This window comes from Neolamprologus brichardi, chromosome 12, assembly GCF_056152115.1.
Source record: "Neolamprologus brichardi isolate AB-2024 chromosome 12, ASM5615211v1, whole genome shotgun sequence".
In the NCBI taxonomy this organism is placed as follows: Eukaryota; Metazoa; Chordata; class Actinopteri; order Cichliformes; family Cichlidae; genus Neolamprologus; species Neolamprologus brichardi.
In genome coordinates this window covers 18,950,321-19,067,959 of record NC_142115.1, presented here as the reverse complement: position 1 = coordinate 19,067,959, position 117,639 = coordinate 18,950,321, and the positions used below count along the sequence as shown (strand labels likewise).

The window sequence follows — 117,639 nt, the reverse complement described above, 5'->3', positions numbered from 1 at the left end:
AGATCACGACTTGTCACATCCATGGATATGATTGTTCCAAGTTAAGCACAGCGCACGTGGATTGATGCAGAATAAATAAAATATTGTATAACTGGTTAATGATATGTCTTTGAATGGTTGCATCACTGTGCTTGGGAAATTCTCTTAATACAGCTGAGCAAAAGTCTTTTAAGCCTTATATTTTGCTACGAAAATGGGAAATAAATGCAGAGATTTTCTGTTCAAGTGTGCTTTGATTCATTTGTTGTGTTTGTGATCATTTTCATGCTGAAAAATTAAGCTGTTGCCAATCAGATGGTTTCCAGATGGTATTGCATGGCTGCTTGTCTGTGTTCAAAAGATCCCCCAACACCGACTGAAATGACCCTCCACTGTGTTTTACAAACGCTGTAGACCCTCAATGTTGTACCTCTCTCCTGAACTCCTCTGTGCATATTGATAACAACTTGGAACTTGAATGCAAAATTTCTAATTTTTTACCTGTTGCCACGGATTTGCAGCCTTCCTTATGGTTTCTTGACATTCACCAGAGCATTTCTGATAAAGCTTTAGTGATCAGTAGATGTATAAACTGAAGGGCCAGATGCATTTCTCACATGGCATTGAAATACTGTTAGTGTGTTGTAGATATATTCTACTTTGATCCTGTCCATTTTCATCAAAACTTAAGGCCACAATGAACACCATGCTAAAATGTGCCAGTATTGATTCAGTCTTTTCTAAATTGTCTGTTTTAAGTAGACACAACACTGGTTCATCCCCTAAGGTAGGTGTGATTTTTAATGACTCACATATCAGTGTTAAGTCAATAAACAACATTTAAAAAAAGAACCGGAGGGAAAATGGATGAAAAAGCAGTAAATGTTCAAAGAAAAAAAAAAAAAAAACCTTGAAAGACCTCCAGAAAACCTGGAGAACTATTGCTCAAGAACATCTGGCTCCTCGGAAAGAAAATATAAAGAAATAAATGGTGGCTCCAAAACATTTGCAAGGTATTTATAGAAAACAACGTCCTTAAACCTTAATTTGCTGGTTACATTTTCAAATGGTCTGACATGTGATTACAAACAACACCTCCCCACCCCCCAAAAAGAAGCCCGTGTACAATTTAATCTGATTTTGGCGCTTCTATTTGCATAGCCAAGATTTTAGTGGACTTCACATGAAGCTCCAAAATATACATTGAAAACAATCATACATCTTTAGAGATTTAATTTTTTTTAAATAAACATTTAAAAGTCAGTAATTCACAAAATGTACAAAAAGAGGAAAGAAAAGACAAATTTACACAAAGTGTAAATTCTTTAAATAACCTATGTATAAGTAATCCAAACATGAGTGGATAACAGGTGTTTTGCCCAAATAAATCAAGTACATTGCTAAAATGACACTGCACAGCCTTTACACCAGACAATGAGTTCTTGATGCAGGACATATGGACCAGTTATTACAGGAAGGGGGGGAAATCTAGAGTCTGGCCTCTTTGCAGCCCTCGAGTGACTTAAAAGTACCCTTATCGTGCTTTGGGGGTTTCCTTAAGTCTGTTGAAAGGTTTGTGTGCATATAAAAGGATTGCAAAGTTATAATAGCCAAAAAAGCAGCTGTTTAACTGCCTGAAACACCTCATTTGCAATCCATGCTCTTCTACAGTTACTTATCTACATCACTAGGTAACAAACTGGAAACCTCCCCACCTAAGCTAGTCTGATATGCCCTCAGACAAACAGTGAGGGCCTGATTAAGTCCAGGCGCAGGCAGCTGCTTGCAGTACGTACAGCTTCTGGTAGCCAGCTATAAAATGTTTCAGCTATGAGAAATCGAACACCAAATATTCTGCAGATGACTGCAAGAGTGAATACGAGAATTTTTATGCACTCCAGACAACAAAAGGTGTGTTTCAGACAGAGGCAGCAAAGCAGTGGGAGATTTCTTTTGCACTTTGAAGCGTGTAAAGAATTTTAGCAGAACCAAATGACATTTAGGAGCCTTTAAATGAGTATAATAAGAGCACTTCAAATTACAACACTGATTTAAGCTTTAGGCGGTGAGCGTGGGAAACTAGAGGGCAATTAATGCGGTTTTAAGCAAAAAGTGTCTGAAGTGTTTAAATCCACCACATTCTCACTGTTGACCTATAAAAATAAAAAATAAACTTTGATGTTACAAGTTGGTCCAGACAGAAACATGACAGACTGTACATGTAAATACGTGGCAGAGATTAATCGTTTTTAAATACAACGCTGTGCAGTATGGCTCTAATAATGTGGAAATTTAACCGAGATCAGTGGCTGGGACTCACCCTTCAAAATAAAATGCTGCTGCTTCCATTTAAGTTAACTTTACATAAGAGTCATCTCCCAGTTCATTGATAAACATATTCCCTGCAGGGAAAACGGGCCACATAGCAGCAATATCCATCTCTTATAACAGGTTCAGCATTTTTCTGTCATCAATTTAGGTAACAGGATTTTAATTTCAGGGGCCTCTAGCATCTCTATAAAATAAATTTTTCCCTCAAATACTACATTATCCTCCGTTACACAAATTTGACAGCAATGCATTTGAAGTCGGTCATACATTTTGAATATTACAGCCACAGAAAACACAGATACGGAAGCGGCCATGAAGGTGCCAGGGCAGCAGGGTTTCTCTCTCAGAGCATCAACACGTTGTTGCACTGTTTCAGGAGACGGTCTTGAGGTAGAGGACACCAGTTAGCTCATCTAATTAGAGGAATCTCTCATCCCCTGGATGACTCCTTAATGATGATGGCTCTGAAAGGGAGGATCGAGTTCAGCTCCTTCCTCTCGTGTAGTAAACGACACGACTGAGGAGACAGAAGCCGATTATGAATAACTCATATCTGGCCTGTAGTGGCTTGGAGAATGAAGAGCGAGCACAGTTATCAAAACTTCAATGTACCTCAGCAAACTTCGCTTTAATGGCATCGAACTTGAGCTTCTCGTGGACGGCCCTGGCAACGTTATTTCTTTCAAAAGGCTCTGAAACAAAAGGAGTCACTGTTGGATTTCTGTGGACATTTCTCACAGCAATGCTGATGTTAAATGGTGGTGGCCGTGGCCTGTTACTTCCAATAAACTGCATACCTTCCACACATATGAATTTGTTATTCCACTCTTTAGAATTGTTCTTAGGAAACGCTCTGGCTTCTCGAACAGAAATTACCTGTTTATCCCAACTGCAAGACAAAGACAGCAACAGGAAAGGGATTACACTCAGTGCTCGTTAGACTGAAGGTTAACGCAATCTTCAAGCGCCTCAAGGACTACAGCACTGCCTTTGCATACTACTTTATTCCAAACAGAGTGCAGACAGATTAAGTGTCTTCCAAGCATGAGATAGCTTTAGTTTAAGTCATGAAAACAAAGAAAAAACAAAACCTAGCCCTTATTTTTATCAGAATTACAAGAGGGTCACATAACCATGTAGCAGGGAACACCAGATAGGCACAATAAAATACAGGAACAAAATATTTGACACTGTTTTTGAAAAAAATAAGCCGAATTTTTTTTTTATATATATATAGCCACTGCATGTTAACCTTGCTAGGTTTTGCCTGGACCCCTTTTCCTTTTTTTGCCTTCAGGATTCCAAAAATTCTTTAATGTCATAGATTCAACAAGGTACTGAAAATATTCTTCAGAGATTGTGGTTCATATTGACATGACAGGATCACACCGTTGCTGCAGATTTGTCAGCTGCACATCCAAAAAGTGAATCTCCTGTTCCACCACATCCCAAAGGTGCTCTATTGGATTAAGATCTGAAAACTGTGGAGACTATTTGAGAACAGAGAACTGACTACCATGTTCAAGAAACTGTTTAAAATGATTTAAGTTTAGCGACATGGTGTGTTATCCTGCTGGAAGTAGCTACCACACATGTACACTGTGGTAAAGGGATGAAGCACTCAGCACCAATACACAGGGATCATGGTATGTGATGGTAGTGCTGTGTAAGGCCAAAGGTCTCACCTGCTCCTGCCCCTCAGCAAGAAACATGAAACCAGGGAGGAGGAAGCGGGACAGAAGACAGTGAGGAGAAACGGAGGACTTAGAGGGAGGAGTTGGCGAGGAGAGTTGGAGATGAAGAATGGGAGTAAGAAAATCAACACGGTAAAGAGCCACTCAACATGATACTAATTGGAAGATACCTGAAATCTGTGGCATAGTACTTGAGAAATCCTAAAAGCAGCTCCCCCAGAGAGGACTGGTTTCTCGAGATGTAGGGAGGGATGTGTTTGGGTCCCTCTGGAACCATGTCCAGGTTCATTAAAGGATTAAATGACTCCTGTTAAAATCAAGACACGGGACAAAAAAAACATAATAAGGAAAGCAGTGAAGGAGACTTTATGACACATGCTCAGAAACCTTGCTTTTATATAGGAACATAACAAGAATGCAACCAGTTGAGTTGAATCTACTAATGCAAAGAAACTCATCACGGACGAGTTGCACTTGCTGGCACAGGCTGACTCAGACAGCCAGCAACGTGTCGGCATGTCTGTCTGCATTTATAAATTAGATGGCGCTTATTTGCAAACCTTCAACTGCCTGTCTTAGAGTGACTGCAGCGAGTCTGATCACAGTTTTTGTCTTATTTTTCTCTAGTGTGACTGAGCCATTAGAGATTCTTTAAACAGTTTGTCGAGTAGCTAATTATCTTAATAAGTGGTAGGTTACAAAAGAAAAAGAATATTGTTTATAAATGGCTTTAAATGAAAACAACATTGTCAAAAAGAGATTTCAATGACTCAAAATGCAAAGAAGATACTTACTGGGTAGTCCCTCTGTAGAGATGGGAGGACAGGTTCACTAAGAGCTACAGAAAACGCATCATATACAAATCAAGTCAGTCTAAGCCAAAAGAACAAGTGGGAGGAATCTTTTCTGCACGTGTGACTGTACTGACTCTGGAGGTAGTGCAGGACCATCAGCGCCAGCGTGTAGCTGCTTAATGTTCCTTTGCTGGCGTCATTGATATTATTGTACCGTGCCCATTTCTTGACGACGAGGATCATGGGTCTTACCCTGAGATCAGCTGTAAGAGAGACCACACAAACACAGCATGTCAGAACAAGTAACCTATGCGTTGCTTATAGCTGCATTAAAAACAAATGATCACAGGCAGAGCTGAAGTTTGAAAAGCTGCTGCCATGAACAAAATTGGTCTTATTGACCGTCTCACCCACCATAGGCGTAACTCCTCAGAAGGAATGTATTCCTGATGCCCACTGTGTTGTTGACATTCAGATCAAACTCCAGATCACTACGGAGTGAAGACCGGAGAGAATCATAAACATCATAAATCTGCTGTCTAATTTGATGATGACTGTTCCAGTAACTGCTTTGCTCTCACCTGCCTTTCTCCCTGAACCTGAGGATTGGCACTTTGGCTCTGATCAGCTGATTCCTCTCTACATACGCTGAAAATCAAAACAAACATCATGAGATCCATTGTCATTTGTTTCATTTTCTATAAACAGAAACCCATTTTCCACTAAGTGAACAGCTCCCCCTAGTGACAAAAGCATAATTCTAAGGGAAAATCTTCATATCAGAGCTCACAAAGGACACCAATAATTGTATTTTTGGTTAAGAAAACTTACTAGATATATGCAAAAAACAGACATGTGTACGGCCGTTTAAAAGATAACAATGAATTCTGTTTTTATAGATGATTTGGTATTTGATTACTCACAGAGGGTTTTGAACAACTTTAGCAGACGACCAAGAACACGAAGAGCATCAGTCTTTTTCTGGAACAAAAAGAAGGAACACTGCAAGTGTTAAAGAGGAAGTCAGTATCTATGATTGCACATTTTGCACATTTCCATGATATTTACGGTACAGAAACAAAGATAGTTACATTTCCCTTGATAACCAGGCATATATCAGCATCGCTGCACCGGGAGCCCAATGCGTTCATAGACGATCCAGTCAAGTAAAGCCGCGCAGCTGTGAGAAAGTCACATGGTGAATAAAAATCAAAGCAGCAAGACAGAGCAGAATGTGGATGTACAGGTCATACATACATGGAAAGATTTGCTGTATGTCTTGTTGCAGACGAGCGCGGCACACCTCCTTCCGCTCCAAATCTGAAGGCTGCTGCTGGCACGCCTCAAACAGTTCCAACATCTGACAACTCAGCTGAGGGCACATAAACATGTGACGCTGACTAAACCAAACATATCTACACGTAAACATGCTCAGACTTCATGTTTATTAGATAAAGATTAAGTCCTTCTGAATTTACCTTTTCTGTAGTGCTGGCATGCAGACTGCTGGAGCTTTCCAGCACAGCGGGTACCTGAGGGCGGATGTCTAAGTTAGGACCGGGATAAGAGCGATCAAAACCAGTGAGGGATAATCTTGAGGGCTCTGCCACCGCTCGGTCGGTACGATGATGTGGAGGCCGGCTATGAATTAAAGGTGTTCTGCTTAAGTGGTGGCTGGAGGTGTCAACACGTTGGCGCTTCACATGATGAGCGCTGAACTGATCATTCTGCCTCCTGGAAGACGCACGAAGACAAAGAAAGGTGATAAGACATGTAAAAGGCAATGGACTTGGACAAATGTGGGTTATTCTTGGATCGATAAATAGTAATACGTGACATACTTGCGCCCATTGATCATAGCTGGCATGTGACGAGGCTGAACAGTAGAGGTGGATGGTGGGGGGTTCCATTCATAAGAAGGCAATCTCTCACGTCTAGGAAAGCTTACAAAAACACATATGCACATTTTACTGCACAAAACACAAACATCTAAAACAAGCAACCACTAATAAATGATGAAAAAAGATAACTTTTCAGTTTCTTTGTTTTGTTTTCTTTCACTTGGGTGCCACGAAGCATGAATCCATACAGAGCAAGACGCCTGGTCTTTGTCCTTAACAAATGTGATAAAAGTTAGAATGCAATATTTATTATTGGATTTTGTATTTAAAATGACTGCGAAATGAAAAAATTACTTTTTTCCGCAGTCCAAAGACAGACATGCAAGTGTGAATGGTTGTCTGCTTCTCTGTGTTACCCAATGACAAGTGGAAAAGACTCCAGCCCCACTACTGCCCTGAAGTGGATAAGCGGTTAGAAAAGTGGATGGATATATTTATAATATGGTTGGTGCTTGTCAGAAGCAAGACTTTAGAAGTTCAGAGGAATGAAGGTATGCTGACATTTCAATCTCAAGAGATTCTATACTTAGCAACACTTGACATACAAACTCACCAGCCACTGCATGATAACCTTGCTAGCATTGGGTTGGACCCCTTTTCCTTTTTTTGCCTTCAGGATTCCAAAAATTCTTTAATGTCATAGATTCAACAAGGTACTGAAAATATTCTTCAGAGATTGTGGTTCATATTGACATGACAGGATCACACCGTTGCTGCAGATTTGTCAGCTGCACATCCAAAAAGTGAATCTCCTGTTCCACCACATCCCAAAGGTGCTCTATTGGATTAAGATCTGAAAACTGTGGAGACTATTTGAGAACAGAGAACTGACTACCATGTTCAAGAAACTGTTTAAAATGATTTAAGTTTAGTGACATGGTGTGTTGGATGAAGCACTCAGCACCAATACTCAGGTAGGCTGTGGTGTTTAAATGATGCTCAGTTCATACTAAGAGGCTCAAAATGTGCCAAGAAAATATCCCCACACTATTACACCACCCTTAGCATGAACCATTGATACAAGACAGGATGGGTCCATGCTTTCATGCCATTTATACCAAATTCTGACCCTCCCCGCTCCCATTTGAACGTCACAGCAGTCTTCTGTTGTCCAATTTTGGTGAACCCATGGAAATTGCAGCTACAGCTCCCTGTTTTAAACTGAATGAAGTCGCACCCAGTGTTGTCTTCTGCTGTTGCAGCCCAGCTGCTGTTAGGTGTGATGTGTTGTACATTCAGAGATTCTCTTCTACAAACCTTGTTATTTGAGTTGCTGTTGGCTTCTTATCAGCTCAAAGTAGTCTGGCCATTCTCCTCTGTCATATGACATAAGCACAGGAAATTTTACCCAGAGAATTACCGCTCACTGGCCATTTTCTCTTTTTCGGGCCGTTCTCTGTAAATCCTAGAGATGGTTGTGTGGGAAAATCCCAGCAGATCAGGAGGATGTGAAATACTCATACTCAACATGCCAGGCCATGTTCAACGCCACTTAAATAGCCTTTCTTCCTTATTCTGATATTTACTTTGAACTTCAGCAGGTCTTCTCAAGGATGTCTAAATATTTTAAATGCACCGAGCTGCTGCCATATGATTGACTGATTAGGTATTAATTTACTTTAACAAGCCTCAAACAGGTGTACCCAATAAGGTGGCTGGTGAGTGTACACTGAATATATGCATACTCTCTTGTTGCTTGGCCAAATTTGATGAAAAATTCCTGTTGTGAATAATTTTTACATTTTAATTTAGCGTTATCAGTACACAACAACATTTCGGTTTTCATTGACTTTGGCTCAGTTTCCCCACATCAAGACTTTTAAATGAAGTTCACTATAGTAAAACTGACAAACACTGCCTGTTGTAATTTCCAGCAGACCAGTTGGCCAATTAAAAAATGTGTAATGTCTGAGCACCAGAATCCATATTTACGTAATCATTTTTCTATCAAGTAAAAAGAAAAATCATCCTAGTCTCATATATAGGAAACTACTATCTTCTTTCACTTTTTTATGTTTAAATGACTACAGCGCTTATTCAACGATAAAAAAGGTGCCAAATAAAATCGATCAACTTATCAATAATATCAACATTAATCAACCAGCCCTTGCAGCTCTAAACAAAACGCACCGACACAACAGGAAATCTCAACCACAGCTAACAAAGTTTACTGCAGTTCACCTTGAAACAGCTGCTGTCCAGTACACCCCCGACACTGATACTCGAATTTTTCCATTCACGGGACTCACCTGTTGACACCTGGCAGACTTTGGTGGTTGTAATCGTAGCTCTGGGGCGCCGGTGGCGGTGGATGCAGACCGTTACTGTAGGCTGATCGTCCCCTCGGTGGGGTAGTTCTGCGGGGGAACATGCTGTGGTTCTTTAAAGAGCTCCAGCATCAACTTCGCTGATGGTACGAAAGAAGAAGAAAAAAGATATTGAAGCCCATATCATGAGTACCGGAAGAGAAACCGTCAGCTGAGAAACTGGCGTTATCTGTTATCCAACAATAATAATAACAGTAATGAAAAGTTACTCGGGAAATCGAAACTTTAACGCGCAGTGTAGCAAGCTAACATTCGCTAGCTGGTGACTAGCAGCGCCTAGCTAGCTAATTTAAACATCGTTGAAGACAACAGTAAAAATTAAAGGCGTTTCTGTGATGCTTGTAATGAAGGGGGCATCTGGAGAAATGTGTCAGTAAATTCTAACAATATTCACCCAAAACCTGAAGCCAAAAAACACGAACACACCTACCAAATTGCATGTCACATGTAAACAAAACTGAAGATGCTAATTTCCTGCGTACATACTTCCGCATTGATGCCATGACGTCATGAAACGGGAGTTAAAGAGACCGTATCCGCGAGTTCTTTAAAGGAAACACCCACCCAGTTCGTCTTTGCATGTTGCCTGCCTTTTGTTCTGTTTTCTGTCGAGATGATCCCACACTGTTATGTATGATCTATGGTATATGGTGAGATCCCGGCTCTAAGGAGGCCAATCCATGATTCGTAGTGCTCCACAATGTGTTTTTCTGTTCAACTATGCTTTTACTGCACTGGCAGTGTGTTTGGAATCAGTGTAATTCTGAAAAATGAAGCTGATGCATATCATATGCTTTTCGGATGGTATTGCACAGTTGGCCAATGCTTTTCTGTGTTTATAATTCCATCGTCAATAATAATAATCATTATAATGATAATAATAATAATCCAGAAGACCACTGCCTGAAATGCAGCCCCACACCTGTGCTGGGTCTTGCTGGATTTGTCCTGATTTTAGTATCTATATTCAGATACTGTTCATCTGCTGTAGATAGTTGTTTTTTTTTGCCTACCAGTTCTTCTTTTGCGCTCACCTTGTCCCATTTTAACAACATTTTTAAGGCCACACTGCACACAGTTTTGAGATATGCCAAGTCTTTCCTTGGGAATCATCTTAATGCAAAAATACTTTCTCATGTCTGTCAAAGTCTGTGCATTTTTCACAGATTAAATTAAAGAAATGGGATTGTTTTTTCTGTTTTTGCGACAGGCTGCTAAGAATAAAGTGCCTAAAGATACAATTTAAAATTGCTTCTTTGCTAAGTTCTCTGTTATGAGTAGAGACCACGTAGGCTCATCCCTTAAATTAGGTGCCTGTTCACTGCATCGTGATTCACTGATTCATCATAGGTCAGTGTTAAGTGGCTCAATAAAAAGGTAAAGTGAGGAAAGTATAAAGAAATGAGGGGTGGCTTAAGACTTTTGCACAATACTGTGTATTCAAATGAGGTTAATTTGAATGTGGGCAGGGGATCAGATAAAGCCTAGTAAAATCACTATGGCTCCTTTCATATTATCTATTATCTATTGTCTGTTGAGCAGCTTTACGATTTGGTCCTAAATGATATCCTCACTTCACTCTCCACACTCTCTACTATTAAGCTGTTAAAAATTTACAAATTTAAGTCATTGTTAGCTGATATGAAAAAATGTATTTTCTCCTTTCACACTATCCATTTTCAGTGATTAGACATGACCTTACTGTGAGAAGGTAGGCTAATAAATCTACACCATAATAAAAGATAGGCTGCTTTCATTAACCAACTGCTTTTAAATAAATTATTTGCTGTTTTCTATTTTTCTATTTCTTCAAGATGTGCTTACACTTAATGGCTTCATATTATTTGTATCCCCAGAATTAGATGCTGTTCTAGGATTTGGTTACTCAACAGATACATTAAAAAAAACAACAACAACAACTCACAAAACAGCACCTGTAGACTAATCATGACCCCTAAACTGGAGAAGAATATCATTAAAAAAAAATAATGCAGGAATTACAAACAATAAACCCAAATGAAAGTTGTATGGGTGTATCATATCATATCATATCATATCATATCATATCATATCATATTTTGAGCTGCCAGAGAGCAGGGCCAACAAACTAAATAATGGGTTATTTTTATTTTTCCTATTTTCAGAAATAAATGACCTGTTCTCTGCATCACCTCAGGCTGCTGGTATTCACAGCGAGAGAAAAAAACAAACAGAATATTAAAGTAGGAAATTACCTATTACACTAGCGGAATAATGTTTCCTTTACAGCCCTAGTGAGGAGGTTACTTCCCAGTAAACTTCTCATAAAGCATCAAACGGCATCGGTCTCTAGAGCTCCGAGTGACGTCACTGCGGAGGATGGTGTCGTGACGTCGGCAGTTCAATACTGACATGAACTGAGTAGGAGGGAAGCGGATGCATCAGCATCAGCCAGATGTGGAGCGGTGATGGCAGGGAGGGAGGGGTGGGGGGCTTGGATCAATAGTAAAGCTCAAATAAAGCTTCAGCAGCACGTTTTAATTCATGGGAACCAATATTACAAATATTGATAAGGACTGATAATTTGTCAGTTTGGTGAATCAGAGAGAGAGACATGATTTTGATTTTGTGTTGAAGAAGCGCGTGGTTTGATTTGATTAGGACATACACAACTAATAAAGAGTGAGTGGAAATGCTGTGGAATAGTCTGGGCGGGAGAGTGGGGGTGTAGCCCGTGAGGCTGTGGTAATATCAGAGAGAGAGAGGTGGGGGGAGAGAGACGCGGGTGGACAGTGTGATGCTGCGCGTTATCTACTGGCTAAATGAGGGTTGTCTTTCCCAGTTTAGGCAGCAGGGCTTCTCCACCCTTTCCAGTAAGGATCAGTAATTTACACGACAACAGCAGGGCGCCTGTCGGATCTCCACTGGACCCTGCGCTGCTGGATCTCCCACAGTGCTTCTGCTGCTACTGCTGCTTCATCACCAAGCGCTTAACGCCGAAGGAGGACAAGGTCTGGTTTCTGTGCCATGTGCAGAACAACATGTATGTGTGAATTCACGCGGTGACAGCGGAAGGGGGAATGGAGCAGTTGTCATCAAATTCCTGCAGACGCACCGACGGTGATACTGTGGAGGCTGTCGTGTAGTGAAAAGACCTTCATACGCAGCGGCCAATCCTAGAGATTTCGGGAGGTTTTGACAGCCAAATAAAAGGGGTGAAAAGAGGCTCAGCGGTCAGGCTTCATGTCAGCCACAACAATGGGGTAAGTGTGGTTATTATCCCACAGACTGAGTAGTTTTCTTCCCTTGTTTTCTGTTTTTACATCAGCTGCAGCTGCCTCTCGGGGTATGAACTTGCCTGCCGTGAAAACACAGCAGGCAAAAAATAACGACCGGAGACTATGCGTAAAAATGTACCCAAATTCTATATCACACGCCTTGCGTGGCGTTTAATAGAGCGTGTGGTGGATGCATGTTCAAAAGGCTGTATGACGTGTGATTACGAGGTGCTCTGTTCACGGCCTTGATGTGCTGCACACTAAACAAGGCATTCATGTAACGAGACAACTTATTCATTTCCTCCATGAAGCAGGCCTGCCGTTTTCTAGGTTTAAAAAGGAAGAATAAACACAAACATAATGCTTAAACATAAACCTCATTCAGAAGTTAAGTCTAGCTTCAAACTTTTAGGATCAAAATACTCTGTTAATCTGCAGACATTCCCAAAGTGGGATTATACCGGTGGGTCTTATAGGGGCTTTGGCTGTGTTTACCAAAATAAAGCAAAGTTTAAGTTCTTTGTTATTCTTTAATTCTTTAAATCTGACACACCGCAGTATGAAAATGAGCTGCTTTATCCAGGTCCCTATGTTTACCCTCCTACTTCATTATAGGTAGTTATGAAATTCTCAAAGAAATCATGTTAAAGGGCAGCATTTGTTCTTGTATACTCCCAGTCACAGACAGTGTGTGATGAATTGTACATGCTGTTCCTGCTCCAGAGAAGGGTTTGATCAGTCAGAGGCAGGGGGGTGTCATATATAGCTATGCTGCACTGGGCTCTGTAATGACAAAAGGTGGCTTTCTGTCTCTATATGGCAACACAGTGACCGCTGCCATGCACATCCTCAACAACAGGCTTCCATCAGTGAAACAGCCGCCTGGTGTGCACACAGCGCCGCTCATTTGCATGTCCCCTAACCCCGAGCTCAGCGGTCCATTTCCCCCACCAAGCCTGCCGTTCATTAACGGCTGTCTCCCGCAGTTCATTGTGATTAATTGCACAGCAGGGGGTAAACAATGTGGCACAGGGCACAGTGCGATTCTAAGGCATCAGCCAAAACTCCTGCATTAACTATTTACAATACTCTGGAGGCCTCACAGTCGCCCACTCTGCCCTCCCACAGTGTGGGCTGCACATCATTCAGCCATGTCCCACTCAGCTTCAGCTCTCCACCGGGCTCTGCCATACTGGTGACTAAGTTACTGTTATGCAACTGACTCAATGACTCAATTGATCTGCAGTTGGACTAATTGTAAACTCGGATTAAAAGCACCGCGCCACTTGCAGTGTCTGAATAGGGTCAGATAGGGTGTAGTACACAGACAGATAAAGTTACATTTAACTTCGGCCTTGAGTGGTTTTATTCCAAGCTTTCCCCCAGTGCCGATGGTGATGGCACAGAGGATAACATTAGAGATGCCTATCAACACCCTCTCTGGTATCCACTCACTTCCTTTTGCAAATACAATCGATGCACAGACAGACTTGTTTCTCTCTCTGTCTTTGCCTTTGCTCATTTGCACATGTTTGTGTATGTGAGAGAAACAGAGAGAGAGTATGTGTGTGTTTACAAGCGCAAACACACACACACACACTTTAGGTAACCCAACTATTCCCAGTAGACGGCGCAACAGTGACTTGTCCCATTATTAACCTCTCTCCACCTTAAGTAAGATCTACTCCATCTCAAGCTCTTTTCTGTTCAAATAATGAAAAACTCTGAAAATGAGGACATCTTCTATGGGGTGTAGGTGGCAAGGGAAAGTGAGATCTCTTGAGATGGGGTTGTCTCATTATTATGCTTCTGTTTCAGCTTTTTGCCTAGCTAGGGGCAGCTGCACAGTAGAAGGGGACACACTGGAGTAGAAACTAAAGCACAGCCTTTTGTGCTATAAAATGTGTGAGCTGAGACTGGAAACCGTGCCCACATCTGTGCATCAACCCCCTGAAGTACAAGAGGCGGTGTAGGCAACACCTTTTTCCACTCCCGGAAATCCAGATGTGTGTATGTACCATAGAACATTTGGTACATTCAAACGCATGGTGTGCACCATAGCTTGGCATATCTTAAAGGGTGCAGTGGTTCACCCCCTATTTCCCCCCCCCAGTTTGTCACATTTTGTACAATTCGGTGTTTAAATTCCCGATCCACAAATATAGCGCTCATTGCCATGAAAAGATTTTTCTACTATTTAGAAGTAGTTACAGTGAAATCTGCACACAAGCATTACTGAGCCTCACGAAGACGCTTCTTCTGTTAGAAGATGTTTTTCAGATCTATTTTTATTCACTCCTATTGTGCTGGAGTGAAGGCAGACACAGCTCAAAACTTGTGAAAATAAAATCAGAACTATCAAAATAGTAGTATGAATAGTATTCACCCTTTAATTCACAACACCCTTGGGGTAGGTGACCTGCCCCCGTCAATTAATTTGTAGATAGGACTTCTATAAATGCCAAATCTGAAACGTGTTCCTTATCAAAAGCTTTGAAAACTGCTCAGCGTTAACCCCGTAAAGCCTGAACCATGAAATTATTGCCAGAAAATTCTCATTTTTAAACCTTCTGACAAATTCAAACAAACAAACAAAAAAAGAAATATCAGTTTGCATATTTTATTTTTGTTTTCTATAATTTCAGCTACATTTTCTATAGAAAAATAAATCACACTCATAATGTAGAGGTCTCAAAAACTCATGTGTCAAATGTGAGAGGCAGTAATTTAAAGGGATTTACTGTGGTTTTTCTTCTTTACTGTTATAATGGATGGTCATATTAAATATGGCCAAAATCTCAAATAATGAAGTCAGCACATGTGCAAGTAATCCATGTGAACTAAGACGTCAGACTTTAGTCTGCTCAAAATGCAGATTCAGAAGTTTTTTTTGATGCTTTTGGCTCCCTCTGTTAAAGAGAAGGGGCAGCCACAATATGATCATTTCATGTTTCAGATAGAGAGTAACCCAAAGGCCCTGCACAAGATAAATAAGCATTATTTTGAGCTGTGACTCATGCAAAGCTCCTCTAGCAGAAGATTATGATGATTATGGAGCTGGGAATGACTGCTCCCTTTTAAAGTCTCATTTCATACTGTATTAAAAACCGAACAAGTATTATCTCCATCGTTATGGAGAGATAATAAATACAATGAAGTCAGCAGAGTGTCTCGGGCACACAACCTACTCGTGAAGCCGCTTGACACTTTGGCGTGCTTGTGTTGTGTTCGGTTCGCATGCTCGTTTCTGCCACACTGTGTTGCAGTTAAAGCTTCCCACTCTTCTTGTCTTCTCCTACTGGAAGATGAGTGGATTTTTCAGTTCTCGAGCTTCTCCTACATTTATCACCTCCTCCACATTTTCCTCATCCCTCCCTTCTTCTCTCACTTTATCACTCTTCCTCCCTCAGTCATTCTGCCGGCCCCGTCTTTCTCTCTGTCTTAACATTCATGTTCCATCACCTGCCCTTGTGTCACGCAGTGTACTCTGCATGCTAAGCGCCCCCTCCTTCTCCTCCTCCTCTTCTTCTTCTTCCTCCTCTGTGTTTTTCTTCCTCCTCCACACTTTCTTCCTTCCCACTCACTCACATCCCACTGAAGTGCCCCCCACCCCCCCACCCCTATAGCATATATTTACTTAGTTCATCGGTGATGGGAAGCAGGTAGGGTCTCATACCTTTCCTTGCAGCTTTTGTAGGCACTTTCAGTGCGGGTCCCCTGTTGATAAAACAGAGTTCATTGCTGGAGTGCAAGAGGATCAGCACGTACTGAAATGACCTTCATGCCATCCCATAACTGCTAACTATGCCAGGCTATTGGCTCAGGGCAGATCACTGTAGACAACAAAAAGGACTGCAATGGGGGAATGCATGATGAATCTGAAGCCATTATGGACTGGGCCATCTTTTAAAAGAAGGCAGAAGACTCGAGAAATGATTCTTATGCACATTTTGCAATCAAATTCCCTCATTTATTTTGCTTTCTTTTAAAAGTTCAATTGTAGGAGTGAGTTCTGCTTTTTTTTTCTTTCTTGACAACTAGTGGGTGTCATTTTGGAACAAAACTCTTTGGCAAAGGCATTTATGTAAAAATGAAAGCCCAAGAACGAGTCTGTGTTCGGCACGCACACGCACACAATCAAACGACAAGGAGAGGAAAATTTGCCACAGCTTCATCAAATTATGCAATGAAAAACGACGCGAGTTGCCAAAGCGGCTATTGCACAGATCATACCGACAGGCCGTGGTTGTGTGATGTGTGCTGGGAGAGAGTTGAAATGACTCACAGTACCGCCACTTACACTGCTGTCGATGATTATGATAATTCGCGCACAGCACTCCACAAGCAGCTTTGTGGAGCGGTATTAATCATCCCAGATTCACTCCCTGACTTCCTATACTCCACCCCCCACCCCCCCATCATTCTCCTTTCTGCCTTTTCTCTTCCTTTCCCCTGTCTTCGTGTTTTTCTGTCTTTCCCAGTCTTGGCTAATCACACACAGGAGGGGTGCTGCTGTTGAATTTTAATATTCATTTATACAGCAAGCCTTTGATGTCCCCCATCACCCCCACAGTGCAGTGTAAGCACTTCTCTATCTCGTTCTCTGCCAGCACTGCCAGCCCAGAATATCTCCCTCAGCACCCTGCGCTTTGAGTTTGTGTGTGTACTGACTGTAGATATTACCCAAGAAGCCCCAACAATGGTGCAATATATGAGGGCACTGTAGGAGCAAACGGGGAGAGGAGGGGGTAAGTGAATGAAGGGTGAAGGTTGCACAGGGGTGATGGGTTGTCCAAAAAAATTTTTTTTTAAATGACTGTTATATAATTTTCAGCCCTAATAGGGGCTAATCTAAGCCCTGGCTTGAACGTCACACAGAGGTCAAATAGGAATTAAGACATCTCAGATAAACCCGTAATAGGGGGCTGGACATGTGCAGATGATCTACACAAACGCAGACCCCTTCCACGCACACACACAAGGATGCAGATTTAAAATCCCATCATGTTCGTGTCGTTGTTTTTGTATGTTTGTGTGTGTGGAAACTGCAGCTCAGTGGGGTGTGTCCATGCTAGTTAACTGTGGCCTACTGTCTATATTTAGCCTGAAACCCTCTCCTACCCTCCTGTGTGACCCTCGCTTGGTGCTGCAGGCATTCCCATATCAGAGCAGAGAGACGGGGTGCTGCCTTGCAAAGAAAGAAGGACAGAGTTTGTTCTGGGTAGACATCCAATATGAGAGGAAGTTTAGGTTTAACATGTATGACTGAACTCAGTTGAGCCAGCTTCTCATTCGTATACAAGTCACTGAGTATGTAGTAACTCGGTGACAGCCTCTGTGTCTGTGGTGTAACTATGGAGGATGGCGAGCTGGTTGTTCATTTACCCAGGCGATCTGACTCCCCTGTGGGCAACAGGGGTTTCGTTGCCGGCGGCGGGTTTGGCGAGACGTTGGTGTTGCGGCACAAAGAGGTTCACCACTTCTTCTTTGTTCCCTTCAGGGAGCAGCCCATCTACAGCACGCGGGCTCACGTCTTCCAGATCGATCCCAACACCAAGAAGAACTGGCTGCCCACCAGCAAGCATGCTGTCACGGTTTCCTACTTCTATGACAGCACACGCAACGTCTACCGCATCATCAGCCTGGACGGCACCAAGGTGAGCGGCTCATCCGGGGTTGCTGATTCACGTCTTACCCCAAATGTTGCATATGAAACACCGGCTGCTTTTCATTTTTGCCAACTGGTGTGGTTTTATTATGATGTTCCAGATGTTTCAGTGTAATTACCTCATCACTCATCAAACAGGCTTCACTGCAATTCACTGAGTTTTAATGGTGTTTATAATTTATTATATTTGGAAACTAATGTGCAAACACCTCTTAAGAGAGCTCAGGGTTTGTAGGACGTCCCGAGACCGGCAGCTCATGTTTCACTCATGCAACTGCTCTTTAGTGTCTATCTGCACTTCTATACTTATATCTTAGGATGTTCTTTTTGTTAGATATCTAGGAGGGGTACTTGGTGTGATTGGCCCTAGCTTTGCATGACTAAAGGCAGATTGGAGCTCTTTATAGGCACTGCACACATGCATGCCCCCCTGCCTGTTACGGAGAAAGGAGGGGTGAAGCTAAATTAGAAAAACAGATGACAGTGTGAGGAGAAAAAGAAATAGAAACAAGGAGACACATACAGAAAAGAAGCCAGGTCTTCAACACGGTCAATTTAACAATCGTCTCATATCATCCAGCACAAAATAGCTAGCTAAGTTCAACTGTTATGTAACACACACTCAGTGACTTCTCCCCTTCACTAATAAAGCATCGTGCATTGATGCCAACTAGAATGCCAAGCATTACACAACACTGCTAATTGATCAGCCATTAATTTGTCCTACATTAGTGTTTTTTAACAAAGCCAGCTGAATTATGTAAAAGAGATACACTTCAATTCTGGTTCATGGAAAATGGAGGAAAAGGCTGAAGATTTCTGGTGGGGTTTTTTTTCTTTTCTCTAGTCCGTCTCTCAGTATTTTCTGACTTTGACAATCCCTCTGTTGCATTGAGTCTCTTTGTTTCCCATTGAAGATGTGAATCTCTATAAACCAATCATTTAAAAAAAATTCTCAATCGTCTTCATTCGGCTGGATCCTTTAAAGGTCGCCGCAGCAGATCATCTACCTCCATTTCACCCCATCCTTAGCATCCTCCTCTGTTCCACATCCCTCTGCATGTCCTTTTTCACTATATCCATTAAATGTCCTCCCTTTAACCAATATATCCACTATCCCTCATGCACATGTTAAAAACCATCTCAACTTTGCCTCTCTAACTTTGTCTCCAAACTTTTCAATCTGATCTTCTCATTTCTAATAATGGTCACTCCTGATGAAAACAGTAACGCTTAAAGAATCTTAATAATCTATTTAAAATGCCTGGATACTGTAGTGTCTAATTAATATCCGTGTATTTGTTAAAAGCCACGTTCAGTGTTTGTGGGATTGTCTGTAAATGGAAGCTGCTATCTGTACTAGTAATAAAAAAACAACAACAAAGACATATCACCATCATGTTCTGAACTGCACACTCATATTTTTTATTGTTTAAAAAAAAAGATTTAGGTCTAGAGGGGATTTCTAAGGCACACAGCACCACAGTATTTCTTAAGATTAGGTGAAAGGTTGTATTTTTAGAATCAAATAGTTATTTGTTCTATAAAATGAGAGAAACTGAGAAGTGAAATAGTCAAAAATCGAATTAGTTGAAGAAACACTTTGATATTTTATTTTGAAAAGCAAAGATACCTTCACAAAGACCTGAAATAGTTAGTTACTTACAATCAAAGATCCAAAAAGTTGATTCTGTTCATCTGAGCACGTATCAGGATATAATCGAACAGAGTCACTCTGGATCAAGATGTAAATAAGAAAAATAAAGAAACTAGGCTTTTAGCTAATGTGTGTTCCACATACATACAATGGAGAGTTTCACCAACGTGAACTAGCGCTCTGTTTGACACCTCCTGTTGTGATACACACAGTTAATTTGATGCATATTAAGTGGGTCTGCTCTTTTTATTTTCAGGCAATAATCAACAGCACCATCAGCCCCAACATGAATTTCACAAAGACCTCACAGAAATTTGGGCAGTGGGCGGACAGCCGAGCTAACACTGTCTATGGACTGGGATTCTCCACTGAGCATCATCTATCCAAGGTACCACCCCTATCCACCCAAACACTACACACACACACACACACACACACAGAGGGATGCAAGCACACACACTCAAACCACCTCTACTATAAACCTTTCAGCATCAATCACAGAGCTTCTTGCTGTTTCTTCTTCTTCTTCACGGTCCCTGAGAGAGGATGGCATTTCAGCTTTCTTTCCTCTGCTTGCTACAGTTTCTCTCAAAGCGTAGCTCCTTCGTCGGGCAGTTAGTCCTGACTGGGTGTTCTGTGTGTACAGTATACGAGTGTTTTCACTTTTGAGCTGGTGATTTCTCTCCTCTGCAGTGTGATTAAGCTCTGTCATGAACCAGGCACACTCACAGCATCCCAACTGTTAGGACACCTCATACACACACACACACACACACACACACACACACACACACACACACACACACACACACACACACACACACACACACACACGTTACTACCAAACTCAGCAGTACAGACACGTCGTCTGTGCCAGGAAGGCGAGGATAACGAGGCTGTTAACAATACTTATAAGCATTCCTTGTTTTATACCGCACAATAACGCGGTGTGGTCATGTGACCTGAAGGTTGCTGAAGGTCAAGTGTTCTTTTCCTCCATCTCAAAATCCCTCAAACAAGTTTCTCGCTCATGCTTCGTCAGTATAAAACTCCCGTTAGCAGAAAAGATAGGATCCAGTGGTTGTGCACTTTGCATTTCACATGCTGGTTTCAGTGTATTTATCATGAGAAGAACTACATAACCTGTCCTCTTTTAGGCTCTTTTTTTGGCTCATGGCTTAAGAAAGGGGCCAAAACTCTGGATTTCTCAGCCTCGTATGTTCTTAATTTGACGTTTACTTTGGAAATGAAGCACTTCGGCAAGGACTAAAGGTGCTGTGCACAGCAGTTTGTCACTAACTGGACTGCTCAGTGGCCAGGTATCAAATTATCCAATTATGTGTCTGTAAGGTAGCCGGTTGCTGTATTACAATAAGACAACTGCTTGGTACCACTGAATCTTATTGTGAGTTTATGCAAGTATAATTTATAATCTTATTAAGACATTGTACATAAATAAAGCTTACAATAACCTGCACAGTCAGTTCAGTTTATCCATCCAGCCATTTGTTTCCACTTACCTATTCTGGGCTGCAGGGTGACTGGACCCTGTCCAGTCTGTTATAGGGCAAGAGGAAGGGTACACCTAACCTCAATACAGAGTATGAAAAAGTAACAATAATAATAATGATGATGATCAACAAAATACTTTTCTCAAGTTACTTGCAAATGCTCAACATCAGTGCTTTAACTGACTTGCAGGCAGTTAGACTGTGAATAGGAACTCTCTGAGAAATACCTGCCAGCCAAGTGGAAGTATTTTCTTTGTTTTAAATTAGAAATAATCTAATTCACTTCTCAGATGACCACAGTGCCAAAACTCCTGAAGCACTTAAACTAAACTTATGCATTTAAAGCACAGAACCAGGACTATTATATTGCACTGAAGTAAAATGATATTGAGTTACTTATTGCAACTCCACTAATGGCGGACACAAGACCGACTTCAGCTGAGTCAATTTGATTTCCTCACCACTCAGCCCTCTGCAGTACTGTATATACTAAATTAGTGTGGGAGTCGCATCAGTGATGAACCACACCCTAAAGGGACATTGGGGAGGTGGGCTAGTGTGTATGTGCCAGAGTGTTTATATTTGCTCAAAGCCCCTCAGCTGAGCTCGCCTTACCGCTTCAGCCTGGCTGAATGTATCTTTGCTCTTGACCAAAATAACCCAAGAGATCAACTTCAGCCGCTGACAACTTCTCATTACAGGAAAAGTCTAAGAGGAAAATGGCACAGTTTGGTTAGCTCTAGGTATGCGCGTGCATGTCCAATGGAAAGGTTGTCATTGGAGACCCCGCTGGGTCATATTTCTGCAGAGGAATTATGGGTAATTCTTCTCCAAATTCAACTGCAGTTTTTTAATGGAAACAGCTTCTCTCTATACGTCACAGCTGACCTAATACATACTGAGCTCTTTCTTTCTCTCACAGTCCATTTAAGTCCATATATTCTGCACATACAGATGCATACATACTGCACAGATTAAGCCACATTGTTGTAGGAAGTACAGCACACAATCACTCACACACTTGTCCTCTGTGTCCAGTTTGCAGAGAAGTTTGCAGAATATAAAGAAGCAGCAAGACTCGCTAAGGAGAAGAGTCAAGAAAAGATGGACATGGCCACATCTCCTTCTCAGGTATGTTCAGTATGCCCTAACTTAATCACAACACCACCACCACAGTACTCTTACACAACTACTCATGACTACTGTCATAGTCATGTTGAGTAATAAACAGTTATAAGCAGGAAAAACAATAATTTTACCTTAAATTATATTTTATTTTACCAATTTTTATCTGCAAAAAACCAAAAAAAAACCTAAAAATAAATAAAAACAAACAAGCAACACCTCTCCCCCAAAACTTACATATAAATGCCCTGGTAGTCTGTTGTCGGTTCCTAGACAGATGTAGCTAAAATTACATTTCCTATTGGTTTATGGACTCCAGTTTTGAAGCATTATGGTTCTGGCCATTTTAATTTGTTGTCACCACATGTCACGGGTGAGGGTGGATTTGAATGAGAAACAAAAGGGCACTTCACAGCTAAAGTATCCATGCCCCCGATGAACTTTAAGTTGAAGTTTATTTATATAGCAACAAATCACAACAACAGTTGCTTCAAGGCTCTTTATACCGCAGGGTAAAGACCCTACAGTATTATGGAGAAAACACTAACAATCAGACGATTCTCTGTGAGCAAGTGCTAGGCAACAGTGGGAAGGAAAAAAAATCACCTTTAACAGGAAGAAACCTCGAGTGGAACCAGACTCATGGAGGGGTATCCATCTACCATGACTAGATGGAGGAAAAAGAAGAGACAAAGGAAGGCATATGGAGACAGGACAAACCACTCACTGTGGGAATAAGAAGACTCTTATTGTCTATTTTTTCTCTAAATGCTATCTTAATTAGAAAATTAAGCTAATGCTATATTTAAAAAGTCATTATACCAGCAACCGATCCCATGAACTCATCAGAAAAATATTTACCTGGATATAGAAGCAGGTTTATTTCCGCCAAAGTAGAATTAATTTTGCAGCCAAAAGAGTCGCCCTCTGCTGGCCATTAGAATGGTCGCAGGTCAATGTATTGGCTTCACTTTTCTGACCCACCAGTAACATCCATATTTTATATATAGTGTGTGGGCATAAGCTAAAAGTGTGGTACATATTTTTTCTACATGTATCCGTGCCATAGATTACAAAAAAACTGTGCTCATTGTGGCGAAAAATTAGCCTGTATGCTAGCCTTTAGTTTGTGGAGGAAATGATAATAATAATAGTAATAACAGAGTGTTTTAGAGTATTTGTAACTGTGCCAAAATCTGTTAACCGGCTTCATGTTTTTTCCTTATGGAGGCTAGGGGAGCAGCCTTCTGCTGTACTGCAGCCTACTATATGTGCGAGGAAGTCTTTTAATGAAGCCAGGAGAATAGCTGCTCCCTCACCTGGGGTTGAAGGCTGCACTTGCAGCTCTCAGCACCACTTGCAGCTAGAGGCTGCAAAGCTCTACACCAGGGTCCCTGCTGAAAGGTGGTGTTTTACCCACATGTCTGCTGGCTTTTTATTCTGACCTCTAGATCCTCTCCTTTACCTCGTCTAAATGAGGTAAAATAAAAATGAATCATGAGACACAAATTATTCTACTGAAACAAGCCGAGAATAGAGCTAACTGCTATATGCTGGTCCCAATAGGCCGAATCTCAGTGGAAATGCATCCTGAACAGATATTAAATCATATACTAATGAATGCGGAGCACAAAATGTAAAACCAGGCGTAATCTTGCTCTTATCTCTCACTTCCTTCTTGCCCATTAGAGGCGTACAGGCAGCGTCATTGTGTTACTGTATTGTGCCCAAGCCCTGAGTCTTAATAGCTTTGTTTTATGTAAGTGTGGCAGCCAAATCGTTTGTCTCTTGTATAATCCTGGGGTTGTATGGGATATAAAGATAAGAATTAATCTGTAATTCTCTAATTTCCCAGTGCTATAGACTGCTAATTTAATGTCCTGTAGGAATGTCAAAAATGTTTGTGGCACAGTAGTGAGAGCTTTGACAGTGAGAGAGCGCCTCCTGTTTTCAAAATTTCATTGCTTTGTTTTTAAATCTTGTCGTCATTTTATAATATCACAGACATTATTATCTTTTTATATGATTTTAGTAATATAAGCTTTATATCGGGTACTGTGCTAAAGTCTGATTTCTTTGAAGTTCAGTCTTTCTTTGGACATTGGCTGCTTTTTCACTGACCAATTCCAGAGGAATGCATTTTTGATTGCTAAACACTTTACACTGATGTACAACAGTGAGCGTCTGCAGCCATCTGTAAAACATGGAGGAGGCTCTGTCATGCCTTGGAACTGCATTTCATCCAATTGAGTTGGAGATTTTGTTAAAAATTATGGCACTTTGAACACAGCAGGTACCGATCCACCATGCAGTACCATCTGGAAAGCATCTGATTGTTAACAGCTTCATTTTTCAGCATGAGAATATAAAACTATGAGTCTCCCCAGCCCGCAGACATCAAAATTACTGAAGCAGTGTGGGATCGCTTTAAATTTTCTTTTAACTTTGACTTTCAAGCTTGTTAGAATTTTACAAACTCATAAATGAATGAGGGGTGGCTTAAGACCTTTGCACAGTACTGTGCATTAGCTATAGTTTATTTGAATGTGTGGAAAGGAGCTGAAACAATTAACTGTTTAAATAATTATCGAAAGAAATGTAATCAAGTTTTTAAAAAAAATTTAAATAAATTTTTTTTCGGTCATAACTTGTTAGTATGAAAAAAAACAAGACGTCTTATCTTACGGTGCTTAAAATTAGAGGAATAAATGAGTTGTTTTATTGGGAAAAATACTGGATGGGTTACAAGCTCATGATAACTATCTATTACCCAGTTTTCTTAAACACCTAATGCTATTTGTCTTGAAAATTCAACCACTGTTTGCATGTTCTGCTTGATTATTATGTTTAACTGATAGTAAAAGCTGAATCACCGTGTCCACATGCAGGAGTCTCCGGCAGGTGAGCTCTCATCACCTTTGACCCCGGTGACTCCGCCCATGGAAAACATCAACGGCACAGACGAAATCTGTGACACGACTCCCAACTCAGACGCCCGTCCCGAGCCGGCGCAGAACGCTCTGGCCTTTGCACACAGGTACAGCCCACATTATGATGTGTGACTTTAACGCACTCGTAACCACGTGAGCATGCAACTGCTGTCACAGTCATATCTAACACAAACAATGCTAAAACAACAAAATTAATATGATTGGTGGTTTGTCTGCTGTTTGTCTGAGGCACAGACGTGTAGCCTGCACCTCCTTTCTTTATGCGTGTTCACCTTTATATGTTGCATGTCAGCATGGTCGTGAACGCCTTCTATTCACCGCTACTCTCTCATGTTTTTCCTCTCTAGGGAGCAGTTTAAGACTTGTCGGGTCTGCTCTTTCTGATAGGGATGTCAGTTCAAGTCCTGACTACTGCGACACCATAACTACGCAAAACAAACAAACGAACAGGAAAAAAAATGTTCAGGATCAAAGCTTTCAAAAATTAAGAGCCCGATTGCAGATCAGCAACAGGGAGGGTGCTCTTTCCAAAAACCTGATGCACTGCCTGTTTAGCAACTTTTAAAAAGTAAGGTTAAACCAGCACGCCAAAACTCCAGTAAGAACGAATGCGGTGATATGGGCGCAAGAGTTCTTCTTGAATTATGATCAGTGATATTTACACACTGGACCAGCAAACGATGTAACTTTGAGTGTTTCTCAGGTCTGAGAAATAATTTCACTTATTCATTTTTGTTCAGTCTGAGCATGCTCGGTGAGAAAAGCACATTTCTAATTTTGTGTATGCTACTGCGATGCAATAACATCATGTCAAATTCAAATCTCTTGACTGAGTAGGTGTTGGTGTCACCTCTATGCATGCACCAGTACTGTTGTGTACATTCCTCTGAAATGGATAACTCATGTTGCTTGTGATTGTTAATCCTGGTTCATATGCACCAGACTGTGTAAGATTCAGAGGTTAAAGAGTTGTGTAAATATTTTTGTTGTGTACAATGGCTTTCTGAAAAGGTGCGGTTGTGCGAGGCTCATCGCCAAAAAGTTGTCGATGAAGCATTTATGTAAGACTTATATAACACACTGTGGGTAGTGGGAGGCAGAGAGAGTGCAAGACAGACAGACAGAGACAGAGAGTATGTGTCAGAAACTGGGAATAGCGAGAACGACAGAGAGGGAGAGGTGCTTGTATAAAGTCTGTACATGAGTCACTCATACCTAAACAGCACAGCACCAACTGCACACACACTCTCAGCACAATAAATAAACTGAACAGACGGGAATGGGCAATCAGTTTGAGTTGTTCAACTGAGTGTTTTTCTTTTTTTCTGAGGAGAGGAAATGTTATCCAATGTCACTTGTAGTCCACTGTACACACGGGTCTTTTTATTTGTAAAACCTCTGTAACTTGTGCCACTTTGGTTATTTCTCTGGCTGCGATTCTTATTAATTAAAGATATCAATCAATATCAATCGCTTAATGTATTATCATTCTTTTGTTTTTTTCATTTGTTTAAATACTGGCGTATGACTGGAGAAGCTTTTTTAATATTTTAAACATACATTTTGAGATCTTGAATAGACTTAGAATACTTATTAAGAACTTATTAATGAGGGAAAGTCTGTGAAGTGTATGCTCACAAAATCCTGCCACCGCACGATGATGTCTGTGAAGCTTCACGGATCTGTGAAGTGAGAGCGGGATGTAGAGAGGACACCCACTGCCTGCTGCAGCCTTGCTGCTCATGTGTCTATTAATGCTGCATGCGTGGGAGATGGGGTCGACTCTCTGCATTCGCGATGGCAAGTTGTGGACGTAACAAGCGAGCCTCTGTCTCACGTGTTCTCAGAGGCATATGCAGTGAGGGTAGAAGCAAGAGCCATCCAAATATTTTACCACGTAACCCTTCATTTTTCTGTCTCTCGATGATTCACACTTTGCCAGTCTTATATCATCGGACTGTTCCGCGAACCGATGTGAAAATGTGTTTTTTGACAGCTGGTTGATAGCAAAAAAGAGAAGGGACAAAAAAGGAATACAGTGTTTTTTACTGTATTTTATGTGCTTACTTCTATGCTATTTGTGGAGACTCAGGTGTCAGTGTACAAAAGGAGTGGAGACCTCTGTGATGGCTTGACTCTTGGCTGTATATCTGTTGATGACGATGCTGATGATCATAGTGTATATGTGTAAGTACCGCACTGTTGCTTAGCGGGGCTGTGTAGGCAGGCATGTGTGGGAGCAGAGGGCAGAGGGAGGAGGGATGAAAGAAAGCAGGTCCACGAGAGAGTTTTTATATCTGGACGTGAGCGTGGCTTGGCAGGTCTGCACCGGACTCGCTTTGAATGGTTTTCTGAATATTGTAAGACCTTTTTCGTTGGACTGCTGGGGCTGTGTGTGAATGGTGCTCTAATGTCGGAGGATGTAGGCGTTTGTCAGTGGGTTTGCGGTAGGCTTGCATGAAAGGAGACCGTGCCAGTGTCTCCATTCCACTTGTGCTGCCATGGCAACTGCTCAGCCTCCCCGCTTCTTGAAGGGCTGTGCGAGGAGAAAGAACCTACCTGGCAACCAGCAGTGGTCAGGACGCGCCAGAAACATAAGAGAGCTGCAGAAATAAGTTTACGCTTTGTGTTCGGTATCTTTATTGAGATGATGCTCGACATTGTGAAGCAGCAAAGCAAAAAACAGAGTGTTGAGGCTCATGATGTATTGGCAGTGTATACAGATTATCTTCAAAACACAAAAAACATTCAGAATTTTGCTTGAAAAATAACATTTAATAAAAACATTTAATTGGTAAAATAAAAATGTGAATCTGAGACTGGATTAAATCTGCTCCTTTAATGGCTGCCTTAATGATACATATCATTACAAAGAAAAAAAGAGTTAATTCCATCGTATTTACAATTTCAAACTGATACAAACAGGAAATAATTTTTTTTTAACATCACATTCATTTTTACATTTTAAAAGCACCAAAAATCAAGAGACACCAACTGAAAAACATCTATTTCTATTAACATTTCTGACATGTAAATGATAGTAGTTCAGTGGCACAGCAGTATTAAACTTACCCTCATTGTGTCTCACACACACTTTCCTCTCTGCCCTGCCATCCTCAGCCAGAACAGTGCTCAGGTGCCCCCCTGAAACCTCTGAGCCAGACTCGTTTAATGAAGACGAACACCAGTGTCAAAACATCTTGCACTCTCCAGTTCTCCCTTTGTCGCTCTCCCTCGCTGTCTCCGTCTGTCTCCGTCTTCACATCTTGACGTCTTGCCTGCACTCTGGCTCTCCGAGCTGGTGCAGCGTGGGGTTTATACATTGGCGGGGAGGCATGCCTTGGTGACAGCTCTGCTCCATCTGTGTATGAGCATGTGTGTGTGTGTGTAGTTGGGGGGTTGGGGTTGTGTGTCTGGTAATATGTGCATGTGTAGGATGAGGTGTCGTCTCCCTCCTATGCGTCACACATGCAGACACACTTGCGCTCACGGAGGGGGTGGCTGTTGTGTAAGAAGTGAAGGCGCCGTGGGAGTCCTGAGTGAATTCTTTCTGGGCTTTCTCGCTTTTACTCTTCGCAGAGTGGGTGTTACGGAAAAGTGGAGTGCTGCTGCAGTGTGTGAGCATATACGGTGGGCTATACAGTTTGTGTGTGTGTGTGTGTCAATGAGGGGGTGGAACAAAACAGAACTGAAAACATTGTTATGGATCATACAGACCCTCATCACCCCTTGAGCGAGCTAAGCTTCCTTTTGTGTTTGCACCAGTGTGAAAAATTACAGTGAAGCATGTGTGGGAGTAGGAGTTCCTTTTTCAGGGATACTTGACTTGATGCAGGTGCTCGACAGAGTTTAGATCTAATGGCGCCAAAGTCAGACATTATGTGAGAGACAGGGAATAGATGTTACATAAATCTAGAGATACTGTATGCAGTGTACAGATCTAACAGGAGAGCACATAAGAAACATTTCCCTCCCTAAAGTTGTACTTACTAATACACTAGGAGCCAGATTTTCTTGTGTGTGTGTTTTTGAGCAGTTTGCTCACCAGGCTTTCTGAAGGTGTTTCAAAGTTTTTTCTTTGGACATTTCCAGTCCAGTTCTTATACCTCAGGGTTTTTGAGCAAAGAAAGCCACCTTATCCAAAGAATGAATTGTTGTGTCAATGCATAACAGAAGCAATTTCAAATTGTATCTTTAGGCACTTTGTTACTAGCACCCAGTCACAAAAACACATAATATGTTTCCATATATGTAGCAAAATCTATGACAGATGCCAAAAATCACACAGTTTGGTTAAACGCAGAGCTGTTTAACCAAAACCTTAGAATAACTTGGGATGTTGAGAAGCACCTTTGGGAAACCAGGACAAATGGAGAACAAAAGAAGTAACAGGCCTAAACAAAAAGTATCTACAGAATATGATCTGTGTCTGAAAGTCATGTTCGAAAGTAATATGAAAAGAAAAAAAAGTCCAGAAGAAATCTGACACAGGCCTGACTGTTTACTGAAGCCTCATCAGAAATGGTCTCAGTGGAAGATCAGGAAAGACTGAGGTACACTCAAAAAAATAATTCATTGGATGAACAAAATTTTATCTCGCCCCTTATATTCCATCTAAACAAATGGAAATCGTTTTATATTGATCCATCTTGATTGTGTTGTTTCAACACGATATATGTTTGTAAGTGTAACATAATATTAACATTAACATTCAATTAATTTGAATTTTATTCAATCAACATGTTTGTGCCAAGTTAGTCTAATTAAATTAATTTAAATTCACGTTATATTGTTTAAACACTTCAGCACATCAAAAGTCAGTCTTGTTACATGAACTAGTAAAATATTTGTTACACTTCTGTTAATCTTGTTCAATGAGCAAATGTAACTTATGTCTATAGCACATGTTGTGTTCATATTAGATAATGTTCAACAAAAAATTCACCGGATTTACAACAACTTCCAATCTATCCATCCTCGTATCTTTATCTGGGCTACAGAGGGCATAACCCTGAAGTGATAGGGTACATCCTGGACAGGTCACCAGTCTATCACATAGAGACAAACAACCATTTGCAGTCACATTAACACCTTTGGGTAATTTAGTATCATCAGTTACCCTAACCCTAATAACTGCATGACTTTTAACTGTAGAAGAAACCAGAGTACCAGAGAACCCATTGCAAACTTGACCAGATTGTGGATTTGAACGCAGGACCTTCGTGCTCTGAAGCAACAGCGCTAACACCATGCCCTTGAGCTGTCAATCCAGACATAACAAAAGTATGAAAGTTATGCTTGATGCAGAATTTTCTTTATGTTTTTGTCCTTGACAGGTTAAACCACAATAAATAGCAACAGCATTTATGTTGCCGTGGTTGTCTGCCTCTTATAACCCCAGTGATTTTCCTGTGGTTTGAAATCTCATGTGATCTTGTGAATTTTGTGAGTGCAGGCAACTAACCACACTTCCTAGATTGTATCATGTCATCTGAACAAGAACAAATTAAGTTGCAGATCCAACATGATTTGATTGCATTCACCATAGAAACTTGACAATATTTTGTTCAAATGACATATGAACTTGTAAATGTAACCACCCAATTTCCGTTTTTTGAGTGTATGACAAGTTACACAAGAACTGGACTGAAAATCAGTGGCTGCAGATCTTGTGCAGTGATGAATCTAAATTTTAAAAATTTGATTCAAATTATCTTCAGTATGCACGGAGGAAGTCAGGAGACGTACAACAGTGAGTGTCTACAATCATCTGTAAAACATGGTGGAAGCTCTGCCATTAGGCTGCATTTCAGCCAGTGATGTTGAAGAACTTGATGAAATTCATTGGAATGACAAAGGATTTGAATCTTTTACATAATACGATACCCTTTTTAATGCATTAAAAACTTAGCTGACAGCAAAAAACCCAAACAAACAGTGGAACACTATCAGATTGGCCTCCCCAGTGCCCAGACCTCAACATTACTGAAGCAGTGTGGGATCATCTGAGAACAGAGAATTAAACATAAGGCAGCCAGCATGCAAAGAAGAGCTTTGAATATCTTTCCCGAAATCTGAAGAAATGTTCCTGAAGACTACTTAATGAAATGTCCCGACAGTTTGCCTGAGAGAGTTCAGGCTATGTTAAAGAATTAATATGTTTCATAACAAATATTGACTTTCAGGCTTTTTAGAATTGTACAAACTCTGCACCTATTTTCTATTTTGTTTGCTTGTATAATTACTGTTGGTACATATTTAAACAGTATATTGTTCATAATTTATTATATATATATATAATATATATTAAGATATATACTATACAACTCTGAACCTATAAATGAAAAGGACAAAAATAATTTTTTTTTGTAGGCGCATGAAAATCAGTCACATTCAATCACTTCGTCATCTACTCTGTGAGTAGCTGGACCAGATTAGGCTCCAGCCAGTCTAAAGGATATAATCTCAGATTATAGCTCATCTGTCAGACAGCTGCTTTCACAACTACGGCAGTGAAGTGCTGACCTCCAGCCTGAGTGCCCACTGCAGTCGTTGTTCCCTGTTATCTCATGTTCGTGTATTTAGGAATATTCTTTCTAAAAGGTATTATTTATATTTTATACTGTGACATACAGTTTCATGGTCACGTGAACACAAAACAAATCCTACTGATCATTTTCATTAGTTAAATTATATCCCTCTGTTGTGTTAACAGTAACAAATTTTATAGAATAACTCAAATTATTTGGGAAAATTACCATGCACATGCATTCCTTTACACCCAATCGTGTTTCTATCAATTCAGAGCACTGAGTTACATTTCTAACCCTAACCAGAGCTACTACATTCCTAATCCTAATCTTAATCTTAACCCTTAGTCGGACTTTAAACCAAATCTTCAGGCTAAAATCTGTGGGCCTGCTCTTTGCCCCGAAAGGGTCCTTAAAATGTGAACATTTGTCGCTCTCCTCCAACTTTCAGGAAAATTGGCCTGGAAGTTTTTGTGTAATCTTGTTTACACACAAACAGACAAATAAAACAACGTAACCTTCTTGGTAAACTGAAGTAATCGTGCTCAGCTCAGTGAGGCCCAATAAAAGTACAGATTACAATGAGAGATGCAAACCTTATTAGATGTACAATGAAATGATCTAACACAATAGAAAATGAATAACTATGAACTATGAAGTATTTTTTAATAATAATTTGCATTATTGTTCGATGGATTGATGGATTTTCACCATGCATTATCATGGAAACACGAGCACTCATCATCACTGTTGGTGAACTGACAGCATGCGTTTCCTTGTGTTCTGCAGCCCGGCCATGACAAAACACTGGGAAGCTGAGCTGGAGGCACTAAAGGGGAACAATGCCAAGCTAACGGCAGCTCTGCTGGAGTCCACTGCCAACGTCAAACAGTGGAAACAGCAACTGGCCGCCTACCAGGAAGAGGCAGAGAGACTACACAAACGGGTGAGCGAGGAATGGGGGGGCCACAGGGATGCTTGTTTGTTTTCATGTGTGATTAAATCATTTCAATTTGAAAAGGGGTGATCATTTGGTGGGGGTGCTCTGAAGTTGGGATGAGAGGGAAAAAGAATAAAAGAGAGTTGAGTGTAAGCATGCGGGAGAGTAAAGGGAAGAGGTCGTCTGGGAATGAGACAGAGAGCCTGTTTCTGTTACACCGGTTCCTCTCTGGATCTGAATAATGATGTCCACAATTTATTCTTGCAGGTGACTGAACTTGAATGCCAGAGCAACCAAACCCCAGTGATTAAATCCCAGAAGACTGAGCTCAACCAAACCATAGAAGAACTAGAGACTGCACTAAGGGATAAAGAAGAGGTGTGTGTCTGTGTGATTTTTCCCTAAAATGAAAAGGCTCATGCACGTTAAATTTAATTTACACAGCACTTTACTTTTTTTCTTACACCCCCCAGGAAATGGAAAAGTTGAAAGAAGAACTGGAAAACATGAATGACCTGATGGAGCAGAAAGACACACTCACCCAGAAACTCGAGGTGAGTCAAAAGAGTGGGACGGTCTTTATCCTCTATCCTCCAAAAAATCGCCCCACCTTAATGCACTAACATGCCAACATCATCTCACTGTGCGCAGGAGACGGAGCTGCGCGGCCGTGTGCTCGAGGAGCAGCTGTCGGGTGCCGAGCAGAGGCTGGAAGAGAACCAGGAGGAGCAGGAGAACTTTAGGAAGAGCCTGCGGACGCTGCTGGAGCTGCTGGACGGCAAGATCTTTGAGCTGACGGAGCTCAGAGACACCTTGGCTCGGCTCATAGAGGAGGCCAGCTAGAAGACAAAGTTACCTAAACTTCACAGACAGAGCCATATGACAACTTACTCTGACACCTACCCACTATGCTCCCTTTTCCCCTCTACAACCCACACAGATTAAAATGAGACACTGCCCACATTCATATTTCAGTCAAAAAGGGCAGCTGTTCCCCTGTTTTTTTTACCTTGCAGGCATCCAGTTCCTACCAACCGCAGGCGCTCCTGTGGCTCGCGACGATGCAGGGTCTACCTCAGCTTGCCTTCTGATGGGCTGGTGTAGGCATAACCTCGGCTGAACTGGTAGTTCCTGCCCCCCCCCAACCTACCCCCTCACACACACACACACACCCACCCACCCACACACACACACACCCTTTCGCAAAGAGTTAACTTGAGAACTGTGCCTCAGTGCCATCTACTGTTTGACTGGGAGAGCTGCACCACAGCTTGCAGCATCACACCACACCGTCACCCCCCTCCCCCTGCTTCCACTCTAAACTGCACCCCCACCCCCACCCCACCCCCCCGGAGGGGAGCGTTGAAAGTCATGTGGAAATAATTGCTGTTAAGACTCAGAGAACTGCGCCAAAGCTGCCAAATCCCCCCCGAATATATTGTCCTCTAACTAGCAGATGCTTTGATCCAAAGTGACTTACTGTACAGACGAGAACTGAACGGAGAAGCCCCATGTTTGAGCTCGGGCTGCCAGAAGAGAATTAAAGGATAACTCTCAATACAACAAATCAGTCAGTGTTACCTATTTGTCTGGAGTAACATCACAGCTGCCCCCTCCCCACACCCCAAATCCCAACCTGGGAAAAATATAGTTCGGTTTACTTCCGTGTCCGCAGCCAGTTTAAATTCCTATATGATAGACGACTACTAAATCTTCCAGAGGCGTTGTTCATGCCACACAGAAAGTTTCGGGTGTGTGTGCCCACGTTATATTCAACATGAAGGATTGCTGCATCCGGACTGCTTCCACCATCACAGACCTGTCTTCCTGCCAAACTCAGTGTGGTGTGTGTTTCTGAACAAGGCCTGACATAATGTGTGCCTTCAAGCACACATGAGTGGAGAAGTGTTTGTATATAATATGTGTGTGTGTTTGTGTGTGTGTGTGTGCGTGTGTGCAGCGAAACATTGTGGACAATAAGGCCGCCGACACTTAACACACACACACACACTCTCACACTGAGCAATACCAGACAGGCTCTTTTCAACACCTTCTATCCGACTCTATCAGGTACTTTACTCAGTGGACTCATGCAGATATAGGTCAAATGCAACTAAGCTGGTCTCCCCCTGTCCAACAGAAAGTGTACTACTTTTGACCGTAAAACTGTGTGGCAGCCCTGTCTGGTCGAAGTAGTGCATCGTGAAGGGCTTCTAGAGTGTCATCTTGGTGTTCGTAAAATCTCCACCCTCAGTGAAACTGGCCGCAGGTTTTCACTCCTCACTGGTGAATACAGAACTGCACTCAGTTTCTATTCTTTTTTTACACAGAATATAACACTGATGATATAATTATAGAAATGTACAAGACAACTTTCTACTCATGACTGCGTTTAAATTAATGGCTGGAAGACTCAAAATGCAGTAACGCCTTGGGGTGGCTTATTGTTGTGTATTAACCTATGAGTGTTCAGCCTGTAGGTTGAAAACAGCAACAACAAAAACTCTTCTGTGCATTTTAAATGTGTTAAAAACACAGTTTTACACATTCTGTACCCAAATATAGACTTACTGTATACAGCAGCATTTATGCAGGTAAAATCTAAAGCTGTACCTTAAACTGGCTTCCTTAAAATTGACTCCATTTCTAAAGTGCACCTTGTTTGTGCTTTATTTCACTGTTATAACTCCCTCTATGTAGTAGATTTGTATTAAGTAATACCACAGCAGCTTTCTGCAGGTTAATACACTGGAATAAGTCTCATGTAAAGGGAAATGTTCCTTTTTTTTTCTGGTTTAACGTTGACGGTTGAGTGACAGAGATGGAATACCTTAATATTAATGCTATTGTTAATGAATGCCTTTGTACAGTAGTGGATAAGAAGCTTTTCATTCTCCTGTTTTGTAACTTATGGTATTTAAATGTAGGTATTATTATTGTATTTAGAGGTATGAGAAGACTGGCAATATTTTTGACTATTTAAAGTAATTTTGAACTCATGATATTAAAGAGGTACCTCAGGCCAACGATGTTCATAGACTGGTGAGACTTGTGAGTTCGCAGCTGAAGGGATTTATCACATGCCGGTGACAAACGATCAGGAGACATACTTGTTGGTGCTTCAGCCAAACTACACCCCCTGTTGAATTCAAAGTCAAAGAAACACACCTCTGTGAACTAAGAAATGCTATGTTTTTTATTCAAATACAGTGACCGCGGCATTCAGTGTGTGCAAAGTGTTTGGGCTCTGTTTTTTTTTTTAAATCAAAAATATTCAGTAGACAATCTCAGAATTTGCTTCACAAGGTTTTATTCAAATGCAAGGGCAAAATTGTAAATTAAAAAAGAAAACAAAACATCAGAATAAATGAGAATGCTAGGAAAAGGCAAACAGGTATTCTTGGAACAGTTTGTTTAGTAAGTCCACTGTTTTAGGCAGTCAATCTAAACTCATTGTCACCAGTGAAGAGGCTTCGTTCCTTTTCTCATATTTCGTTATTTTGATATTGCACTTCTCAAGTGACTGACAGGTATTCAGACAAAGGATCATATAGTCAGCCTGTCGATTACAGGTCTTTATAGGAAGCAAATGCATCAGAAAAAAGATTTGGCTGGAAACACGTTGGAAATAAAAACAGGACACAAAGTAAGAAATGAAGTGCAAAAATACAGCTGTGTCGAGGTTATTTATAGATAAAGGTAAGTGCACATGACAGTCAGGTCAGTCAGGTAAGAAACAGCCGGTTCACAGGTGTGAGCCCGCTTTCCCAAAAGTTTTTAACACACTGCTGACCACAGATAAGAGAAGCAACATAACTCTTAGCACTAACATTGGAGAAACTTTGTCCTGGTCAGTTATAGTGAAGTCGTGTAAGGTCTGAGTTAGTCTTAGGCTAAAGTCGGGTCAGTGTCTGTTTCATGCTACATGATGAGGGTACCATGGAAGATTGTTGCGCCTCAGACTGGCTCTGCCAGGAAAAAAACAGAAACCATCTTAAGCACCGAGCTACTTTCAAGCTGTGACATATACACCCGTGCCTGTTCTTTCTGCCTTGTGATTAATCTGTGAATGGCTCCCAACACAAGCTTAAGAGAAAAAGCACACTATTTTTTATAATTATTATTCATTTATTTATTTATTTTTTGCATTAAAGCTGTTTAAGACAGTGCATGCTGAAGCTCTTCCAAGCTCAGAGCCACACTTGTCAATCCACGTCTTTGTGCTATGTTTATGCAGATTCTTGTACTGTCTTTCCAAAAAATTCAGGACTGAGTTTGTTCAGTGCTTTTAAACTTACTTAGCTTCTAAATATATATTTTCCCCCAGTGGTTAAAGCATAATAATTGTTCCTGTACAGATAAAGTGATTTAGAATTTGTACTATGTATCATCAAAGTGCTCACACCATTTTCTGTCACTGAAACGATTTTGCACATGTTGGCTGTGAATTTAGAGTGTGAGTCCATGTGTGCATATCTTCACTTCCAGCACTGTGAGTAACAGGCCTCCTACTGTGTTCTCCTGCCCACCGAGTGCAGGGAGAGAAATTTGGAAAAATGCAATAAAGAGGAGGAGAGAAAGTGGAGAAGATGGCAGGAGAAACCGCATCAATCACAACCGACTGCTCCACGGCCCACATTGACTCCCCACAGCGCAGAGAGAATCTAGTCTCCTACGTACCATCCATCACTCAAACAAGCATGACCAGTTCCACTCCTCCACCGTGACTATGCCTTATGTGAAGTTTGGGAATCACCAACTGAATCTACCCACGAGCACCACTGACACTAACCTTGACCTCCACCTCACCAAACAAACTTCAGTGACTCCTCGTCCAATCCTCTCTAACCGTAGGTGTCCAGCTTCAGATTAGAGATGCTGTTAGATGTGACAAATAATGATAAACCTTACTGCACCCTCTATTTCTTCCACCCGCCCAGCCATATGCTGCGGTCGAACAGATGGGTCGATAAATATTTGCTCACTCAGAGAGGCTGTGAGAGTCGGGGGTGGTGAGGGCCAGAAGAGGACAAGAGAAAGGGGGAGGGGCGCAAATCTGGTGCCACAGAGGCAAGGATTTAAAGATGAGCACTGGTCCTTTTATTGTAGGACACGCCCATGCCCACGTGATGGGAATGGGCCAAAACCAGATGGGCAACATAGTGAGGGGGCAGCTTGATGAAAAATATCAGATGCTGTAATGATTTACAATCTGGACACTAAATCCAGTGATCCCAGTTTGAACGTGTAAACTATTCATCGCTCAGTCTCCCAAAAACTTCAAATTACCAGCAACGCACAACTTTTATGCTGTAGGGTGAGTGAAGAGGTCACACAGCTCATCAGCACTTTCCATATACAGTTTCACAAATAAGTGTCAGTGCAGTATGTCAGCGAGACAGTACATTTGATATAAATAAAAAAGTAAACATGGAATCGGTACAGTCTGATGATGGGAACAAAACCACAGTGACATACAGTAGTAGTAAAAACATAATCGCTAACCATCGTGATGATGTAGTGTGAAAAAGAAACTGAAAACAGATTGACCATAGACCTTTGGAGCGTTTGGTGAGTTGGTGATAATTGTTGTGACTCTCTGGCGTAGTCACTGGGTACATGTGTGGCTGGGATGTGTGTGCTTGAATGCGTGATTGACTGTTTGTGTGTGTGTGTGTGTGTGTTTACAGTACAGTACAGTGTGTGCAGTGCCAGAGGCTGAAGTCATCTGTGTTACGGGTGCAGCCCTGAACCCTAGCTTTCCCAGTCGTGGGCGGCCAAACCATCGTCGTCTGAGTCGGACTCTGGTGAGGCCTCCTTGATGCGGCGCAGCGCCTCGTGGATGCTCCTAGTCAGGGGGTCGGTGGAAGGCGGGAACTCTCCCTGGTCTTTTCTCTCTCCGCAGGGAACGCGACGAAGTTTTACCCCCTTACGAATTTGGGCCAGGATGCTGTTTGGGTCATCGTCACCCTTGGCAGGAAGCAGGGAACGCTGGTCGACCTTCCTCAAATGGAAGCTGCCTCTCTTCAGGGAGGCGAGCACCTCGTCCATGGGGGAGCTTACTGCATGTGAGCAGGGGAGAAAAACACAGACTATGATTGGCTGCTGTAACTAGCTAATGTGAATACTCAATTTTTTTTGCTTATTAACAGTCCTGGTACCTTTTCTGTTGTGGACGTCAAACTCTGGGGTCTTCCGCAGCTTTTTGCGGGCGCTCACCAGTTGGCTGCTGTCAAAGAAGCGAGGGATAAACGGGCCAAGCGGGGAGAGAGTGAGCTCTTCTGATACACTCTTCCCCTCAGCCTTCTGCCCCCGCCGCCCCGGGCTCCCAGAGGGCGACAGCTCCTCCCTTGTCGGTGGTGGGGGTGGAGGGGGTGGTGGAGGAGGAGGGGAAATAGGGGATGCCAGAAATGAAGACAAGGAGCAAGGAGAGCAGGAGGAGTCTGCAGGACTGGGCACAGGCAGCGGCGGAAGCGACGCCGTGTGCGCCGTCGTGGGCTGAGTGGTGAGCGTGGAGCTGGGGCTGGGGTCCGTCTGCACGCTGGTACTTAGACACAACGGCTGGCCCTGCTTCTGCACACAAACAGAGTCCGCGCACTTCTCACTAAAGCTACTCATTTCCACGCTTCTTCCCTCTTTTCTTGTGCTGTGAGCCGTGCGTAGCCGAGTGGACTTCAGAATCACCTGACCCGGGTACCGCTAGAAAAAGACACAAAGGTGTAGGTGAGCAAAAGATAATTACATATACTGAGACACCTCCACTGAACAGGAGGGCACATACCTGTTTGAAAGTGCGTAATCTGTCCAGTGTTCTCTGCCTCTCCTGGCTTACTCTGCTGCTCTTCCTTTTCTCATCTTCCTCTTCTTCATTTTTCAGCTGGTAATTCATGAGTTTAGAAGAGGAGAGAGATGATGGAGATGCTTTAGCAGCAAAAAGTCCTATCATTAAAAAAACCTAAAACAACTTCTACCTGGGATGTGGGGTCCTTTTGGAGGATTTGGCGTCTCTGCTGTTTCTGAATGTGGTTGGAGACACAGATTTCCTATCGATACACACATCATCACCAATTTAAACAATCAATAAAAACTCACAGTCATGAACATACCATAATTATATATATGTATACACATATTTGCTTGGAGACACGTGTCTTTATAACTTGTTGTAGAGAAAATCCAAATATCTAGCACAGAAGAGCTGACCAGGATTGCAACCACAGTATTAGCAGTCACTTCTTCATTTTGAATAGGCTTTATGATCCAGGCTACACTTCAGGAATGAAAATAAAAGTGAGTAAAGCACACACACCCTCTTGTTCTTTAGATAGGAGCGTTTGGCAGTGATGCGCCCCCTCCTTGCCTCCAGCTGTCGAGCGCTGACCTGAAGTCTGCGCAGCTCTTCTCTCTCTGCACTATCGTCCTCTGTTATATCATCCGCACTTTCAAAGGTGTCATAGTACACCACTTCATCCTGACGCTCTGAAAGCACACATACACATAAATATAAACCATTAATGTACAACCAGAATTCAGAAAGTCTTACAGCAGTTAATATAGCAGAAATTCTACTTCAGGACTCTCTTTAAAACAGGATAATTAAGATCTTGCAAACAAAAAGTAGCTGCAGTAGAACCTGTCATCTGTCTACGGATGCTATCTAACTGAGCAGTGAGGAGCAGCTCTTCACACTGTAGTATCTCAGCCTGGATGTCATAGAGCTGAAGCTGGAGCTCATAGTACTTGGTCTCCATGTGGTCTAAGAGGGCCATCGCGTCCTCACTGCTACACAGACTCTGCATCTGGAAGGAATGAATACAAAAATAGAAAACGGTCAAAAAACAAAGCATGCTTAGTAAGAGTGCCTGGCAGTTTCATTTGGTCGTGAGCGTGTTACCACACCTCTTCTCGAAGTGTGTGTTTCCTCTGCTCTAGACAGATCTCCCTGGCTCTCTGGAGCTGGAGGGTTTCCTTTGCAACTGAGTAGCGCAGCCTCTCCATGCGCTCCACCGCCGCCGTCCACGAAGACTTACCAAACTTACGCTGATCCAACTTCATACGCTCGTATACACCTATCGACAACAAAACACATTGCGCAGGTGGCTGAGTGAAACGTGAGAGTGACTCATTCAGTCTCATCCTCTGGTACAGTGTGTGGGCACGTCACCACAATTTCTTTTCCCTCTATGTGATGACTAAAGTCTAACATAAAAGGAAGGCTCCTTACAATAACACAGAGGGAGACATCTATTGGCCACATTTGGATATTGCAACTACTTTCTTTTCAGTCGTCTCTTCAAGCAATTTACTTACTTTATTTTTCATCTGATGAATTTGAGATAATAAAAGAATGAGTCAGCTGTGAAGGAAAACATGAGATAAGAGGGACACATTGTGGAGCGACCCTGCACTGACAGAAGCTGCTGGCAGAGCTGGTTGATCAATAGGTCGTCCTTGTTTCCTCCTGTTTCTGTTAAAGCACAGCTGTCTGCAGTGTCTCATTAATACCACATCGCATTAGCCCTGGGATCAAAACCACACACAGGTCAATAACACGCCAATGTCTCTACTATGTGTGTGCGTGTTCTGTTTGATTATTCAAAGTCATCCTTCTGCTGCTTTATCGACTTGACGTGTCAGTGATGGCAGACCGTACCTTTCTGGGCTCTGGCAGTGATTTCAAAGTATTTTACAGTAAACTCTTGGATGTTGAGGACGGCCTCCTGAGCCTTCTTCTGCCAGTCAGAGTCTTCCTTTTTTAGACCTTCAATGCGCCTCGGGCCCAAGTAGTCATTCTCCATGGAAATCTAACGAGAGGATATGCACACATTTTTTTCAGCAAGATTAAAAAGCAACATTTAATATTTTTCTGTGATGAATAAAATCTAAAGAAAAGTAAGTTTGTTTAGCTTTTTAATAAATCTTATTAACACTTCTCAAAATAACCCTTTGGATACAGTATATAGTGTGCTGATATTAAAAAATGAATAATCATTGAATAAGAATAATAAAAAAAGATTAGGAAGCAGCTCCTGTGTACACAGTGGAGCCAAATCTCAATGACAAGTTAGCTGCCCATTCATAAAAACATACACCTTTAAGATAGCACTGCTTCTTTTCTATTTGAGATCCAGAGTGGTGGTGGTCTAAACTCCAAATATCACACATTACTAAGCTACTGCCACTTAGTGGTAAGAGCAAAGTTACACAAATGGTTCTCCTAAACTTTGGAGTCACTGTGGTATACATAACAGTACAGATAATCTCCCCACACATAAAATCTGTGTGGAACGGTTTTAAAGTTTAAACACACACTCCATTTAAGTACTTTCACCACAAAAAGCAGGCCTGGAGGGGCAGCCTCGTCTCCCACACACAGAAGTACTGGCAACTGTCATGAAATTCCATCTTCTCTTTTAGTTTAGTTATTTTTAATTACTGTGTGCACAGTCAAGTGAGCGTGTATGCAAGTAGACATCTATAACTAAAAGTAGTGTCAGCCTCACACGATCACTGAGATTACAAAAGCATGTGCGATGATGAAAAACAAATTAAAAAAAAACTTAAATCTTAAATGTTCCCGTTGTTTTTTGGGTTATGTTTATGGAAGATAGAATAATGCCAGTTAAGCATGTAAATATTAATATCAACAAATACAGTATGAATTCATGTAATATTGTATTTATCAATATCATAAATACAATATAAAGTTGTTTTTTTAATAGCTTAACTGAAAAGGCTAAACTTTCATATATTCATTACATGTAAAGTTGATATTTCAGGGGTTTTATGTTTCCATTTTGATGAAGTCAGAAATCCACTATCTAAAATTGTTAGAATACTTCATATAGATTTTTATTAAATTACTATTAAAACACTCTAAAAAACTCTAGTTCAGCATACGCAGCCACAATAATGCAGTCCAAATTACTTTAACTTTAAGCCTCAGTCCTGAAGGCTAGATGTTCGCACAACCTCTGTACTCCTGAACCCAAGACAACATCAGATACATCTCACGTAGGTGTAAGAAAACAATAACTGGACCTCTGCTCGCTGGTCCAATGTCCTCTTTTCAGATTAAATCAATTTTGGTTTCATTTCCAATCAAAAAAAAAAATGGCTTGAAATATTTCACTTAAAGTTAATCTTCTAGAATTAAATTACAGGAAGTCTGAACTATTTTATAACATTCACATTTTTTGAGATGCACTAGTGCAAATTTCAGAAACTAATTAAAGCTTGGATCAGTTCAGCATCACACCATTTGTCATTTAATTATCACATTGCAGCATCATGTTTCAGAGAGTTAGACACCAAAAAAGAATAAACAATCCATCACTAATGTGGAAAGTTTTTTTTTTACACAAAATCAGAATCAGAATCAGAATCGCGTTTATTGGCCATGTATATGCAGAGACACATACAAGGAATTTGGTTCCGGTAGATGGTGACTGTGAAGCACAGCAATGTATATCTCAACAATGTAAGCAACACAATTCACCCCCCCCACACACACACACACAAGCGTGTGGATATATACAGCTACACATGCATACACATACATACACAAGCTGTGTAAACCAACCATAAATAACCAATCTAAATCTTATATACATAAAATACAGGATAACAGAAATGAAATGAAATGAAGTGAAATGAATGCCACAGAAATCATAAGACAAACAACAGTACAGAGCTAAACATCAACTGGCTGACCCTTATTAACCTTCCATCTCTATTCAGCAGTGCACCAGTATCATTTGCCACTGCAATTTCCTGAAGGTTTTTTAATAAAAAATATTCTTCCATATTAATTTGTGCTACTATATAGCTAAGTTTACAGGATATAAATGAATATTTCACAAGAGGATCTCAAATGATCTCAATCTATATGTTAACTCGGGTACAAAAAATATCTATAAAAAGTTCTTAATTAAGATTCGTCTTTCCAGAGTTTTTAACTTCACAAAAAATAACCTTTGATCAAGTGTTTTGATATTAAATGCTACTCCATCACAGAGTAGACAGACATCAGTCCTGCCAGCTCTGAATCATCAGTTAACCTAACATGCATGAACATCAGAAGAAGAAAGAGCACTTACTCTTGTCTAACCATTTTGTGAAGATAAAAGAACTTAGTCACTGAAAGTCTTGCTGTGTAGTAGCTGCAGATGCTGTAGGCTATAAATACACCCGGATGTTTGAGTGTAACCCACTCCTACCTCCCCCACTCTGGTAGGAGGTTCCATGGTGTAATGGTTAGCACTCTGGACTCTGAATCCAGCGATCCGAGTTCAAATCTCGGTGGGACCTGCATATTTTGTAACCTCTTTCTCCCCTCTTGTTTTCTGGCAAAGCCTCGATTCTGCTGACATACTGTTGAGCAGACTAAATGCACTACAGAAAAAATCCAGAGAGACAAAAAGGGAGGTTCTGCTCTACTTATCAGAGTAGTATATGTATGCATCTATACCATACCCATACATCCGACCGACTATCAACATAGAGGATTAAAGTTGCTAACACTCTCTGTCTTTAGTTGAAGGACTGTGATTGACAGCAGCCACACGTGAAGTGGAAAGCTTTACTCAACAATCCATCCTTCCATTCAGAGTGGTCCTTTCTGAATAGTAACAACCTCTATTGATTTGTGCTTCTGGACATAAATTTTCCACCCTTATTCCTAAGAATTAGTTTCACTAAAATACCTGAATTCACTGAATGTGGTGGAGTGATTATGCTCACAGCAGAGACAACAAATGACTCATTTTTTTTCTATTTCATTTGTACTATTATTAATACTAAAAACTATTAATTCAATATACACAATATTTAATATCGATTATTTTTTGTTATTAAGCTAGACTCAATTAGGTTTATACAACAAAAAATACTCAGGGTTAGAAAAAGGTAATTGTTTGAGATAAAGTACAGCGATTGTTACTTCTTTCATGGTTCAGATTCCTGGTTGCCAGGGTGACAAATCCCAGCTGAACAGTGTGGACAGTATATTGTACGTGCTGTAGACATAAAAAATACTTCCTACTGATTCTGTTTCTTCATTAGGTCCTATAGGTTTACCTGCAGTACACCTATAGGACCCCACACAACATGATTTATTCATGTCTCTGTGAGAATATGGGCAATTGGAGATCCATTGACTCTGACAGCATTTCACTCACACACCACCAGAAGTTTTTCAGGTACTGTGGAAAACTTAGAGGAAGCGGTTTTGATCCAAGGATGGGAAAGCTGTTTTTTCTTAGTAGATGGATATCAAGTGGCAAAGTTAATATCCATCTAAAAGACACTGAGGTCTTATTATTATTGATGTGCTGTGTGTGAGTCATGGAGCTAAATATAAATGTGCCATCAGCACTGCAATGATTGAACAAAGCTTTTCCACCATTTATCCATTCACCAGCATTCATCTTCCCTTTGCAATTAGATCCGTCTCATCCCCCTCCCACTGTGTTGGAGCTTATCAGAAAATACAAGATAATTTGTAATACCATAATACATCTTCGTCAAACACACACATACACAGTGTTGCAGACAAATGGAGCAGGCTCTATTTTAGGAGACATGAGAATTTCCTGTCAAGTCCATTGTGTTTTATGATCCGTCCACGTCACTAAGTGCAGAAATAATATGTAATTTAAACATAGCAGCTAAAGAAGAGGACAGAAAACCCCACACAACTCCCATGATCTACAACAACAATTTGTGTCTCATTTTATTTTTATTTCCTCCTGGTTATATGTCACCAGTGTTCTTTTACCCCCTATGTGTAAAATGTTTGTTTGCATGCATACTATGTAAGCTACTTGTCATGGGTTGACTGAAAGGGCTTGGTAAAATGCCAAGAGGTCTTGCAAAATTACTGGGTCACTAAAGGATTTAGATCCAAACCTAAGTCCAAACAAATTCCCACGAAATATCAAGAATGCCTCTCTGATTCCAAACAAGGGGAAATTGTTACCTTGATCTGCTGCCTGCGTAGCATGGCTAGTTCCCTCATGTCTCTGAAGGGCTGCAGAAGATACTGGTACAGCTGTGTGGAGGCCTCCAGCAGACCTCCGTAGGCCTGGTCTTCTTCCTCATATAGCTCCAGTAACTCCACCATACTGTCCATGGTCTTGTGCTTCTCCAGCAGCTGCATTTAATACGTACAAGAAGTTATTTTTCTTAACATCGACAACTTTTAAAACATAAAGGAAAACAGCACACATCGAGCAGCTTACAAACATACTGCAAGTAAGGGGTGTTTCCATGATTTTTAAAATAAGGTGGGATTGCACAAGAGCAAGGTGGAGGGGGCATCACAAGAGACCAGAATATTTAATCAGAAATGAAGCATAGAAGAGCCTGGAAATTGTTTTATATTGAAAGTATTTAGCCCTTTTAATTTAGTTAAAAAGCCTTAAATCTGCTTTTGGACCATAGTACAATATATCTTAGCAAACATACTCAAAACGTAAAGATTAAGCAGAGTCACATATATGATATCCTAATTATTTATTTCATTAACGACTGTATCACTTCAATCTTGCAGTGAGATGTGATATTGAATACTTATACACTGTTGGATACCTTTATTTGCAATAAAAAATGCCTTGTATAAATTTTTTTTTTTTCAATCTGAGAAATAAAATCTAAAGCTCTAAAATACATGATATGAATGGGATTTGAATCCAAACAGAATAGAAGGGAGTAAAAAGCGAGAAGATTATGAGTGAAAACTATGACTAGACTACAAGGATGCTTTGTGTAACTGTAAGTAACAGGAGTATATCTGAGCGTAGTCTCTTGCTGCATAGACTATGGCTAAGTGAGCAGAGTCATTGCAGCTGCTGGGAATAAGATCGATACACGCACATTTTTGCCAGACTGAATAATCCTGTAGGCTACCAGCAACACCAAAATAAGCATTAACTCATCCCTCAAATGGAGTGAGAGGATCGATAGGCCAGTGTGTGTGTGCGTGCATGTGTGTACGTGTGAGATATCTGACAAAATAAACAACTTCTGTTTTTGAATGAGCTATAGAGCGCTGTCACTGCAGTCCAGGGAGCTCAGCCTGTGATAAACAGTTGAATAAGATCAGCAGCTCCACAAGGATGAGTCGAGCAAATGGAAATCCCAAACTGATAAACGCTTACTGAAGCAATCAGAGGGATGGCTCGGCTGTTTAATGTTTTCAGATCAGGAAAAGGGCAGTAAGGCAACACTTCCTCTGTCTGATTTTCTGCCTTTTTTATTCTGACAGCGGGAGTGGGTGTGGGACCGTCTGGGTGGAACGACATGGCTTCTCTCACTCGTGTGCGCTATTCAGTCTCACTTTGCTGCCAAAAGCAGAGCAGAGAGGAAATGCCTCGGCCAGAATAGTCACATAAGCACATCAGTATAAATGCATGTCGTTTCAACTCTAAGTTAAAAAAGACATGAAATGCATCACGCTGTGACTGCAATCATAAACAGAGCATCTTTAAGAGGAGCCTTCTATCGTTTTTCATTGCATTTGCAAAATGAATATAAGTGTATTGTAAGAAATGGTTTCACTAAAATTTGTTTTTAAAATAGTCCGTGTAGTTCAAAGAAATCCGGGTAACACACCAAGGTTTATCTACCACTTCCACTGTAACGTTATGAAGAAGTAACACTGTTGAAAACACTTCCATTAAGGGCCTCTCTCACCTGTTCCCTCAGGGGCCTTCTCTCACTGTCTGGCTCCACAAGTCAAAGATGCATTAATCTACCACTGCTAATTAGGAGCACAATGCGAGAGCCGATGAGCATCAATACCTATTGCTATTATGAGCTTTTAACCAATCATTAGCTGCTGCTTAAGTGTGTCAGAGGAGCAGGCCCAGAGCATGGTTCCTGGAGGGTGTCTGCACTATTAGTCAGAGTCCCCGTCAAACATTAAATCATTGCAATTTGAAATGAGTGATGTTATTAAAATAAATATTACTCCTTTTACTTCAAAACATCTTTAATTAGCATTTATTAAATAAATGTAAAATTCATTTTCAAGGCCACAAATCAGTCAGGCTCATAATTTCAAAATGAGTTAAAGGTCATAAACATATAATGAGGTTATGTGCTCCTCTAGCATGAATTATAGTTATACTGTTAACTTTATGGCTTACAAATTCACCTCACAATCAAAAGAAACCAGTTTTGATCCCAGGTTTGTGTGTGTGGACTGGACTCGCTCAGCTGTATAAGCAGACTGCTGACTCGCTGTGAGTTTAGTACAGCACACAGCACACTGCAGTGAATTTATATATAAAAAAACCCCTTTGCTCTCTGGTGAGACAGCATTATTGGGTACTCCACCTTATCTCTGGAGAAAAGGAAAAAACTGAAGCACTCTACCTGTCATTGACTGGGTGTCTCTTGTATTGCAGAGGTTACACTGTCTTTTTTTTTTTTTTTTACCTCCCATAACTTCATGTGATCTGATTTTCTCACACTTCAGTCCCCTTAGAGTTTTAGGTGAGTGAGATGGAGTTTTTCCTTCCCACTGTCGCCAAGTGCTTGCTAATAGGTGGTCACCTGATTGTTGTGACAATATAAAGCGCCTTTATTTATGGAGTTCTAACTTACAACATTGTTGTTGTGAGTTAGAACTCTATAAATAAAACTGAATTTGACTGAACTTTGTTCTTTCTTTCTAACCTCAGAAACTAGCTTCCTACTCAAAGGGAACGTGATTCTATGTGTCTCCTCTCGTCCTGTGACGTCTGTCCTGTGACAGTAGTGGAAATGAAATGCCTTTTTGTTTTCATTAATTCTGGGTTTATTATTTTTAGTTATTATGCATCGTAGTGTTTTTTAAATTATCATTTAAAGAAAAATAAAACCTTAAGGCTATACTGGAGGACACATCAGTACCCCTGGAACTTCTAATTCTTAGCTTTAATGACAAACAACACACAGTAATGCAGTATAATATATGCATAGAACGATAGATATGCAAAAATAAATAAATAAATAAATAAATAAAATAAAAACTTCCAATCTAAACTAATCAAGCAAATAAATCTGGTTTAAATAGTTCTGCCATTTCTGTTGAACTCTTTTTTCTGTGTTTTAAGTGTGCCTGCTATAACTGTCTAACCTACATAGAACAGATTTATTATAGCAAATGGAAATGACCAAATTAGCCTCTCTGAAGAATAAGCCAGTGTTTGTCTCATGAGTTTTATTGCTGTATTCATGATTATTCAAAGCAAACCCGGAGTTAGTGTCCTGTACAGTGACTATTATTCTAGCAGTTCTACATCCACTTTGGGGGGGGGGGGGGGTTTGTGCCTTCAGCATCCTGATAGAAGAAAGAGCTCCAGCTTGCATACTGGACTTTTTTTTTGAAGTCTTCCTGTAGGTGAATCCCATGTAATATTAGTTGGGGATTTTTTGTTGTTGTTTTTTCTGAGTTTGTGTGTTTTTGTGTTGTTAAATTTTATACATAAATAAAATAAATACCCTGAGCAATGAATCAGGTCTGGTAAGTGCAGCGCATCTTAATTTTCCAGATGTGCGGACACACTTGTGTCACAGACAGGCTGTGGGAGGATCTCAAAACTCACCTCCTGCAGATGTTTATTTGCTCGGCTGAGCGCCTCTTCGTACCCGGACTGCCTAAGTTCGCTCAGGCTTTCGTAGTACTCATCAGGGTCGTCATTTTCCGTGAAGAGAACCTGGGAAAGTATCTTCCAACCGCAGGTGTCGAGCGCGTGACCCAAGTACACCTGTAAATTGAAGCACAGCTCGTCCATTTCTGTTTCGGATACTTCCGCCGGGCCGAACAACACCGTCCACATCCCGGCCGGCTCCTCCGGAAACACCGGCAGGCATGGCTCCAGGACGGAGTTTATCGAGCACAGCTGCTGGTGGATTGCCCGAAGGTCCTGAAAGGAGAAAAGTCCGGCCCAGCTGCAGTCCTCCCTGCTCAGACTGTCCAGCTCCTCCAGGTCCATGCAGTCCAGTGATAGAGACAGCTGGTCCTCTCTGAGTGATTGTAACGCGTCGGTGTCGGGGCTAACCCGCGAAGCAGCGGGTTTAGTCGCAGTCTGAATTTTGACAGGACTATGTTTTGACAGGGACTTGGTTTTAGGGCTGCATGCTTTAGCCTCACTGGCTCCTTTGCTAGACGCTATATCCCTGACGGGACTTTCGAGCCATTTTGTTTTGTCCCCATCCAGACCAGTCACCTCCACAGGAGGGTCCCTACCAAAGCTTCTCCTCTGCACCGTCCTGTTGTGACACGTAATGGCAAATTTGCCCTCCACCTCATTCCAAGCGACGATGAAAACAAATTTATGCTTCTCCTTCTCCTCAAACGCATTCGGGCGAACGGCTACCCACCCCGACTCCAAAGTATCCTCCATTGTAAAGGACATCTCTGTCAAGTGATGAAACGGGAATATGCTGCGGTGGCACTGTCTGGCAGTGGGGCGTGAAACGGAGAGCCTCACAGCGCTGTAACGTCGTTTACCAAACCGTTTGCTCTCCGAGGAGATTTCGCCTGGGGGGCTATCCTCCTTCGCTCGAGTGGATGAATTTGAAGCAGTGCGGTTTCATGTCCCATCTCTGGCCCACCTGCTTTCAACTTGGACGTCTATCGCATCATCGAGCAGCCGTTATCTCTGCCATTAGCTTTCCCGGCCGTTAAAGACTCGGCTCTGACACATAACAGGCGCCCGAGTGTTTACCAGTCCAACGGTCGATCCGCCTGTCAGCTGGGTTCCGTTATTTTCTAGGCTCCAGAGCCCCTTTCTAATCATGAAGCACGACACCAAAGCAGACATCGTTCGGATACGCCACGCCGAGAGCACACATGAGCGTTACACGGGGCTCTCTCTGGTCTGTGTGAAAGGGTAGCATCGTCTCCAAACTCACATTACCATGTTGTCTTCAGTGTTCGCCCAGCAGGACCACAGACGCAAAATATGATACCTTCATGTGCACTGAGATATGTCGGAACTATATTGATAAACTTGGAGACACGGGGAAATAGGCACAACTGAGTGCTGAAAGCTACACTGCGGTCTATTTATGAAAACATTGGAGACTTTATGTAAATAGGAACAGCGGTTTGCATTAACGTTTGTAATGCCATGGAAAGCTGCTTTAGCAGCAGTTACTTACTATGTTACTACTGACTGCTATACTAATGCAAGCCAGCTTTGAGGACACTGAGTCTGCATTGCTGTATCCCAAAAAGCACGTGAACGCAACATTAGAGATTCCGCTTGAGTAGGGCACGTTTATTGTCGAACAGTCTGATAGCTTAGAAAATAAAAACAATGCAGCTTTTTTCCGAAATTAATTAAATAATAGTTAGATGCACAGAATAATAACTTTTAAAAATATTTCACCAATTAAATTGACAGCTCATTTTCTGAAGTAACTGAATGACCCCATTTCTAGAAGGCCCCTGAAATCATCTAATATAAAATAGTTCATTCCCTCTTACATTTTAGAGGAAGGGCAGGAAGCCGAGTGAACCTATTTTATGTTCAGTTCACTAGGGATCAGTGGGATGACTACAGACAGCCATTCACACCTACAGCCAAGTCAGAGTAGCCACTTATTAGTTTAACCCGCTTGTCTTTGGACTGTGGGAGGATTTAGTTGCCATCATAATGATGATGTAGTCCAAAACCACTAACCTTAAAGTAATAAAGTAGTTGAAAAAAAAACTGAAGAAAATAATGTGCCTCGGCTTACATGGTTAAGTTCAGAGGAGGGAACTGGTATTGAGTTACACAGCTCCTGTTGTTTACACGTTGGCTGGGCTGTTACAGAAGACAGGGATGGAAAATAGCATTCCCCATTCCCCACAGCCTTGAGATAGATAAAAGTGAGTCCCTCACCAGGGTCTGTTTCTCCTAATGATGCAAAGAAAAAAATCCTTAATGGGTTCCAACGAAGACTGCCTCCCACCACAACAACCTATAGAGCACTGTGTTTGCATTATTAAACAGATCCCTGGGACCTCTGGAATCCTGTAGTTTTAAAGACGTTCATTTAAAAATACTGCAAAATGCTGAACATCTACGACTATCAGGAGCAAGTCGGGGTGATTTCGGATAGACGGCTGAACATTTCTGAAGAACCGCGTGTTCCTTTTTTTTTTTTTTTTAAATCTTCTTTTGGATTTCACTGGACTACCGCCTAACAAAACCTCTATATTAACAGCCCAGTTTATTTCCAAATACCTGAAATCACGCACTGGTACAGTCACGTGACTGTACCAGTGCGTGATTAAACCAACGGTTTCTGTGTTTTATTGTGTGTGAAACATTCACACACAATAAAACACAGAAACCGTTGGTTTAGGGGACTCGGTTAAATGGGATTTACTCAATCAATTAAATGAAATTAATTGAAAAATAAAACCTTATTTTGGCTTTTGAGTAGAGTGCGCCAAATGGGATTTTGCGCAGGACTTTTGCGCAAGTCCTGCGCGTGCATACCAGCTACGCGGGTAAAGGGTTCCATGGTGTAATGGTTAGCACTCTGGACTTTGAATCCAGCGATCCGAGTTCAAATCTCGGTGGAACCTGTCGCTTTTCACTTTGAGATGGCATCAAATTTGCCTACTATTGAGTACACCATCCATAATCAGGCGACGTAATCGGCTTAAAAGGATTCTTACGTTATACAGATTTAGAGTTTGTAATGTGTTATGGAAATGCTTATTTGGGCACCTGCATGTGTTTAATCCTGCTTAATGTTAGATCAAATTGCGAAGTTTTTGTGGTGTCCTGCTTTGGGAGGCTATTGCAATTTGCGACTGTTTGGAAAACCCTACCTCATTCAACCTAAAGCGTTTACCTAATCAATCGAAGAAGTAAGAATGGCTTCAATAAATTAATCCAGTCAGAAGAATAAATGTCAGGCATAGTTTACATATAGAAAAAAATGCATGTAAAATATAGTGTTTCAGTTTTAACGGTGTCAGGTGTAGAGGTGCAAATTAGCTGCTTACACAAATCATAATCTTGCATCACAACTGAACCTCATCCTGCTTTGTTTTGTTTGATGGACCTGAGGAAGTCGAGGCGAGATTGTCAGTTCAGCGTGCAGGGGAAACACCTTGGGTCACATCTAAACTCGTGGTTCATTGTATGATTTATGGCACCGTGTCTAACACTTTTACTCTCAAGAGCAAATACTTGAAAATAGTAGAGAGAGAATGATGAGACAAAACTTTGCAAGTAAAGGAATAAAAGGCGTATTTCAATAAACTGTGTTTGTCTTGAATAAACTGTGTTTGTCTTTCAATAAACTGTGTTTTTGGATTTAAAAAAAATGTACATTGGTTCCATACCACTCTTCAGCCACTAATATTTTTAAAAAGCAAGTATTTCATTTCATATACATGCGGGTTAACTATAGTAAATATGGTAAACGGTATGATAAAGAAAACAAACCTGTTGTATTTGTCCACATATGTGTTTTCCCTCTCGACCAGCAGGGGGCGCCGCATCCCTTGATGTGTGACAGGCAGAGCCTTTGAAAGTTGAAAGTTCAGTTGAGCGTTGGTTCTGGTCACAGGCAGACGTGTGACGTATGGTGACGTTCCGTTACGTGTTTCTTGGCGGGACGGCGTCGTTATAAAATTAAGTCGCACAGTTTGATGTGTTACAGCTGGTGAGATTTTGATAAGCAAAACATTGTTAACTTTAACGGGCGAGTGTAACGACGATGCCAGGGACTAACCTCTGCTTCTTCGTCTTCTACTTCTTCCTTTTTTAATCTTGACATAAGACAGCGTTAACCTAACTCAATCGAGGTAAGACTTATATGTAAACCGAAGTAGTTTTAACGCTAAGTTATAACCAGCTGAAAACACGTTAAATGATGTTATATGAAAATAATGCATGTGTTTACTCTCCTGTGTAGTGACTCCGGTGCTTGTTCTTAGTTTGAGGATTCACTTTATTTTTCTGTAACGGTACACTCACCGGGCACTTCATTAGGTAAACGTTGCTAGCACTAGGTTCGACCCCCAGAACTGCCTTCCTTATTCATGGTCTATGTTGGCACGATAGCATCACACAGTTGCTGCAGATTTGCAGCAGTTGCACATTCATAATGAGTATCTCCAAGTCCAGTTCATCCCAGATTTGGTGTATTAGATTGAGATCCGGCGCCTGAGGAAAGCGGACTCACTATCTTAGCCAAGAAACCAGTTTGAGATAATGTGAGCTTTGTGACATTGTGTAATGATACTGTTCTTAATAGCAGTCATAAGTTGGGTTCAGTGTAGTTATAAAAAGATTGACTTGGTTAGGAACAATACTCAGGAACGCTGTGGTATTTAATTGATTTTCAGCTAAGAGACTCAAAGTGTACAAAGAATCTCTAACAGGCCATTACACCACAGACAGCAGCCTGAACCATTGAAACAAGCCAGTGTGGATGCTTTAATGTAATTTACACCAAATCCTGACCTTACCATCTGAAATTTAGAACAGAAGTCAACATTCATTAGACCAGTAAAAAAATTTTTTGCCAATCTTCTGTTGTCATGTGCTTGTGCAAACTGTAGCCTTAGTTTCCTGTTTTTAGTTGACAGGAGTGGCCCCCATTGTGGTCTTCTGCTGCTGTAGTAAATCTGTTTCATGTAGTGCATTCAGAGATGCTCTTCTGCATATCTTGGTTGTAACGAGTGATTATTGCCTGGTCATTTTAACCTTCCTCTGACATTAACACTGTGTTTTACCGCAGAACACTGCCATTGACTGGACAGTTTCTTTTTCAGATCATTCTCTGTAAACACTAGAGATGGTTGTGTGGGGAAATCCTAGTAGATCTCCAGTATCTAAACTACTCAGACCAGGCCATCTAACACCAACAATCGTGCCATGTTTAAAGTAATGTCAATCAGCTTTCTTCTTCGTTCTGATTTTAAGTTTGAACTTCAGCAAGTCAGCTTGACCATCTCTGTATGCTTAAATGCATTGAGCTGAGAGGTTTTTTTTCTGCTCTTGAGACTCACTGTTCAAAACGTATTAGTTTTCTGAAGACATGACCTTTTCATACATATACATCTTTTTTTAGTTCTTAATTTTTTAATGGGCTATTACGTGTAAAAATGTAATAGCCAAACTTAATTTTTTAAAAAGAAAGATTAAATACAATGTTGTCACACACACAGTTATATGAGTGTAATGCACAGTGAAATGCTTATATATCAGGTCGTTATACGAGTAAAGTGGAAGACATAAATAGAGAAGAATCACTGAACTAATTTAATGGTTGGTAAACATTATGAACTAGTAGTTCAGCTATAGGCCAATAATCCAGAAGTCGGTTAATATGTTGTGGGCAAGGGTGGGCTTTGTTTCTTTTAAAACGTTAAAATGAGCATTAAAGAAAGTGAAACCAACTCCCGCTGTATGAGCCTTGCTGAAGGTGCATGAGTAGAAGACGAAACCCGTGTTAATGTGGACGGTTCCTCCTGCTTGTCTTCAGTTTTACCCTCCTGTCCGACAGGTGGCGGTACTGAACTTGTAGGCTGGTTTGCTAATCCCTGATAAAGAAAAACAATAACAATTTAACGCAGTGACAAAACTGATTACCTATTGCGCATTTTCTTGCTAATTAACAACCGTATTTCACACAGATGAAAGCTTGTGAAGAGTTGTAACTCGCCGTTACACTGAGCGACTGACGTTAACTAGCAAGTGTAACGCTGAAGCTAACAGAGGCTCAGCAGACAGTGCTTATTTGATGTCATTTGGACTTGAAGCATCATCAATTCCATTCAGAGAGGTAAAAAAATTTTCTTTTAAATAAACCGATATTAGTTTTAGCGCTAAGCTGACAGCTGCTGAAAAGGGCCGCTGTAACCGTATAAAGACGAGCATCAACTCTGATTAAGGCTGCTGTATGTTTATGTACAGCGCAGAAGCAGAGCTGCACTGAAGTACAGTTTTCAGCTTCTACGACATCAGAAGTCACCAGGCTAAGTCGATGATGATTTTATATGAGATGACAGGAGCGGCAGGTTAAAGTGTTTTGAGAAGTGGTTTCACTGTGTAGCAATGACCAGGTGGCAGGAGCCTCAGTCACAGAAGCCTCTTTGGTCGTATCTTGGCTGCGTTTCCGTGCATTATCTGAAGATTGACACTTGCACAACAAAACTGCTTACTGTTTGCAAACCACTAAGCTCAGTGGTTACGGTGGAGGCGTACAGCAAGAAAACCAGACGATTCATTGGTGCAACCTGCAGAATCTGCCCCGATTTTCTTTTTCTGCATAACGTTGTGCAGTTTTCTGGTCAACTGAAAAACCGTCTGTCTGTCTGCCCGCTGGCCACCACTCACAACCACTTGATCACAAGGTGATAGCATAGTTTCTTAATAGGAGGCAGTCTTCTGTATTCAGTCACAGTTTGCTAGTCAGAAATATACATAATGTTATCAAATACTTGCTGTCTAATTTATAAATGCAGACAGATTGCCAACATGTCGCCATCAGTTTGAACAAGTCTGTCAATGAGGAGACTCTACTCAAATGGCTTCCAGCTGGTTGTATTCTGGTCATATTCCAATAGAGCAGAAAGGCTGCTGAGCACAAATTTAACAGTTAAAAGTGAATTTCTGTTGACTTCTACGAGGACACAAATTCACATTTGGTATTTTCAGCCCGCTTATCACTGTTAACTGTTGTATTATCAGGAACAGATTGGATGTAATTAACAAGAACTGTAATTAAAATTCAGTTGCATACAGTTAGCCTGTCTGTCTTATGGCAATACAGCTATGCCAGGTTTATTGACAGTGTTGGTGTACTTATTGGATAAAACAGACAAAGTTTAACTTTGAGAACATAATTGGCTATTTTAAAAGTTGTTGAAACTTAGCATATCATAAAATCTTAATGCATTTCAAATTGTGATATTTTATTGTGGGGCATTTGCCGATCCCCCCTAAAATATGGTATTTTTATGCAAGCTTGTTTCTGCCAAGTGGGACTATTAATAAGACACTAAGCCAAAATTTCGTATCACAATCTCAACATTTTGACTTACTTATTGAAATGTCAAATAATCTTTTCACATGTTTGAGTTGATAAGTTGGAATTTTGAAACAGCCTTCCTCAGCTCAGCTGCTGAAAACTTAAGTTTGACTCTAGTGTCGTGCTCATGATTTGTGGCCATTTTTTTTGCACCAGCTGCATGTATGAATTATGAATGAGTGTAAGGCTGTATGATGTGTTTTGTATGTTGAGATGAGTATACTTGTTTCGGCTACTGAAACACAAAAAAAAAAAAAACCTTGATGACTGGCAGACTTCAAGTTAAATGCCATTATTTTCTGCATATTAGTGCATATTAGTCAGTCTGAGTTTTAATGAGCTATACTTTCTTATGTTGGATTAAACCCATATTTCTGTGGTTTGATTTGTCTCTCCAGGAATCTTCACTCGTTTTTTTTTTTTGGGTTGGGTTTTTTTTGTGTTGTTGTTGTTTTTTTTGGTGATGGAGTCATCTGACAGCCCGGGGAAACTCAATCACATGGTGGGGACTGTGGAGCCAAATGATGTTCCTGCTGCTGAAGGCGCCACCGGACAGAAAGACACGTCACCTGCAGACATGCTGAGGTTTGTATCTCTCACCCCAGCATTGGTGTTGAAGGTCAGTTTTTGATCCAGCTGTGTCGCACACGTCACCTCTGGTCTTTACTTTCTTTACAGAATAAAGCAACAGATGTCCAACCAGTGCTTTGAGATGGCAGTACAGCTCAACGCAGGTATAAAACAATTCTCTTGATTAAATTAGTTTTTATTTTTAAGAGCAAAAATGGAAATTAATTTTAAGTTTCCCCTGATAGAAAAAACTAAAAGGTCATGCAGCACATCTGAAGCAGAGAGAGACTTGTGAGTATTCGACATTTTGAAGCCAAATGTTAAATAAAAGGGGAAAAAAAGATGTTGACACATGTTTGTTTCAGGCCAGAATATATCAGTGAGCTTGAAAGGGTGAAGACGCTTCATTTTAACAGCACACTGACCCTGCACAGGTAAACTGCTGCTTGTATTATTTGTTTTTGGAGTTCAGATGTTCTCATGTTTATCGTGACAGATCATTGATTGTCTCTGTCTTTCAGAATGCAGATGTGGCACGCTATTGGAGAAAAGCTGAACTGGAGTGACTCTGAAGCAGAGTAAGTCAACTGACAACATACAGAAACAGCTGAAATATTTAGTTATTTTTATCAAAACATTTGTTTTGTTTTTTTTCCTCAGTGCTCTGAAAGCCATAAGTGACCGCTGCATGGGTCTTTGTTCACACATAAAACAGCTTCAACAGGTGAGCAGCTTAAGTCTGTGTTCTTCTTTGAAGTGCTTTGTGTGTTTAAAATTGTATGGGGTTCCTATATTAGACAATTTGTTTTGTTAGGGTATTGTAATCACTTATAGTATTGTGCAAAGGTCTTGAGTCAACCCTCATTTGATATTTTGCTTGGAAAATGGATAATGGGTTCTGATCTTTATTGAAACATGAAAACGTTCATGGAAGTGCAGTGTATATAAGGCAAAAACAGAATCTGTACAATTCTAACAAATTTCAAAGTCAATACTTGGCTTGACGACCTTGATTCTTCAACATAAATGCTACAGGTTGAAGTGCTACTTAAAGTTGAGGGTTTTATACCCTAATCCACTATTTATTTGTCTAACAGGAGTCCAAAAAACTTCAAGATGAGGTTACAGAAATACAGAAGAACAGACTTGGTATGCTTTACGAGAAAGAAATCGGATGTCTTTCACAGTTAAGTTCTTAGTTATTTATTGTTTCGACTCCAGATTAAAGTAGTACTTTCTGCTTGCAGAGATGAAACGGCTCACGCATGAGAAGATCAAACACATGGAGGAGTCTTCAAAGAAAGAGTATCCAGACATGGAAAAGTACAAAGCTGCGTTGGAGAAAGGCCAAGCAAACCTGGAAAAATATAAAAAGATGGCCATCATGACCCAAAATGTCCTCAGGGTAAACTTTAGAAAAAACAGTCGGTACAGTTTATGACTGAATGTATGATACTCACTCGCAGTTTTGTTGGTTGTATGTTAATGTTTGTTTTCCTCTTCAGGGCATTCTCTTGGCCTGTAAAGTCAACTGGCTTGATGATCCCAAACTTCGAGACATCGCCATGACACTCGAGGAGTTTCCCATCTCTGAGTAAAGATGGAGTGTGTGTGAGTGTGTGAGAGTGTGTGTGTGACAAACAAACTGTTTCAAAAACAGTTTTAGTTTCATCTTGAAAAAGTAAAAGCAATGCCGCCAGATCGCCACCAGAGGGCGCGGAGGAAGCGAGCCAACAGATGAAACCTGCAGCTCAGCGTGACACTGAAGAAGAGAGAGTAGCACAGAGGAAGGGCTACACGTGTTTACAAAGTCTAGCCAGCCTTACTCTGGATAATTACTTACAATTTGGATTTTTGTAGCTCTTTAAGCAGGACAAAATAAAGTAAAATGCCGAAGGTCAAAGCGGTGAAGAAAAGCAGACAGCACCAAGAGGTCAAAAACCAAGGTACGTTTCTGAACGGGGTGCGTTAGCATTAGCATGTTAGCATGCCAGACTTTAGAGACGGGGTCCATCGTGTCTGTGCAGTGTTTGCATATTGAGCTGGTGTATCGCTGTTTTAGCAGTCACAGCATTTAACATGAACCACTGCTGTGACTGTCGTCACTTGTGTTGACGTGGAAACGTTTCGGTGACTCCAACCCACCAGCTACATCAATTAAAAGGTTTATTTTGAAATTTTTTTTTTCCTGCAAATTGTTCATTTGTGCTAACTGCGATATTTAGTCCAGCTGCTTCCGCTGTTATTTTCTGTATGCATTGTTTAGGAGGTGAACAAATGACGTAAACACAAATTTGTTTATGGTTAATCAAGATCAGAGAAACATAACTGACTGTAACAGTTCTAACATGTAGATCTATTACTACTGTTTTGCAACATTATGAATGTAAATATTCCCCAAAGAGGCTTATGTATGAAGAAATGTTGAAAGTCATTCCTGATATGTAAATAAATGTCTTTGTCATTATGTTAAAATGCTCGTTTTGATTTTTCTTTTTTTCATGGTGGTGGGTCGTTATTCCATTTGCAAGCACCCTGAACCTCAAAAGTTAATGAAAAATGTTTACTGATAACAGAGCAACAAACTCAGCCAGACTCTTGTTTGGGGCTTGGTGGTGTCAGATTCCCTGATACGTTTTAAGGGCCCAGCCACACAAATATTTAAGCTATACTAAAGTCAAATCACGAGGCTGAGCCAGTAATTCATTACTGTTCATGCAAACCAGACCACTGAACCTGACTAATTCATCGCAGGCTGAAACAAACCTCAGTCCACCACGAGTTCTTGGAAAGGTGGCCATCCTTGATTCTTGGCAGCTATTGGAAGAGAGCCAGACTTTATGAGGCTTTCTGTTATTTGGTATTGTCTGTTGAAAATTATCAAACTAATCAAAATGTCACTCTGGTCACTCTGCGAGATGCGTTTGATATTTGTAATAAGTAGTCGTGACTGACCGTGGAAGGTGGAGGAATTGGTGCTGCAACTTTACAGTATGCATTTTATTTCACAGGAATAGATGGGCATGGAGAAACGGGAGCAACATTGAAAGTTCACAAAAGCAGTTTAACACGGAAATGATAAGCAGTTACTTCTGCCTTTGATCTGAGGCTGTCTGCATGAATTTAAATGAAATTAGAAGTATGACCATCTGGAAACTTAGTTGATGAACAGGCATGCTGAACTGTTAACTCATTCCTACCTGAAGGCTGATAGAAGTGCAGAAGATTTTTAAAAAGGAGGATGGAAAAGTGGCATCTTGGTGCCAATTATCAGCGCAGGAAATTTTTATTTTTAATCTGCAGCCGTGGTCATGTTTCTCAGCGGTTTCTAGACGGGATTGTGATTCCTTAATACTGTCTCACTGCCGGGTGAATGTTAACCCCATTGAACAAAAAGCAGTACAACGTTCACCCATCTGCAATAGATGCAGTGTTTGAGTAATGATGATTTTAAAATTTTCAGGAGCTGTTTATCTGCAAAATTAGCCTTGGGGGTTTCTTGCTGTGTATATACAGAAGGAGGACTGTAGTGCATTAAAATCCAATTTAGTAGAAACTGTGAAAAATGGCCCACATTTATCGTAGCAAGGGAACAAGCAAAGTATTTATAGTATAACTTTTAGATTTTGCAAGAGCTTCATAGATGTTTTTCATGGGATTAGATGAGCTGGCATGGATGGATTTATCCTTGGATTAAAATGTGAGCTTAGGACATATAAACAGATATAATTGTTCATATATAAATGACCGTAGTCGTCACACAAGACCAGCATGCAGTGCTCAGTTTGCTCTCTGTTGCAGGGATCATGTTCAACACTGGCATCGGCCAGCACATCCTGAAGAATCCTCTGGTTGTCAATGGGATTATTGAAAAGGTGGGAAGTACTTGCTGATGCTGCTGCAGACAAAAATTGTAACAAATATTCACAAAATGTAAAATATGTGTTTAAAAAAAAAAAAAAGAAGTGGGCAATCGTGCAGAGGCTGCTGATCTAACTGAGCTGTGACACGTCTCTTTTTCAGGCTGCTTTGAGGCCGACAGACGTGGTGCTTGAGGTGGGACCTGGTACTGGTAACATGACGGTTAAGCTGCTGGAAAAGGCCAAAAAAGTAAGAGCCTCAAACTGTCGGGGGTCTCGCTCCAAGAACTCACACTACACCTTTATGCAAGCCTTTTTTCAAACATGTTATGATACACAATGTCAGTCAATACAGATATTTTTAAAAATATATTTAATAGAATTGTATAAACATATTTAATATTGACACTGAAAATCCAATTAGTTTTTTTTACATTCTCATTATTATTTGTTATGAGATGTTCTGTAACTTTTTAAGCCCCAACTAAATTGCAAATGGGACAAAAAGTTGCACAAAATCCTTTCAAACCACCAAAAGTTTAATTCATTTTTGAGATTTGAGATTTTATAAAATTTAGCAAACACCGAAAATTAATTACATATTGTGGATAATTTGCATGAAAAGGAGCACATACATCAAAATGAAAATTTTCAGTGGTGCAGTCAAAGTTCTAAGTATCCCAGAAAGTCACACTTTATTTTTCAAAATCACGAGTGGAGCTGTGACAGACGGTGGAGACAGTATTTAGTAACTCATGTGGATTAACTCTACAATCAACATATTTGGTTAGATTCCAGGAGGAGATACAAATGCATCTGATGTGTAAAAAAAATAAATAAGAAAAAATTAAAATAAATAAATCTAAATCAAAAAGCCCAGGGCCAGTATTTTAATTGCTTGCAGACAGTTGCAGAAAGCACGTATGAATGCATGTTTGTTATATTGTTTCTTGGAGAATGCTTGGAGCACACGTGCGTAGTTGGTAGATCTCAGCATGGTGTCTTTACAGACAGGTCCATGTTGTCACAGTTAATTGGAGAGGACACAGAGTGCTCCTTTTACCCTGTAATGATAAAATTTACACCCCCAAAAAGACCCTCCACACACTTGGAAAGTATAAAACTGCCATAAGAGTACACAGACCGCACTCCCGGAGTTTGTCTGGTATTTCGTTTCACTTTGGTGTTTGTTTGGTGCTGCAGTGACTGCAGATTTTTAAAAGTGACTCGCCGTTTTTGCAGGTCGTCGCCTGCGAGTTGGACTGCAGATTGGTGGCTGAACTTCAGAAGAGAGTACAGTGCACGTGAGTGAACAAAGCAGCGCTGCTCTTACATATACTGTGCTTCAAAGTCGTATTTGAATATAAAGTGATCTAATAAAATCATTGTTTTCTCCATCAGACCCTTACAAGCCAAGCTTCAGATATTAATTGGAGATGTGCTAAAAACAGATCTGCCTTTCTTTGACATCTGTGTGGCTAACTTACCTTACCAGGTACAGACGTGTTTCTGCCAAATCCACACACTTTCAGTGTCTTGCATTGCACTTGGACCAAACACAGTTTCTCTTTGTGCAGATTTCATCACCTTTTGTCTTCAAGCTCCTGCTGCACCGGCCTTTCTTCAGGTGAGACACAGCTGGAGGTCCATAGAGGAAGTTTGATCGTCTTTTCTCGTATCCCGGCTGTGTTAAGTGCCTGTTATTTATTTATTTTCCTCCAGGTGTGCAGTCTTGATGTTCCAGCGAGAGTTCGCCATGCGCCTGGTTGCCAAGCCTGGAGACAAACTGTACTGCAGACTTTCCATCAACACACAGCTTCTGGCTCGTGTAGACCATCTCATGAAGGTCAGCATCCGCTCTCTGATGGTTGTCTAATGCTAACAGCAACTCTCTAGACCATATGTCTCAGTGTTAATGTGTATTTTGTTTGTTTTTTAATGTTATCAGGTAGGGAAGAATAATTTCCGCCCCCCTCCGAAAGTGGAGTCGAGTGTCGTCAGGATAGAACCCAAAAATCCTCCTCCTCCAGTGAACTTCCAGGTGAGCTTTGATTGTTAACGAATCCTGCTGTGGAGGAGTATTCATTAAAAATATAAGTTAGACTGAAGGTGTATGTTGTTTTTATTCTGAGTAGGAGTGGGACGGCCTTGTCAGAATAGCCTTTGTAAGGAAAAACAAAACTCTCAACGCAGCTTTTAAGTGAGTAGCTCTCAAACTGTTCACTCAAAAGTGGGTGTGGTCAAGAGCAGATGGTCATGTGATCTTGTATTCTGTAGGTCCGCTGCAGTGGAGCAGATGCTGGAGAAGAACTACAGAATTCACTGTTCTCTTCACAATACGGTGAGTCAAGTTTTTAAACAAACAACTCCTCAGCCCTCTTTAAAGATCTCGCCCGCTCCCTGTTGGCTGCTTTTAATCAGGAATCTTTTTGTGTATCTTCACAGGAAGTCCCAGCTGACTTCAGCATTAGCAAAAAAATCGAGAGTGTCCTTCAGGAGGCAGATTTCAGTGAGAAGAGAGCCAGGTCGATGGACATTGATGACTTCATGGTGTAAGCTGACATTCTCCACCTTGAAACGCCACAGCCTGTAGCTTTTAGTGTGGTTTCCCTACAGTTCCTTTGTAATTACATTGTAAAAAATGCCTCTTTTCCACTATTACCTACTCGACTCTATTCTCTTGCATTACAATTGAGCACCTCTAGTATGGTTGGCTCAAGAGTCCTGTGATGTAATTTGTATGTGACACAAACGCAACAGCCGAGCATATCAAAGCGATGGCATTACCTGCTCAATCCGGGGCTTTTTTTCAGACTTGGGGTAAAGATAAGAGCCAGAAAGAGTCACTCCCTGACCAATCAGTGGCATGCAGTCTATTGATGTCCCATTTTCAGCTCGACTCTACTCGCTTTGAACCCCAATGAAGAGTTTTGTTGTTGTTGTTGTTTTTTTAAAGTAATCCGTACCAGGTTTTACCAACTAATGGAAAACTCAAAAAATTCAGATTAGAACTTGGCATGTAACATATGTCCACGCTGCACACGAATGTGACCTGCGTGTGGATGACAGGAGTCTATTGTACATTATAAACGGCAGGCTGCATGTGGTTGTTAAAGGCTTCACTGTTCTAATGTGTTCAATCTTCTTTTCTTCATCATCCTCAGACTCCTGCATGCGTTCAACTCTGCAGGAATCCACTTCTCCTAACTCTGATGAGAAGATCTTCACATCTTTTAAAATTGTCACGCAAGGGAGAATTTTGTGGTCAGATCAGGGAAGAACAAACGCCTGTCTTGTTCAGCCCCTGGAGCCATGTTTGACGGAACTGAAATTTAAGATATTGAAATGGTTGAATGAAATATACAAATAATATCAGATGCATTTAAAGTGCTCATATTGAGTGCTATTTTACATTTGTGAAAATATGACCTGTAAAAACTTTGAGCACAGATACTTTAAAGCCTCTTACTGGTCTGAGTTTGTTCTTTGTCCAAAAAGTTTAGAAAACCAGACGCTTTCTAAACAACACAGATTTTTCTCCTCATGAAAAGTGTAGACATGTTACATTGTTTTTTATGTAACTCTCAATAATGCAGAGTTACTCCTGCATAATAGGTGCCCTTTAACAAGAATCAATATTCCCCGTCGCACTACATAAACAATTTGATTGCTTTCATTAGAGTCTTGCTTTATGCTTTTGTCCTGACTTTTTTTCTGTTTTTGAACGTCTGTACCAGAAAAGAAATCTTTTAATGGTATGACTGCCATGAATATAACTACATGTAAAGAAACTAGAAATATTAAAACATAGTCTGGATAAGCTAATGAGTTACTAAAGAACAGACTGAGGGGTATAAAAACGAAATAAATGTTATGAAAGAAAATAGTGACAGTGACCATTTGTTTTCTAACAATACACGTCTACTGGTCACGGAAACACCGAAGAAACATGGATGCAGAAAGAACACGTGTGGAAATTGTAGTTACTCACTCTGGCCGCTGGAGGGCAGTGAATAGCAATTAATGTCTTGGTCATGTTAAGGTGGAAACATTGGCTACTGATGCTGAGATGACTTTCAAAATAAAATAAGTTTGCCGAACTTGCCATTTGAGTACAATAATACTCTGGAGGCTGTTACTGTTGTAAGTTAATATTTTCTTTTTTAATATAGAATAAAATGAAAGTGGTTCACTTATCAGGGTAAATCACTGGTGACTAGGGATGGGTATTGATAAGATTTTCACGATTCTGATTACATTTTCGATTCCGTTTAACGATTCGATTCTTTATCGATTCTTATTTTTAAAAAAGAACACTAAATTCGTTTAGCTTAGAACTTTGTTTTATATCTTCTCTTTGAACATTATAGAAATTTAGGAGTAACATGGCCTTACAAACCCAGCAGTGAGATCTTAAGAGATCCACAGCCTATGGCTCTTCAATGGGGTGTCACAGGGTCCCCAGGGGAAAAAAAATGTAAATGTAAAATAATAAAATAAATATTCTTCTGTAGCAATAACAAAGTATAACATAAATTATTCAGTAGCAATTACACAAGAATATCCAGTAATGTCCCTGCCTACAATTAAACACATTCACTTACCGAAAATCGGAGGCATCTGCTGTGGCAAATGGGTGCAAGCCTTTGACCACAAACTTAGTCACTGCTCGGTGACATTCGTCTATCCTGGCCTGAAAGGAGACGCTACCAGTAGACTGCAGTGAGAACTGCCAGCATCTGAGCCAGCCAGACTGTCTCTCTCATCATGGTCACCTAAATGCACAGTAATGGCAGGTTTTGTAATAAGGCAGATCGCGCTAACATAATATGCACTGTTAGTTATTTACCTGCCGGATTAACGGGAGGGGACGTGCAAACGTTACTGCTGCTGCTGGGTTGAGATTCACGAGTCCGGAGCGGAATTAAAAACACGACATTCATTTAAGGTCGTGTGTTTTGTGAGCAAATGCTTTTGCATATTCGTAGTGTTTCCTCCCTTAAATGACATCTCTACTTTGCAAGTATTGCAAGTTGCCCTGTTGTCATCAGTTCTGGTAAAGTATAACCAAACTTTTGAGCGTTTGAGCCGCCGTGTTTCCTGCCAGGTAAATGACGCTCCGCAACGTGGTGACGTCATCGACTGGAATCGATAAGGGAATCGATTGCAAAAATGGCAAACAATTCAAAGCAATTGAAACAGTGGGAACCGGTTCTCTGTGATCAACTAATTTGAGTTAAATGTTAATTTTACTGGTCTGTGCGCTAAATCACAGATTCACGAGTTCTTGTTCTTTATAGATTTTTGATCACCATTTTATCATCTGATAAAATCTCTGATTGGAGCAGGTGACACTCATAGGGATCATTTTCTGTGGAAGAAAAATGAAAAATGAGCCATGAAACTGCCTTTTAGATTAGTCAGATACCGCTAACACCGCCCCAGGGTAAACCTTGGGTTAACTTAGCCAGTTTATAATCAGCTTTGTGTGACTGCTTATCTTGATCATCAGCGATAGGATAAGTGAATCCAGACAGCGGAGAGATACGGTTGTGTTGAACTCGCCCTGATGGGAAAACTTAAAGTAGCGCAGTCAAATTCGAGGTGGTGAAGCGGAGCCCACCTTTAGACGCTCAATTTCTACTCAAACTTGACTTTATGTTTGTGGAAAATAAAGATAATTTGGGTCATTGAAATGAAACATGACTTTTTATTAATTCTTCCAGCATTACATCTGGTGCAAACACTGAGCAACATAACCAATGATAGGTCAGTGATCTTCACTATACATTTATTAATAGTTTTTCTAGTTCCATTTTTTTAACAAAGTGTTAAATGGGTGGAAAACATGTTTTACATTAAGAGTTTTTTGAGTCAGTTGCCACATGGCACAGACTGTAGCAAACTACAAGTAAAAATCTGTCAGGGATGACAGAAGGAAAGAAACACAATGTGGTTTAACGCTTCCTCCAAACTGGTAAAAACTTTGAGAAGGAAGGGAAAGGGAGAAGAGATTACTTACAATGAAGTATGACTTTACGATGCCGACTGGGGGGACCCCCGGACCATGAAACAGTGGTGTACATAAGCTATCACAGAGTGAACATGCAGAAATGTCAGCCAGAGCAAACCAGAAATCAAATACTGGTTTTGTGTAGTAAACTTCGAAGCATGTTCAACTGAGATCTCCTCTGAAAACCGGTCGAAAAGTTTTAGTTCAAAGGAAGTACAAACGGGTATAAAAGAAAAATAATTTAAGTACAAGGAAAGGAAACTAAACATTCTCCATTTAAAAAAAATCATCTAAAGTGGAAGGAAATAAAAACTAGTTTCCTTCCAGTTTTCTAACAAGACCAAAGAGTGAGTGGAGAGCCAGTTTCTGTTACTAGAGGGATCAAAACAAACGATATTCATTGAGCCTGTTGGTACATTAGACAGTCCTTTAATTTGTGTTTTCACAGCTGCTAGTGTCAGCTCGACTTGTGCCAAACATCTAGTGGTTATGTTTCTCAACGCGCCACTTAAACCTCTTCAGACTCTAAAGAGCACGTGGCCTCTTGGGATTGATCTGCTTACTGGCTTGCTCCTCCTCCTGCAGTGCAGAGCGGAATGACTTCACTTTATCTGTTGAGGAGAGCAAAAGCATTTCACACATTTAAAAAATGTAGCAGGAGGGCTGTATTTTATTGTTAAGTGATGTGCGTGTAAGTTTCGGGCATACCTCGGAGCTCAGTGAGGATTTCTATCTTTTGATCTAGGATCTGCTCCAGCTGCGTGGCGTAAGACTCCACGTCATAATCCACCTCCTCTGTCATCTCCAGCAGCACCTTTTCATCTTCCAGCCACCGGATAGACTCCTGCTCAGAGGAGAACAAAGAGAAGTTATAAATTCACTGTCAGGAGCTGCAATTTATCTGGATTCATACAAGTATGTATGAGAAAAAGAAAAAGAAAGAAACGAGGAGAGCTGGAGTGTTTTCTAACCTGGAAAACAGCTCTGTGGTCCTCTAGGACCTGCTCCTCCATCTCCACCAACTGTGACACGGCCTCATGGAAGGTGAAGAGCTGAGGAGACACTTCTTCCTCCTGTGTTTACAGATCCAGCAGCAAGATCCAGATTTAAACAAAGGAGATCAGGCATTTTTAAATAGCTACTTCTAAACTGTGGCTTCTTTCCCTTTATATGTCACGATGTCTCAAACAAACAAATATTCTTTAAACCTGAGTAAAAACCCATGTTTATTATTTGGGTTTTAAACCAGACTGAGTTCTTCTATTTGTGTTATTATTATATTATCTCACTCTTTTGTGTGACGCATTTTAGTCAAAAATCTAATTTTCTTAAAATTATTAAATTAAACGGACTTAACAAAAAGCTACAGCACAGAGATCATTTCTGAAATCTGGTTATCAGTGGACCTCACCTTCATCACTGATAAATAAAAGTTTGAATGTTAATCCAAAAACACTTGGGGTAGTGTAGGGGTAGTGAAATACGTGGCAGCTGTGATATGGTAAATGGGCTGGTACTTAGTGCTCATATACCAGTATCTTGCACTGACTGCACCTTGTAGGAGTCAGGGACTGAACTACTGAGTAATATACAGCCTTGTTTTACTTCCTGTTCCACAGCAGCCCTATTTTCAGATATAAGTTCCAGATGTAAACAGTCTGATCTGTGCTTCAAATAATCAACTGTGAGCACTTACATTCTGCTCACAGAGAAGTTTAAGGTCGTCTCTTTGTGGTGAGATGCTCAGCCACTCTTCATCCAAGAGATCCAGCTGGTTGACAGCATGGATATTGGGGCGTCCCCCTTCCATCACTTGGTTGGGGTCCACCGTTAGCTCCTTTACCCTGCAGACCAAAAGAAGAAATAAAGAAACACATCAGATCGCAGCGACCACAGGTCAGACCTGTTCCTAACAAGGCTGATGTTTGGTTTGCGGTTCATGGTTTGTGCAGCATGGCAGCTTCATGACAGCAGTGATGTCATGCACAGGCACAGATGACAATGCTCAATTTCCAGATATCAGTTTTCATGGTAACTGGAGTCTGGGTGTTCAGAGCTCATGTTTAACTAGGTTCTCACAGAGCTGATGAGGGATTACAGCACTGTACCCAACCTGCAGGTGCCAGCGCCAATTAATTAGGACTACGGCCGGGATAAGGGATTACCCGCTGAGTGTTTGGCTCAAACAAAAGCTCACCGTGGATGCATTTGCCAAACAGCTAAAAGTCGAGTTTTGCACCAGCATTCTGGCTTATAACACCCAGCTATCGCAGTTATCCCTGACATCCGGGGCATGAACAGCGATGAAACAACAGAGCAAATAAAAGACACACCCACACAGACAGACATATTGTTCTTCAGGATTTAGCAACACAATTTTTAAAAAAAAAAAGTTTTGTCTACAGTTCAGATCAAAGTCAAAGCAGGGATGAAAAGATGAATCACATCAAAACATGCAGATGAAAAACAGAAAGGGGAAGACAGGAAGTGTAGCGCAGTGAGGAGCTGATAAATGAGCTCATGGGTGTCTTTTATAATGCATTAGATACACAAAGGGACAGCATGCACTGTGTGTATTTGTGCGTGTGGTGCTGTGCTTTGGGGAGTGCTTGACCTGCTGGGAGAGGTAGCAGCAAAGTCATCATACTCAAAGGTATTGGTGGGCGAGTGCTCAGGGCGGCTTCCCTGACCGCTCTGGGAGAAGGGGATGTCTGACGGACTAATCCCAAACTCCTTCACTCTACACAGTCATCATACCAGCACACAGGGCAGCAGAGGGCGGGAAACAAGAAGGAAAGAAAGTAGGAAAAAAAAGGGAAGAGGATACAAGAGTCAGAACGAACAAGAGTAAGCAGAGAAATTTGGAGTAGTACAGCTAATTTCAGATTCTATAAAAGCCACTGGACATTACAGAGGAATCCAAAAGAGCTAAAATTTTATAAAGGTGAATAATCCAAGAAGTTCCTGTAGCAAGAAGATACTGTCCAAATCACTGGAGTGGGTTATCTCAACCCCACCTGTTAGCATAGCGTAGTGTGTTGAGTGTGTTCTCACAGGATGTCATCCCAGGAGAAATGGTTGCAATCTGGAGGGAAAGATTCAGATGTCACTGTCAAATGTCATTCAGATTTATTTCATATGTATTAACCTGTGGAAGAGATGTGATAACATGGCCAAAGACTGTTTATGAAAACAGAGGACTGACCATGCATGTGCGTGAGTTTTCCCCAATAAAGGAGTCTCTGAGGACCTGGGTGAGCTTACTGGCTCTGAATGGTGTATGGGGCTTGTTACGACCCAGAGCTCTGATACACTCCTGAAACAACAAGAGAGACATACTTGGTAAATTAAAAAAAAAACAAAAAACAAATGGAAAAAGTATACATGACATTTCTTTGTTATTTTACAAATCAACAGAAAAAAAAATGAAGTGGTAGCCAACACTTGGGAATCAGCTACTCCACTATCCCTTCACTGCACACAGACCTTCAGGGCTAACAAGCTTTTGTTGATCTCCGCTCCCTCCAGACGAGTCTGCCGGTCAGCGCTCGATGTATCCGCCCCCCTCTCATTGCCCGCAAGGTCGATGAGGGAGAACTTTCCATGCATCTTCCCCTTCCTCCGCAGAATGATCTGGAATACGGCGTGGCTGCGAGACGAGTGAGCGTTGGCGGACGTCTGCCCTGATGTTCTTTTTGGGGGTGATCAAGATGATGAAGAAGAAGAAGAAGCAGCAGCGAGGGCAAAAAATTAATAACTTTAGGAGAAGGAATAACATCCTCAAAGAACATGAATATTGTTCACGACGTCTGCATGACAATAAACGAGTTTCAGAGTTTTGATCTGATCACTGATCAAATACAAGAACACAAAGTCTCGGAATTCCTGAGAAAGTTCCTGCTGTCATACCTGCAGCTGTTTCCCACTTCAATGAGTTTCAGGACATCCTCTGTGCACTTGACCTCCTTCTCCTGCAGCCCCACCACCTGCACTTGCTGTTTCCCGTCCTCCAGTACCCTCAGCTTAGCTTTACGATTCAGCAGGTCAAACACCTACAAACACAGTTCTGTCAGCATTAAATAAAATCTCTCCTTCAGAAAAAAATAACAAGGAAAAAATGATCACACATCACTTGCCTTCCCACTGTAGATTTCAAAGAAAGTTGCATACACTTGTAGATCTAACTTTTTGTAGCTGGGTTTCTTCAACATGAGAAATACATCCCGAGCTGCATAGAAACACACGAGAGATCAAATTCCAAAACAGATCCAACTTATCCTTCAGTCAACAAAGAGCTACATCTAATGTGCTTACCAGCTAATGCATAAATTCCTTTAGAGCAGTCTTGGTTTTTCCCAGAGAAATCGCCACCCATAGTCTGTGACACAATGAAAAAGTTCAAAGTTCAAATGTATTTTATACACAAATTATATAAGATGCACTCCAACTACAAGGATAAAAGCCTTCTGTTTTCTTAAAGGCACATTAATTGTAACTCACATGTGTTTTTCCACTGCCTGTCTGTCCGTAGGCAAAGCAGGTGGCCATGCCTCTCTCAAAAATGGTTTCCACAAGAGGTCTGGCTGTGAACCTGCAGGAGAAGACAAAACACAGTCATGCGCTACTCCATCCCCAAATTTATACATAAAATATTAACAATTCATTCATCTAATTTTGTTTGTTAGTCACCTTTCTTCTGACTAAAGGAATTATATTAACATGCAAAAAAACAGATTTCAGTTTTTTATGAATTTCTATGAATTTGCAACTTGAAAATGTCAAACTGTGGCTGTTATTTGAATTAGTTTGGTTTAGTAACAATGCAAATAGATAAACAGTCATTTGTAAAATGTTTGTAAATGATTAAAAAAACCATAAAACGATCACAATCAACACATTTCGGTCAAATTTCGCTGGCCGAGTGGCCAGGTCGCACCCCTCAATGAGTGTGGCTGCGCTAATCCAGGGTTTCCTTCCCCTAGCCGATAATTTGTGGCAAAACACCGACTTGTTCATTTGTTGTTTGTGCATCAGAAACCGTTCAACAATTTTTTTCCCCCAGACATAGCTGTCTGCAAACATCTCTCAAAACCAAGCTAAGACAAACACTGCAAATGCTGGAAAGTCTGGTTGTTCTTGATTGTGCGCCATTGCTTGGCAGAGATTCTCCGCCTGTGTGTTTGGTTGGCTTATCGTGTGCTGTGCCACATAATCTGAATCTGACTTGAAATTGAATAAATCTAACAGCTCAGATGTCGCTTCGGGTCACAAACCTGTAAACCATCTCGTTTGTGGTGCTGTCGTCAAAGGCGTAGTCAAAACGGAAGGTCTGGTTCTCCAGGTAGCGGGTCAGGTCCACTTTTTGTTTAGGTTCATGAACCATCACCACATCCTTACTGGGAATGGTGATCACATCCAAATCCTTCATGGACAACTCTGAAACACAGCAGAGGCGACACTTTCAAATACAACAATATAAAAAAGTACTTAGCACGTAGCATGAGGCGAAACTCATCAAAGACCTCACCTTTTTTGTTGAGTGGACGTTTCCTCACACAAACGCATATTCTGTGCTCTTCAATCTGGGCAGTGCAATGAGAAGGACATTTATTAAACTTTGGATGAAGGTCAATTCTTACCGATCAGGAGCGAAGAAGAATTTTCACCAGGTCTGCTGTGGTCAGGGGCCGGTAGTCTAGACTGGCTCGGAAATCTCGGATCATGTACATGATCTCATAGTTGGGGATGGTGGTGTCCACCTCCTGAAGGACAGAGACAGACAAAATGACAATTACTCTCATGTCAAATAGATACTCACTTCAATGTAATCAACTCTATGGCAAAAAGAAAAAAAAAAAAGAACATCAGTGTACCTGAGCTCTTTTCTCCCTGAGCTCCTGCTGCTGAAGCCGGCGTCTTTCTCTTTTCTCTTGAAGTTTTTCCACCTCCTTCACGCAGTTTGACTTCCTTCGTGCTGCCATTTAGAAAAGAAAAACAGTAATTCTCCCACCTTTCACATCATGTATCAACAGCTTTCTCTTCCTCTTTTATCTCGCTTACAATATGTCACTTCTACTACTTTCCCAGCATCTTCTATCAGCTTTCCTTTCTGTTGGCCTTTATTTAAACAGCAGAGAAACCTTGGGCTGGCTCCAACAAAGCAGAGCAGTGATAAAGCTACTACCCACCAGGATGCAGCGGCTGGTACACAGTGTCTCCCGCATAACATTAGCTGCTTGCTCTACATAACCAACAAAAGGCCTTTGCAGCACTGTGTCTCAAAACATGTTTTTTTTGTTTGTTTGTTTTTTAAATTTGTGTCCTCAAACACAACAGGACATGTGACCTTTGAAAGGAAAATTAAAAAATCAAAGACAAAACCAAAAAACACTTACAATGCAGGATATGTGCCTTGCATTACTGTTTTAATCCAGTCTGATTACAGTAAGAGGCTGTTTCAAATCAAGAATGATCGTCTTAAGAAGGTTATTCCAAAGCTCCCGAGCACCACACCCCCAGATTAGTTTTGTTTCAGGTCAATCAAACTATTAGTCACCATTATAAAGGAACACAAGTTAGCAAACGTGAGTAAAAGCCACTTTTAATTCAGTGCAGAGTTCATCAAAACGATGTTATTCGATTAGCCCCAGCTCAATGCTCGTCGCTGCAGCCCCAGCTTCCCGCTGCAAAGCCCGGCCCAAGCCCTGTGACACAGTCCTGGCCTCCTGCTGGCTCCAGTCCCTGAGAACCCAGACTATCGGAGCAGAGGGATTAATAATCTGCTCTAATCTGTGAGGAGAAGATGAACTGGGTCAGCACCGGGACAAGAAATATAAGAGGAACTCAGCACCGTTACTGCTTATGGGCTATTCAGTCTGTGTGGAGGGGAGCTGAAGGGGTGAGGAGGGGGGACAAGGCGTTCACATCATCCTCTCAGCTTTCCAAATGACAGCGAGCACTTTGAATAAAAGGCTATCATTGCTGTCTGAGCCCAGAGACGTAACACACATTACCGCAGGCTCTTCCACGTGTGTGCCCGTGTGTGACTCAGCAGAAACCAGACACACAAAAAAAAAGCAGCACAGCCAAACGACACCACAATTTTTTTCCCCTCCTAATACCCAGAAAGCCTGTCTGCTGGATGGATTGTGAGTCTGCTGCTTCTTGTCCACACAACAGCTCTGAGCAGTACGTGGCAGACATTTGGCTGAGCGATCTTCTTGTTTGACTAGCGGTCTATCGGACTCTATTGGAAACTATCAGAATCACTGTGAAGCACTGAGGGCAGGGGTAACATGCAGGTGATACATACAAAGCTGTCCCAACTCCTTTCTGGATAGCGGCTGATGTGAGGACTCTGTGATGAACATGTGGTCAACAAAGACACGACATTAAAAGATTTTCATGGTATGCTTTTGTGCGATCGATGCATTTTTACTAACGCTGACATAAGATTTTTTCTTTTTTTTTTAATCCAAATATACTATGGATTATATTTCACATTTGCATAAGGGATTAGTCTAGAAGCTTTTGGCCAACTGCTTAAAACTGGTTTCTTGAAATGATAATTTTCTTGACAAATGTCATGATTGTTACCGTTCTGTAGCTGCTGCTGTGTCTGGGCCTGAGTGGGCTGGGCAGGCTGCTGCGATGGAGGAGGTGGAGCAGGCTCTGGCTGTTGAGGCTGTGGAGGTCTGGCCCGGGTTGGAATTGCTTAAGACACAACACCACAAAGATTAAAATACAAATATCTCTGATCCAGATGCCACTACCAAGCAACATTGACAGCAAAAAAAACCCCAACCCCAAAATAAATAAATGAATGAATATTAAAAAGGAGGAAGGAGGAGGAAAGGAAAAAAAGATAATATTAATGAATAAAAAACCCAGAATATGTTTACTTTGGTCAAATTTGTTAGCACAACAAACATGTGGATGGTTCACGTGTACTGAAACTATAAGGCTGTGAGTGTTGTGTTTGTATTTCAGAAAAATGCTTTCTTATAAATGAGGAAGCAGCTGAAAGTAGTGGGTATATAAATTCTGTATATAAATGGATTAGTCAATATTTATCTTTTAAAAAAAAAAAACAAAACAAAAAAAAAAAAAAACACCGGGTGTCCGTACTGATGCACCACTAAAGGGATTTGTGTCTCCTCCTGGTAGCTTTTGTTTGCCAAAAGTGTAAATGACTACACTGGAGCCACTATGTTTGCATTGGAGAACATATTCTATTAAACTATCAATTTTACATTTAAACAACTACTGCCTGTCCATACTACAGTACTGTTTGACCCGTGTTTGCTGCTTGCCATGAAATGAGTATGACAAGAAGCTTTTATGAGACCATAGGTGCATAAATGCAAAAACGGCATATATGTGGATGTAAATGAGAAGCTAATGTCAAGAAATAAAAATTATATGATGCTTTTATAAATGCTTAAAAAGTTAGTTGTTCCTGATTGCACAGGAAGAATTGGTGGACAAAAAACAAAAACAAAAAACCCCACAGATTTTTTTTGCATTATAGTAAAATAATTGCTAAATTAAAGTGGGCAAACTCATGATGGAAATAAACAAAACAAAGACTGACAAACCTCTATTATCTCTGGATGGAGTATCATTCTTAGGAGGTGCTATTGTCCGTCGGTTCTGTGAGGGGAAAAAAATAAAGAGAAATGACTACTGAGTTAGCTAGTGTGATTCCTACTTTTGTTGTCACAAAGTTCCAGACTTTTCTTATCATGACTACTCTGCATACAAAGATACAGAAATACAAACGCTTTTTTGGAGGCGAGTGGTTAATGTATCCACATGCTGCAAAGCATACTGTGTGGCACAGATGGAAACACGGAGCGGCACAGGTGCAACAGTACCCTGTTCCCTCACTGGCAGAAATTTTCCTGTAATTTCTGATCATTTGACAAATGTGAATATCAGACAAAAATGTCTAATATTCAGTACTGGGTAAGTGACAATTTGAAATTGGACTTTACTAAAATTCTAGTTAGATCTCTGACAAAGGAAAAACCGTGATGATACAGCACATGCCGCAAAACACACAAAAAAAATCTTGAGTCTGGGTGGGCTGTTGGTGAGACAAAAGGATGGTGGAAACCTTGAGCCCTAAATATTTACTGAATTTAGAAAGAAAAAAAAAAAACACTGAAGACTCTCACCTGTTAGTCTATATTTATGACACATGGTGTACTTAACAGGACCAGTTAGCTGGTTCCTGAGAAGGATCGAGGTTCTATAAAAAGATCCAGCACACTGAGCCGCACAGGTCACCCGAGGAAGCCTGGGTGCTAGCCCGTGAATGAGGGATGTTAAAGGGTGACAAAACAAAGAGCTGCAATTCTGAGCAATGTAAATCACACGCTACACCTTTAGGTGCTCATAAGGTCACACAGCACCACTCACCTTTGCAATTTTGTTGACCTTCACACATGTGGGTGTAGGAGGGGGTGGGGTCTCTGGACTAGGGGCAATTTCTTCATCTGGAGCCACATCTGGATTAAGTGCAAATATACTCTCCAAGTCAATCTGTCCAGAAACAGAGCAGCATAAAGTCAAGTGATTATGTCTATGACGGGGGTTTCAGTCAGTTTGAAAATACAGTGCATCACAAAAGCCTAAAAAGGGCTTAAATGGGACCAGTTTTGTACATAATTAAGGTAGACAAGAGTCTTCAAACTAACCCCAAGTGCTTATATTTAAACTTGGATGTCTCTTGTGTGCTGAGTAGTCAAAATTATCCATCAGATTTATAGCAGTAAAGCCAAAGGGTGTTGACCACTTTCTAAAACTGCTGCTGAATGTAATTTTTAAAGTTCTGTACTGTAAATTTCACCAACGCTCCATGGGTGAAAAAGCTCAGAGACAGACTTGCTCCATGGACACTCTGTCATTTTGATGTGCTGAGAATCAATGCTGCAATTAATGGACAACTTGCTCCAACGTTCTCATTCATTTTTATACTTTAAAAATCTAGGTAATGTGCACGCTGTATAAGCATTCACATTATTGAGATCCTCCTGCACTTAACTGCTTCTGCATACTTTGTGCTACAGAAACCATTCTGGTATCAAAATGTTCAGCTTTTTCTGGAGAAGTGTGCTTTTATGAAGAATTGGATTTTTCATGGCATTTTGCCACTACTGTGTGATGACATCCCCTGCTCTTTAAACGGTGCTAGAAGAATAATGTGAAAAAAATTCTCTTTTTTCATGCCCAAATCGTTTGCCTTACATGTATAAGATATACATCAAAACATAGCCATCCCTGTCCTCTTTCATCCAGTGTCATTCAGCAATTTCTCATTTCTCTTTCTGTTTTGTTGGAGGGAAAAAGTAAACAGCCTGAAGCTGCCATCCTCTGCAGTGCTTGCTTTGCTCAAAGTTCTTTCCACAAACTAAAGTTTTCAAACAGTTGTAACATCTCCCTCTGTGTGTTTGTACGTCTCTGAGCTTCTGTGCAGGATTATTATTAAAATTGAGCTAATAACCGGCATGATTGTAGACTTGTGTTTTAAACACAACTGTGATGACTCCTTACAATAATCAAGAGGTGCACGACCGGCCGACGCACCACAAAGATTGTGTCTAGCAACACAGGAAGTGATGTCAAAATCGTCACACGGCTAAACATTTATAGATAAACATTTCTCATTTGAGATCATTTTTCATTTTGATGAGCTTCAGCTCCAAGTTTAGCATTTTTGAAGCTCAGTTTTGATACCCTTTTCGCTTTATTTAGTACATTTTCAGTTTTTGGTACTGTTGCTGGCCGATATTTTGCTAATCTTTTGCAATTAAGCTGATTTAGCAAATTCAGCTTTGAATATTTCAAATATTTTTAAACATTTCAGGCAACATTTTCAAATTGCAGCATTCACATTGCATTTTTGCCAGGAAATGCTTTTTCTAGTATTTTTTATTGTCTTATTTGGTCTGTGCGTATGTGCTCCAAAGACAGGGCTGAACCAAATGCAGAAACAGACATTTTTATATAAATAATTCTGCTTATCTTTGTGCTTTTTATTATGTCCATGAAAAATAATTATGAAAATGTGATGCAGCAAGCCTGCCGCCAGATGTACTGTTAAACTTTCACACTGTCTACATGTGATCAGAGCTGCAGGGTGTGCAAGGGGTGATGTGTGGTCGAACATGCAGCTTAGTTGCATAATCACAGCAGCTCCTGAATGCTTTTGGATCTATTATTCATTGCTTTGGAAAATAAAAAGCACTTTGTGCTGTTAAGGAAGCTTTAAGAGGTAAAAAAAACAGTGGTAAATAGTGGTTTACCTCTTTTCCCTTTGTGTCTCCATTTTCTATCCACTCCACTGTGACGCTCTCATTGTCCTCGTTAAGTGAGGTCACCATCGCCTGATGTATACGTCCTGTAAAAGCACCAGAGATGAGATGAACTCAAACATCAGATTAGCAGAAAAACATAAATAGCTGAAGGTAGAAAATATTGGGACCAAAATCGGTGTAGTGCTATGGAAAATTAAAAGCATTTTATTGTTTAGTAAGTACACCAACAACATAACTGCATTTGCCATTCAAACCCCATGATTTATGAAATATAAAAAGGTCTAATTACCACCTGCTACCATGATCAGATCTGCATGCAGTCTTGTTAAAATAAAACTGTTTTTATTTGGATATACACTGACTTTAAAGAACATGTTTTTAAATAATATACTATATAACAGGGTAGGCAACCTTTCTGATGACGAGTGCCATCTAAAATTTTATGATTGCATTAGCAATAAATTTAATAATGCTCTATATTAACAGTTACACACTATATAGAACCACTTTATAGAATTATATTTGTTCGCAGATGTTGGCAGCTATCAGCGAATAGTTATCAGCTATTTTGAAACAAAAAAAAGACACTTTTTATCCATAACAAGAACTCCATAACAGCAAATGAACTGTACAACAGAAAATACAAATGCTATTTGTGGTCTCCTCACAACAATGATAAGTAAAATAAACTGGGCCAATATGTCATGTTTGTTAATACAGGGATACACATGTTAATGTGATCTCTGGTCTCCCACTCAGAGACACAGGTCTCCGAGTGTCCAGCATTCAGACGGCTACCTGAGGACACTCTTCATGTGAGAGAAAATCTGCTCACACAGATATGTAGAGCCAAATACTGTCAATAAGGCCTCTGCAATGTTCTGAAGACAGTTAAACTTGTCAGGTAGTGATGTCCAGCAGGTGAAAATCCAAGCTCCATGAACACGCACAGCTGTGGATTCCAGCTGCTTCAATGTTGCATTAACTGGCATTAACTCAGCCAGTTAATGCAAGACAAATCCAGCTGCTCATTAAAGATTTCTGGTTTGATCAGAAAAGAAAACATTGGTCCATACACCTGAAAGTCCCAAAAACGCATTGTGAATTCTGTCTCGAGCACAACTAATGTGTCTATGCGAGCTAATTTGCGATGTGCACCGCTGGTCTGGCCATTTATTTTTAATGCACATTCTCAGATTAATTCACTGCGTGTCGTGCCCAGGGCTGGACTGGGACAAAAAATCAGCCCGGGCATTTTGACTAGAGACCGGCCCACCAGGTATTAAAGCCATAAAGCCTTTGAATGAAAACAAACGCTGTTGTGACAGTGATGTACACTGTCTTGCTGGTATATGTATGATTTCTATTCATTTTACATCAGATAAAAACTTTGGTTGTAAGCTTCAGATAATTATTTAATAACAGCCAGACATTTTAAATGAGAATAAGAAAGTATTTCTTTGTGCCCCCCTCTCCCTGTTAATGCCTTACCTGCCCCCTGGCAAAACTTTGCTAGACCCGCCCCTGCACAGTTACCAGCTGTCAGCTACATAGAAAAGGATCCTGGTGTTATTTGTCTCTCAGAAACAGTTCATAACTTCCCTTCAACTCATTCATGTCACCTAAAAGGTAAACCTGTTTCTCCATCACCTGTTCAGCTCTGATGAGTCAGTAAGGACATCTCCTGGTTTCATCTTCATGTTTCCCTCTCACCAGATAACCAAATCGATATTATGACCAGCAGCTTTTACGGCTGTGGCTCCAGCAAACATCAACTGATACTATAAATTAATATTAAATAAATTCTAACAACAGCTTATCAAGCTTAAACGTGCTGCTGTTGTTTAGCGCGACACCCAGTGGTTTCCTCTTTCTGGCGCAAAGTGGGCGACAAACAATAGAGTGTACAGCTGATCAGCTGATCATTGATCAGTTTCATGATTGAAGTAGCAACAGGAGAGAGAGGAGAGAAGAGGCAACTGTGCAGCATAACGACAGAATAACTCCTTTGTGTCTTTTTCCATTCTAGCTGAAGTCCGGGACAAACTGTTCCTTTTCAGCTCAATACGAAATGCATAATATTTTCTCTGAATGCGGGACGACTCCGTCTTTTTACGGGACGGTTGGCAACTCTAATAACTAACCTTATGAATAAAATAAAGTTTGCTACAACAATGCTGATGAAAACTCTGTCATGCAAGCTAGTACGCAGTACGAGTTATTGTAACTGACTGTAAAAAGTCAGCACAACGAAAATAAACTCCACCTAAACTTGGTTTCTATCTGACCCAGATAGACTGCAGGTCATAACTTCTTACCTGAAGTTCAGTTCACCTGACACTCGGACCGGTGCTGCCTTGGGTCTCTGCTCCTCCTGCCTCCCCTTTCCCTCATCCACCTGCTGGCCTCCACCACTTGCTAATGTTACTGAATCTGTGGAAGCTCCGCCATAGCCACCACCAAACAACTGAGTTATTTTTACACACCGGCCAGCATCTGGCCAATCCACCACCTGTCATTTTTTATACCCTTACAAAAAATAAATAAATAAAAAATCATCGGCCTACCAAGCAAATGCCCGGTATGCCCGATGACCAGTCCAGCTATGATCGTGCCATCAGTTAACCCTTCGCGTGCCAACTGTGGATGTATTCTATACATTTTACATTTTCAGTTCTGTTTCTGAAGTGTTGTGCTCCTACTTTTTTATTATTATGCCATATACATTTAACCTAGCTTCAATTAAATTACTTTAAATTACATTACTAATTACTAAGTTTTATCCTCACAAACAAAGAATCTAGTTCCAGATAATGCAGGCATTTCAGTGAAATGTTACTAACACAAAACCCGCCTATGCTCACCAACAGAGGCTTTTATTTCATTTCCATTGTTCTGTAAGTGACTGAACAAATTAGGTTTCTTGTGAGAGGGCAGCAGACTGAGGCTAATCTTGGTAAGTTCAGACCAGGAGGTTTGATAATGAAACGTTAGCGAGACTCAGATAACAGAGATGAGAGCAGCTGCTGTTAGCCTCTGTGCTTCTCTCCGCCCCTCTGTCTTCAACACTGCAATACTAACAGCTGGAGAAAAAAAAAGAAAAAGGACAAAAAAGAAAAAAAGCTGCTCAGCCCTCCCATTTTTGCCTGTGCAGATCCAACTGCATGCTGCAAAATCCCTTCACTATCTAAGGAAACGGCATGCTCCAGTATCCATTATTTAGAGACACAAAGAGAGCAGGCCAGCAAAGATGCTTTCAGTGTTCTCATGTGCTGAACATTTGATCAATTTACCATACAAATGTTTCACATTTGCAAAAAGCAGGGAAAATGAGTTTCTCGCAGGGCAGCCATTTATTCAACAGAATGCACATGTTCTATTTGTTAAGTATATATCGTGCACTTGTGATAGCTTTATTTCCTTAAAATTTAGGTGATTTAGCAAGGTGTGGACATCCAGTATTTGAGCCATTCCTGTGTGCATTTATAGAGGATACAAACAGCCATAAGAATACACAGAATAACAAAGTTAACCCAACCCCCACCCTAAAAATAAAAAAAAAATTAGTTGAAATTGATTTATAATAAATCACAAAGTTTTAAAATGTAAGAGTGGTTTTATACTTTGTCCATTTCAGCCCTCAAAACTAATTTAGTTTCTGAACACTCATTGTGGTTCATGTAATCTGTCACCTGTAAACACAAAGGGTTTTTTGTTGTTGTTGTCATTACCTCCCAGCTGGATGGATAGATATAATTAAATTATTAATTGATTTAAGTATCATGTTCATGTGCAATGACAGCTTATCTTATAAGAGAAACTTATACTACAATTCATTTGGTTTTGTTATTAGCAGGCAAGATGCTTTCACATTTTATTATTAGAGAAATCAGCCACATGCTATTATAGAAAACTTCCATACAGACAGTAATGATAACAGTAACTAATCCAAACATAGACTTGAATTTAAACAGGAAATGTACATGTAGCTTTTTTTTCTTTTTTTTTTTTAAAAAGAAAAATCTTCTGCTGATCAGATGTTTACCAACAGTATACAGTCATCCCCTGCTATATTGCAGTAGAGCAGGGCCATATGGCCCAAAATATTTATCTCGATATATATTTGAAAATTTGCGATAACGATATAACTAACGATATAATTGATGTGAGACAAAATACAAAATACAACTCTACCACTTTACTAGCGCAAAAAAACCATCCATTTATTTTCACTTAAACAAGCAGCTGGTTTTTATTTTCATTAAAGCTATATAAAAATTTAACAGTGCAAATGCAAATTCCTTGCTGAAAGTTTAACCAAAGGGCATTTCCAGTAGAAATGGGCTGACATATCCTGAGCATAACCATGTAAAATATCCACTAAAGTTAAAAAGAGGTGCTTTGCAACATTAAACTGCAGTGTGTCAAATAAAAAAGTCAAATAGATATTTTTTGGACCATAAAGTGCACGGGATTATAGGGCTAACTGTAACAAAAATGTCCCAATAGAGATCGACAGACCATGTGACCGATCGCTTTACCTGTCGGCTTCCAGTGGCTGTCATGCGACCGGCTATGGCAGTTAATAATACAGCTTCTTGCCATTATTTGTGTCTCTGTTTGTCTCAGTGTAACTGTTGTCTTGTAATAGCCCATGCGCACTAGCCACTTGTACCTACAATCCTTTGCAGTTTTACCCCGGAAATTACGTCACATTTTCGATGTCTATAGCTTTGATGGAGGTTGGCACCGAGTCTGAGGAACAAACTGTCTGTAGGGTTGACTGGAGTAGACAGATCTACTCTAAGATCCTGTGTGGCTGTTACGACTAGGTCGCTTTGGACCCTAGGCACGAGCGCTGTATGGTAACAAGATATTTCTGCTCGTTTTCTTCTCATACACATCAACTTGCACTTTAATGGAGGAAGTATTCACATCCTTTACCCAAGTAAAAGTACTAACACTATACTTGTACAAGGAGAAGTGCTGCAAAGGTTCTGAGAATGTTACCTATGTCAAAGTAATCTGAACCGACTGTTACACTGCTATATGTCATTATCATTAGGTTATTAATATTATTCACATTAATCACAACTAAAATTGTTTTAATTGGGGAAAATAATGACCGTTTAACAGAACTGATATTGTTACACTCATCATGGATTAATTTAATGATTATTTTCTCTATTAGTTATTTAATTAGTTAGAAAAAGCTCCAAAAACAGTCGAGGTCTGAGGGCTCTAGGTCTTTATTTAAAATGCAATCATACTATAAACACAAAAAGAACTAATTTCTCTTTTGTTGGTCCACTTTAAGATTGTTGAGTTTGCGTCTTATAAAAAGAACTATATGTAAAAACACTCTTGGGTGTCAGAAGCTATAAAAAGTTCTGTTTCCATTAGTGCTATTCATAACCAGATGGGTGACCTATCACAGGTATTGGTCCACCACAAACTGCATTCATCCACAAAAACTGGTCTTTGGAAAGATAGACTCTGAAAAAAAATCTAGCTAAATTATACAGTGACTGGGGGGAAGAGACATGTGACATTAAATGTCACACCTCCAAGTGTAGCAGCACTCGGAGGATTTATGGAAACAACTGTGCTAAGCATGGCTCTCCAAATCACTGCTCCATCCTGCTAACCACCCTGGAAAAAAACGGCTGCCTGCTTTTGCCAATGTCAAGCAGCAAGCCGCCGACCACAGACTTCCTGTGGCTTCATCGCGATCAGACTCAATAAACTACTTGGTGCATAAGTAACGGCAGCAGAGAAGAGAACAGCTTCGCCCAAACTACTTTGATAAAACGAGACAAATGTCTTATTATTTTATAATATGTAAATCTGAAATTTAAAAATGAAACGATATGGAATGTAAGGGGTTATAAATAACCAGGCGGCCATGAAGTTTAACACAATTAAGTACACTTTAGTCATTATTTTTTGCTGCAAAATGAGATTGTCAAGCCAACCAACACTGTCAGTGAAGCCTGGCCATAAATGGTACCAAAACGACAGAGTCAGCATCCTATCAGCCTGTGACTGAATGGGATCAAGCAAGCAATTACATCCAATCAGTTTCTGATAATAAAGTAATTAGCTGTGATGAATCATCAAAAAATGCTGTCTACATAGGAACAAATTCACATATAATTATTAAAGTTGGTCTCAGTAACCTTCCTGATCTACAGGAATATCACCAGAATACAATCAACTGGCAGCCAGTTAAGCTGAGTCCCCTTGAGTTGTGCTCATTGACAAAGACTCATTCAGACTGTCTGTCTGCATTTATAAATTACACAGCAATTATTTATGAGCCTCTAACAATCTCTGAGAGCGATTGCAGTGAGTCCAAGTCCAACTGCGAGTGTTTGCTGGTCTGTCGCTCTGTGTTGGCCCTGCGATACAACCTTTTTAGGGTCTAGTTTGCCTCTCACACTGCGACAGCTGGGATAGATCCACCCCTAGCGCTGACCTCAGTGAATAACCGGTTAAGAAAATGAATGGATTAAATGATACATAAACACACTATTCTGTTTTTATTTACACAAATGGAGATGTATTTATTTCCCAGACACAAAGGAGGAAATAAATAGCAACAACCCCCTCCCCCTCCAAATCAATCATCAGCCAAATTGTTATTTTAATCACCCATATTGGCACTGGTACAGAACTTCATGAACACCCCATCTCCAGTTAGAAGTTCTCTTAAAATGCAGTACAATACACCTATTAATGGCCAGACCTCCCTACTATTTTACATACTGTTATAAAAAATGCCCAATAAATATCAAACCGAAGTCCTTGAACTATACTATTATAAAAGGGGTAGATCTGTTACATTAAAGTGACAGCTAAATGACACAATGCTCAACAGGTACTAGGGGTTGAGTGGATACAGTTCGTCTCACTCTAAATGTCAATTTTACACAGGTCATTAGGTTCAGATATAATAAGGACAAGGTTTGTTTTAGGCTCATTCATAACAACCCACAAATACAAGAATAACACTCTAAGGCAGTGTAACTGTCATATGATCCTGCTGAAACTGATGAAGTGATCACTTTCCTCCCAACTCTGCTAACTTTGCAAGATGTTTGTTGTGTCAATGAGCCAACAGTTGGATCTTCACTGTAAAATGCCAGCACTTCGTCTTTTCTGCTACCAGACAAGACTGTTTAACTGAGCCTTATAGTGAGTGCAAATGCCAAGAGGGGCAGTCATGATGAACCCATAATGCAACGGTACAAGACATTTCCCATGAAGAGGCTAAGCAATGGTGCTGCTTGTAGACATTTGCTGTTAGCAGTGGCAGGAACTATGTAAACTGAACCTCAATAGCAGTAAATGGCACTAAACACAACACTGAACATCAGGAGCTTGTGTAACCTGTTGTACCCAGAAACGCATGTTTTAAAGTACTAACAGCATAGGTCTTAAAAAAACGATTTATTGATTTAATTAAAAGTAAAATTATTATTTTTGTTATTACATTTACTTTCAAATGGCAAGGCAGACATGCCTTTTAATAATCGAGAAGTGACAAATTTCCTTAACTGGAAACTATTCTACCGTTCTTTCTGCAAAGCTACAGACCCAAACGGACAGGTTTCAAGGACACAGCATACGTCCAGACACTGTACATCTACAAGATCCACATGAGCTATTGTGCAGCTGTACTCTCTGACCTTGCCAAAGACGGGAATATTTATTTTTCCCCCAGACTTTAATAAACTCTAACGGCTGCCTACATCTTCCTCACAGACATACACTGTATCCTTAGACTTAAAAGAGCTGAAATGCCAAGTCACAACCGGGCTTGTTTTACTGAATCCCCCATCAAGTGCCCCACTTTTTTACTAAAACCTCGCTGAATGGGTACACTGACACCTCCCAGGAGCAGAAGGGGCTTAAAATGGGGGTGCTCTAGTTCTGCTAAGCCTGTGGAATAAACAAAACCCTCAAAGCATCGTTTTCACCCACAGAACCAGAGACATCTATTAATGAAACCATATCAACATGGCACACATTCAGAAAAAAAATGATGCAGTGTACAAACACCACACAGACCCTTGCCTCTCCGGTACTCCACTCTGCTTTGAAAGACCCTACTATGCCAAACCATAATATTTCACTTAAAACAAACAAACAAACAAAAAAGATAAAATCCAGGAACAATTAAGGGTATAATACCTTTAAAGGTGTACACATCATCCTCTGATGACTGGAGGTAGTCTAATTAAGCTGCTCGTAATTATTTTCTATGAGACCTAGCTCTCAACAGGAATAAATATGATATGGAAAAAACACAGAGGGAGCCGGCTGCAACAGATGGGGTGGTGGCTAATAGCATGAATCTGGCTTGAATCTGAACCAGCCCCCAGAGAGAGAGGGAGAGGGCAATCCCTGCTCTGGATACAACACCAGACAGACAGAACTGGTTCTTTCTGCAGCCCTGCTGTGCATCTAGTTCACATCTCACTCTTGATCTTAGGACAGAGATGATGGATTTAGGGACATTACCAATGATATTAACCAGCACAGGGGCTGCAGCACACCTCTGGCACTAGCTTCCAAGCTTATTCCCGTGTGCTTTGTGTACAAGATTGGTGCTGTTTGAGGGTTTGTTGCAAAACAATTTCACTGGGTGTAGCAAAGTCCCGAAAGGACCAGCAGGAATGACACAAACTTCTGTGTCATCTTTGGCTCTATAGCCCTGAAGCAATGCCGAACACAGAGCAGCAAGAATAAAGCTGGTATTCACAGAAAGGAGTCATACAACAACCAGCCTCTCCCTTTTCTCGGTCTACTCATCTGTTAGCCTTCAGAAACAACTTCAGCTCATGTGAATGCAGTTTAACCCCCCTTTTTTCTAAGCTATTATGGCTACATTCGTAGTACCACTACAAAAAACCGAGGGCATCAGTAGGTGCCTCATATTTAAAGTTACACTATCTACAATTGTATATCCTTGGCATTGCCTCTATTAAATAAAACACTATCATCTTTTATGACCCATGCAATACCAAGAGTAATAGAGGAAATAAAGGAAAGAGTTGTAAAAAAAAAAATGACCTACGTATATGCTCTTGTTACAAATGTAATTTTATGGCAAATGACCGTGATAAAAGACAATATTAATACAGGATTTTAAACCTCAAAAGGGTTTCAACAACTAGCGGTTCGGTTTATTGACAGAGCATTTAATAAGCTAACAATGAAAGAAAGCGGGGATAAAATATAACCAAAAACCAAAGTACATGTTAACGAAACCGATTTTACTGCGGAACCACTGCTGTGTGAAGCCGGGAAACAGCACACAGCCTTTGGCTAGCCACAAGCTAACGCTAATCTTGCCGTCTACGTTAGTTAGCTAAGCTAACCGGGTTAGCAATCCCGCTAGCTTGGCTAATTATAATTTTGAATTCCCTGTTATAATAAATAATTTAAGAAACTAGGTGGCGCTAGAGTTAATATGTTTGTATGCTTGATAAAATCCCATCAAAGACATTTGTTGTTATCTAATGATAAGAATCTAGAGGTATCGGGAAATATCTTCTGAATGGGCATGCTAACAAAGGTAAGGCGCCCATTCAAAGGCTTAGGCCGTGCTGAAACTCTCCGCCCTGACAACTAATATGAACCTGCAGCTAGCGTTACGCTCTGCAGCCAGAAACAACGGTTGCTATATTCAACAGCAGCGCAGCAACAAAGATCCCCAAACAACTTACACACCGTGACAGGAAAAATAAATAGACAGGGTGAAACTTACCATCGCTGCGTTTTATCTCCACATAGGTACCAACGACTATCTTCCCAAAGCCAGACGCCATTCTACATCACTTAAAAATGAACAAATACAGGACTAGAGACTTATTGTAAGCCGAGTAAAATCAGCTTCTTTGGCAGTCTTTGGTTTGGGAGGAAGATGCAGTCAGTTAGTGATGGGTCGTTCGCGAACGAAATGGCTCTTAGAGCCGGTTCTTTGACGTGAACGACGCGAGCCGGCTCCTTATCGCGAGCCGTCACGTGGGTTTCTTTTTTTTTTCTTTCTCTCAGCCTCTCTCTCGCACTTTTTTTTCACTTCACTCCACACGCGAGCCGTGTGCTTTACGCTGGGAAAAGGGGGGAGGGGCGGTAGTTACACTCAGTAGCACAGAGGGAGAGAAAGAGAGCCAGGGACAACAACGTCACATTAGAAAGGTATAGTAATCATCCACAACTATTTTCAGTTGCAGATGATAAAGGATTCAGAAAGTTTATTCATGCAGGTCCATATGACAGAGAATATGCATGTTCTTTTTGTTTTCATATTTTAATTTATATTTAATTGTGTTGTTTCACTTTAAATTTGTAAAAGGAAAAAGCTGAAAATTTAAATAGTTAAAAGTTGAAATGTGAATAGTTGATTTTTGTATTATATGATTTATTTATTACATTTTATGTGGAGTGAATAAATAAAAGTATATTTACGGTGGCCCCTACAGACAAAGCACGTACAAACTTCAAATCACGTACAAACTCTGAAGCACGTACAAACCCTGAAGCACGTACAAACTCCAAAACACGTAAAAACTCCAAAACACATAAAAACACGTACAAACTCCGAAGCACGTAAAAACTCAGAAGCACATAAAAACTCAAAACACGTACAAAAGACAACAGAAGTGCTCCAGGATGCTAGGTGCAGTGTTGAGCTTTTGTTACCTAGTGGCTACACAAGCCAGCAAGTTCCAACGACTGGATTTGGTGTGTGGTAGTAACAGGTAAATGAACATTGTTTTTAAATTATTTGAATATATATGAGTGCCTGTGTATAAATACACAAACAATACACATATGCTTTCATGCTTTCAATTGTGTAATTTAAGTGATCTAGTAGCTCTGCTTTGGAAGTTCAGTTCATGCTAGAAATGTGTTTTGGAGTTTGTACGTGTTTTGTCTCTAGGGGCCACCGCATATATTTATATATAAACATATATAAATAAAACTACTTATTTTACGTTAGTAATTCCTTTTGTGCATAATTTTATATTATTGTTAATAATAAATTAATTAAAGCAACAAAACAACCTGAAGAGCCGGTTTGGAGCCGAAAGAGCCGATTCTTTTTAGTGAGTCGAACCGAAAGAGCCGGATCCTAAAAGAGCCGGAAATCCCATCACTACAGTCAGTGGCAGCATTACGCATTACGTCAAGTGCATTACGTACCTACCAAGAATAGCAGTTTCTTTCCGGTCAGCTTTTTCAAAATAAAAAGGTTATGCGGCTCATAAAAGCATTGCATTTACTACAGTGTTTATAATTGTCATTTCTTTAATCATTGACTGTTCCTGTAAAATATTGGATTTCCTATTAAAGTTAATTGAAAAACTATTACTTTTACTTGTACATTATCACTTTGGGTGCAAACACACCATAATAAATATATTATAGCTATTATAGGCTGTTGTAATTGACTTCAAAATAAACAGATGTTAAGATTAGTTTCCTCCTAACCAACTCAGTCATTTAAAATGGTAGGTAATAATAATAAATGCTCATTTTTCTGTAAAATGAGCACTTACATTGAGCTCATGTTTCAAATATTTGATACTAATCTTAAAATGCAATAAAAATACATTTAATGACGTATATAAACATATATGACATAAATAAATAACTGATAATAACTGATAACTAATGCATTTTTTTTGGTATGAACAAAAATCCCTCTATTGCGCAATTTATGCTGCAGTGGATGCAGTATACCACCTGGTGGTACTACTGCTCTAATAGGTCCAGATAAGATGCATCACAGTTCTCTGACCTCTTCACTACGTACGCAATGTGGAAAAGATGCAAAGAATTTACCTTCGACATTTATGACGTTTTATGTGTAAACCTCTAGGACTATCACTAGGATATGGAGAGGACCAGCACACCCAACAGTCGTCATTTACAAAAAATGAAAAAAAATATTACTTGCACTTTGCATAACACTGAAACTGAACTAAAAAAAATGTACAAAACACTTTTTAAAAAACACAAATGTTAATGAGAAAGAACAATGAAACCACAGCTCTCTATTTCTCAACAGCATTGCATTGTTCTTCTAATCTACAGTACTGTGCAAAAGTTTAAACTGGCCCCTCATTTTTTTATATATATATTTTGCCAGACTTGAGTCTTATTTTGAGCAATTTTGGTCTTTAGCAATATTTTACAGGCATTTTTTTCAGTCCAGTTCTCGTACCTGATTCTCAGGGGATTTTTTTATGTTCTTGTTTTTAAGCCACAACCAACCTATGAATTACTCAAGAACAAAAAAGAATGCATTCAACTTAAGGAATGACTCAGTTTTGCGTCTACACATGACGAACAAGTTAGAGATGTAACATTATCTTTAGATGCTTTGTTACCAGCAGCCTGTCAAAAAGAAAAACATCATTTGTTTATACAAAAAAAATGCAAAAGAAAACATAGTTCAATGGGCAGAAGATAGTATTTTTGCATCAGAGATCAATTCTCAAAGAGCTATTAACTGAAAAGCACTTGCTGTGAACTGTATCTTTAAAAAAAGTAGGAAAGTGGACAAGTGGAGGACAAAAGCAGAAAAGGAGAAGTTGCAGGATTTAGAAACTATTTACAGCAGATGAAGAATATTGAAAGTCATATCTTAAGAAACAGGACAAAATAACACCAAAGTCCTGAAACAGAACCTGAGACACGCCTCTGACCCTTCAGTTTATCCATCTTCTATTCACTGAAATCTACTCTGAAATGGTCTCAGTGGGAGGGTGGCTGTAAAGATGTCATACTTAAAGAAAGAAAAGGTTGAGGCACACCAAATTACAGAAGAACTAGACTGAAAATCTGTAGGTCTGATGGAGTGATAAATCCAAATGAGAATTTTTGGATATCAAACACACAATGGATTACTATTACTATGGCTTCCCCAGAGCCCGGACGTCAGCATTATTGAGGCAGTGTTGGATCATCTTGACAGAGAACAAAAGAAAAGGCCTCAAGACTTTAGCACCGTACTGTATGGGCAAAAACATTTGAACTCAAATGTTAATGAAAAAGAAGCAACAGTAGGTCTCAAGAAATTCACTGTGGCAATAGAAGACGAATCTTTGCTGGGTTGTCTTGTATACTGGTGTAGTACTGTATGTATTAACTATTTTTGTTTTTAAGGGACAGTCATGACTTGGGCCTGCAGTATGCAGATGGTCAAGGCAAAGACACACTGTGACTACTGGGGGTCTGGTGGAGATAGTGTCTATCATTTAGGAAAATGGCATTTGTTGCAAGGCTCAAAGTGGGATATGAAGTCATGCTGCAATAATGCTTGAGGGGAAGCCATTTAAGGTTGAACGTACCATGTGAATCGTCTTTTGAAAATTTTTGAAAGGACTGGTCTTTTAAGCAGGTACAAACCCATTTTAACAGAAATATTAATGATACAAAAAAGAAGAAACAATAAACTGCTTTCAAACACACTTTTTCACCCTATCATCCACATCAGACAGTTGCTGGTGAGTTCGGAGGTCAGTGCAAATATAATTAGTATCTCTTTCCCCAACACTAACAACATTATTGATCTTTCCTCTGGTCTGAGTCATGTATCAAAAAATGTCTACACAGTTCACAGATGGAGTTTAACACATAATACAGAGCATGAAACTGATGTGCTGCACATGGAGTTTATAGTTACTGCTAGATTTGAATTACATTGAGAAAATGCAATTACATAAAACCATAATACACTATAAATACAAAACTACAATATATGCCCAAAATAGAGAAATTATTTCCAAAAGTATGAATAATTGTGAAATGATATCAATAAAATGCTCGCAGCTGTCTTTTTGATATGCATGTCTACTTTAAAATCCAATCCAAAGCAAACTGATTTAAGGCTCAAAGCAAAAGGCAGAGAGGCAGCGCCAGAGGTTTTATGAAGATGAAGGCCAGACAAGGTAAACATTTGAACACAATGGCCTGCATGAGTTGATCATAACAAAATAAGTAAGCGGAGCCCCACAATACCACTGTGGGAAGCTGAACGATCTGGTGATGTTGGAGAGGACAATCCGGTCTTAAATATTGCAGTGGTGATGAGACAACACAGTTGTGTCAATAACCACTGCAGCTGCTGAGACACATGCTTCTCAAAACCTCCAACCAACCACTGAACCTGGGACAGAGTAGGTGGAGAGAAACAATGAGGGTCACTGGTCTTCAGGACAATGACAACTCTTCTTAAGACATATTTTTATCATTAGGCGTGTGCGTGCCTGCTCTCAATTTTTTCCATGTAATTTGCAGTAATCATAATTTCTATTTTAGATGTTTTGAATTTCTCAAAGTCTTCACAGATTGTTTTCTTTTTGCGTACTGAATTGTGAAGCCAGAGCGCTTCTTCATTGGAGCGTCACAAAATGGAAAACATCTTGGGACCTCTGTTGGGTGTGTGTGTGCTGAGAGGATACCAGCTGCAAAAAGTTATAAAACCATCGATGGGACATGCAGCACAGCATTGGACATTTTTGAGAGAATTGCTGAAAACCATTTGAGCGCACATTCAAAGGATGTAAACATACACTCACATTTACACTTGTGAGTCTTTCCACCTTAAACCCTGAACTCTCCCCCTAACCATCAAAACTAATTGCTTGATTCAATATCTAACCTTATGTACGTGCTCTTTCCAGAAGCTACCAGTTTCCACCAGGATCCCCCCCCCCCCCCCCCCCCCCCACACACACACACACTCTTCAACCCCCCCTCCCCTCATCAGGCAGTTGCTGGTGAGTTCTCAGCTGTCTGTGCCCTAAATAGACCTCATCAGGAGCAGACCACCTTTGAGGGGTTACTCTTCACTAAATTACCAAATTTAAAGTTTGGGGGTTTTTTTTTGTGAAGCTTTAGATTATTCAACAACCCTTAAATTATATGTTTTTCAATACAAGTCGTCATAAATGTACACCAACCTTAAGCACAAAGCTGTTTTTTGGGGGGGTTGTCACTGTGGAAAGAACCCCTTCGGTCACTAGTGGTCCACCTTAGTTCTGTCCCACCTCCTTGAGAGTCACTATAAATATAAATTGTGATACTGGTAGGGGGAGGTAACACAAGACAGATAAAGTTGGTAAGAAACACTTGGGACTACAGGTCCAGATCATCTACGCAGGAGGAAAACGAAGAAAAAACCCCCCACAAGAGCAAAGAACAAAGAAGAGGACTGAAGAAGAGAGACTCAACAGAGATACAATCTAAAGGTACAGAACAGCTTCCACACAGAGCTGTGATTCTCTTTTGAGGGACACTCAGATATGCAGAGGTACTTAGTATAAGGGTAGACTATGGCTATCAGGGGAGCAGGTGGAGATAGTGTCGGTCATCTAGGAAAGTGCCATTTGTCTCAAGGCTCAGACTAGGGTGGGAGATCGTGCCCAAATAAGGCCTGAGGGGAGGCCATTTGAAGTTAGAGATAGCATGTGCATGGCCATTTTCTACGGGGGACCCAGGTCTGTGGGACAGGGATTAGCAAGAAGGTGAGAATGAAAATAATTTCTAATTGTATGTTAAATTATTTTCATTACCACTCTGTTGTTTGTTTGAATGGTGCGTCTTTATAACTTTGAACTGCTTGCACACTTCTTTTCTAACACAATTTAAAGAGACAAAAAGAGTCAGCCACGATCATTATATGTTCAGCTTATTTGACGTATTTTTTTTTTCATCCAGAGAAAAAGTAAAAAGCTTAATTTAAATTTGATTGGCAGTATTTGTTAAAGTAAGCTTTGCCTGGTGAGCACAATAAAACAACACACAGGTTTGATTTTACATTTCATATATACATAAATATATATATTTTCCAATTTTTTGCCAGATGGGAGACCCAATCCAGTTAAAAGAGGAGGGAAATAAACACTTTCAGGCAGGCGATATTGACAAGGCCATTGAGTGCTACACTAAAGCCATCAAGGTGTGCCAGGACAAAAAAGTGCTGGCTGTGATTTACAGGAACAGATCTGCATGCTACCTAAAAAAGGTAAGCACTCTGATATGGGACCAAAACTATATCAAACAGATTACGCTTGCAGGTTCTCTGACAAACTGTCTGTGATTGTCTCTGTTTTTTCTTATAGGAAAACTATGCTAATGCAGCATCTGATGCAACTAAAGGTAGAGTAATACTTTAAGAACTTTGAACAGCTGTAAATATTCAGTCAACAGCAGAACAAAAATCCATAAATGAAAGTTAGTCATTAACTTAAACAATTTGCCCTCATCCATAGCGATTGATGTTGATGCAAAAGACATAAAAGCTTTGTACCGGCGCTGCCAAGCTCTGGAAAAGCTGGGAAAACTGGATATGGCTTTCAAAGATGTGCAGAGGTGTGCCACGCTCGAGCCAAAGAACAAAGCCTTCCTGGAGACACTCCGCAGACTGGGAGCAGAAATCCAGTCCAAGGTCAGCATTAGGCAGATACAACTGCACACAGAGGTCATGGCCATATCACCAAACAATGTAAAATGTAGTGTACATAGCAGGAGCTTAGAGCACATGATCATTTATAGTTGCATTTTTTTCTCTCCACAGCTGAAAACTTCATTTTCCACAGATTCGAGGGTACAAAACATGTTTGACATTCTCTTCGATGAAGAGAGCGAAAAGGACAAGAAGGAGAAGGTGAGGATTTTCTAAACTTCCTATTTCTATATTTGTTGTGGCAACAAAGATCATCTGTGATTTTCACACAGTTTTACTTCTTCAACCTCTAGGCCGCCAACAACTTGATTGTCCTTTCAAGGGAAGACGCTGGAGCAGAGAGAATTTTCCAGAATAATGGAGTGACTCTGCTACTCAATATGATCGAGACTGGCAAACCAGAAATGATCCTGGCTGCTGTCCGTACGCTGTCAGGAATGTGCACAGGACATAAGGCTCGCGTGAGTCATGGTGCATGCAAAGTGAAACTTTCAGCAACTCTTTATAAATATATAAAATTCCCATGCCCATGTCACCAGATGTATGATTTGCTTCCCGTTTTCCTTACAAAACCCTTTACACTTACTCCAACAGGCAATGGCCATCATTCAGATGGTGGGTATTGATAAAATGTGCAGCATCATGGCTCTTGACAATGAGGAGATTGCACTGGCAGCCTGCAACCTCTTCCAGTGCATCAATGATTCCCTCACTGGTGGAGATACACGAGAATATGGGAAAGAAGCAGACCTTGTTATGGGTATGAGAGAATAATTATGTGTAATAAGTATCGGTTAGATTGTCTACTTCTTTTTTCATCCTTACTCCTAAAACCACAGACTTTATTCTAAAAGGGCTCCTCTATTGGTGGTATTTTTCACTGTATTATTGACTGATGGACAATCTTTGATTTAATGTGTCTCCCCACAGATCCATCTAAAGACTTGAAAACTATTCTTCTTTCTCTGCTGGAGATGGTTGCAAGTAAAAAGGTGTCTGGCCATGGCAGAGACCAGGCATTAAACCTCCTGAGCAAGAATGTACCTCGCAAAGAGAAGAAGGAGATGGACCATTCCAAAAGCCTTTTCACTATTGACCATGGTGAGCCCAACACATGATTCCCTAACAGATTCCCTAACACAGGCTTTTTGAGTGATACTAATCATACAACATCTGTTTTTGTTTTTTCTTTAGGTTTGAAAAAGATCCTCAAGGTTTGTGGCCAGGTTCCTGAGCTGCCAGACCAGTTGCCCTTGACAGAGAATACACAGCTGATTGCTAGCGTGCTCCTCAACAAGCTCTATGACGACCTCAAGTGTGACCCAGAGAGAAACAACTTCAGGGACATTTGTGACGAATATATCAAGTATGTCCATGAAACATTCAGTGTTAATAAAGGCACTATAAATGAGGCCCAGCAAACATATCTTGTCTAATAATCATATTTTTTTTCTTTTCTTTTCTCTAATTCTCCATTCATTTTCTAAAGATCCAAAATAGACCCCAAAGACATGGACAAGACCATTCATGCCATCAACTGCATCTCAGGGTTGCTGCAGGGACCGTTCGATGTCGGTAATGCTTTAGTTGGTCGGCAAGGCATCATGGAGATGATGGTGGCACTGTGCGGCTCAGAACGCGAGGTGGACCAGATGGTTGCAGTGGAGGCCCTGATCCACGCCTCCTCAAAGATGAGCCGTGCCAGCTTCATTATTACAAATGGTGTCTCACTGCTCAAGGATATCTACAAGAAGACCAAGAATGAGAAAATTAAAATACGTGCGCTGGTGGTGAGTGTGCCAAAATGCGATAAAAGCTTACTTTATGTTTTTTTTCTTTTGTCTCAGGGTCTGTCTGTCTTTATGCATACTCATGCATCTGTCCTCTCCAGGGTCTCTGTAAACTCGGTTCAGCAGGAGGCGATGATTACAGTTTAAGGCAATTTGCTGAGGGCTCCACAGAGAAGCTGGCCAAGCAGTGCAGAAAGTGAGTATTCACAGAGACTCTGTACTAACTATATGCTAATGACAGTAATATTTAAAAAATACGATAAACAACCTTATAGAGCAAGGTTGTTAGAGTCATTTTACAGCGTGGGCGAAATACAGCCCACTTTGACTGTCCTGCAAGTATAAAACAAGTTTTCGTTAATTCAAAGAAAATGTCAGCTTTTGGGTTTGTTTGTTTTTTAAACTGTGAACAATGTAAGAAGATTTAAAAACAAATAAACAAACAAACAACAAAAAGAAAGTGTAGAAAGTGGAAAAAAGTTGAACTTTGTCATTTACTTGTTTTTGTATTACTTAATTACTTGAAAATACAGTTAAAAGTCTGTGCACTCCTTCACATTTGCTAAAGCTGTCTAGTGGCCAGTCTTTGCTGGGCCAATTCTGGCCCTAATCCAAATGTTTGACACCCCTGCAGGCTTGATATTTGTCAGGTTGCAATCAATGATTCATGATCATTTTTGACTTTTCTAGGTGGCTCTGCAATCCCCAGATTGATACCAAAACCAGGAAATGGGCTATAGAGGGTCTTGCATATCTGACTAATGATGCTGATGTAAAAGATGACTTTGTGGATGATGAGCCTGCCATGCAAGCCATGTTTGAACTGGCTAAGGTACAGAAATGACAACCTGAGAAAAACTCAGAAAAGACTAAGAAGAGACCAATAACCTCTTCCTTTTCTCTGTGTTTTTAGTCCAGGGATAAGACGATCCTATATGCAGTTGCTTGCATCCTGGTTAACTGCACTAACTCCTATGAAAAGAAAGAAATTCTCCCTGAGCTGGTTCAGCTGGCCAAGTTTTCAAAACAACATGTGCCTGAGCAACACCCCAAAGTAAGAGAAGAATGTAAAAGTCAGACCTAAACTGATGATTCAACAAACAGAACAGGAAATGTCACACACACACACACACACATATGATGCATTTTTTCTTGTCAGGACAAGAAGGACTTTGTTGACAAGAGAGTGAAAAGGCTGCTGAAGGCCGGAGTCACATCAGCTCTTGCTGTCATGGTGAAAGCAGAGAACATCATCTTGACAGATCAAACCAAAGAGATGCTGGCAAGGTGGGAAAGGAAAAAAAAAGAAAAAAAGACTGATGAGGCGTAACAAAATATGTAAACCAAAACACATACTGTAACTCCCTGGAATCGTACTGGGACATCTGTGACGTTTGTAGTATAGAGGGGAATTCCAGTTGACAGGTGAATAAATGACATCATGACTCTTTGACACATTTTTTATTCTTTAGGGTTTTCTTGGCTTTGTCAGAGGATCCCAGAGATCGCGGTACTATTGTTGCCCAGGGTGGAGGAAAGGTAAGCAGTTTGAAAAAAAAAAAAAATTAAAGTAGACTTGAATTTATGGCGCTCTATAAAGCCACGGTTAGATACATGGTGAGCGCAAGCATGTCAGGATTTGTACTGATCAACTTAAACAAATTCCACACGTGTACGTTACTGTTATTTAGACATATAAATGTGGCTCGGCCCTCAGGCTCTCATACCACTCGCTCTGGAAGGAACAGAAGCAGGAAAGGTGAAAGCCAGCCATGTCATTGCCAAAATAGCTGCCATTTCCAACCCAGAAATCGCCTTCCCTGGTGAGAGGGTAAGACAGAAGCTCCTTTGTTTTCTTCAGTGACAGTTTTGCCTGTGGCAATGATTTTTTTTTTAATGGTTTAAATGAAAGTGTTTACACTTGTTTTTACTTGGAGTCTGTGTCATAGCTATTCAGCTCTCACATCTTTTATTGTTTCACAGGTGTATGAGGTAATACGTCCATTAGTGAACCTCCTTCACACAGACAGAGAAGGCATGCAGAACTATGAAGCTCTGAGAGGTCTCACCAACTTGGCTGGTTTCAGTGAAAAACTGAGGTGAGTTTTTTTTTTCTTTTTAAGATCACATTAATAAATCGACACTGTGACATTAAATAACTCATTTTCTATACAACAGTTTGCTACATTCTGCAGATTTCATTTTCAATTATAACCTTCATCTGTTTTTGTAGAGTGAAGATTGTGAAAGAGAAGGCTTTGCCCGAGATTGAGAACTACATGTTTGAAGAGAATGAACAGATCAGATTGGCTGCCACTGAATGCATGTGCAACCTAGTGACATGTAAAGAGGTGAGGACAGCTGCAAACACATAATGATGGACGGCACACAATAAGTAGGCATTCCAACAGGTTGGCCGAAAATGAAATGAACTCTGTATGCTTTAGGTGCAGGATCGCTACCTGGACGATGGCAATGATAAGCTGAAGTTGCTGGTGTTGCTCTGCGGCGAAGATGATGACAAACTTCAGATAGCTGCAGGTGGAGCTCTGGCCATGATCACGGCTGCTCAGAAAAAGCTGTGCACCAAAATGACTCTGGTGGTATGTGCAACAGTTTACTACAACCCACACCCGTTTCTGATTTTTCTTTTTGTATAGAGATATCACATAAATGAGGTAATTTAAAACTTTAAGGTGTACTCCTACAGTTACGGATAGTAGGTTTTTGGACAATAACACAGTTTTGCCTCTGTTACCGCTAAAGTGTAATTTCTAAACAGTTCATGCAACACTTTTGTTAAGTCCCTGTGAACTAAAACTAAAGGTCTGCACTACAGTCACACCTTCACAGACTTACAGAGTCAGGTGTATATTAGCCAATGATGTTTATGTTTAAACAGAGTACCTTATCTGTACCAACAGACTTCCCAGTGGCTTGAGATCCTGCAGCGGTTATGCCTTCACAGCAATGTTCAGGTTCAACACCGCGGTCTTGTCATTGTTTACAACATGCTCAACTCAGACAACAGTGACCTGGCTAAGAAACTGATAGAGAGCGAGTTACTGGAAATCCTGTCAGTGGTTGGCAGAGCTGAGGACAATCCGAAGAGGCAGGAGGCCATTGATGCAGCACGCACATGTTTGGTCAAAGCTATGGATCTTGGTCTCATCAAACCCTTCGCCAGCCCTTCTTAAAGAAAATGATCAAAGATTAAAGATCAAAGGACATTCTTCCTTTTTCCCCTCTGATAAACAGAGATTCCCCCCCCAAATAACTGTTTTTTCACATAAGTGATTTTAGGAGTCATCACCCTGACTCCCCATCTCTAAATATAACCCCTCACACTGTGAAGCAGGGATTCTTTTTATATACAGAAAGGGGTTGCGTGATATGGGAATCATATATGGGGTGGGGGTTTCCAGCGATTGGTTTGTGATAAAGCTGTAACTGTGTCTAAATGTTTAAAGACTGACGCATTTACATGTGTTTATATTTTGCCATTTGTGTGGTTGATGAGCCATAATACACCATTTAAATAACACCTAAATGTTTCAGTGTTTCTTTTCTAAACTCAGTGCAAATAAGCAGCACAGACTGAAAACATTAAATCAGAAATCTTTACAGATCTTTTTTAACAAACAGCATCTTGTATTTACATTAATAAATCTTTTTTGAATTATAATTTGAAGTAAGACTATCATTCCTCCTGAATAACTATATGTAAATAGACAAGAATCAAACATTTATATTTAGGAAATACAAATTATTCGTTTTTTGGGTGGTTTTTTGCTCTTGGGTTTTCAATTAAAAATTCAAAATGAATAACTATGAAATGCAGTAGAATGTGTAACTTTGACACTCTGATTTATTGTCTTTACACATAAACTACCACATGTTTACAGGTAATTTGTATGTTTCCTTTAACAGGTTATTAATATGTAATTACATAGAAACAGGTAGTTTTGCATTTTGCAGTCCTGATTCCTGCATATAATAAGCCATAACAATAAACATTATTGCCATTATTTACCATTATTGTTTCCTGCAAACAAAGAAGAATACTGAGGACATGAGACAGAATTAATTCCAGGATTACAAAAGTATATCTCAGCATGTCAAAGCATTAGTCAGCATTACCTTACTCTTTTTTTTAACTTAAACATTCTAATCACTTCATGTCATTTTATTTCTAAGAGGTAATACTGTTACCAATACATTGATATACAGTTATTAATATACAGAGCTCGACAGTCATCAAAGCAATGAGTGCCAGCTGCTGGTCAATGTTTACCACAGCTGCAGACGTGCAGCAGTCCATGTGCTGTTGCAGTTTATTCTTACAGTGTGCACTTTCACTCTGAAGACAGCCGACACAATCAAATGACTTGCTCTTCCTAATTTGTGTTTCCTTTTCATTTTAAAGTATTTTATTTTAGCGTAACAATCACTCCCCTTTCACTATTTTTGTCATTATGCTTGATTTATTTCAAACTTTAAATGTCCACTAGATTTCATTAATCCACAGTGAAGATGAAACATAACAAAGTACAGGAACCTCTATCATCTTCTTTGTGGCATGCTCTGAATACACAGACAAGCATATCTTTGACTACATGCGTAAAACTAAATGTTTTAAAAAGTCAGTACCATGAAGGCTACAGCAGTACTAAGCACTATATGCATATGTAATATATCAATTTTACTATACATTCTTGTTTTTGAATGAGATCTTTTTATTTCAGACAGTCCCTTTGTAACAATGGAGAGAAGAAAGGAAGAGCAACGGTCTGGCGGTCCATCATCACTCTCAGCATCTGCATGATTTAATATTTACAACATCACAGATCTGTGATTATTTCTCTCTGCTCACATGATGTTCCTAAAAACTCTTTAATGAGTGACGAATTTGTTGGTCAGTTCATTCAATGTGAGAAAATGTCCTTATTTGTCTCTTCCCCTCACATACCCACCCACGCACATCTCCTCCTCTCCTTATTTGTTCTTATTTGTCTCTTCCTGGTCGTTGTGTCCTTGGGCAAGACACTTTACCCTACCGCCTACTGGTGTTGGCCAGAAGGGCCGATGGTGCGATAAGGCAGCCTCGCTTCCGTCAGTCTGCCCCAGGGCAGCTGTGGCTACAACTGTAGCTTGCCTCCACCAGTGTGTGAATGAATAGTGGCATTGTAAAGCGCTTTGGGTGCAAAATATTTGAATAGCTGATAGTCAGGTGAGATGTACGTTTTATGATTTTTTTTATTCATTGTTATTCATGCAGTTCTCTTAACTATTAACGTCTTGATTCCACCTCTGCTTTGGTTTGGATATATATACAAGCAGAGGGCAGTGAACATTAAAAACACATACATACTCTACAGACGAAAATATGCTCACTTTAAGATGATTTTTTTGTATCTTTAGATGTACTCTAGCTGATCCTGGATGGCAGCTTTCCATCTATTCTTACTGGTTCCAGAAGAAAGTATCACATCAAACTGAACCTGGCTTCTGTACACTGGCTTCCTGCAGGATTTAGAATTGATTTCAAGAGTTGTTGTTTTTTTTACTAACTTTTAGAGCATGTCTTGATCAGACCAAACCCCCCCACCCCCACCCCCCAAAAAAATTAAAAGTATGTATGCGTGTGTAATTCTGTTTTTATTTCTGTTGTAACACTTTGTAAACTGTTTTTAAGCTGCTATGAAAAGAAAACATGTTATCATGCAATACTGTCATGGTTAAATAAAAGTACATTCTCTGTCAGTTTCAAGGTTTTACATATCAAATATACATATTAAAAATATCTAGCACTTGTGATGAACAACAACATGAAAGGGAAAACAGATTTTTACAAACCCATATCATTTGGGTTGACTGCAGAAATATGCCCTTAAAGAAATTGACATAATTTGAGGTCCAAATAGTTGGTGCTCACTGTCATACAGTTTGCAAAGGAGATCAGGTGAGTGCAGAGATTATAGTAGCCTGGGGAACCTCTTATATCCTACTTCTAAATTCAGGCACAGCTGAGCTTATTTTACTCGTTTCTAAAATTCTCTGGAACCTGGAGTCATTTTTGACCAACATATGTATTTCAACATGCACATTAAACAAATATGTGGAACCGCCTCCGGTCAATAATACTCAAGTGAGTAACATCCTGACTGGAACCTGATAAGGATCCAAAATGGCGCAACAAGAGTACTGGCAGGGACTAAAAAGAGAGAGCATATTTGTCCTATGGCTTCTCTGTATTGGCTCCAGAATCAAATTTAAAATTCCTCTCATAACATACAGGTCTTAAATAATCAGCCCTTTCATACCTTAAAGACCTCATAGTACTTCATTATCCTTACAGAGCACTTCAGTCTCAGACTGCTGGCTTACTTGTGATTTGTAGTTTTCAAAAGTAGAATGGGAGGCAGAGCCTTGTGCAACATTTTGTGTACTTTAGAGAAAACCCCAACAAGCATTTTGCCACGGTGGGAACAGAAACTCTCATTTACAGGAAGAAACAGCTTCATGTAGGCAGACAGCTGCCACAACCGGGCAGGGTGGGGGAAGAGAACAGAAAAGCTGAGCTAAAAGATACGCTCCAGTGGCATCTGATCAAGCGGGTTGTGAAAAAATGGGACTGGGGGATAAATGCTCAGTGTATCACAGTTTACATTTGTAAGAGTACTGATTAAGTGGAGTGGTGCATTTCCATCAATTAAAACAATATTAAATTGACTTCTCCCAAATATAACCATAGAATACTTTTTTTTTTTTTTTTTTTTAAAAAGAGCATTTCAGAGTACTAAATGAAAAATGTTAAATTAAAATATTTTTAAATGCATTTTTTTGTGCACAAGATGCAAATCTGGCAAATTAAAGTGTCAAAGGAAAGGCCTTTTTTGTTCTTGCATGTTTGTTTGAGATGGTTGCAGACTTCTTTCACATTCATAACTGAATGAGTCATGCAGCGGTTTTTCTTGGCAGGCCTAAGCCATATTTAAATCAAGGGTTAAACAGTCAGTTTCTTCCGACTGTCATCAAACGGTGTAAGAGAGAGGATTCCAGCTCAGATCCTGAAGCGTTGGTGTTGAACATGAATAGTAAGTCTCTGATTCATCACTTAAAGTTAAAAGTGTTCATACTCAGAAAGGCTCAAATTTAGTTTCTATTTTTCTTTTCATAGACCTGCTACTGTTTACTTTTGGACTATTTGCTCTCGCAGCAGGTAATTCATTCATTCAGCTGTACTAATCTCAAGATTTTTTTTAAAAAGTAGCTCATGTGAGATGTTTTATGGATAATCTGTGTGGTGTTACAGGTGGAAACGGCGTGCAGGTGTTTTATTGCGAGCCTGAAAAATGTGCTCTCAGTGTAATTAGCGTGTATTGCAACGATGAAGCCCTGCTCAATAACGGATCCATGACAGAGTGCTCTGGTCCTCCTCCACACAGAGCGGTCTGTCAGCATGATGGTCGAGCATTTGTTTCCATGTCTGGGAATGCTCATTGTGAATTTGAAGGGAATAGTGGATACATCACCACAAAAAAATGTTCAGGTATTTACATTTTTTAAAGTTGTTGCTTTTCTTGCAATCATTCATGCCTCTCTTTAATTTCTTTTTCTTTTTTTTCATTGCACTGAAAATAACAGATTTCTTTCACTAGTGTCAGAAATTTGACCAGCTTTGGAAAAATCTACAATAGCCCACTTGTGTGCTCAGAAAGATGGCGGATGTTGAAGAATTTTAAGCTCTTATTCGGGTTTTTATTTACTTCCATTTGTATTTAAACAATCTCATAAAATAACACATGATTCTGATCACGCTAGAGGAGCTGAATGAGGAAAACAGTGGATTGAGGTGTGCCACCCTTGCTGTTAATGGTCAAAGATTTCCAGTTTATTCTGTTTCTATATCTTCTGCATCTTTTCTACTCTTACTAAGTCGACGTTTATTTATGGAACGCATATACGTAACCAACAACAGTGAAACTGATGCCACTGTTGATAACTACTTTCTGTTAGAAGATATTCATTTACTGAAGATGTCCGAGAACTTATTTTCTACACTTAAAAGGTTGAAACTTTGATTGTGAAAGAAATCTCAACTCATGATTGCAGTTGTTGTTGCTGGCAAGGGTTGCACAACTAATTATTAGGCTTAGAGTGAAAGTACTTCTACACACAGAGCCAGATAAGTTCTTATAGCTTTTTTTCCCATGATAAATGAAATCATTTCAGAACTGCATTTTCTTCTGGGTATCATTGTCTAATATTTAATTTGTTTTATTATCTGAAACATTTCAGTGTGAAAAATATGGAAAATAACTAAGAAATCAGAAAGTGGGCAAAGACATTTTGACTGCACTGTATAAAATCCCCTTTTTGTTAGAGTCATATTTATTCTGCCATATAAACCGTGAGCTGACTAATGTTGATACTTACTGCAAATAAGAATCTGACACAATGTACATTTTCTTGACCTTTTCTGATCTCTCTGATTTCTCAAATAGACCTCAGCAACCTGTGCTCTTTCACTGGAAGTAAGTGCAGACCTTTCATCTGCTTCTCATTATTTTAACTTTTCACTAAATGGAAATTCTTCCTTTCTATTTAGCAACCAAATCCTCACCAACCCCAACGGGTTTTGGAAGTCTTGCGGAGGGCCTTATGCAAACTCATCTCATCGTCATCATAGTAGTAGTTTGTAAGTTCTGACCATTAGTTGTTTTGGCTGCATGCATCACATTTCTCATGCTAGTAAATATTTAATTGCAAATACAGCTTTTATCTAGGAACAAATTCATAATTGTTCTTCCGCAGGTTCACAAGTACTACTACTAATATTAATACTACTGGGACTACTGAAATGTTTTTGAAACATGTTTATGAAACTAAAGGGTGAGCCAAATCAGCAACAAAAAAAGTTACTGAAATATAAAACGAGTCATTTTTATGTGTTTAGCTAATGGGATATCTTTCTCAATAATATAACCTTGTTTCAGCAAATCTGGTGTGAGTGTTCCCCTAAAAGAGGGCTGCAGTCAGCTGTGAAAGGTTAGCGAACATTACATACACTTACAAACTGTATAGATGGAACTATTCTCATTTTACTTGACTTTTTTTGTCTCTTTAGACTACTGATCAATAAGTTCATGCAACCAAGGCTCAAGCCTGTCGTGAACCCCCTGCTGTAACGACAAAATAGCTTATCCCACATAACCTCTCCACTCTGCTATTTTAAATTTGTTTTATGTCTTATGCTTTTATGATTGTGTAAACTGCTTGCTTTTATGTTGCTTTTATTATTCTACCATGTACAGTGTCCTTGAGTGTTCTGAAAGGAGCTTTCAAATAAAATGTATTATTATTATTATCATGATACAAAATGGATGGAATAATGAAACATTAGGATCACCTCCAAATTTCATCAAATTCGCTTAAAACTTGGACACAACTGGGTGTTCCAACAGAACAATGATCCCAAGCACACATTAAACGCTGGTTGTGGATAAAACAAAGAAAATTTGAGAAGTATTCTGGCTTTTTGCCATGAAAGCAACCAATTTAAAGGAAATGTCAAGAATAGTTTTTAAGATAACTGATAATTGACCACTATTCTCTGTCAAGAATTGTGGTCAGTTATCCAGAATTATCCTTTTGGTAGCCAGAATTATTGCATCTCTTTAAGGTTTCAATTTGCTAACGGACATTTAAACAAATATTATTAGACATCAATAATATTTGTATATTTGAGGGGGGTGTATATTTGAGCCTGTGTGGATTAGAGAAAATGTCATCCACTTAGTGTTTTTAAGTCATCAAAAATGTATGCTGTGCAATACACAGCATACATTTTTGTGTCAATCATTCCAGCCTGGAAAAAGAACAGTTCAAACAAATCATTAAAAGCCCAGAATTCCTGTGACATTCATGCACATCATGAGTGTATCTTAACTTCTGGCTTGATTGTGCTATTTGACATGAAGGGGAAATGTTTAGGTCATCCCACCTCATAATGGTTCAGCTTTTTGTATGAATGGAGGCATTAACAATAAACAATAACCCATTAGTTGTAGCCAAGTTGTTAGATATATTTTATAGTGTTTCTTAGATAACTTACAGTTGTTTTTTCAGTAGAAAAGGAGATGTTGGACCATGACTCATAAGTGTGGCTATTAATGCACTTGGGAGCACAGTATTACTGGGTATGCTCAGATGCTAAGTAAAACAGCATCCCCATGTGGCTGTATACAGTGCGTGTTTGGAATGAACACCTTAAAAGCTCTCAAAGACAGTGAACACATGTGTGGACTTTTTCTGGATAAAAACCTATCCCATTCTGCTAAGACAAGACCAGACCCAGGCCAGGGCAAGATATGCATGGAGGCTGTCCTGTCCTCATGTACACATTTGTTTCCATCTCTGCAAATACTCTATCGTTTTGAAGTGAACAATGGATACATTGTAACTGAAAAATATCTTGTTTACATCTTTGTTAGAAATAGCAGACGTCATATTGTTATTTCTGCTTCAGTTTTTTCCCTCCATGTGTAACAACCTTCATATTGGCTGGTACTCTGGTGCAGTCAGCACAATCTGGAGCTGAACACTCTTAAAACTGTAGAGATGACAGTGGACTTCAGGAGACATCCCTCAACTCTACCCCCCCTTACCATATCAGACAGCCCTGTGTCGACTGTGAAGATCTTCAAGTTCCTGGGTACCACCATCTCCCAGGACCTGAAGTGGGAGACCAACATCAACTCCATCCTCAAAAAGACCCAGCAGAGGATGTACTTCCTGAGACAACTGGGGAAGTACAGTCTTCCACAGGAGCTGCTGATCCAGTTCTACACTGCGGTCATTGAGTCTGTCCTGTGCTCCTCCATCACAGTCTGGTATGGTGCAGCCACTAAACAGGACAGGCACAGACTGCAGCGGACTGTACGGGCAGCAGAAAGGATCACCGGCGCCCCCCTGCCCTCCATCCAGGATCTGTACCTCTCAAGAACCAGGAAACGGGCAGGGAAAATCATCACAGACCCCTCACACCCTGGACACAGACTTTTTGATCTGCTGCCCTCTGGCAGACGGTACAGAAGCCTGCAGACCAGGACCACCCGACTTAGGAACAGTTTCTTTCCCCTCCCCATCTCCCTTCTTAACAGTTGACCTGTTTACACAGTGTGTGTGTGTGTGTGTGTGTGTGTCTTAATTCCTCATGGCATAAATTCAACGAGGTGCTGGATGCATTCCTCAGACATGACGGCATCACAAGGATTTGTTAGTTAGGGGGTTAGGGTGATGCATCCCAGTGGTGCTCAATTGGGTTGAGACTGGGTGATGCTTTGTGGTCATAAAGGGATGGACAGGGTCAGCAACAATACTCAGGTAGGCTGTGGCATTTAAACGATGCCCTGTTGGTAGTAATAGGCTAAAAGTGTGTTAAGAAAATATCCCCCACACCATTACAGATGGATGGATCCATGCTTTCATGCCTTTTCTGGTTAATTCTGACCCTATCATCTGAATGTAGTTAATAAGCAGACGAACAGATGTCTCATACTGGAATTTACCTTTAAAATGTTATTGTGACTCAATTAAATAATATTTGAGGAAAAAAATATGACAAGGGAAACTTTTCCATGATTATGAGTTTTAGAATGAAGTACAAAACAATGACCATTGGAGGGAATGGGGGAACTTTTACTCTTTTGTCTCCATATAGAAATCTTCCCAATAATCTTCACAGAATGTCTTTACAATATGTTTTGTCCTTAGTTAGAGCTTAGATTAACATTTATTATCCTTCAAATATACTGTGAGTTGTGAGCAACGAATGTTGATACTTACTTCAAATAAGCATTTACAAAGTACATTTTTCAATCTAAACATTGATGGTATATTTGCTATAGCTCAGTATCTTATAGAAGTCTAATAATTATGTTGTTCTGTTTTCACTGTTTCTCTGATTTCTAAACTTGACCTTGTACCTTTTCACTAGAAGTAAGTACAGATCACTTATTTCTCAGTGTTTTTATTTCCACTTAACTGAGTTTTGTTTTTTTTTTCATTTTCATAACCAGTCACATGAAGGGCTGTTGGAAATGTTTCCTTACACAAACTCAAGTCATCAGTAGTCATTGTTAATAGTTGGCAATTGCAGATCATGTGCATGTATCACATCTTAATGATAAGTTTACACCTACTAACATAACACATGCACATATATTGATTTTTTGATCTTCTTTTTAGTCAAATTTTTTAAATCCCTTATTTTTTACTCTTACATGTCAGCCATACTTTGTTGATGCACTTTGCACCCTTTCGACACCTCAGTGGATAAAAATGTGCAAGCACAAAGTCAGCCGTTTAATCTCATTCTCTTTGATGTAATTTTTTTTTTTTGAATTTCTCTGCCATTGCAGTACAAAACCATTCTCCCAGCTGTGCCCTCCTTCTGTGTGTCATTCCCCTTGTTACTTCGCAGTGTATTGAAAACCTGTGTTTCTCTGTCTCAGTGTTGCGTTGTCCCTCATGCTGTGTGGATCTCCCTGTGTTTCCCTGTGAGTTTATGTTGTTTCCCAGTTTAGTTTAGTTTGCTCTGTATGCTTTTCCCCTGCCAGAAAATAAAGCTGAGTATTTTGAGTTCATCCCTCGAGTCTGAGTGCCTGCATTTTGGGTCAACTCCTGCCTGCCACACAGTGCTTCCTGATATTTAAATTCTTTATTGTCCCACATTATTACATTATATACATTAGTTTAGCAGCAGGTAACATAAAAGTAAAACAATAATATAAAATAATGATGACAATAATAGTAATAGAAAGTCACAGGGCGGTTATTTGCCATTAAGGACACAGAATGCGGTGGGGATAAAACAAACCTGGAGTTTTACTGCAGTAAAAGTTGCAGTACTAATCTGTATCCTGTCACCCTTTTGCTCTCTCTCCTATTAAAAAGGTTAAACATGTCATCATTTATGGTCAGGATCCTGGATTATATAGCAGGGTTAGTAGCCTCTTCATTCATCTGATCAGGGGCTCATAGCTATTCCATGCTGTCATTTTAAAACCAGAGGAAACCATACTGCTGAAGTTGTACATGGACCTGTACGTATATAGCACTTTTATACTCACTGAGCACTTAAAGCACTCATTCACCCAATTACACCCACACACTCAGTAGCCCAAGAGTACTTTGATATGCAGACTGGAGAAGCTAAGGAGTGAACAACTGACCTTGTATTTGGTAAATGACTTGTTCTACCTCCTGAGCCACAGTCAAAAGTGCCTAAACTTTGAAACAGCCTTGCAAACTGTTGTAAAACTGTTGCTTTCTTACAATATTTTTGCTCTAGTTTGCATCTAATGTGTGTATAGAAGTGTGCTTTTTGGACTAAATGTAAGCGTATGTGTTTGAGTGTGTGTCTATATGCTGGAACCTGCATACTTGTTTTTAATGTGTAGTTTTATTAAAACTGTAAAGCACTTTGTAACTGTGTGGTTTTTTTAAAGTGCTATAGAAATAAAAGTATTATCATTATTAATATTTTTATTATACCACTTATTTAACTTACACTGTTATGCCTCAATGCATTTGTCTTTATAAGTTATAACTGGTCACACCAAATAAAGGTAAGTTTATACTTGTCAGAAGGGGGCAGGTTGCGGGCCAAAATGGAGATGTCTTAAACAAAAAATAACTTTTATTGAAGTGACACAAGTAACCCTTAAAGCATCAAACAATAAGAAAGATTTTTCTTGCAGATAAAGTGGCAATAATAAGTACTTAACATTTAAAAAAGCATACATACGCACAAAATGCTTTCAGTTTTGCCAGTTTAGTCTTATTTATCAGCGCAAAACAGACAACAGTTAAGCATAATAAGCGCTTCTTGAAACTTCATTCACAAATAATACTGATAAAAGGGACACTGAACTAAAGTTCAGCATTTTCAAAGTGAACACACACAGAGGAATTTAAGTCAGTGTGAACTCAAATGAAAAATCACGCTTATAAGTCCGTCCTCTCGTGATTCAGGTGCTTTCCCTGAATTTAGACACACTCCATATGTAACACGAGTTTGCTCACTTGACCCCTCATCACATCGTGTGACACGTGCCGCAGTTTTGGTGTCACTTGAGTTTGTTCTGTCAAATCAACATACATTGTCAGATTGGCATACGTGCAGCACAAGGTGACAGCTATATTTGTTAGACAACAATAACCTGTGAGACCAGCACAGAATTATATATCAGTAAAAAGAAAAACGTATTTAGTAATGATCATTTACTTGCCGTTTGTCTACTGTACAATGAACTGACGACTCCTACGCACGTGGAATTATTCTACAACGCGCATGCGCATGCATGCAAATTAATGTAATGTAATGCTACTCTTATTTGCATGCAGACATGTTGGATCACCCCTGATCTTGCACTTCACGATTTGGCGCGTTACGCCGCAGCTGGGTTGAAGCAGACACGTTTTACCGCCATTTTAATTATATTCCAGTGCAGAAGTTTAAAGATTCACAGATACACAGAGGGACATGTTGCTACTGTTTGAAAACTTGGCTAAAGTCTTGGCTTTCGGTTTTGACTTCTTCTCTTCCTTTATCAGAACGTATGTGGCAAAATGTGTCTGAGTGGCGACATCTGTCGTTCAGGAGAATAACTGGAGGTATAAATAAGCGGCTGTAGAAAGGAAACGAACAGGGCGCCATTCGGACCACGCTGTGAGCTCCAGTGGAGCTTATAAAAACCATTTAAAGAATAATATACCAGCAGAGGGTAGCGACAGACAGACTGCATTTACGCAGAAAATGATTGGTGAGTCTCACATTTAAACTTCATCATGAGAAAAGCTTTAACTCCAACCGTGTGCCTTATTGTGCCTCATTAACTTTAACATTATTTTAAACGAATGTGGTGTGAAGTCACTAGACTTTCTAACATTATCTACTTTTTATCTAACACGTTAATTGGGACTCTCCCTCAGGGGTTTTTATTGGGAACTGCACGTGAATTTTGCAGTCAGTCGGGGCCAGGTGTCGTCGTGTTCCTACAAGCTATTTACTTGGGGGGGGTGGACCACGTTACAAACATGTTACATAGCCCTCGTTAGATGATTCACACAATGCTAAATAACTGTTAAATGTGTGCTTGAACATATTTAAGTAAATAGCCACAGTCAGTGGCGGTCCTAGCCTGTTTGGCGCCCTGGGCGAACACTCCCTCTGGCCCACCACACACACACTGTTACGTTCCCCTAAAAGGGTCCAGGCGATGAGGGGGGAAGTAACAAAAAGTGTCCGGGTCAGAAAAAGGAGGCAAAAGGGTTAAATTAAAGAGTTTTATTAAAGTTTCTATTAACTCTAACTAAAAGAGATGGACAAGCTGCTATCACCATTTAAAGAAACAAACAAAACTCAAGCGTTAGTCAATAAAGTACAAAGTAAGTCAAAAAGAGTGCAGCTCACTAGCTGCAAACACGGACACACAGCTCACCAGCTGTAACCACACTAATGGCACTCTGGCCCAGAGCTCACACACACACACACACACACACACACACAAAAAAAACATATTAAGGATAAAACCTTTGTTGGAACCATACTGAATTTCACCAGAGAAACACACACACACACACACACGCACATATGAAGAGAAAGAGAGTATGCAAACGGCTACCAAACAGCCATCATAATTCGTCATACAATAAGAACAGGACAAATCAACAACTGACAATGACTAATTAATATTAAAATCTGTAACATAATGTATTGTTTGGAGTTTAGTCTGTTACTGTTACTATTTTTACCATTTCTTCTTGGAGCAACTGTAACCCACATAATTTCCTTAGGGATTAATAAAGTATTCTGATTCTGATTGTTTCAGGATGACCTGCCATTATCGAATGACACATCTGCTTACCTGTATCTTTTGCTCATTTCTCCTCCTCTTCTTTTCTCTTTTTTCTAAACTGAGCACCTCATGGCTTTGAACTTTTCTTGTCCATCTTCCATTGGTTTTAATTTTGGACTCCAGTATGAACACAAATCCCCCAACCCGAGGATCGTCACAACATAACCTAATAGACCTACACCTTAGTTCACAGATTCGCTTTGTCTACGGTCCTGGGATTTCGCACAACCCAGGATTCAAATCATGAATACATAATGGGCTTGGATTTACAACATTATAAATGAAATGCGCTCTATTTGGGAGCAGCCGCCCCCCCCTCCCTTTCGACAGGTTGTGTGTGAGACTTTAAATCATCAAACTGTAAATTATAAATTTTAAATTGTTATTGATCCCTTTAGCCCTAGTCCTAATGTGTATATTTATTTTCTTACTCTTCTTATATTTATTGTTTGTTTACTTGCACTGCTGTAACTGGAGCCTCGTCATCTCGTCTCTCTATATACTGGGACTGTATGTAGCGGAGATGACTTCAGCAGCGAGCAGGCGCACAGAGGGCTCTCGCGCTCACTTTTCGTGTATAGAATTTCGAAAAAACATCGGTGCAAATTATAAGTCTGTATCATAATGTCTGGTGTTTTCGTGTTTATTGGTTTGTTTTTATTTTATTTTATTTTGCGAGTTGGTTATTAGATGCTGCTCCAGCCAGCCAGAGAATCCCCCGCCCTCTCCACCCTGTGCCGCAAGCAGCAGGCGCACTTCGCAAACGGGAATGCGCTAGCTGATGTCGGGGCAGCATGAGTACGAGCAATTTTTTATTTATTTTTTTGCCGATACCCGTGATGCCGCCCCCCACCACGATGCCGCCCCGGGCAACCGCCTGTGTCGCCCTTATCTAAAACCGCTACTGGCCACAGTTAATTTTCAGGTGACCTGCTGACGATAATAGATTCATTTAAAGACTCATCATTAATGAGTTTGAAGCATTTTTTCTGAGAACATGCTTGTTTTGTTTTTTTTTGTTGTTTTTTTGTTTTGTTTTTTTGGTCCACCTGTTAACCAACCCAAATAACCTCTAAAGCTATCTTAGGTTGTTAGCTACTTACCAGTGTTTTGGGGTGTTTTGTTTTTCTGTTGTATTGTTTTGTACCTACTCGGGTTAGATTGTCATGGTTTTCAGGGTTTTCCATCAGGTCGTAGTACCTGGTGCCAAGTACTTTTTTAGTACCTACTCCGCTGGGGTTTAGAGCAATCCGAGACTACTGCATGCCACCGAATGACTGGTCAGTGATGTCACTCGATGAGTCATGAGAGCGTAATGTAAACCATATTTGTAAACTGGCAACGAGGGAAATGACTACAGAAAGCAACGCCGTGGTTCCCGAGTCTGACAAAAAACCACACACTGAGCAGCAGGTATATTGTCGCCTCAATGTCCACCTTTGTTGCATACTAATTATATGACAGGACACTCAGCCTCATTGCTATAATGACTACCTCGCATATTAGGTGGTACTTGCTTGCCATCTTAAGTAGAACTGCAACATCATATATGATAGCAAGCTTTTTGGAGGGGGGGGGGTTGCCCCAAACTATTCCAGGTTAGACTTTGTAATGTGCAGGAGTGTTGCTTTTATCTTGTGAAAATGTTGACTTTACTAATAACATTTCGAATATTTTTCTTTTTTTTTCTTTAGTGCTCATATTTAAAATATTGTTAACAGACACTTTAAAATAAGACATTTAATTAATTAGCCTATTTCTAGTTTGTGTGTATGTGTTCTCTTCATGTAGTTATGAGCGGTGTGTGTGATTTGGTAGTTGTCATGGAAGTGTTTTAGGACTACATATAAAATCTTGTTTAAGGCCACCAAAATTGTAGGGCCGGCCCTGGTCAGCACCCCTCATCAAAGAGCATTCAGCTTAGATCGTATTCTTTATCTTGACAGTGGTTTTGCTGTTCGTCATCGCTGGACTCTTTCCTCCGTGCTCTTCCCTCACATCAGGTCTGAAATGTCTCCCATTGTTTACAATTTTATCATAATAAATGTTTACATTACTAAAAGCTCATTTGTGATGTTTTATGGATAAACTGTGTGGTGTTATAGGTGGAAACGGCGTGCGAGGATTTTACTGCGAGACTGAAGGCTGTGTCAATGATGTAAAGCGTGTTTACTGTGAAGATGTGGAGCTCCTGGGTAACAAAGAGATTTCAAATTGTTCCCACGGTCCGCTTCCACCCAATACCATCTGCCAACACAGAGGCCGCTTGTTCGTCTCCACCTCCTTAAAGTCCTGTGAATTTGAAAGTGTCACAGGATATATAGAGACCAAAAATTGTACAGGTATTTTCAATGCAAACATATTCATTCTTTTCTCCCATCTTGCTCTTTCTTCTCTTGCCAATTCCATTTTAGTTTGTGAGATGCTGCTGCAGCTGACGGGGCTGTTTGATACTTGGCCCATGCATGTGTTAGTAATTTCCTGAATATGTATATGTCAGTCATGACTCATAAAAATGACCTGAAAAAGTTCCCATATATCATTTGGAAACCACTCTGTCTTATCTACGTGGGATCTCTGAGCTCTCTGCACCTCTGATGATTAGTCAGATCCAAACTACCTGGTACCTTTTTGATATCCAGTAACTGATGCTGTTCTTGCTATTAACCATCTTTCTCTTGTTTCTCAATTAGACTGCTCTTTTTTAAATAGAGGTAAGATTTGTTTTTTAGGTACACATTTCACCAGTTTCTGATTTTGTTAACTACTAAATTAAGTTTATCCCTTTCCATCCAGCTACCACACCGGCAGTCACCCCAAGCACTGTGGAAACATCTTCGCAGCCCAATTCCAAACTTCTAGGCATTGTAATCACAGTAGTCTGTAAGTGTGGAGACACAGTTAGTTACCATACTTACTGCCTACATGTTTTTTGAGTATAGCTTCTGCTACTAACACAGCTTGTTTTCACTATGCAAATTTAATCTAAAATATAACCTATTTTACTTTTTTGTTTTTGAAACAGGTTTTATAGGTGTGGTACTGCTGTTAGTGGGTTTCTTTTACAGAAAAGCAAAAAATCAGCAACAACAAAGGTAACTAAAATTAAAAAATAACTTGAAGTATTTGATAAAAGTATCCAAATTTAAAATAATGTTTTGTATCTTTAGACGGACTCAAACCAGTCCTGGGTTGCAGAATGACAGCTCTTTAGTCTAATGCCTTGGATCTAACATCATACTCCTGGTTCGAGGCCAGGGCATGCCTCCACTATGGGTCCTTCCTGCTACCCAAGCCTACTGTGAGGGACAACTGTAGCCATGCTGGCTCGGACGTCGTCTTGATTAATTAGGTCTGCACGAGGTGTTGAAGAACCAGAAGAGTTTTCATAAGCAGATAGCATCACTCTGATGCTTGCACTTTTGGCTTTTCCAAGTGATGGCAACATCAAGAAGGAATGCTTAATAGCAGAATAAGCTGTTTAGTACTACCTGAAAGGATATGAGGAGTTTTTCATATAGGAATCCCAAAAATGTATTTTCCTCACAAATGTGGCACATTTATGTGGAAATGCACAGGCTTTCCAACAGTGAAGTACAGAGTGGGCCATTTATATGGATACACCATAATAACATGGGAAGGGTTGGTGATATTAAAGTCCTGTTTGTGGCACATTAGCGTATGTGCTACGCTGTGGGCTCTTGCTGAATGAAGCTAGGACAGCCACTGATGTTTCTTCATTAGTGACAGTTTTCTTGCGTCCACATTTTGGCAAATCCAACACTGAACCAGTTTCACGAAACTTAGCAAGCAGTTTGCTAACTGTAGCATGGGAGATGGGTGGTCTCGTAGGGTGTCTTGCATTGAAATCTACTGCAATGACCCGGTTACTGCGTTCACCAGATATCAACACAATTTTGATCTGCTCCTCATGTGTTAACCTCTTCGACAGGTCAATGGCTGTGAACAAAGAGAAACTTGTAAATAACTCATGAAAGAATAAAGTTACATTGAAACCAAGCACACCATTGTTTTTCTTGTGACATTACCAATAAGTTTGATGTGTCACATGGCCCTCTTCCTATTGAAAGAACAAAAGTTGTATCCAAGATGGCCGACTTCTAATTGGCCACCATGGTCACCACCCATCTTGAGAAGTTTGCCCCCTCACATATACTAATGTGCCACAAACAGGGCTTTAATATCACCAACCATTCCCATATTATTCCGGTGTATCCATATAAATGGCCCACCCTGTACTTCACTGTTGGAAAGCCTGTGTATTTCCACATAAATGTGCTACATTTGTGAGGAAAATACATTTTTGGGTTTCCCACATGAAAAACTCCAAAAAAAAAAATCATATTTCTAACCAAAATGATTTCCCTCTTTAAAATTGTTTATTTATTCTTCTTAATATTATGTTCTCTATGAGATTGGCTGTCAGGGCTCATTTGTGCCCCTTTACATACTTTTTTTTAAAATCCAGTGGTGTACTGAATGAGAAGCAGGAAGGGAAGTTATATTAGATTTTTTAAAAATGGGATGTAGTCTGTATTTACAGCTATATGCAGTAAACATTGTTATTAGAGACAAGGAGACTAGTTATTTCTGAACATGTGTAAGGCTGTCAAACAATAATTGTTTTGGCCTTTTCTGAGAAGAAAACAGTTCTTTATAGCACCTAAAAGTATCACTACAGAAATATGCATTGGTGGATTTCTTTACAGAGAAGTGGGTGGAAATTCTTTCTGAATGTTGTGTGCAAACTTGTGCTTTACAGCAAGGATTCCTCCATTATGTATCACATCAGTGGTTCCCAAACTTTTTTTTGCTAGTTTGGGCACAAACACATCCTTCAACCACACACACCCATAATTCTTTTTCAAACTCCATTGCAGTTTATTTCACACCTCAAACCTTTTGTAAACAATGAAACACATAAAAGTAAACTGCAATAAATTACAAG

At 40.2% G+C, this 117,639-nt stretch overlaps 8 protein-coding genes and 2 non-coding genes across 16 annotated transcripts; 7 read left to right on the top strand and 3 right to left on the bottom strand.

Annotated features, from left to right (window-relative positions):
- Positions 1-1,195: 1,195 nt before the first annotated feature.
- On the bottom strand, positions 1,196-9,525 carry tent2 (terminal nucleotidyltransferase 2). Of its 2 annotated transcripts, XM_006784157.3 has the most exons (15): positions 9,457-9,525; positions 8,949-9,106; positions 6,640-6,741; positions 6,277-6,532; positions 6,056-6,170; positions 5,890-5,978; positions 5,722-5,779; positions 5,380-5,446; positions 5,213-5,289; positions 4,933-5,061; positions 4,799-4,842; positions 4,175-4,311; positions 3,108-3,199; positions 2,923-3,002; positions 1,196-2,827 (listed from the first exon to the last, which is right to left on the bottom strand). In XM_006784157.3, exons 2-15 carry the CDS (start codon positions 9,068-9,070, stop codon positions 2,741-2,743), a joined length of 1,455 nt encoding a protein of 484 aa, XP_006784220.1. In that variant the 5' UTR covers positions 9,071-9,106; positions 9,457-9,525; the 3' UTR covers positions 1,196-2,740. The 2 variants fall into 2 exon arrangements, with proteins under 2 accessions (XP_006784220.1, XP_087705215.1); XM_087849089.1 differs by lacking the exons at positions 8,949-9,106; positions 9,457-9,525 and adding an exon at positions 7,957-8,313.
- A 2,190-nt stretch (positions 9,526-11,715) lies between these two features.
- On the top strand, positions 11,716-36,762 carry homer1b (homer scaffold protein 1b). 2 transcript variants are annotated; one of them, XM_006784155.3, is made up of 9 exons: positions 11,716-12,268; positions 17,784-17,940; positions 19,865-19,996; positions 22,158-22,250; positions 25,133-25,281; positions 32,515-32,671; positions 32,933-33,043; positions 33,139-33,219; positions 33,317-36,762. In XM_006784155.3, exons 1-9 carry the CDS (start codon positions 12,249-12,251, stop codon positions 33,506-33,508), a joined length of 1,092 nt encoding a protein of 363 aa, XP_006784218.1. In that variant the 5' UTR covers positions 11,716-12,248; the 3' UTR covers positions 33,509-36,762. The 2 variants fall into 2 exon arrangements, with proteins under 2 accessions (XP_006784218.1, XP_006784217.1); XM_006784154.3 differs by lacking the exon at positions 11,716-12,268 and having other exon boundaries at positions 17,456-17,940.
- LOC102778564 (junction-mediating and -regulatory protein-like) lies at positions 35,878-50,627 on the bottom strand. Its single transcript, XM_006784153.3, has 10 exons — positions 49,258-50,627; positions 45,645-45,818; positions 41,319-41,469; positions 40,565-40,734; positions 40,299-40,464; positions 39,975-40,144; positions 39,637-39,708; positions 39,447-39,542; positions 38,827-39,364; positions 35,878-38,727 (listed from the first exon to the last, which is right to left on the bottom strand). The coding sequence occupies exons 1-10, from the start codon at positions 50,068-50,070 to the stop codon at positions 38,420-38,422; spliced, it is 2,658 nt and encodes an 885-aa protein (XP_006784216.2). The 5' UTR covers positions 50,071-50,627; the 3' UTR covers positions 35,878-38,419.
- trnaq-cug (transfer RNA glutamine (anticodon CUG)) lies at positions 43,904-43,975 on the top strand. The gene has a single exon. It is a non-coding gene; the product is annotated as a tRNA-Gln (tRNA).
- A 1,539-nt stretch (positions 50,628-52,166) lies between the features above and the next one.
- trnaq-uug (transfer RNA glutamine (anticodon UUG)) lies at positions 52,167-52,238 on the top strand. The gene has a single exon. It is a non-coding gene; the product is annotated as a tRNA-Gln (tRNA).
- Positions 52,239-57,128: 4,890 nt separating this feature from the next.
- On the top strand, positions 57,129-58,920 carry cenph (centromere protein H). Its single transcript, XM_087849088.1, has 9 exons — positions 57,129-57,289; positions 57,383-57,438; positions 57,520-57,565; positions 57,640-57,708; positions 57,796-57,852; positions 57,935-57,998; positions 58,372-58,423; positions 58,522-58,679; positions 58,780-58,920. Exons 1-9 carry the CDS (start codon positions 57,168-57,170, stop codon positions 58,870-58,872), a joined length of 717 nt encoding a protein of 238 aa, XP_087705214.1. The 5' UTR covers positions 57,129-57,167; the 3' UTR covers positions 58,873-58,920.
- Positions 58,921-59,083: 163 nt separating this feature from the next.
- dimt1l (DIM1 dimethyladenosine transferase 1-like (S. cerevisiae)) lies at positions 59,084-65,018 on the top strand. The gene is made up of 12 exons (XM_006784152.3): positions 59,084-59,220; positions 61,076-61,149; positions 61,298-61,384; positions 62,377-62,438; positions 62,536-62,629; positions 62,712-62,761; positions 62,857-62,980; positions 63,083-63,175; positions 63,270-63,334; positions 63,412-63,475; positions 63,580-63,686; positions 64,299-65,018. Exons 1-12 carry the CDS (start codon positions 59,163-59,165, stop codon positions 64,339-64,341), a joined length of 921 nt encoding a protein of 306 aa, XP_006784215.2. The 5' UTR covers positions 59,084-59,162; the 3' UTR covers positions 64,342-65,018.
- A 1,812-nt stretch (positions 65,019-66,830) lies between these two features.
- kif2a (kinesin family member 2a) lies at positions 66,831-89,690 on the bottom strand. 4 transcript variants are annotated; one of them, XM_087849084.1, is made up of 23 exons: positions 89,647-89,690; positions 88,244-88,410; positions 78,457-78,551; positions 76,571-76,693; positions 75,745-75,799; positions 74,744-74,860; positions 74,460-74,504; positions 73,021-73,121; positions 72,814-72,909; positions 72,675-72,729; positions 72,421-72,583; positions 71,648-71,738; positions 71,462-71,525; positions 71,284-71,375; positions 71,057-71,199; positions 70,634-70,838; positions 70,353-70,463; positions 70,165-70,232; positions 69,762-69,887; positions 68,844-68,991; positions 68,119-68,220; positions 67,856-67,991; positions 66,831-67,758 (listed from the first exon to the last, which is right to left on the bottom strand). In XM_087849084.1, exons 2-23 carry the CDS (start codon positions 88,302-88,304, stop codon positions 67,673-67,675), a joined length of 2,283 nt encoding a protein of 760 aa, XP_087705210.1. In that variant the 5' UTR covers positions 88,305-88,410; positions 89,647-89,690; the 3' UTR covers positions 66,831-67,672. The 4 variants fall into 4 exon arrangements, with proteins under 4 accessions (XP_087705210.1, XP_087705212.1, XP_087705211.1 ...); XM_087849086.1 differs by lacking the exon at positions 69,762-69,887; XM_087849085.1 differs by lacking the exon at positions 74,460-74,504.
- Positions 89,691-93,590: 3,900 nt separating this feature from the next.
- Positions 93,591-100,429, top strand: unc45b (unc-45 myosin chaperone B). 2 transcript variants are annotated; one of them, XM_087849082.1, is made up of 20 exons: positions 93,591-93,737; positions 94,352-94,513; positions 94,611-94,647; positions 94,761-94,936; positions 95,066-95,155; positions 95,248-95,415; positions 95,549-95,714; positions 95,885-96,055; positions 96,149-96,320; positions 96,444-96,744; positions 96,846-96,940; positions 97,435-97,576; positions 97,658-97,798; positions 97,904-98,031; positions 98,217-98,283; positions 98,462-98,575; positions 98,728-98,843; positions 98,978-99,095; positions 99,192-99,347; positions 99,669-100,429. In XM_087849082.1, the coding sequence occupies exons 2-20, from the start codon at positions 94,352-94,354 to the stop codon at positions 99,939-99,941; spliced, it is 2,793 nt and encodes a 930-aa protein (XP_087705208.1). In that variant the 5' UTR covers positions 93,591-93,737; the 3' UTR covers positions 99,942-100,429. The 2 variants fall into 2 exon arrangements, with proteins under 2 accessions (XP_087705208.1, XP_087705209.1); XM_087849083.1 differs by lacking the exon at positions 93,591-93,737 and adding an exon at positions 93,749-94,013.
- A 13,591-nt stretch (positions 100,430-114,020) lies between these two features.
- On the top strand, positions 114,021-115,889 carry LOC148100216 (uncharacterized). Its single transcript, XM_087848825.1, has 7 exons — positions 114,021-114,083; positions 114,595-114,673; positions 114,776-115,012; positions 115,364-115,384; positions 115,467-115,553; positions 115,705-115,765; positions 115,841-115,889. The coding sequence occupies exons 1-7, from the start codon at positions 114,021-114,023 to the stop codon at positions 115,887-115,889; spliced, it is 597 nt and encodes a 198-aa protein (XP_087704951.1).
- The last annotated feature ends 1,750 nt before the right edge of the window (positions 115,890-117,639 follow it).

Coding starts and splice junctions, on each gene's coding strand:
- tent2 (XM_006784157.3), bottom strand. CDS start 9,070: ATGTTCCCCCGCAGAACTACCCCACCGAGGGGACGATCAGCCTACAGT. Junction 6,171..6,276: donor ATGCCAGCACTACAGAAAAG/GTAAATTCAGAA, acceptor ATGTGCCCTCAG/CTGAGTTGTCAGATGTTGGA. Junction 4,312..4,798: donor CTCTACAGAGGGACTACCCA/GTAAGTATCTTC, acceptor TGATTTTAACAG/GAGTCATTTAATCCTTTAAT.
- homer1b (XM_006784154.3), top strand. CDS start 17,638: ATGGAGGATGGCGAGCTGGTTGTTCATTTACCCAGGCGATCTGACTCC. Junction 25,282..32,514: donor GCTCTGGCCTTTGCACACAG/GTACAGCCCACA, acceptor TGTGTTCTGCAG/CCCGGCCATGACAAAACACT. Junction 32,672..32,932: donor CAGAGAGACTACACAAACGG/GTGAGCGAGGAA, acceptor TTATTCTTGCAG/GTGACTGAACTTGAATGCCA.
- LOC102778564 (XM_006784153.3), bottom strand. CDS start 50,070: ATGTCCTTTACAATGGAGGATACTTTGGAGTCGGGGTGGGTAGCCGTT. Junction 39,543..39,636: donor AAAAGGACCCCACATCCCAG/GTAGAAGTTGTT, acceptor ATGAATTACCAG/CTGAAAAATGAAGAAGAGGA. Junction 39,365..39,446: donor GATTACGCACTTTCAAACAG/GTATGTGCCCTC, acceptor GTCTTTTTCTAG/CGGTACCCGGGTCAGGTGAT.
- cenph (XM_087849088.1), top strand. CDS start 57,168: ATGGAGTCATCTGACAGCCCGGGGAAACTCAATCACATGGTGGGGACT. Junction 57,439..57,519: donor GGCAGTACAGCTCAACGCAG/GTATAAAACAAT, acceptor TTCCCCTGATAG/AAAAAACTAAAAGGTCATGC. Junction 57,853..57,934: donor TGGAGTGACTCTGAAGCAGA/GTAAGTCAACTG, acceptor TTTTTTCCTCAG/TGCTCTGAAAGCCATAAGTG.
- dimt1l (XM_006784152.3), top strand. CDS start 59,163: ATGCCGAAGGTCAAAGCGGTGAAGAAAAGCAGACAGCACCAAGAGGTC. Junction 62,762..62,856: donor CTGCACCGGCCTTTCTTCAG/GTGAGACACAGC, acceptor ATTTTCCTCCAG/GTGTGCAGTCTTGATGTTCC. Junction 63,687..64,298: donor GACATTGATGACTTCATGGT/GTAAGCTGACAT, acceptor CATCATCCTCAG/ACTCCTGCATGCGTTCAACT.
- kif2a (XM_087849084.1), bottom strand. CDS start 88,304: ATGGCGTCTGGCTTTGGGAAGATAGTCGTTGGTACCTATGTGGAGATA. Junction 71,526..71,647: donor CAGGCAGTGGAAAAACACAT/GTGAGTTACAAT, acceptor ATTGTGTCACAG/ACTATGGGTGGCGATTTCTC. Junction 70,233..70,352: donor AAAACTCACGCACATGCATG/GTCAGTCCTCTG, acceptor CTTTCCCTCCAG/ATTGCAACCATTTCTCCTGG.
- unc45b (XM_087849082.1), top strand. CDS start 94,352: ATGGGAGACCCAATCCAGTTAAAAGAGGAGGGAAATAAACACTTTCAG. Junction 94,648..94,760: donor AGCATCTGATGCAACTAAAG/GTAGAGTAATAC, acceptor CCTCATCCATAG/CGATTGATGTTGATGCAAAA. Junction 96,745..96,845: donor TTAAAATACGTGCGCTGGTG/GTGAGTGTGCCA, acceptor TGTCCTCTCCAG/GGTCTCTGTAAACTCGGTTC.
- LOC148100216 (XM_087848825.1), top strand. CDS start 114,021: ATGACTACAGAAAGCAACGCCGTGGTTCCCGAGTCTGACAAAAAACCA. Junction 114,674..114,775: donor GTGCTCTTCCCTCACATCAG/GTCTGAAATGTC, acceptor GTGGTGTTATAG/GTGGAAACGGCGTGCGAGGA. Junction 115,554..115,704: donor CATTGTAATCACAGTAGTCT/GTAAGTGTGGAG, acceptor CAGGTTTTATAG/GTGTGGTACTGCTGTTAGTG.